Genomic DNA, 105,710 nt, shown 5'->3' with positions numbered 1-105,710 from the left:
GGGTGGGGGGGTGGGGGGGTGGGGAGTGGGTCTTAAGAAAAATTTGCACTATCCTTTGTTTTTTGTACATGTGAAATTTTAAGCAGATTCTTATTAGTTTTGATGTAAATAAAAGCTACCATGAAGAGTGTGGAGAAACCATATTATCTGCCAGGGTGTTTCCATGACTCTGAATTATTTGCAGCTTTAGCAACCTGTAAACTGGGAGTCCCTAGATCCTGGCTCAGGTCTTCTGATCATCCAGCAAAAAAAGTGTGAGACTGTTACTGCCTTAGAGTGTCAGACTAAGATCTGTCACCTAATGTATGATGATTCAGGAGCAATTTGCTTGGTACAATTACTCAGAGGCAAGAGGTCCTGCATCCTGTGGGTTCCAAACTAATTTCCACCTGACATCCTGACACAGAAGGACCCTGTTGCAGAACATATGACAATCCAGCTGGCCACAGAGGGGACCTCATTCCTCATGGTCACTTGCAGTCTCTGACCCAGAGGAGTCAGCAATTTCAAAGAATCACAGAATATTCTTGTTTGGAAGGGACCCAGAAGGATTAACAAGTCCAACTCTTCAGTGAATGTCCCCCACGGGATATAACCCTGAACTCTGGTGTTATTAGTACTGCTCTCTAACCAGCTTAACCATCTGACCTAATCTCAGGGTCAGTTTCCAGATCTCTGTATTCATACTGGAGATAAGCCCAGACACTGTTTGCTTCCTGGTGGTTCCCAGTGCAGAGTTTGCCCTAAGCCTTTCCTCTGCCCATATGTCTGGCCACACAGCTTGTAGTGTACATCGTTAGGGTGGCTGCCTCTTGCTCCTCACTGCATATTCTGATACTGCACAGGCAATGCCAGAGGAAAGGGAGATGACAGAGAAGATGAAAAGATCTGTGTTAAGCACAGAACTATTATGTTCTAATGCAAGTAAAAACTGTTGTAGTAATGTATGTCAAAAACATAAAACAATTTTTAGTAAATATACTTTAATAGAACATATGATTTTTTGTAGCTATGTTTGCACTCTTCTTTCTTTTTCCATTTTTTCCTATATCGAGTGATATCTTAAGTGAAATTTTTTACATTGTCCACATATCTGAATACCCAGATTTCCCATTACTACAGTGTGAAATAAACAATTGCTGGCAAGTGATGATTTCACTGACCTGTGAAGTATACAGAACAGATTCTCTTAGTTCTCTGAAACCTTTCAGTTGGATTTAAGTGAGTTGACACCTTTCTCCAAAGATCCAATTTCCCTTTTGTTTTTTTTTTTTTTCTTTAAATTTTGATTTTTCTGACCATAATTGGAGGCAAGTCAGGACATCTCTATTTTTAAGAGCTGAGAACCTGTGATATCCAGTCCCTGAGGGAAAAACATTATTTATTATTCCATGTAGTTTCCTGACTGCTAAAAAAAAAAAGAATAAATATAATTATAAAAATGTGACTTACAATATTCTCTGAATCCTAAGCATGTATCTTTCTTAGCCATCTATTCTCTCTCCTCCAGATCACAATCCCACATGCACTAAATTACACATAGAACCTGCGAGCCTCAAGTTAATGGTATATCACCTACCACCTCATATAGGGGGATCTTCTACATTCCATTTTTCCAGCTTTTAAATTGTGTCTTCTATAGAGAAAGTACTAGAAAGTTCACCTTTACCAGCTTACCACATTCAGCATTTTCTGTTCTTTCAGTATTCCCAGCAGTTAGAGAAATACTGTTTTCCTTTTCTTTTCTGAGTGCAGCAGAGGAGCTGAGAAATGAGTTAAATGACTTGCTCTGGGCTGTACAGGGACTCTGTCACAAATAAGGATATGATACTGTTAAACAATACTGCAGAGGAATACACTACCCTCTGAAGCTGAACACCCCATTTAAACTGACGTATCCTATAAACAGGCACCATGTTACAAGAGCAGTGCTCATTAAATGACAGATTGGAAGTCAGCTTCCAAGTATCAGAGCAGCACATTCTCCTTGAGCCTTCCTTGTTAGTAAGTTGTGAATCACAGATATCCCATCAATAACCTGTTGTTAAAAACAAAACTATTCCTTGTTAGATCAGGCAGTGCCATTAGACAAATGTTATATTGTCCTCCACATTTTATTTTGCAGATAATCAAGACTACTTTAATTACCCCGATGTGACATGCCATCTCCAGAACAGAAGGTACTGCACTGAAAGGTATAATACATTTGCAATACAAGGAAGGTTTATTTTAGGTATTAAATGAAAAGGTATTAATATAGAGTATGAAAAATACTGCCCTGTTCTTCACAGAATCTTTCTTGAAGGAACTATTATAAGAATGGATTTCAGATTTTACTGCTTATGTCAAAGTATTAAACATTGTACTAAATTATATTTTGTAAAATACGAAGTTTGTGCCACAAACAAGAAATATTTTATATTATTTATATTAAACAACATCTCAGGTATGTTTTAATTGCTTATATTTCATAATGAAAAGTTAATTCTTATTGGACCTTAAATAAGCAGGAGATCAGCAGAATCAAGGAGCCCTACAAATCAAATTTTATAACAAATTTTATAACTACTTTTCATTTTCTGATTGATTAAAGCAAAATAGCCATTACAATCAATATGACAAGCAAACAGAAGGACTGAGTAGCAAAGAAATAGATGGAAAAATATTTCAGAGGTGTGGATTTTTAAAGAGATTAGAAAGATGGCATCAAAAGCCAAGGGGGGTATGAAAGAAACATCATATTCAGGCAAGAAGAAATCAAAGCAGTAGAAAAGTCATCATTTTTGATACTTGATCAAGCAGCACAGAATAACTGTTGTGCCTAGCAGAACAAAGAATTCTTGCACCTGCAAAAAGAAAGAAAAAGAAATAATAGCAACACAGCCTCTTCCTGATAAAAAAAAAGTCAATGTGGTGTCCTTGAGAATATAAATTTAGTCCTCTGTAAAGGTCACAGTCCAGAAACTGTGGAAACAAAGGAGATTTGATGGCACCAAACCCCTTGTCTGAGTTAGCACTGTATACTGAACACACCACATGTTGTTTTTTTGTTTTTTTTCCCATTTTCTTTGGGAGTACTTGTTTGAAAAGATTTTGTGTAAGCTGTGGCAGAGCTGTGGGAGCTGGAAAGAGCATCCCTCCACACCGCGGTGTTTCAGCACTCTGGCCACAGCTGGGCCTGAGTGCTGCCCTTTGGCTGCAAAGAGGGACATGCTGGCACCAGTGCATGCCCCAAGGGGTTCCAGGACCACCTGGTGAGGACAAAAATTTGGGATGTACAGATCCTGCCATGACATTGAAAGGCAGCTGCTCTCATGGAAGAATATATGTATTCAAATGAGAGGCATTTTTCTTCCTAAGGTTATGTAGTACATTCAGTGATAAATATTTGTCACGGGGCTTTGCCTCCTACAGAGAGTTTGCTGAGGACATAATTAAGATCATGAACACAAGGTGAAACATCAAAAATAGGACTTCAAGGAAAAAGTACATTTCCCAGGAGAGGCTTCTGGGTATTGTGGAGAATGAAATTTTGAATGAAACTGCAATGGAAAAATAAAAAAATGCCTAGGTTTTACAGTCAGAGAAATATACCATTTATCACAATATATTTTTAAAGGAAAGGCTTCAATAGCTCACAAGAACTGGGTCACAACCTTAATGCTGGCTGACTGAAGCTACTGCATTACTATCATCACAGATCACTTTTGCCCCAAACAGGTTTTAATACATTGTAATGTGGGAATTAACTGCTGCTTTCTGATAAGGAGCAAGTCACCTTCTATTATCAGGCATCAAATCATTTTAGTACTTTGCTGATCTCTTCTTTTCATCTGCAATATGCCAAAGAAAATAGTTTGTCTGCCTGTAGAGTGGAAAGAAAATGTGCCTGAATAAGACAGAGATAAAAATGGATACAAAAATTAGCCCTCGAGGACAGTAGATTTCCCAAGACCTTGCTGAGAACTCAGAGACAGTTATATTTGGCTTGAAGTACTCAAGCCCAAGCTTATTTTCAGAAAATTATAAACCCTATTCAGAGACCTTAAAAGATGGAAAAGATATTTAAAGGAAGACCAAATTTTATTTATTTGTGATTACTGTCACCAATGGAAGAATAGGTATGATAAACAAGTGAAAGACAAATTTGTAATATCATGTGAATTTGGAACTCAAATACCAAGTATGGACCAAATATTTTCTTTTATCAATTGGAATATGACCATAAGGGTGTTCCTATATGAGGGTTTGAAGGATTTATGGGTTAATAATTCAGCTTGCACACACACACACACACACACACACACGGACACACACACACACATATATATATATATATATATATATATATATATATACACACACACACATATATATATACACATATATATATATAGAGATATATGGTGTGAATAAATCAGCTCGCACACACACACACACACACACACACACACACACACACACATATATATATATATATATATATATATATACAAACACACACATAAATATATATACGTATATATATATGGAGACTTATGGTACACACTCAAGCACACAGCTGGTACACTTGAAGTGGTGTCCTTTTGAAACACAGGTTGCTGCAATGCAATAGGACAGCTGCTGGGGAGCATCATTTTAATACGGACACAGTGTCTTCTACTACAATAGCTCTGTGCATTTTTATGGCACGTTCAAAGTTAGACTTGGCAAGCTGTCAGTTTTTTCATATTTGCCATGGTTGTTGACAGAGATCTGTTGCAAGTGTGTTCTTAACCTATCTATCAGTTACCAAATGACTGTCACAGGAGGACCTCTCCACTATTATCTCTCTGTTTTCAATTACTCAGTGCTATGTCTTACTAATGGATAACACTTAGTAAAAAGGACAGGAAAGTGGGCATTTAGTAGTTGTGATTGACAGACCTGATAGGTAAATTCTTTGCTGCATAAGACAAAAGCTCAAGCTGAAGGTCTAGAAAATTATCTCCCATAGAAAATGCCCACAGTTCTACCCACGTGTAGATGAGGACAGCAACATGTCCTTCATGCTGTGTGATAAGGACAGAGAAGGTGTGTCTTGCCTTCCCTCTCTTGGCATGTTTTCTTGACTGAAATTCTCTTTTACTGCAATATGTATTTGAAGACTGGTCCTCCACCAACACAACGAAACCTTCTGAAGGCTTGTACCACAAGTCAAGTCAGACACTCACACTCAGCTGGTCCAGTCTCTGAAAGGGAATTGCAGCTTATTTATCCCAAATGCACCTGCAGTGGACTCCCTCCTGACTCATAGTCACAGTAGCAAGACTGAAAGAGAGATGAGCAGCAGAGCTGGAGCCATGGCTTCCAGAGAAGGTTGTCCCACGACAGCTGGTTAGGAACAGCATGCAGGGATCTGGTGTGGTTGTCCACTGCTTGGTGTATGACCCTGAGGATTTCGTAGAAACGGCTCTCAGTTTCTGGAGTCAGTGGGACTTTCTCTTCAGGGTCTCTGGACAGATCGAAGAGCAGTGGAGGATCATGTCGTGTAATGAATCCTCCATGGCAGAAGCAGACGTGTGAATCATAGCAACCATTGGAGTCCTCAGGACTGAAGTTTGGAGTGAAGAAGAAGACTTTCCAGACAGATTCACCTGCAATTTAGAGGTACAAACCAGCTGGTGATAAAGGGACAAAATAACAAAATGGAAATTCTCTGGTCTTAGGAAATTCCACCAACATGGGAAGTCAGTCTTTTGGTAAAAAAACAGTACAGACACTCTGTAACAGAAATTGCAGCATCCTGAAAGGCTAAAACAGGATTAAGCAAAGCAAAAATAAGCAAAACATCATGACTTTCATGCTACATATATTTATGAAGCAACTATGATTATTTCATTCCCTTGGAAGAATTCTGATTAACCAAATTATAGAATACTTTAAATAACATTGTGTTTTATATAAACACTGCTAAGAAGATTTGTAGAAATATATACTAAGTTTTCTTCAAGGCTTAATAAAATGTATTTTTGCCCCTTGACTATACTTACCCACTGCTGGACCCTATCAGCTTCTCATTTTTCTTAAATTATCTTAATTATCTAATTAATTTAATTGTTACCTTTTACCTCTCTTCCTCTCTTTGTTGTATTAACCCACTGTCCTCTGCCCCATGCTTTCATTGCAAACACCTGGATACTCATTTTATTAAATGGGGTGACATGAAATGGCATAATGGATGCTAAATTCCTGTCTTATTCTTCTATATGATTTTTCCAAATATAAATTATGAATAACAGCTACAGTAGCACAACTCTTAGGTGACATTCTGCTTTGCAAAATGAGGACCAAAGTACTTCACTTATAGACAGGTCATTCTTAGTTTAATTTTCTGGGTACAGAAAATGGAACTGTCCATTCTCATGTAACTTCAGTTGGTACTTTCACTGTTTGAAAATCCTAGTTATTTCTTGGAATAAGAATAGACAAATATCAGTTGGTTCTTTCAAGAAGCACCCTCAAAGAGGTCAGTGGAGGATCAGAAAACACTTAACAAGAAAGCTGTGAACAAAAAGTTGTTACTATTTCCCTCAAGTATCACAGAACAAATAGGAAAGGCAGAAACAGACAGAACAGAACTTCCAGGGAAGCACACCATCCTCCTACACCAATGACGTATATAGTTCTTCAGAAATGGAACAAAGAATAATTAATTAGAAGAAGAAAAATCTGTATTTTTTTCTTAATAAAAGCAGGTTACTAAACAACTGAGATCTATAATGTCAGATTAACTGCCCAGTTGACACTATAAAAACATTGGAAAACTGTAGTCATCAGTAATTTACATTTCTCAGCACCTTATCGTGATTTTTTTTTTATCACCTCAAGTTTTTAAATACTGGGTGAAAAATCTCTTTTTGGTATTTTGTTGAATTTTGTTAAGGTCACAGAAAGCCTGTTAACCTAGTAACAGACTTTCAAAGATTTATGTGTGCTACAGTAGTTAATATTTATTAATCAATTCATCAGTACAATAGACTGGAAGGCACTAGAGAATGCGGGATGGGTAGAGCAGAGATAAACTGGTATGTGCCATACTGTAACTACATCACACTCAGCTTTTAAAGAATCAAAACAGGTTTAAAGAGAAATGTTTCAGCAGACTAAAGGGTCACAGGCTGCAGTTCTAGACTATAGCATGGATTTAAAGGACAGTAGGTGACCTTAAGATTCTTTACAGCTTCTACTACGCAGCATTTTTCACATTAGAAGTGATTTTTCCTTTAGGAACCAATTCAATGACAGAGCCTGGGGACTACCAGTTCACTTTGTCTTCACTTAAATCGGGGTCAGATAGGTGATGGCTGTTATACACATTAGACTGGGAGAACCCTCTAAATGCTTCTTGGAAGTCAGCAAAGGGGAAGGACTTTTAAAGGCTGAGTGACTTGCTGGCACAGACAATGGGACGTGGTAGCTTTTAAAAGGCTCTGGCTGTGAGAGCCGCAATGGCACAGTCTTACTGGGAAAAAATGAAAGGAAATTTAAAGGAAGGCAAAGCAAGATAAGGCCAGGTAGCATAAGATGGCATTCCTTCATCTACCTCCACTAACATTTTGAAAGGTTGGTCTGGTACTTGAGTCTCTTGTTTTCTTAGAATTAAAATAAACAAAATCAAATACTGCCACTTAAATTTCTTTGAACTTATGCACAAAACATTTCCAAGAAATATACCTCTTGTTTGCCAAGATTAGAATTTTTATTCTGAGAAGGCATGTAATTCTGTACTAAGCATTGGTTCAGCTTCCTCAGACACATTTAATTGGCAAGATGGATGATAAAAAACATAAAAAACCAAAGTGCTTGATTAATCAGTGCACTGTGTGCCATTGTTGAACATGCAACACTTGCCACACCTGAGAATTTGACTCACAACACTATAACAACTTGACCGAAGATCAGCAGAAAAAATTATATGGCTACTAAAATGTCAGTTAAAAGAAATTCCAATAAGGCCATGCACATGAGGACTTTGTGGTCAAGCTGTCTTCCCACACATTGGTCTTTCACGGTACATCTCTGCTGAATCACATTGAAAAGAACATTTTCAGCCACTTTTTTTGGTGTTGGGCATTGTAGCACCAGGTCTGCTGAAGGGCTTACAGACAGCAATACAAAATTGGGAATTCAAAATTAATGGAAGTCAGTACAAGCAACCCATGTAGGTAAGAAATGGGAAAGAAAGAAATAAGGAAGTTGCACCATGATTTTTTCTTTTTCACACACAAAATAAAGACTTGTTGTGGTTTTGTTATATGCAGAGCATATAGCATGTTTCAAAATCATGCGTGGGTTTGGCGATAAGGCATGCGTGACATCATCTTGTGTCTGAGTGCCACTGCTAGTGCTCTGAAGAGCTGATGGTACTTTATCAGATAAGCAGCTATAGAATGTCATGAAACACTGAGCTCTGGGAGTGCAACGCAATGCAATGTTTATCTGTTTCACTGCAGCAGTGTTTCTGGAACTGCATGTTGTGCTGGAGAAGCAGCAGCAGACTTTAAACACCTCTTTCCTAAGCACTGTAAAAACTAAAGCCTTTCTGTCAGTGGCTGTGGCTGAGGAGCAGCCAGTGCAGTATACCAGAAGACATTAAGAACTGTCAGACTGCTAATCAGTAAAGCTGATGAACTCTATAAGGCACGATATTAAAAAGTGAGAGCTCGATCCCAGTCTCTCAGCTGACATAAAATCTCATTCTGTCAGAAGGTTAACTACAAGGATCAAATTAATCTCCCAGTAATTAACGGTACCTGTGTTCTCCAAAGCATCTGGATAGCAAACCCTTGTTATATAAAAAGATAACTGTATGTCTCTTCCACAGTGAAGTTAGTAGTAAAATTGTCAGGGATTCCCCAAAGCCAAGTATATCAAGCCCCTTCTGAAACAGCAGGCAGGCTCTAAGCCTGCAGCACCCTTAAAGGTCCTGTCCCAGTGCTTCACAAATAATTTGAGTCCTATCTTCCAGTTCTCCAAGTGCAATTCTCCAGTTCTCTGAGTTGTCCAGTAAGTTTGCTCTCAGAATACCTCTTTCCTTTACATGTTAAGAAAATAAAAATTCAAAGAAGTTGTACTTCTAAATAAGATCGGTTTCAAATTCAAATTAATAGGTTAAAGATAGGTTGCTATTATTCCAAGCAAATCTGCTATGAACACAGTTGTTTAGTGTTCAATCTCCCTAGAAGATTCCTTTTTTTCCCCTTTACCCAGTCATTTATCCTCTCATACAGACAATAGTTGCTCCAACAGATTGGTGGAGGTCTTGAGATTAAATATAAGTCTCTCAGTAAGATATATTAATATATTCAAGATGAAGTGACACACTGGATAGGGATGTCATTTCTGTTATAAAAACACCCTTCTTAATCACTGATGGCACATGGGTGTTTTCTGATAAGCAGTTCTTGACGTGAAGAGAAGCTATTGTTGTGTTATTGCCTGGACTTCATTTTCACTGAATTTAATCTATGACAGTAGCTTTATAGGTTTGCAGCTACTGTCATTTCCTTTGCTTATATTATTGTGTTGCTTCTTTCTGTAGAAGAACAAGTTAAACAGGGTTGTTTTCCACTGTACATTGGGGAGCTAGTCCTGCTTGAACTCAGCTGCCTCTGAGGGGAGCCATTTGGGTGTAGCAGACCAACATAAGCTGAGACAGACTTTTCTGTGTCTCAGGTGTGCTCTGTAGTCATTGTCAACTCCCACACTCTAACTCATGCTTTTCAACATTTCTAGACAGTAGCAGATAAAAACTGCAACTCACTTGAAAATTACTTTCTTCAGATAACTCTTGTTATTAGATTGAATCCTTTCTTCCTGCTTCCTCCAGGTTCATTCAGAATTTTTAGGCTCTCTGCTAATCTTATTCATAGATGATATCACATATATTCAGCTCTTCAATAATTTAACAATGTAGAAAAGGCTTTAGTTGTGAAATTCTTGTAGAACTATATATATATCTATATAGCAAAGACAATACTGTTTGGTTACTATAATGAAATGATACATATTATTTTTATGACTATGTGCATTCCTAAAACAGCTAATAAAAATACACCATTTGAATTTAAAAATTTGTAACTTTATTGTTCTTGCAATGAAAATTAATTTTTTTTTTTTTTTTTTTTTTTTTTTTAGCTATCTGTTTTAAGTGTCTGGGTATCTTCTGGTGTTATATTGTTACACCAGTCAAAAGACAGCACATCATGTCCCACTGTAGATGGAGAATAACTGAATGATATTCAAAGACACAATACAGGTTAACAACAATTACTTGTTGCTAGAAGAGACTTGCATAAAGAACTGTGCAGAACTTAAGAGTATTTGAGTGAACCCTATGAAAAAACCAGCAGTAGCAGTGATTTTAAAATATTTAGAATAAATCCTTCAGTGTTAAGTATCCATTAAACAAGAATGGACTGCACATTCCTGACTATCCAATAACTGCTGCAGGAAAAATACAAGACACACTGAAAGAATGCCCAGACTGCTGAAGACAGAAATCTCATGACTGAGCTCATTATCTGGAGTAAGTGCTGTGGTATGAGAAACTTCCACTGAATTCTGTTCAAAAGTCAAGATTATCTGTTGAATTGTAGTAGATGAAAAAGAATTATTTTCCTGAATTCTTCATCATCACCTTCAAAAAGAAATGATTGAGCATTTGCAGTGTTTTCTTGTTGAAGAACGTCCTAAAAGGGAAGAATCTGTGAGTATAGAAATTATGGTGCTAAAGTAGGAAGTGCTATAATGCAATGTTATGCTTCATATTGAGATGTCTTAGGTGATAGCAACATGGAAGAATACATACTGCTCTGGAAGAAAAATTCCATCTGTAGTAATTTCATGGAAATAATCCAGACACCTGCTAAAGATTTGTTTGAAGAATATTTACTTGCTGAATGGTCTATGTAATTTTCAGTTCATCTAAGAAGCAGCTTATGGTATGCTGAATACAGAAGAAGATAATGTTGGCACACACACAAAAAAGAAACCTAAACCAAACCAAACCAGAAAAAAAAAAAAAACTCACCCAAAAAAACCTGATCATTTTCAATCTATATTAAAAGCCCTTGAAAACAGAAAAGCCTTATTTTATTGCTTATGAAAAAAATAGTCTTGATTTTCATGTAGTGGTTTTCCATGGGAGTCAGTAAGAGATTAAAAACACCCTTTCAGTAATCAATTAATCAGTTAAGAACAAAGCAGAAACAAAGATGGCAAAACCCAAAGAGAAACCTATTCAGAATGGAGTTTTGTATTTGGATTATTTTTCCTGTCCCTCAGGAATACATTTTACTAACAGAAAATAAATTTGGGACAATAATTTTCCTCTTTCATAAAGTGGATTCAATTTTTCTGAGTGAAAAGAACAGATCTGTAAGATTCAGACAGCAATTATTCTGATACTAATCAAACATATGGGAGAAAGATGGCATTGAAGTCCTAAGCAATTTCTGCAAATATTTTTAGACAAGTTGGTGTCAGCCAAAACCAAACTCATCCCCAGGAATTTTTTTTATAAATTATTATTTCAGACAGTTTTCAAAATTTGGATGTCAAAAAATAAGCTGTTGACACATGGAATGCTCATGAAGTACTCAAAATAATTAATATGAAAATTACTACCATACCTAATGTTTAAGTTACCAGATATACATCTAAAACCAAAGAAATAATTGTTCAAAGTTACTTTAAAAATGAAAAATTGAAATTTTGCAACTGCAGTTGCCTGAAATTTTCTGCTGTGCCAAAGAAATAATTGTTCAAAGTTACTTTAAAAATGAAAAATTGAAATTTTGCAACTGCAGTTGCCTGAAATTTTCTGCTGTGCCAAAGAAATAATTGTTCAAAGTTACTTTAAAAATGAAAAATTGAAATTTTGCAACAGCAGTTGCCTGAAATTTTCTGCTCTGCCAAAGAACACTGAACAATAATTTTCTTTACTTTAAGAAGTCAAAGAAAAAGGTGAATTACTCTTCCTTACAAGTGCCTTAGCTAGTTGAATTATTTTATTTTCTGTTATTTTATAAAGCTACTAGGTCGCTTAGACAACCTTTTGAAAAAAAAATTGAGAAATTATTCAGTTAAGCATAAATGACAACAGAGCAATGGAGTTTCTTTTATGAGACTAAAAAAAATTGAAGAAAACAAACATTTGCAAGTAATTTGGTGCAAAAAAATATCAATACCAGGCAGTCCTAAAAATTAAAAAAAAAAACCTCACAATGACTGAAATTTGGGGTTATTGTTAAGATGTATGTGCAGTTTAGCATCTGAAATACGAGACAGCAGTTTTTATCCCAGTGTTAGAAAATGCACGTATTTTCCAAAATGTGAAACTAGTAAAAGATTACAAATTATGTTAAACTATAAACTTGCAATTTTCCTGATACTGAGCAAACAATGCAAAAATCCTTCCAAATCCTGAATTAACAACCTTTGCATGAAAAGGGCATAGCATAGGAGGTTCTCTTACAGATGATCAACAGGGACTCTGGTACAAATTCCAAATTTGCTCCTAAGATATTTCTAGAAGTGTATTTTCTCTTTTACATTGACTTGTTTGAAGTAATGGTATTTCAGAGAAATCCAACAGTTCTCCAGTTTGGACATTTATGTAAAAACCACACTTGATTTCACAGTTCTCCAGGCAGCAAAAATATCTGAATTTCAAGAGCTTTAGTAAAGTAATGGGAATATTTTCTTGTTTTGGTTAAATACAAAGCTGGATGTAGAAATCTCCACCTGTTCTCCAGATGACAGCAAGTAATGGAAAAAGGAAAGATGCAGATGAGAAAAATATGTTTTAACTGTTCCTTATAGAGGACATGGAAACACCAGCATCATTTTCATAAAATGTTACTTAGATCTGTCATTCAATTAATACAAAATAATTTTTGAATTTTCTGGGTTTGTTTGGTTGGTCTTTTTGGGATTTTATGGGGGTTTTTGGTATTTGTTTTTGGGGGGGTTGTTTTTTGGTGTTTTTTTTTGTTTGTTTGGGTTTTTTGTTTTTTTGTTTATTTGGGTTTTTTGGTTTTTTGTTTGGTTTTTTTTATTGTTTGTTTGTTTGTTTTTTTAATGTTGCTGGTTTTGTGGGTTTTTTTAGTAAGGACTTGTTCATTGGATTTGTGTACAGGAAGTCTGGCTTGTGCCTTCCATGCTGCAGCCATATTCCTGCCCCTTAGCTTGCACTCTAAACCAGGATAAAGGGATGTGAAAATAAGACAAGAAGCAGAAGGGAAAAAAAAAAAATGTCTCCATTTCAGCTTAAATAATTATGATAATAAGTTTGTTTTATGCTCTTGCTATGAATAGGAGTAGAGTTAGTGTTTTTTTAAAGAATATTATTTAATTTATTTTCATTCCCTTTATTCATCTCTCTCTTTCTTTCTCTCTCTCTTTCTCCCAGAATAAATAGGGGAATGCTGGTAGGGAATGGAGCACTGCAAATCCCAGGGTATAAATAGCTCTGCCTGAGCCTAACAATAACTCTGCTGCCACCGACACAGAGCAGAGCAAAGGCAAGAAAATACTTTAACAGTATTTGTCATGCTTGTCAGGGGGAACACTTTCCTACCTAAAAAATTGTGAGCAGAAATGTGTATCAGATTATTAGGTCAATTTTCCTGAGCTTGAGACAAACTGTTTCCTGGTGTCTCTTCATGCTAGAAATGCTCTTTTCTCTCTTGACAGTCATGTTATTTCACACTTATCAAATAATATGTCCATAACTGTGTCACCCAAATTCAACTGCAGCTGCTCTGATATGAGGCTCAAGATAGCATATTAAAATTCTTAATGAGATAGTTTAGATAAATGACACTTGATGCTTGTTTTTCTTCCTCCAGTGGTGTGGTTGAAACACTGAACACAAAGAAGGGATTTGGGAGATAATTTGAGATTTTTGGAAGCTTTCCTTGATTGTGGTGCCTCCATGACATGGGGAAGATCAGGTAGAGAGAGGGGGAAAAAAAAAAAACCAAAGGGGACAAACATGGAGATAAGATGATGCTCATAAAGCAAGTTAGGAAGCAGGGAAACAAAATATCTTCAATAATCAAGTATATTAAAAGGTTGCAATGAACTACAGCAAGAAACAGTAGTAAGTGATTCAGATGTTTCAAGAAACCAAAAAGATCTTAAAAATAATCATCATCATCAACAACAAAAAAACCAACTCCAAACCCACTTCTAAAACAGGTTTCTCTAGAGAGAACACTGGAAGTCAAGGAACTTGTGAGACTGAAAAACAAAAGACAAATGACAGAAAACCCCTCATGAGTGTCAGAGTTCATTACAGCTTCTGCAGTTGCAGAAGGGAGAGTCACAAGGGTTTGATCAATTAAGAGGATCAAAAGATTATTCACTATCAGTGAGACTAGAAATAAAAAGAGAAAGAAGAATAAACAGATAAGAAAAGGATGAAAACACTGTAAAAGCACACAGTTCAGAAGTGAGAAAGGGGCTGCTCTCTGTCCAACAAAAATGTGCTGTAAGTAGTGTGAAGACTCCTGAGTTATTACTGAAGGAAAAATGAATCTTCTCCCATGACCTACATATTATGAATCAGGTACTTGATGCCATTTAAGTCCTTCAGTGGAGAACAAACACTAATTCATATCACACTGACACTTCAATGTTTTTCATGAATGGTAGCACTCAAATCCAGAAAGGTGGCCTGCAGCATTTGTCTTCTACTAGTGAGGAAACCTCAAGAAACAACTTTGCTGTAAACTATAACATGCAAATATCTAATATCAGTGAAAGATATTTCTATGTATCTATGGAAGCTTGTTACTTTTTGCTACAAGTCTTTGCGTAATTTCTGTGATACATTACTTTGCTACCGTGTGTTGATATTAAGACAAAGTCTGGTGACAAGGAATGAGGTTTAAATGAGACTAATGAAGATTTCTTAAACGATTTTGTGAAGGGACACCTTCCACAATAAGAGCTGCCCCATCACCAACACCACCTGCAAGAAAAAGTAAAAAGATTCTCAGAGAGCTGATAGCTAACAAAGTAAATGACAATTTTTGTCTTGTCAAAAACAAACAAACAAACAAAAAAAGGAAAATTGAACAAGCAAAGTGAGTGGTGCTTTGTTAGTTAGATTTTAAAGATATTTATGACAGTGTCACTCAAGCCAGGATTTGCATTTTAATATCTTTCTGACCATTCTTGTCAGTTCTTTCATGACACTAATGAATGAATAAAATGCTGCTTTATGTTCCAAAACCAATTAACTATTTGCATTTTATTGCACATTTAATGGCTATCTTATTTCTCTATATATGTAGACAGGCCCTTTTTTGAATCTCTGCTGATTTAAAAAAAAAAAAAAAAAAAAAAAAAATTACACTAAATAAATTCCCTGAGTCTAAAATTCCTAGTCAACTTCAAAAGACTCCTATAGTATTCTTCCTGTCACTTAGCACAATAATACTAATTTTCAGACTGTGAAAAAGGTAGCAAGGTATCTCCAGTTTTAAATTCATGCTACTAAAACAGGATTTATTACTCATCACTTATTTGCTGCTACTTAGCATTCACTCTGAGAATCTGGTCACCTCACCTAATTTTGGATCACTGCAACCAACGTGCAGGTCTCTACGTAAGCTAGTTACCAGCCTTTACTTATCTGCTTCTTAACTTTGTTAGAGGTGTTTAGGATGAGAAGAGTTATGCTTGTTTCTCTTTTGAGGAGAGCAACTCACACTCAGGTCAGCTCAGATGTAGGCATTGTCATGGTTTGACTCTGGCACAACACCAGTGCCCCCATGAAAATATATTCTACCTAGTGGCTGCCGTGAGATGTGACCAGGAATAGAGCAAAACAGGCTCCAATTTAGGAATAAGGGAATAAGGGGGAAAAAAAAATTATTGACTACAATATATATAAAAAGGAACAGACACAGAACTCAGAATGAAAACCTTATAAAGCATTTCTCCTCCTTCCCCCAGTTTCCACCACAACATGAATTAAGACCTTAGATTTTCAATCCAGTCACCACCCCTCAGATAATCAACTCTCAGTCCACCACCACACCTCAGGTAATCAACTTTCAGTTCTTCAAGGAGAGAGGAGTCCCTCTTGTACCGCAGGCTTGCCCCGGAAACACAATTGAAACATCTTGTGTTTCCATGTCACTCGTAGCACTGCCCAGAGAACATTTGCCTTCGTGACATCTTCCTTCCATGTCTAGTGCTCTCACCACTGCACATGGACTAGAACTGCTTCTAGGTTCCCCTTTTAAGGATGCTTTGCCCAGTTCCAAAAAAGCAACAGTCTCTCACTTTTGGGACACCAGTCCCCCCAGATTCATCCCTGAGGGGCTGAGGGGCCTCAAGAACAGAAATCTTCCTCTTCACTGAAGACAGAGGGCATCCCACACCCTCCTCATCCGTCTCTGTTTATGCCACTGCTTTACATAGCATCACTGCACTCTCTTGGTTCCAAGCCATTGCCTCCCCCTAAATGCAGTCTCTGTGTCACAGGAAAAATGGGTCTGTCCATGGCTATACAAGAAAAGAGTCCAGCCCAAGGCCACTCCACCGTCTCCTCCCACCTAGGATTCTTCTCAACTCCTTCTGCCATCTTCCACTTGCACAAATTTTCACCACACTTGCTCATTTCCTCCTGTTTCAGCTCTCTCTCTCTCTTCTCATCCAGATCCAGGAGGATCAGTATTTGTAAGGTTTCCATTATCCCAGAAAAGGGTTAAAATCTTGGGCTCTGCCTGCCCAGAACTCCCAGGGCTGCTGGGCACCTTCTCATGCAGCACCCCCTCTTCTCTGGCCGTGCTACCAGCACATGATATCAAATTTCAAGGTAGCACAGGCACAGGCTCTCTCTCTCTCTCTCTCTCTCTCTCTCTCTCTCCCAGGGGAGCTGTCCAATGCCTCTCAGGGCTCCTCCACCCTTCCATCCTGCAAGGCCTTCACTCCCTCCTCTGCCCAAGGCTCCGGCTTACCTCACCCGGCCACATGGCTTCCCCTCCCCCAGCCAGCCCCAGCTGGGCAGGGGAGTTCTGACCTCCTTCACTGACCAGAACCAAGAGAATTCCCCTGAGATTTCTCTGCTTTTTAACCCTCTGTGTTCTCAGAGGTGGTCCATGTCTTCAGTGGCCACACCAGGTGCCAATATTCAAATCTGACCACTGATTGGTTTTGATCACAACTTCCAAAAAAACTCACTTCCTTCTCAATCTAGGACAGGCATCTATATACATGTACATGTTGTCATCAGCATCCTTAGAGTTTGCTAGAAAACCAAGGTGTTATGAGTCTTGAAAGCATCAAGCAGCCTCACTGGCCCTGCCCAGACCTCAGGTGGACCCTCATCTGTGCATCCTGTCCATGGACCTGGATTCCCATTTCAGCTCAGCCCAAGGCCATCAGTCCCTGCCTGAGTGGTGCAGCAGTGGCCAGTTCCTAGCCCTGTCTCTGGATGTCTCTAGGCTACAGCCTTCCTTCCAGCTCTGTCTGTGCTCTTATCTCTTCCTGCTCCTTTCTGCACTCCCTGGGCAGACCTGGAACTGGACTCACCGCTTTGCCAGGACTGGGGCTACTGTGGAGTCTCTTACACGCACCCAGCTCTGCTCATTCTGCTCAGGTGCTGGAAGACATTGCTCTGTCAGTAAAGTCACAGTCAGTGCAGGGGTCACTCACAGTTCTGTTGGACTCACCTTCAGGATGAAGTGTCAACCTGCTGAGAAAGCTGAACTTGTCTCTCCAGTATTCTCTCATCTACCCTAAATTTTAGGGTCAAATATCTACAAGGTGCTGTTGCTTATGAAAATCCCACAGTGTTCATCCATAAGGTATTAAAAATTTCCTCCTCTCAAGTACATGTAAAACGAACAAATATCACTGACATAGCCAGAAAATAGAGGGGTTTGCTTCCCTTGTTCATATATGTTACTTCTGCATACTTTTTTAAAATGAGCCTTACTTATCCTTAATGATCATTCAATGACCTTTGAAATAGTCACTAACTACAGTACATCTACATCAACACTGCTTACGAGATGCTGTATCTTGCTCATATATATGTACAGTTTCTTCTGTTCCAGTTGTAGAAAATAAGAACAAAACCTCATTTCAGGTATTTCAAGTGAATTTTCTTTTTGTCATCTAATTCATCCCCCTGCCCCTGCACAATTGTTCTCCACAATGTATTTTCTAAGAGCTCTCTTGATGTATGGTGTCTTCTGTTGTAACTTTTGTGCTACTATCATTCATTTCCTTTATTGCAGTAGACAAAGACATTTTATTGGCATGCTCCTTTCACTTGGTGTTTTATCTACTAACTTTTTCAAATACAAATCCTTCACAAACTTTTTCTGGAGCTTAAATAAGGATTTTGGTACAGATGACTGTCTCACAGTTCATTTGGTTTGCCCCATCCCTCAATTACCTGTTGCATTGTCTATTCTAAATTCCATTTCCACACCTTTTGTAGAGTTGTGGTGCACTGAAGTGAATGTTAAAATCCCTGTGAATTTACTGATGATTAATCTTGTTTGCCTTCAGTTCCACAAAGTATTCATATATTAGCTTAAAATAATAACTCCATGCTTAAATTTAGCGAAGTACAATGTATTCTATGACTGAAGCTAACTGTGTGATTAACTAATTGTTTAAGCAAGGATCTGCATATGCTGCTCAATTTCCATCAAATCTCCTACTTCAAACAAATTTATGAAAAATAATGAGTATTTTTTTGCCATCTGTGCTACTGCTTAATAAAACAGTTAATAAAAACTCTTTTATTTCTTTGCAACGCTGATATATATTAATGGATATACTGTGAGGAATTTATTTAATGTTTTCTCAAGCCCTATAGGAAGAAGCTACCCAAATCAAGTTTTACCAATTGTCCTGTTCATTGGACAACTCCGCCTTGTAGAAAAATCAGTGTTCAACATTCACATCTTACTTCCCTAAAGATTAAACTCCTGTCTGCTTAGCAACATCCTCTCCCCCCAAACATACATTGCTCAGTTACTCAGCATCTCAGTGGTAACATCTTGTTGCCTTTTCTTTTTATGGCATATATGTGTATATGTGGCATACTACTTAATATATCCAGGCAAATCCAGGTGCTTTTGACCTGTGTGATGCGTGGATCTGGGTGCAGCATCTGAACAAAGCCCTTCCCTGCTCTTCGGCCTTCTGGAGAGATTCATCAGCATAGGATAGTCCTACACAATGCTCACAGTGCTCAGCTGAGATGTAATCAGCTATGCAGTGAGTTCATCTCAAACAAGAAGAATGCAGCAATGGACCTTGGAAACTCCATCCACTGTCCTTCATTCCCTGTGCTATATTTTCTTACAGATTTTTATGTAAAAAAGACAAAAGTGCTAGAACTTCAGGCAGTGTCATGAAGGGCCAGGGGTTTTGATGATACTTCAGTGTCAAAAGGAATACTGGTGGGGCTTTTTTTCCCTCCAGTTTCTGGAGCACAGTAGGTAGACCACTGCTGTGAATGAGGGGGTAAAAACATGTTTGTTGCCTTTGGCTTGATCTTTTATTTTTTGCTAACTGTATAACTCAATGTAATAATTCTAACAAGTCTCAAAGTGTCTTTCAAGAGGGCACTTACTTCATGAACTCAATCCAACACCTATTATTACTACTTGGGGCACTATGAGGTTAAAGATATGTTAAGCAAGAGAATTACAAAGACAAGTTAAACAAAGAAAGCTTTATCCTTGAGCATAAAATACAACTATACAACATTTTTATTGGTCTAAGAGTAAGTTGCCATACATTATGGTTTTCTTTAGGGCTCTAACCTCTTATTTTAAGAAGTGATATAAATAAATAGAATATAAAACTGTTTGTAGTCTGAAGTCATTCAGTTACACATTGTACCTTCTCAGAACAACTGAAAGTGCTTTTGGCACTACATGACAGATATAAATTTTATATATGCCCTCACTCCTCACTGCAGCTAAGAGTGATGATATTGTGAAATAGAAACATCTGCATACTGGTAGTTGTTTCTGGACTGTTGAATCTTACATTAAATTTTTAATTCATAGTTCTGCAAACTCAGCCTCCATCTCTCAATTTTAGCTGGTTTCTTTGTAAAAATACTCCTTATAAAATCTGTTACAATATTAATGGCAACAGGAAAGACTAGGAAATGTTTTTCTATTTTATTCACTACCATGACTCCTTCTAAGCATTTTTATATTCTTCACAAAGCAAATAACCTTACACATATTCCTCATCCATTGCAATGGAAAAGAAAATGGATTACATTAATTATTTTCTGCTGTAAACCAGGTTTAGTTTATCATTCACCAGTGCTTTGCGGTAATCCTTCCTTCATACTATAGTGCACTGCACTGACAGACATTTACCTCTATTTCATCTTGTGATTAATTAAAATACACTTTCTATAACATTTCCAAAGAAGTCTCTAACTAGCTGTCATTTACCCTGAACATGTCCAAGATTAAAGTCTCTCTTAAATTTTTACTGATACCCAGAGGGAATTCCTAACGGAGGTCTTGGCAGTTAGACTCTGAAGACAAAAAAAGAACCTGAAATTCAGTCAGGATTAGAGAACAGGAAATCTACCAACCAAAATGCACTCAAGGGATAGTCAGGCCAGGCAGATGGACCTGCTAAACAATTTACCTGTCATTCAGATCTTCACCCTCACTTTGAAAACTTTGCCTGTCCTGCTGAATCTCATAGATCTGTCTAGATTTAACTTCAGAACTTTGCATCACTTCTCACCTATCAAACATAAAAAGATCAAAACTTTAGGCATAAAAAAGGTCATCAGCTTCCACAGCTAGCTCTGCAAGAGCAGATTGAAATTTACAGGAGGATTGAGACACCCATGTATGGACATATTACACAGCTGTACAGATGTCCAAGAATGCAGACAGTTTAAGCCTTCCTAAAGATCCTCCTCTACATCCCTGAGACACAATGCATCCTCACACAGCTTTTGCAAGTATGTAGCAATGGAAATGCAAAGTCTAACAATGCAGTGTGGCCAAAAAAAAAAAAAAAAAAAATCTGAGGTCAATTTGGTCCGCAAAGAGAACAAATTGCATGAAATTAGTTAGAAAAGACCAAATATAATTATCACAGGAACTGTTCTTGTGTGTCCAGGCAGAGACTTCATTGACAGGCTCAGCCAAGCTCTAAGATTCACATGTTAATGGGGTAGAAACCTGTTTCTGACTTCTCCATGACATGGCAATAAAACAGATTTATCAAGCTTGACATGTAGACATTGTCCTTGTAATCACTTGCCAACATCTTTGAAAAATACCCACTAATGGAGTAATACTTTAAAACATTCTAATAATTTATACTTAATTTTCCTGATTAAGAGATAAAAATCTGTAACTTTTTCACATTTAAGTTGGGTTAAAGAGAGTAATGTTGATTTTTTTTCACATTTTCTATCTTCCAAGTACAAACACTTCCCAAGGATTAAACTCTTTGAAAGATATGTACTCAAAAATATTTTCTGAAGTACAAGTGGCACATTTACTTTTTTTTAGTTCCACCTGCTGGTTGCTAAAAATTCAAATATACTTCTCAGATCTTAGTTCAGGGTTATTATTTTGGTTTGGCTTGGCTTGGCTAATTTTTTTCAAAAATCAGTATGTCATCACAATTTAAAACCACTGGTAGATATTAAACAATTTTAATCTGGAGATCTCAAATATTTTGGCAATATAAAAAGTGGGGGGGAAATGAGGCCTTTGATAATTATCAGGAGGTACAGGCTTTGTATTATCTATTTAGTATCATGTTCTCAAATCCAGTTAAAGCATTTCTCAGCACCTTTTTCTTGATTATTACAGCCTCTCTGTAAATACAGCATGGTTTTCTAAGCCTGCCTTCTGTTGCCACAACACAATCCCGGTATTTGGTGCTACTCAGCATTCTTGAAATCACCAGAACCTCTAAATGACCCAACAGCTCCACTAGAGCAGAGCTGAATGAACTGAAGCATATGAGAAAACAACATGTATACTTGTACAATTTTTTGCAATTCCCAATTGCTCTATGTTTCCATTGACCGTGAAACTGAACTGAGACATTTGTGTTCAGTACTTACTCTTGTGCTAAAATAAGCTCATTAATGAGCATTGCAATATTTTCAGGAAAAACCTGAAAACTGTCAAAGTATAATATCCAATAGAATATAGTTGTAAAAAACTGGGTAATTTTTGCTAATTTTGAAAAATTCAAATATCATAATGCAAATATTTAAAGTATTGTAATTAACTTTTAATGGATTTAAATTTATTCTATTCCCTATTTAAAGTCACATAAGGTATTTTCTGCCACTAAAGAATGCATCAGATTATTAATATCTTCCTTACTCAAAACATAAAATTAGATAATAAAATTAAAATAATGTATGAAATTCTAAAGTTTTCTTTCAAATTTTAATACTGACCATTGCAAACAGGACTTTTAAAAAATTTACATGCCTCTGTATTTGTTTTGAAAAAAAGTCAATTATATAAAAATTCAGTTTCAGCATGACATAATAGCTACATTTTTCTCTCTCCCTTATTTTCTGATTTTACCTTTGATCTTCTTATTCTGATCAGCTCTGTTAGGATAAAAGCTTCCATATGCTATTTGGGATTTTTAGGAAATTTCCAACTTTAAGGCAAAACTTCCCTCTCACAGCATAATTCAAACATCTTTACTTCTGTGAAACATGCACTTGTCCTCATACTTTCACATAAGCTCATGCCTTCACAGCATACACACAAATAGTCCTCACTGACGAAAATTATTTTGTCTGGAAAAAATGATAAGTTTTATTCAATCTCTGTCTTTCTTGTAAGTTGCTTTTTGAAAAGTGACCTGAATGTTCAAAAGCTCCAGTTGTTTCTGAATCATAAAGGTATGTGGTACTAGAGCCTCGGGCTATAGCTGAAAATTGGTTTTAGTAACAATTACATTGTTTTTCAGAGTCAAAAAATCATTGTCAACTAAAAAGACTAAAAGCAATTTACCATTCAGTATTATAGAGCTATCAGTGTCATCCTCTCTGGGTGTCAGTCAAAATCTTAAACTTTTATATAACATTTATGAATCATAATTATGTTTGAGTATTAGACTTTGAGAAATCAGACATTAAAACTATGATCTCATGTAGAGCACCTGATGCAGATATATATATTAAGAAAAGAATTGTTTTAGCTTCTAATTTAGATATGCTGCATAAAACAGAGAAGGATATCCTACAGCACAGCAAACTCCATTTTTATATCAATGCCTTAAAACCCACAGTGTACCTACAGTAGACAGGAATTTAATTTTTTCCGTAAAACAACAATGTCTGAGACAGAAAGGTAACAGCTGATTAAAAGCAAACAGCTATGTAGTTGCAATAAAATCCCATTTGCTAGACTGGGAAAATGTGAGAGATGAAGAAGTAGAAAAAGTGCATGAAAGTGCCCCCATGACCAGCTGTGGGATAAAGTAGACTTAGACCCTGATGGAACGAAAGGATTTGCAGTTCTAAGACACTGTGGTCATGAAGAACTAATGAACCCTAATTTTAATGTTTCCCAGAGCATCCTAGAATGCTCTAAAAGTGCATTCAAAAGAAATTCCAGAGTTTTGAGACACCATTTTCAGAGAATAAGTAATTCATCACTCAGGTAGATTTATTTATTCACACTTTCTTGTCTAATATTTCAGTCTTATATTTTCATAATGGTAAAGCCAAAATCTTCATTAAACCATTTATACTATGTTGTTGCCTCTATCTAATTAGATTTATGTTTATGCATGATGGTACTGTTTTAGTGGCTTCACCAAGTGATTAATTAACAATGCTGACTTTTGAAAGATAATAAAGTATTTGGAGCTTAGCATTGGATAGGAATGGGAGGGGCACTTTGTTAAAAAACCCACCAACCAACCAACCAACCAACCAAAAAAACAACAAAAATAAAACAAAAAAAAACAAACACAAAACCAAACCCATGTGAATCACCTAAAACCTTCCAAAATTTCAGTTCTGTAGAGCTAGAGTAGAGAATTCAAAATGGAATTATCAACAACATAATAATCAAGACATTGGTTTTGAGTCCAGGCTATAGAGCTTTGTGGCTAAGCAGTTTTGCTGTCAAGAATATGAACTAATGCTAAGGTAGCCATAAGCTTTTAGGATTGAGATACAGTCTGTATTTGTCACCAAACAGGACCATACAGAAAAATAAGACTTCCAGACTGAATAACTGCCTGTAAATATCGTATGGCATTGAAGACAGTCCAGATAATATAATTAAGTTAATCTTGAAGACTCTATGGAGCCTTGAAGACCCTACTCACTAAGCAAGTGAGATGACTGAGAATCTTGCTTCTGTGATATAATACCATTTAAAAATTAATGTTCAACAGACAGGTAACAGGTTGTACATGAAAAATTAGCACACACTTGGTAATGACAAAATTATCTTAGGGATGACTAATATTTCTTAATACTAAAAGGGTCACCCTTTCTTTATTGCATTAGTGCTAATTCTAAGTACTAAATTTTCATTATCTTTATGGAGGTTTTATAGTCTTGTTGACTTTTAATGTTGTGAGTGAACCATGATTTCTAACTTCCTCCTGTGAATGCTAGATACCTATTTTGCTTTAAAATGTCAGTCTTGAAGATGACTGAGTAATTGAGTCTCAGAAATGTTCACCTTAGAGTCCCACAACCATGAGACCATAACATTTTCCTGAATACGAGTGAACTGCATCTGAAGAATTATTTTCAATAAAATTGGAGTTAAAACTTTGAATAAATGTGAAAAATGTTACAATGTGCAGGAACCTATTCTACACTATTTCACTTAATTCGCTTTTCTACTAGGAGGTCATTGAAAGAACTATGATAAAAAACTACAAGGGAAACGTAGTCTCTTTCAGTTTCAAAAAGCTTTCATACAAATCCACTACAAAATTTCTGTACTAAGGATGACACAACAAATAACAAGTTATATAAATGTGTTTGGTGCTTTGCTGTGGGTTTTTTCCCTCTTTTAAGTTTACTACAAATGCCTTAAGAAAAGATACTTAAAAAATTCAACATGTTACGTACCCTCTGATATTTTGAGACCACATAAAATGGTCTGAAAGCAACAAAAAGACCACTCTTTGTACTGATATGTGATCTTTTCTCAGGCTGAGAACAATTTCACTGATTACTGAGTAATTCTGCTTGTGTTTTCTGTCCAAAGTACTGATCAGAACTTAAATTTAGAAGCAATTGCATGGTACAGAGTGCACATCCACAGATTGCAGGCTGGCCTCCACCATAGTATTGCCCAAGTCACCTAGCCTGCAAACATTCACTGTTTTCTTCTACATTTATTTCTCCTGCCTTTCATGGCAAGGTCTTTTTATGCCATACTGAGAAGTCACTTCACTATTGATAGTCAAGTTTCCAGGGAATTTCTCTAATAAACATATGGTTTACTTTATTTTCTAGGAGTAATAATATGAGGTTAGAGGCTGTGGTACACGGAACACTCCACGTGGGTTGTGCATGCCTTAACTACTTCCCTTGAAGAACATTGCCTAAGACAACATATGCCATTTGAATCCGACTTTAAAATTAGGATGAATCAGCGCTATGTTCTGAATGTAACATGCAAAATGCTGCAGGCTCAAATCCAGCATTGAGCTAAAGATATTTTTGGAAGTGTAATGCTCCAGATATTGTTAAAGACTCACTTTTAATGTTACTTGGAATACTGAAATTAATTTTTGAAAGTTGCAGTGCATTTTTACCTAGTCTTTTATGTGGTTGTTGTTTTGACTACTGCTAAATTTATAAATAAATAAAAATATATCGGACAGTTGCTCTAACTCAGATACATTTCCTATTTAAGTTTTAGCTGTGGAGTATACAGAAAAAATCCGTTAAAATTTATCTTTTGTACACGTCACAAGTGCACGACAAAACATCTGACAGGAAACCATTAAAGCTGAAGTTTAAATAGCACTGAAGTATCTACTTTAAATGCCTTTGCCATTATATGATCACCGAAACCTGTCAACATCTTTTAGTGTTCACTAAAAACATTGCTAATTTAGGTCAAGATATTTTGAATTCAATAGACCAGTATGTTGCAGTTTCTATTTTTGTATGAAGAAAAAGCATTCTGATATGATCACTGAAAGTCTGTGTGTATCATGCAACTGTCAAGGGACATTTACCCTGGTCCTTCACTGGGGGAACAGCCCCCTAAGACAAAAATGTTCCTCCATCAATTTTACTACAACTAAAGAAAAAGTCTATTCTTTCTAGATAGCAATCTAGAATTTTTGTGACAATAGGAAAGTTTTACTCCTTTAAATGCTTATTCTTTCTGTTTTATCCTTTCTCGTCTGTTATTTTCTGAGAAAAGATACAAGGTTGGTGTGATAAAAGATGTGATTAAAAAAAAATGTTTCTTTGTAAGGAAACAAAATGTTTCCTTGACAACAGTGGAAGTCACATGATAGTATCTCTCCTTTGAAGATGTTGTGCAAAAGAAAAAAATTCTGGATCAAGGTTCTATTAAATTTACCTTCCTTTGTACTGTTAAGAAATGAAAGCAACTGTAACTGCTGGCATTCTCAGGGTCAATGTGAGTCTTTACTAATCTGTAACATCTTCTAAGCCCTTTGTTCCCCACAGAGAAGGCAAATAAACCGTAAATGGAAAAAGCTCCTCAGGGAAGCAAGCAAAAAGAATAGGAAAAAGTTAGGCAAGGGTATGGGTTCTGCCAATGGGTCTTCTGTGTATGACAAGCACATCCCACATCTCACAAATGAAGCTGCTGTAGCATTTATTCACCCTATGGTAAAGAACACACTGAGAAATTTCCTCTGTTATTACTAAGAAAGTAATAAAAAAGAAGATTATGAGGCTTTAGAGAATGCATGGTTTGAAACTTCTTGTTTATATTCAGAGAGTGGAAGTAATATTAAGACATCTTTAAAATATCAAATACTTAGGAAATACTTCCAAATTCTGAGCAAAGAGGAGTGTTCATTTACTTTGTGGAAGTCTGCATAATTATATTTCTTAGCTGCACTAAGACCAAACAAGGAAGGACAGGCATTTACAAACCAGCGTTTTGGCACCACATAACACTCCAAAATTTCCCTTATATACACATTAATGCATTTCTGTCTGCTAGAGACAGCCACTAGATTCACCTCCCTCACACTGAGAACTTGTCTGCAAGGAAAACATTTCAAACTGGTTCCAGAGCTTTGTAGAAGCATTCCAGTTTCTGTTACTTGTCTAAACTCCAAATCCTGTGGTTTTTCCTCTGATTACAATATTGTGCTCACAAGCCAATGTTTTAAGCATATGAATTCATTTTACAGTTTTTAACTATTAACACTGAATGTGATATTACAAAAAATTAAGCTCAGAATGGCACCATAAATAATGCAAGTGCCCTTAGTTTATAAGGTAACCCTTACTACCCTTTAAGGCATGAATAACATTGGGCTTTTGAGAGGTAAGGAAAAGTGGAAGGTATTCCTCATATCTAATTTCTTTAGAAACAGGCCTATTTTAACTTAATTTCACAAGAAAGGTTGTGCCAATTGTTACAAAATGACCCTTCTGAGCAGACTTTTCATGCTTTCTCCTCTCTTTATTATGACTCCAATGTCTTTAGTCAAACTAAATCTGGAGGAAACTCTTAAAAAACTCAAAACAATATTCTGGTAAATTTATCCTATATATTTTGTCTGAACACTGCAAACCAAAATATTTCTCTCTCATTTACTTTTTATTTGTTTTTTCACCTTCAATTTTTACAACTGAAAATGTAGAAAAAGGCTAAATTCATGACTAGGAAGGGCCTATAACCCCTAGCCATAGAACAAAATATGTCTCCTGAAATACTGTTGGATGCTGGAGAATATTGCAACTGCCAGGAATCAGAATAGCTTTGAGTTCTGTGATAGTACAGAGAGAAACCCTCATTGGTGAATTTGACTGAAATAATTTCAGTAATTGAGGTAGTTCACAACATTCAAGAAAGTCAATATAAACACTAATTGAAATGTATATTTTTTGTTAATTGAAGCAAAGTGGGAAATTTCTATATAAAGCTTTTCAGTCAATTTCTACTATATGTAAAAGTCATTATATTTGCACAAAAAGCTAGTTTGGCATTGCAGTGTAGTCTGCTTCAATTGAACTTCCCATAGAAAATCTCCTTGTCTTCTGTTTACTGAATGACTTATTCCACTGAACAGCTAAATCCATTTTGAAATAGAAAAAGTGAAGTGCTGCTAGTAAAGTCACTCTAGCATTTATCAGAAACATTAGTATATTTTTATCAGTAGTATGAAAATACTGTGAAGGTCATTATTTCTTTATAATGCAGACTGCATTGCATTATATTTCTCAATATTTATTACACAGCATTATAATATATTTTCTCCTTATCAAATCGAAATTTTGCACACAAGCAGTGCAACCTGAAAGATGAAGTTTCATTCAACGATAGATTTGCTGTGTATCTGATTAATCCTCCCCTTATAATTAAGTTGTCATAGCAATGCATTTTTAGTAGTACTGATTCATATGCCAGTAATATTCTGGAGACAGTGCTCTTGATAGTTTTTTAGTATTCAGTTATGCTAAATTATAAAGTTAGCAAATATAAAAGTGCTGATCAACTTGCTCAAGCAGAAGAACATGTGATCAGACTTAAAACAGGCCAAAATATTATCTGGCATACATCACAGAAAGCAAAATTTTGGGTGGCTCAGCTCAAGAAAGTAAAGGCAGATCCTACATCTGTTTTATTTTCTGATAAAAATTCTTAATGATTTAAAAAAAAATACTCAGTGCTTTTAAAAAACAAGGTGATTACACCATACTGGGAAGAAAGAAAATGTAGTCCTTTTTTCTAAAGGTATTGCTTTCATATATTGGTACCTGTATGGTATACCAAGCAGCTGTGCAGAAAAAGTATTGATAATGGGAAATCACTTTACTTTCTTACATGTCTTCCTCTCTGTATTTTTAACAGATACATTAAATTACAAATATTTATAAGCTTTCAAAATAACAGGAAATCATCCTCCAAGGACTTGGACTGTATATCTTGGCTGCTTCCATGGCAATTACAGCAAGTTGGACTCAATGACCCTTCCATTGAGTGGAAGGATGTGGGTCCCTTCCAACTCAGCTTATTTTGTAACTCTGTGATTTTGTGAAGTATCGGCATGCACAAGTCTGTGAGAGCAAAAGAAAATTGCCTGATATTTTATTCATTTTTAAAAATTCAGAATGTGAATATTCATGTGCATTATTTTCTATCATGAAGTAAAATGTGAGTCAAAGTGACATGAAGAAAAAATGGTGTTAGCTTATTTCTGTGGCTGAGAAAGACAAAGAAAAGAGAGAAAACCCCAAGAGATTATTTTCCTCATGACTCTCTAGAAAGCATAAGGTTTAAATTCTGCAGACTTTTTTGAGAAGATCATTGCATAGCACATATCCTCTAAAAGCTCCTTCAAAGGACTGATCAAGGGGAAAGTACATTGTGAATGCAATAACTGACCTAACTAATATAACTTAATGAAGATGTGTATTGATTTGGTTATGAGGAACTCTTACCCTCTGAATGTATAAATGCAAAATGGTAATTGTTCATTCTGAAGTTTCTGACCTTCCCTGAATGATGTGAGAAACATGCCTACTTAAGTCAGACTAGAATCTTGCAAGCAAGTTTGGATGCACAACTACCAAAAATTTAACATATACATTTGCCTGTTCCATATATATATGTAAGAGTCAAAAATTAAACCAAAAAAAAAGGAGGTCTGGACTGAAGCACAGTGAAAATCTAATAGTGACAAAGATGGAGTTACTAAGGGTGATGGAATTAAAAAGGGACCAAGTAGTTAAGCAGAATTTAGCTGAGGTTTTCCTGACGATCAAAGCTAATACTACACTTGGAGCATCTAGAAAAAATAGTGGAATAGGCAAGCTGTCACTGATATGCAAACTGAGACTTCCCAGAAAATAAATATAGTAAGAAATCTCCTGACAGATGCATTAATAAGTGCATATACACAGTATATGTCCCATTACCTTGTACCTTAATCGATAAATACATACATCACATTTTCGTTAACTGTTGCAAACTTTCTCTTCTAAGCTGTTGTTGCTTTGTTCTTCAAAAAGTGCATCTTTGAAATGAATAGAAATTACATGTTTAATGAAGGAATGAGCAGTCTAGTTGGACATTTGGGTTAGGGCCCATTACCAGAGAAGTGCAGAAGATGCTGAACATGGTGTGAAGCCCTCACAGAGGATTGGTACATAAGACAATAGCGAGGAATACCTGGCCATTGTCTACTCTCACTACAATGTAAGCTGACAAGGCAGACTATCAAAAGCCCATTGTGCTTGTTTTGTCTGGAATAGAGCCAATTTTCTTCACAATAGCTAATATGGGGCTGTGTTCCATATTTGTGCTGAAAACAGTGTTTATAACAGGGATGTTTTCTTTATTACTGAGCAGACAAGCTCTTCTGCCTCTCCCCCCACCCTACCAGTGACTAGGCTGGGGTTACACAAGAAGCACTTTATGGGAGCACTGCTGGGACAGCTGACCCTAACTGACCCAAGGCATATTCAAGACCAAATGACATCATGTTCAGCACAGAAAGCTGCAGAAATAAGAAGGAAGGGAGGATATTCAGTGATGACATTTGTTTTCCCAAGTCACAACTATGTGTGATGGAGCCCAGCTTTCCTGGAGATGGCTGCACACCTCCCTGGTAATGGGAAATAATGAATTAATTCCTTGTTTTGTTTAGCTGACACGTGTGGCTTTTGATTTATCTATTAAAATGTCTTTATCTCAGCTCATGAATCTTCTCACTTCTACCTTTCCAGTTCTCTTCCCCATCACAGAAAGAGACACAGATCGGCTCTGTCAGTCTTAGTTGCTGTCTGGAATTAAACCACAACAACCTTCTGTACAAAAGCCAGCCCATGGTTATGAAAATGTTATCACCAGGTTCTGAGTGGGCTTTATCATTTGAATGCCTTGGAGAAAGGATGAATCACACTCTACATTGCTGTTGCTCATCAAGTAAATACCATAGACCAGCCCCCCACTGTTTCTCACATTCATTTCCTGTCACATTCAGTGAATAATAAAGATGACCCTTTCCTCGGACAAGGGTTATAGCATCTTGCAAAGGTGTATGTTTGAGAAAAACAGCTTCTCTGCCCACTTCTCTCATGATGCAGAATAACTTCCATCCAACAGCAGATACAAACTGGTTCTAGATCTGATTGCTTGGTTCTTCCTTATGATTATTTATCAAATGCAAGACATACAGGCACAGTAATGGTAAATAAATATTATATTTAATATTTTCCCTTTTCCTAGTTTAAAGTCCAAGACAGGTAGAGAGTCAGCCTACATGTGACCAAGAAGACGGAGTTTCCAAATACTTTAAGTTTGCATATTAACTATTAAACAAGCCCTTTCCCACAACACTTAAATAAATGAAAAAAAAAAATTCTAAGCCAAAGCTTGTTTCGGATTTTGAAGCTGTAACACCATTCATCACTTTCAATGTCAACTGAGATGGGACAAAATGTGTGTTTAACTTCATTCAGCACTGAGATTTTTGTAGAAAGGGAAATATGCCTTGGTTAATGTGGAAGGTGCTACTAGAAACAGTGAGCTGTTAGTTAAAAAAGAGCAAATCAGTGAGAAATGCTTTTTTCCTTGTCCTACAAAGTAGAATTATGTCATTCATAAAAAGCATGAAAAGGGACTCTATAATACTATATTCATTTATTGGATAATTGTGACTTTGACTCAGGGACTCTTCTACGTTTTGCTATCTGACTAACAAAAATGGCCAGGCTGACATCATACTTTTGCTGTTATTCGGCAAACCATCATATTACCTATGCATTTTTAGGACAATGTAAGAGTCAACCTTGAATACTTCATTCTGTTGCACAGACTCCCTCTCATGAAGGTTTAAAAAAAGGACATTTTCAGATACCATAGATCTCAGTATTGCATTCATATTTAACATTAATACATAACAACAAAATAATGTCAAACAGCAAAATGGTGAATAGGAATGTAACAGCAAAGACAAAAGTGAAAGAGAAGGAAAAAGGCTAGATATTTTAAACAGCTTTTTTGTTACTATAGCCCAAGGCTTCCTCCTGGTTCTTTTCAAGCTGCAATAAAAATTATATTAAATATTTAAAATGTGAAGAGGCAAGTTTACTTACTGTTTCCTGGATGCCAGCGCACTGCATTTAAATATGCATTGCAGTAATGGAAGAGAAATTCATGCTTAGACTGAGTAACTTTTCCTTGAAGTAAAGGTAGCAGATCATGTCCATCAATAATCCTGAGAAAGAAAGCATTTCAAAATCAGAAAAATAACTCAAACTTCACTTTCCTAGAAGATATGATAATTCTGCTCATCTGCTGCTTGAAAAAACCCAAATCTGAATGGCCACCTCCAACTAGTCAATTTGGAGAAAAACCTTCAGGTGTTCTTCCCTTTGAGTTTTACATTACTTAAGGAAAAAATTTTACATTTTACCATGATGAATAGTTCCCTCAACTCATTTTTTTCACTTCTAGGAAAGTGAACAGACATAACTGAATAAATTGCTACAACACAGTCCTTCACATTCAAGTTTTTGGGACTAGTCTGGCCGAAGTAACCCTAAAACTACAGAAAATAGGTTGTTCTGTGCTATCACCCCCAGAAGTAGTGGTAATATCTCAGTTCAGTATATTATGTATTCCAGAATTTAAGACAGAAGTGGTAATTTCAAATTTGAAAATTAACTGTTTAAATATGCATTTATCAGCTACACACACACACACACACATGTGCACATAAATATATATAAATTCTCTAAATGCTGGTGGATAATTTGATCATGCTTTGAAGGAGTCAGTCAATTTACATAAAATCCGAGTTATAAAATAAGCAAGACTTTTAGCTGTTTCCCTATATTAAACCTCTGAATTGCTGACATCAGCTGGCAGGGGAGAAATCATAGTCTGCATTTTTGACCTCATATGAATTACAAATTCTTCAATAAGTACTATAAGAAATTACTTTTTGCTGATATAAAGATCAGCAAGTAATTCTTTCTCAAGGATTTTGAGCAACATCCCATAGAATTTTTTTGAAACTTATAAAAAGTTTTAAAATGTCTATGCTGATTTTCATTATCTTTCCATACATGATCATTTCATTACCATTACAGAAAACATTTTGTCGGGGTCCGCTATTATGTGTCTCTGCCCCGACACGGGGAAAGGTGGTTCTGGGCGGCCGTGATTGAGAAGGATGAGTCTGGACTCTTAGATTTTCGGTCTTCAGTTCTGTTTATTATCTCTTATCTACAAAGTTTTCTCTTTGCCCAGCCGAGGTCCGCTCAGCAGGACAGTCGAGTGCACTCTCCCCCGCCCACAGGGCGGTTGTGTCTTTTATAGTAAAAATTACGTGTGACATATTTACCTTTATTTCCCAATACTATTCATCCTTATAGACAAGTGCACTTTCACTACGAACCAATCTCCAAGTGCCAACATCACCACACAAAATGGAAGACATGAAGAAGAAAGAAGAACACAGGACCACGCCCTGAATCCTCCATCTTGCCTTCATGACCCCCCTGTACCTATTTTTCTAAAATTTATATTTCCCTCCATAAAGGTATCATTCACACCCAAGAAGTTCTCATTTCCTCCGTCACAGGTTCTTCTCCTTTTGATGGATCGAAATCCAACCACCAAACCCTTTTGGTATCATTCCAGGGTTTCCGAGCCCCCCAGGGGCTCCCCTGGTGTCTCTGCACATCCACAGTGATGTGCTGAGATCCCACACATTTTTCACGTTAGTGTAACAAGACAGGTACTAAGTTCACTTTTTTAAGTCGCATGTGATGATTGAATTCTTGTCAGCAACTGTCTGTATGCAACAAAGCCATTCAGAGTAGCACGTTTCTCAAACGATTGGCAGGAAAACTTCCTGGAATTTTGAAAGCTATCTTGTCTAATAACTGCCACCTGGGTGAATCCCTGTCTGTGGGGGTCTGTTAAAACACAGTCTTTCTCACTTTCAGTTTTTCATGTTCTCTTGCCTGAGTAACAGGCTCTTGTCTTGCAAGTTTGCTCATTAAAAGATGCATGTCTATTGAACACTTTCTGTTCTAGATCCTGTTGATGGGGAAAAAGGCATCTCCAGAAAAAATGTCTCCAATATTCCACCATTGCTACAGCTGCTGGATTCAGAGGAATATATGAGACTTTTCTTTCCAATTACTAATTTCTCTTCTTTAACTAGGAGCACCTCTTCCATTCCTTTTCAACCTGCTTTCTCACAGTGACAGAATATTAATTATATTACCTTCTCTTACTTCTCAGGATGAATTCATTGGAGCTATAAGAACCCAGCTGCTGGAACAAAAATACTTCAAGCTATTCTATGACCTAAGATGAAGTAGTACTTATGGCAACAGTGTAACACAGAAGAATCAGAGTGGAGCAACCTACAAGTGGAAGTTACACAACTATATTTGAATTTCTATAAAGGGGATCAAAGAAAACATCAGTACTTAGTATTCACTCAAGCAATATGAAACAAAATGCAAAAGATCTGCCACATAAAGAACAATCAGAACTTCTGATGTTCGACAGAATTACTGCTTGTAATCTGCATCTCTCAGGACCAACCTGACTAATTTTTCATGTCTTAGACTTGTCCTGCCCTGCCATTTCCTTCAAACACTCAATGAATAATCATTAGCAGAATTACTCTGCTCACCAGTGGGCTTCCCCATGAGGATTCCTGATGCTTTGTGCTCAAAAGCTGTGAGTTATCAATGCGTTCAAAGCATACACATATCAACAGGTTTCTCCAGTTACTGGATTTGGATAGCAACAGCATTTAGGCAGAGGCACCTTGCCACTGAGACTGTGTACCTCACAAACAAAATAAAGTCTGGGGACGTAGCAGTGTTAGGAAAGCATCTTATGAATTGTGGAAGTCCAGTGGCTTTTCTTATCAGGATGCAAAACCCTGTATGGGATTATTTTGACTAACTTGCTACAGAGAAAAAAAAAAAAAGACCAAACAAAATAAAAAACCCCAAACAAAACTGTGAGAAAAGTCTAGCTGGCATTTATATGTGTTTTGTGATATTAAGCAGGTCAAGGCTAAGCTCATTAAGTTTAAAGTAATTTACACTTAAAGTTTCTTTTATCACCAAATTCATTCATGCAGAACAGAACCTTCTTTGATACATTCTTTTTTGCTTTTAGTAAGTAATTCCAAGTTTGATTTGACTGTACATTGATTTGATGGTATTCTGTTATCTTTTGCTTGGTGCTTATTCTGTGAGTTAAGCTGTGTTTACATACAACGTTTCTGTAAAATATTATCAGTCTGTCAATATGAAAAAAGACAACATAATATTCCAAGTATAAAACTTAGTTTCTTTTTTACATTCTCACCTCTATCTTAATAGATATCACCTGGACAAATAAAACACTCATGACACTTTCTCTGAAACAGAGATGACTACAGAGCATACCTGTCAGAGGGTAACTGTGCATCTGCAAGTTTAACTATGGTAGGAAATATATCCATGTTACTCGTTGGCTCGTCAATATAGGCACCAGCCTGTACCACTCCAGGCCAACGGAGAAGACCTGGCACACGAATACCTCCTTCCCAGTTCGTTGATTTTCCACCTGAAAAATTTAGTTTTGTTTGATGAGAAATCGATTTATTTTTTAATAAAGCCGCCCCATATGACTCCGTTTCCAAATATTAAACATTCTGTCTAGATAGAATCTTTCAATTAGGCAAATTTGTCCTATTCTTAATTTTCTAACTTCTGTAGTACTTTTTCACTGTAAATTTAATAATATGTATTAGACAGAGCTTATAAAATGCATTAAATTACACCAAAAAAAAAGTAGTTGTAGAAGATGAAAAAAGCACTTCACTGGAGTCTTCACACAGGACTTTGCCTAGATAGTGTGGCCCATAGATATGTGAACCTATAACCAAAAAAGAGAAATTAAAAAAAAAAAGAGCTATACTTAGATGTTTATTAAAAATGGTGCTTAATGGCTTTATATAGAAGAAAGTACTAACTTAAGTATGTTACTGAATTCTCCAATTCATTGCATTAGAAAGAAATTCACTTCAGTGATGATAACTGTCAGGATACTGTGAAGAACTTTTTATGTTCTAAACCAAAACAATTGCATCAAACGCACTATCAACAGATTGCATTCAACAGTGACTTGCAGTCATTTACTGTTTCTGCAAGATCCATCACTGCTGAGTCCTCCCAACACCTTTTGCAGAAGGCAAATGGGTTTATTCTCTGACAGCATGTTCACCATTACTGAATAAATAATTGACATGGCTCTGTATGAAGAGACATCACAAATGCTATTACCAATGTCCTGCACAGTTGTGACTATGCAGAACACTTCAGGGTGAGCTTTGAAATTAATATCACTTGAAAAAGAAATGTCTGTTAAACAGATGGGTTTTGGATATGGTTAAACACGGTCAGGGCCATTTGGAAATAAATTGAGATTCTTTTATACAATTAAGATGTCTGGAAAAGCAGAAATGTATAGGTTAGACTTCTGCCATTAAATGAACCAAACAGCAATTCATGGTCAAGGCAAAACTACTACAGGACTATTTTTTTTTCCATTACCTCCCTTTTTCAAGTTAAAAAAAAAAAAAAATTATTACAATACAGTATTTCAAAAGTTCTGTTTCCTCAGCATCTTAAACACCCAAAACACCTCATAGACGTCAATACCTTTGGTATTGACCCCAGGCCTTGTTATACATGCTGTCTATTTTAATGACTTCTTGATGATCTTTTCCATTTCAGCAAAGGGGGTTTAGAATCGACCTGGTTTTCTACAGGATTTTCACTGTTTGTAAAGGTAAGTAGTAACTTCAAGACAGACAACTCTTTTTTGTATAAATTTACCTTTTTCTTTTCTTGTAACTGAAGGACCATTAGCTCATGATTCTTTGTTTTACCTGATTTTTGCTTAATTTTTTTCATGGGCTTTATCAGAACTCATATTTAATAGTCAGGGACACATCTAGTCTGACATCAGAAAAGTTAGACTTTTTACTATTCAGCCTTATGTCAAGCAACAATATTTGCTTAAGGTTTTTTTGAAAATGGTGTCAAGATCAGAACTCTACTGGATTGTCTGTCTTCTAGAATACTTAAAAGTTTACTGTTGCTGAGTTAAATGTAATTTCATTCTCACTATGAAGTGTGTGGCTACCTATTCAAAAATGAGATGTATGTCCTATTTTCATTTACATTTGAGTAAAATATTATTTTCAAAACACAGCTCTGAAGAAAATGCAGATTTAAGTTCATAAAGTGTTATTTGGTGAGATGTAGAACACCCGTCACCAGCAGAAATTGCTCACCCAAAAGTATGCTGATCAGTTGTTAATGTTGTTGGGTGAAATCAGTGTAGGTGTTAATAAGCTGTGTCCATCTTCTGTAGAAAAGATGACTCTACCCCTGTACAACAGCCATTAAGTTTTTCAAAGTTTGGTGGGCATTAGGTGTTACACAGCAGGAAATATTAATAAACTGACTGAGCTATGGTGCACAGACATAAAACTACTGGGTGGGAATTGGTTAATCCAAATAAAAATACAAGCATAAGGCCATAAAATTACAAATATCCTCAAAGGAACATACTTTTAGTGAACAGATACACCAGGGAGGTGATTTAGTTCATGAGCCAGATCCTAATTTTATGCATACATGACAGCAGCTTTATGGCTGAAGGGGACCAATAGACAGACAACACTATGAGTGGATCTATACCTTAGGTAGCTTTAGCTATGATGTACCTTTTATTTCTGTATGCCTGTCTGAACCAAGTAAGAGACTAGATGGATGTTTAAATAAAGTCTTGCCATACTGTTAACTCCTGTATAATCTGAAGACAGAGAAATTTCAAAGTGGTAAATCTGATTCTCACGCATGTTGCAATTCTTAAAACCTAGATATTGGGTCACTTTCACAGCTCTTAGGTTCACAGTACAATTTTCTTGAATCAGCAGAAAAGGACAGAAAAATTGCACATTACCCAAGTACAAAGGAACACTACACAAACTCTGATGCCCTGCTGTAAGGTAGAAAAAGCAAAACGGATTCCATAGCAGGGCTTTCTCCTTACTTACATCTATGAAGAAGTGACTGCTGTTTTCCTTTCAAAAGGCTAATTGGAGCATATTTTTTTTTTTTTTTTTTATGTCTCTGGAGACTGGGAATAGCAGGGAATCAGGACAGGAATTACAGGTCATTGCAGAAGACTGTCTTCTATTATCTCTGCTTACATGGTGTTCATTTTTATTAGAATTGTGCTTAGTGACTGCAGGTGCTTAATGCCATTACAAGATTACAAATCCCTGGACATTTATCATCTTTAAAACTCTAGCTGTTAAACTTTAAGATATCTGCATTCTTTTTCCCTTAAAAAAAAATTAAAAATCAAGGTTTTACTACTGATACTTGAAATATGTAGGAAACATATACATGGCTAATAAAATAACATTTTAAATAATCCGGAAAATATCATTATTTTGAAACAAAATCTCTTGATATTTAAGGACATGGCTCATTAGTTTTGTGTTTTGCTCAACACTGAAACAGAGAAAAGACTGAAACCTACTAGCCTGTATGCCTTGCAAAATCTAGACCAATGTACCTTTTTGTTATTTTTGTTCTCTTAAAGTCTTTTAAAAATGTTTTTAAAACAGCACAAAACACATGAGGCTGTATGTACCTGCTTAGCCATCTACGCTTTCTGAGTAGTTGTGCCTTTCAGTGTTATATTGAACAATAGCCTACATTCACCTTTCCTGAAAAATCTGCAGAAGCAGGCATAATACAGACATAACTCTCTGTGGTCATCCACAACATGATGTCAAATTTCCATTTTAACCTCATTTCAAATCTTAGCTAAAAGAATATATCTTTTTTGTGTTTTTTTCCCCCCCTCTGGTTTAAATTGACTGCTATTACCTAACTCTGGCAGTACAGCTTTTACAAAGGATAATATATAAAGGGGAACTTTGCAGTAAATCACTATTAACATTATGAGTGAAGAATGATGAAAACTATTTGAAACAACTTTCTTAAATCACCTGGATTATAACCATACTACACTTTCCTTCTTTTAAAAACAAAGCTTCCAAACCCAATTTATTCTCTTGAATGATAGAGACACACAACATTAATTATTCTACCATCTATACTGGACTTAATGCCACAAATATCAACAATCAAGACTGGTTACTGTTGCTTACTTTACAAAATGTCGAAAAAAAAATTATTTTCAATGACAACTTTACTCTTACTGATTTTTAACTTGTTTCATGTACTGTTTTTGTTAATTTTATTTATGTTAATCTGAGCTATTCTTGTACAGCTGAATTAAATAGACATGGCTTATTTTGATGTTTTTCATCTAACATTTCCTCCAATCAAACAAAATGATCTCTGAGGATAATTTTTATTTCAGTCAAAGTTACAAGATGGGTTGATTATTTAAAAATGTGGATCACTTCAGAGAGACTATAAAAATACAGTACATTTGAAAAAAAAAGTCAACTACTGCTTTCTTTCAAGTGAAAACAAAACTCCAACAAATATCACTAGATTTGCCATAGCACGATTCCTGGGGTCAAAGTAATGGTCAGCTTGATTTCTCTGTGGCTTACAGAAAGGAAAAGATTTACTAACAGCTTCAAAAAACCCTGCTGAACTAACTTATCATTGCAGTATATAAACTTCTTTTACAGTAATACATTAAAAAAATTAATTATTCATTTCTTGTTTTGGTCTCACAGATCTGTAGTAGAGTTAAAAAAAAATTAGGGCCTAAGTCCTTATAAGATATTAGTTATTATTTTTTATGGATATTAACAAATAACTATGATAATACCTATTTCTAAGGCACAAAGCACTTAAAATGAATGTTGTTCACACAGTTTGACTTTCTCAGTGTTTGGCTCCACTTCCATTATCAGCAGACCCACTCTGCACACACTTATGACCCACTCTGGCAGCATGACAGTAGCCAAGTGTCTGTATCGTGCTAAAAGTGCTTCATAAGTACAAAGAAAAACTGTTTCTAATGCAGGTCTGAGGTACAGGAAAATGTACATATCCAAAAGACAGTAAGATGTAAGGAGAATGAACAGAAAATCCAGTATGTGACAAAGTGGGACAGATGTCAACAATGATAGCGAGGGAGGACTTGTACTATCTGCATATGTACCAGTGAAATACTATAGTGAAAAAAAAGTGTAGAGGAACGTTTTTATTGCCTTCATTGTTTGCTGATACAAATTATGTATATGTATATATATATATATATATATATATATATATATATATAATGATAGCACACTGAGGCTAATTGAAGAAATTACTCACTAAGAAACTAGATAGAAATTACAACAAAATATTTCCATTCAAAATCTTCAGGGTACCAAAGAAGAATATAATGGCTCCCCTTAAATCAGTCACCTTACACATCTTGCTAATATAGAGGAAATTCTATTCATTTATTTATTCTACTCATCTTACTTGAAAGTAGAAATTCAAAGTATTTGGAAAAACTAACCTTATTTCTGCTCCTAAAGGAAAGCTATGATGACTACATCAAATGGACATGCCTCAGTGAGGCAGCTAGTGAAAAACACCTAAGAAGAAGTCAGTGCAGGTATCCTGGAAATCATATATACAAGCAATACCTTAATGTTCTAATGTCTGATGTTCAGCAGACAAATATTACAGAACTGAAAAAACTGGAAAAATTATATAGAATTTTTTTAAGAAAATACTTCAGTTACACCTATAACTTTCAATATAACATTGTTTATATTAATGTATTAATTAAATTGTTAGTATTTTAAATTTAATTGAAATATTAATAGTGTCTTGTACAAATCCCAGGAGTACTTCATGAGTTTAGGTAAGAAGGCCTTCAGTCGTGAAGAAATTCTTACTGAAATAGCCTCTATTTTTTGTTTCAGAATCTGTATCTAGATTTAAACCTTAGAAAGATCTTTGACAAAGACCTTCAGGAAGTTACTGGAACATTAATCATGGGTTAGGAGACAAAGGATTGTCATGAATCAAAATCTGACTAGAAAACAAAAAGAGAAAACAAAAAGAGGAAACAAAAAGAGAAAACATACAGCTTATGACCCTTTGCAAAAATACCCAAAAAGCAATAGTAAGGTACCTTGATGCTACACCATGTTAAGCCCCTTGCTATTTTAGTATATTTACTTCAGTTTTGAAAGGGAAGTAATTCACAGAGGAAAATAACAAGAAATCAGGGATGAGTAAAAACTCTTCAATTAAAAGTCATAAGAGAGATGGAAGAGAATTATCTTCTGAATTTTGCCTCTGCCAAGAGCCACAGTAAAAGTATACAAAACAAAACTAAGCTATGGAAAATCTAAAATTTTCCCTCCCTTATGATATATCAGTGAGAACATGTTACTAAACTTCAAGATGTTCCACAAAATTTGCAACTGACCCTTTTCATAATAGTAAATGAAAACACTGTGCTCCCATGGATAAGTGATAGAGGTTATGCTCAGATTTTAGAAAGACTCAAAGTGGAAATTCATCTTTATATGATAAAACCTTACATAATTAATGTTAAGGATCTTTGTAGAATCTAAATTGTCAGGATTCACATCTTAAACCAAGGTCATACTGTCTAGGATTAGGATCTTAGCGATTTTATTTACTACACAGATCTTGATAGTCAACCATCAGAAAAAGGCCCCTGGAAAGAGATTTTGATCCATCACTTCAGTATTGCTATATGTCTTCTGAAAAGGAATACTGCAGAAATAAACCAGACTGTGTATGACAGCAATTGGTTAGCTCTGGTTTCTAACTATCCAAATTTATGGTGGACTGTTCTGTAGTTAGGATCCAGAGTAATAAAACCTTCAAACAGCAATTTCCCCTTTTTGCATTGCATTTTGCAGCACTAGCTTAACTCTCCAAACCCCTCTTAAATTTTATTATTGGTGCTTATTTGGCTAGGTATCAAGAGAAATTAGGGAGCTAGAATTGTGGAGATTGGTTAAGAGCTTCTGATTTTAGGGCAGAAGCAATTATTGCTGAGCATATTGCTCCAGCTCCGACCAGAGGGTTAAGTGCCTTGATTCATATTTGCATTCATACAGCACTCAGAGACAAAAAGATAAGTAGTGGAGATTGACTAGCTAAGACAGGGTGGGAGAAAGGATATGTGTGTTTCACAGATTTTTAAACTACACACCAAAGGAAGCAAATTCCTGGTGTGTGGACACATAAGGACAAGCAGCATAAAGATTGTCCTTCTGCTTTTTTCGGCATATTGCTAGTCTTGGGGCTTCACAGGTCTGTTGCTCATTAACTCTGACAGAGATGTACAGACACTTTTCATCACACATGAGTTTTAATATGAATAAATTCCTCCATATGAAAATTGCTAGTAATGCAATTAATTGATAATTTTTACCTCAGTCCTTTTGAAAATGATGCATAATATACCTGTTAAATTAAGGATTTATTTTGAGATGGAGGGAGTGGAATGTAAAGCAGAATTAATTGTATTTTAAAATGCTAAAACTGATTGCATAGGTCTTTTAATTTCTTTTTATTTTATTAAGAATGTTTCTCATAAAATAATAATTTTGTTTCTTACATTGTGATTATTTTCTAACCCACTTGTCAGCACAGCAGATGTGTTAACAGCAAACTACACAATTTTTCATTTTTTTAAAAAATAAGCCCCATTGCTATCCAACTAAACCTATCAATCAGACTTTTTTCTTAATCCAGGTAAGATCTATTTCAAGTTTTCTCTGCACTGTAAGTATGAATACAAAATTTTGCAAGGCTTGAGAGAAAGACTCCATTTAATCAAAGTTCTTCAAGAAGACATATTCCCAAGTGTATTTTTTTTTTTCCTTCCTTATAATTTATCCTGTACCTTTTGTCTGGCACTCTAGAAGGCAAATATTTTTTGGAGCTTCTAAAACACCTCAGGCTGTGCCTGCGGCTACAGATATGTAACCATATGGTTCCTTAATTACTCAAATCACTATGCAAGGCCTGTGTGCTAATGTTCAAGATACATTTCACTCCGGTGTTAGCCCAAGGGGACCCATATGATAGACAGACCTCATCACTTTGGCATTCCTTGTTTTTCTTGTGTAGCATTTTCTTTGAAGCTCTCTTAAAATGTAAGGGTCATTTCTCAGACAGATACCTACTGATTAAAAACTGTGGAGTCCTCTTGTTTGAAAACGTCTGTATAGTTATTGCTTACTCTATATTCCTGAATTTTTTCCTTTTTGAAGTTTGGCAGGTGATATAAATCTGGCAAGAGTGGAAAATTGTGTTACCTTTCAAAGGGACTTTGATAGGCTTGGAGAAATGGGCCAAAAGAGACCCCATTAAGTTCAGCACAGGAAATACCAAGTCCTGAATCTTCACAGCAGCAACCTCTAGCAAAGCAAAGGCTGGGGAGTAACTGGCTGGAAAGCAGCTCTGCAGAGAGGGGCTGGAGGGTTCTAACGAGCAACCAGCTGAACACGAGACAGCAATGTGCCCTTCTGGCAACGAAGGACAACATCACTCTGCGATGCATTAGGAAGAACGCTTCTGGCCAGTCCTGTTCTCTGCTCAGCACTGGTGAGACCTGCCTGGAGCACTGGGTCCCAGTGCAGAGCTACCCAGTACCAGGTACATGGGCATGCTGGAAGGAGTTCAAACAAAGATGATGGATGATTAAGCAACTGGAGAATTCAGCATATGAGGAGAGGCCATGATAGATGCTCATCCCGGAGAAGAAATGCTTACCAGGATCTTATCCATCGGTAGGGATTACATGGATTTATCTGAGTAAAGGGGACAGAGCTAGACTCTTTTAGTGGGGGGCCACTGACAGGACAAGAGGCAACAGGCACAAACTAAACCACAGAAAACTCCATTTAAACATAAGGAAAAGTGGTGTTTTTTTTTTTTTTTTTTGGGTTTTTTGGGTTTTTTTGGGTTTGTTTTTTTTTTTTTGTGTGTTTTTTTTTTTTCTTGTTTGTTTTTTTTTTTTTTTTTTTATGGCGAGTGTGATCAAACACTAGAGAAAGTTGCCCAAGGAGGCTATAAAGTTTCCATCACTGGAGATTTTCATAACTTGACTGGATACAATCCTGAGCAGTGTACTATAGCTAACCCTGCTCTGCAGGGGCTGGGACTGCAGACCTTGGGAGATGCCTTCCAGGTTCAACTACTATAAGATTGCTGGATTTCTTTGATCTTGACCCCTGAAATAGGAGTAGAAAACAAATTACACAGCCTCTACCTAGTGAAAGAATGAAAAAAATTAATCTCTCATAAAGAAACAAGAAGACACATTGAATTTCATTAAAAAGAATAAAAACAAACACTCTATTTTTAATAGATCAAAGATTTGACTTTGGCCACATAGTACATGACAGTTTTGGTGCAAACCAAAGGAGATGTTTTTTCTTGCATTTTTCAAGAACAATCAAAGAATATTTACCTTTATATATGCCACTGTATCCTCCATGGACTTCTCCAGCACTGGAGATTTCTTCAACATGAGCCCCTTGGTCAGATGTAAAGTATACAAGAGTTTTGTCATTCAGATTATACTTCTCCAGCACATCCAGAACTTGCCCTAGGTAAAAAAAAAAAAAAAAAAAAAAGAAAAAAAAAAAAGAAAAATAAACTAAGGACATCTTTAAGAATCACAGAACGAACTAGACGAACTAGGTTGGAAAAGACCTTTGAGATCATCAAGTCCAACCTATGACCAGCCTAACACTTCCTCGTCAACTAAACCATGGCACTGAGTACCATGTCCAGTCTGTTTTTTAAACACGTCCAAGGATGGTGACTTCACCATCTCCCTGGCCAGACAATTCCAGTGGCCAATAACTCTTTCGGTGAAAAAATATTTTCTGGTGTCTAACCTAAACTCGCCCTGGTGCAGCTTAAGACTGTGTCCTCTTGTTCTCTCAGTTGTTGCCTGGAAAAAGAGACCAACCCCCACCTGACTACAACCACATTTCAGGGAGTTGTAGAGAGTGATGAGGTCACCCCCATGTCTCCTGTTTTCCAGGCTAAACATCCCCAGCTCCCTCAGCTGTTCTTGACAGGGCTTGTGTTCCAAGTCCTTCACCAGCCTTGTTGCTCTCCTCTGGATGCTGGGGACTTTAAATTACTTTTTCATTAGCCTTGGCACATATAAATATTTGTGTCCTTATGCCTTTTTGAGACCACTTTTCACATAAACTGTCTTATACTCAGCAATTGGCACATGCAGCACACAGTAGGGCACAACCACACAGTAGCAATTGGGACCATGACGCAGCTGCTGCAGGGTTTCTTGAAGTGCAACATGAGAGGATTTGTGCACATCAGAGAAAAGGGCTAATCCACAGAGAGCAAGTGACTTTTGGAAGCAGTTGCTCTCAATCAAGGAAATCCCTTAGCCAGAAGATTCAAGTCACTGAGGAGATTTAGTAACACCGAGGAAAGAATCTCAGCATGCAGAGTAGATCTCACAGTTAAGGGGTAAAGCCTTGCTGCCTAGCAACCTATAGAGGCAGCATGGCAAAAATCTCAGTGCGAGTAATAGAGTAAGACAAAAAAAAAAAAAAAAAAAAAAAGGTAAGAGAATGCATGTAGCACTTTTAAAGTATGCATGGTTTCACTATCAAATCTAATAATTAGCCCTTAATATCTCATCATATGGAAAGACACCAACTAAACTCAAAATGTGAAAGGTAATAAACATACCCAGGTGCATATATTTAAAAGAAGTCTTGTACCTCTTAGGCACCATGCGCTCATGCTTCATTTTCACAAAGGGCTCCTCACACTGCTTTGGCACTGTGGAGGGCCTTGCAGTTATATAAATTACACTGAAACCTATTTTAGACTGAATTCTTTAGAGTGTGTTTCTGTATGAATGAGAGTGAAGCTTCTTTTTGGAACTTGCTCCAGTGAATTTTATACTGATTAGGAATCTAAAATTATTGGTCCTGGAAAACGACCAAAACTTAAGAATATAATTCTTCACATCAGCCTGACAATGAACCTGTCCTTTAGGGATCTCAGAATATTATAAAGATAATTCTGTCTTCACAACCATTTTATCTTTATTCTTTTACTTATGCATCCAAGAATGGTCCAATTTGAATGTTAATTTTGATTTGCTAACCTGACCACTAAGAATTAATTCATCATCTGATGCCCAATTATTGTGTCACAAGAGGATGAGATAAGAACTTTGAAATACAGAGCCTCCTAAATGGTTTTCAGATCACTGTTTCTGTTGCTATGCTCTTTTTCTGGATAAGAAGTAATTACCTTACTTTATTGCTACTATTTCTAGCTGCCTCTTAATGCTATATCATTTTAAATCTGTCTTTTTAAAATGGTTGACTGTCTTAATTTTTCAAATGACTGGGTCAAGAATAAAGGAACATCAGCTGCTAAATTTAAGTAGATACCTGTTGGTCTTGTTTGTAAAGTAGGAGCAAAAAAGAAATGTAAGAGTAGGAGAATTTGTTTATGTAAATTTTGAAGCCTCGTGGGAGTTGAAATTTCCCAACAGAGCTGAGAAAATCTGTTACAAAGGCTGACATTTTAAAGCTTGTGGGTTGAGGGAAAATCATGCAGATCCATCTGACGAGCCATGCGCTTGCTGCATGAGGTGGACGGACTTAGTGCCAGAAAAGAATGAGGCAATTTCCCATTGGCTTCTGAAACTGTTTGGAGAATGTACGTGCTAAGTGATTACAATATCTCTTGGAAATGTGTCAACGATGATAAAAACGTAGAGTACAAAGATAAATTAGTAAATTATAGGTAAGTATTCAGCCACGTGACCTTCAGAGTTCCCTTCCAACGTACATCAAGCTATGGCTTTATGATACAATGACAAGAAATAGCATTGTGCAAAGAAATATATGTGCAGTGATGTGCACAACAATTTTTTTTTTTACATACATCATGTTCATGATGAAATTGAGCTTTCAAATTAATCTTGTATATAAACCAAAATGAAAATAAAATGAGAATGGCACTCAGTATATAAAATTAAATTATCTCCAGTGATCAAAGGCATTGGCAATCATTCAATAATGACCACTTTGATTTACCAACTAATTTGGGAAGATATGAGAAGCAATGAAAATTGTCTCACTATCACAGATAATTAACCTTAAAATTAAAAATTAATATTAAAATTAAATATAAGACATTATAATGAATGTTTTTAATGAGGTTGAGTAACTCAGCTTGCTCTGAAGAAAATATTAAATTCTGACACTCAAACACGTCCCATTTTAGAAAAAACCCAGCCATATAAAATGCATAGAAATTCTCATCCATTGTTAAACTCAATGGTATAACTTCAATTTCCTTCAAAAGGATTTTGAAACAAAGAGGATTGCCTACATTAGGTTTAACTAATGAATGCTAAAATGACAATTTATCTTAGCAGCAACCTTTTTCAGTACAGATGGACTAATAGTGGTAATTCAAAAAACAGTATTGTCAGAGTATGGCAGTCACAACACACTCAAAAGCAAACCTTCCATTTATATTTTGATCTTGAACACTGGCACCTACTAGAATGAAAACGGTAAATAAACAGCAAAGTGTGTGCTACCAGGAGATAAGACACATTTAAGTGCATTTGAATGATATGACTCCTATTAACACAAGAAAGAGTTTAAATTAAAATACCTTGCTTGAAACCCACATTCTGAAAAATTAATTGCTGTACTGATCTATGTAGATGGTACCAGTTTGTTTTCTTTCTGATTTGAACAGCACATAGTTGGAAAGACAACATTTCTGAATATCCAAATCAATCCAGCTGATGGAGCTTCATAATTTCTGCAGCTATTTAACAACTAGAATTTCAGATCAAGCTACTCCTACCACTGCCATTATGGGAATGTATTCTGCAATGTAGGTGACTAACATTGTAGCAGACAAAAGTGCTAGATCATTGGACATACTTCTTCCATTTATGTATTTTTAAGATACAAAACAGATTGAGGACTGTGTTAAGATATTACTTGTTTTAAGTAGTATATTAGTGCTCCAAAATTTAAATGAAGCTTTTTGTGAAATATACTGAGGAGCGCTTTCTGTATTCCGCTCTCCATTCTTGCTTCAAGCTGTGTAAAATTATAAAGAATTGTTTCACTCTGAATGTGAAAATGCCAATTTCAGTGGAGTGATAGCCATGTGAAAATGAGAAGAGCAATTGACTGTGTTCTTTGGAAGGAAACACAGCACCATGCCGCTTTTCAAGTTCTCCAGCACAGCCTGAATGGTAGCTGAACCAGCCTTGCTAATGATGATCGTAATTACTGAGTTCTGACTCATGTAAAGCTCCTACTGTATGCATCTACAAGAAGAGATAGGGTTTATAAAAAAATGACTATTCATTTGTAAACAAGGTACAAACACTGAAAAACAAAAATGTGTTTACAAACACGTTAGTGATTTGGAAAAGTGTTTAGTCAAGCAAACATATGAACAAATGCATTTTATTCAAAAATTAGTTTACTGACATTTCAAGTCGATGGGAAAGAAATATTATTTGTGTTAATTCAAAATAATTTAGAGTATTGCTGAAATTGTGAATAAGAAGCTCTGTGTAATCTAGGCATTAGAAAAAAATAGCCTCTACTTGTGATGAAAGCTTTAAAGCAGTCTGCCAGATTCAAAGAAAAAACATGTTCCAGAAGGAGGGTTAAGGATCTGTCTCAGGAAAAGACAGTTGACAGTAAAGGAAATTCCTATTCATGTAACACTATTTTCCAACTCCAGTAAACTTTCACATGCCTCTCTTGTATCCAGAAACTTACAGCAAGATTGAGACAGTTATTGAACAAAGATTCCAACAGATCAGCCTGGGAAAATAAGCCATCACATCACTGCCTAGAAGAGGCAGTTTGATTGTATTGGGGTTTTATTCTTTTTATTTGCTGTTTAGAATTTGCTACTGCTGCTCATGTTTGGTTTTGAATAGCACCATTAGCCAGAATCAGAACTTGTAGTCAGCTCCAGGGATTCACCTCTGTGAGTAGCAAGCCTTTGAATAAATGCATAAAATCCTAAAAATTAATGCTGCATGCATAAGTATTTGGAAACACACATTTCTCCCAGAAAATATATTGATGCCTTTCAACTATATACCCATAGGTTTACTACATAGTAAGCCTCTTGGGAGTCCCTTTCTGCTACAGCAGTTTAAGGTTTTGCCACAGTTAATAATCTCTTCAGGGTTCAAAGGCTAAGATTTGAAAACCTTATGAAAACTTAATGTTGCAGCTTCTGCATACCATCATTCACAAGCTAACAATCATTTTAATCTCTATGTTGATTTTCTGTGATGAAGAAAAGTTACTTCACTTTAATGCACTGGTCTGATTACAAAATCCACTGACTAAAACCTTTGTATTAAAACAAACTTATAACTAAGATCAAGACACCCCTATTTTAATTTTAGCTTTTGTACATTTGAGGTTATAAATATGCAAATGTCCCCACAGTATGCTCAGAGCCATCCAGTTTCCTTTGATAAACATGTAAATCAGCTTGTCTCTGCAGTGGGGAAGTAATTATCACTTTCAGACCTAGTCATTGAGTACAACACTTGAGGTAAAGATGGAAAATAATAAAATGATTGACAGCAACACAAGAAGTGGCTGCACATATGATGAACAGTACATAAACTCTGCACACAACTTGTTTAACATTCAGAGCTACAACACAACCACTGCAGAGTGGAAATTCTGGGACAAAGCTTTAGAATGTGCTATGGCACATTATCTAGCCAGGCAACAGAACACATCCACCTTCAAAGACTTCAAAGATTCCCATAAGGAGGACATTAGCATATGAACCTCAAAGGTGAGAGTGAATACTAGATAGTCGACTCTGACTAGAACAGAAAATAGATGCATAACTAATTACAAAAGGTATAAGGTTCTTCCTGCAGAAAGAAAGTAGAGTGTACATTCAGTACAAAGCCTTGAATCAGTACTACTGCACTACTATTTCTAAAGTTACACAATGGAAACAATCCGTTCAACAAAATCTTCTCCAAAAGTACATAGCTGGAGTCTCAAATGTGCTAAGCTCCTGCTATGATAGGTTAGTGGGATCTTCAATGTCAACAGGAAATTCTGCCAAAAAGTAGCATCTGGTTCTGAAAAAACACATCTATATTAGTGTTTTAATTTGTAACAGGAATGCATATTTGCAGTAAATCCAATCATGGACAGTTAACATATTTATGTTTCCATAGCAAAGCCCTCTTGGATTTTGTGAGCTGGATTTCTTTCAAAGTCTAATTTCAAGGACAAATCCTGGGAATGCAGCTAAGGCATTTACACATGGGCATTCAGTCAGGGACCACAGTAGAGCTGATCTGAAGTGGGCTTCTAATCTCTTCTGGTGTGCTGAGAGTCTTTTGCCAGATCAGAGGACAGTTCAGACCTGCCACTGTTGGCAATTTTAAACATGGTAGGATTGATGAATCCTCCAGTAGAAATCTAGAGCAGGCACAATCCAGCTCCAGCCGTGTATGCTGTAGATACATTGAGAGTGGGATTTACATACGCATACAGAAAGCACAAAGTATGGATTTTCATATGCAGCTCACCTATGCTAAGAATTTGGCCCCAAAAATTCTGAATTCTTTTCTAAGTGAAATAAGGTAATGCAATTGCCCAGATGTAACTACCTACCACAAGATGTCAGATAAGAAGTTCTTAGGTCCAGATGGTCTGTAGAACATCAGTTCTCTGTTAGATTCCTCTAGACTCAGAGTGGGACAAGTAAATAAGCAGAAGCGCTCAGAAAAGGGCAGTCTTTTAATCAGAAAACAAGGCAAATTTGGTGTGATCAGCAAAGCTATCAGTATCAACTTGCTTTTTGTTTGGATTCAGATTGCCATGTAGCTGTAAACTTGCAAATCACTTTGACCCTTTATACAGTATTATAAGTATAATGTGTCTTTTAGACCCTCAGGATGAATTTTCACCATAGGGCACAGCAAATTAGGTACGCACACTGCTTAGCAGCTTTGAATAAATTAACCAAATTTTGACTTATGCATAAGGTTTTTCCTAGACATGAGTACCACATCTCTTATTTTTCTTATGCACATAGGTTTAAATTATTTTTTAAATATTAAAGTTGGAAGGATATTTTAGATATGTATAAATACATGTGCATAATCAAGCAGAGAGTTAAGTGTCTGAAGACCTGTAAGTATAGCAGCAATAGGGACAATGCAGGATGGGAAAGCTTCCTGTACTGCAGCACTAATGATGGATTATTACAGGTCAAAAAGTATAGCTAATCAGTAGCTATTTCCTTATTAGTATTTAAATTAGCTAATAAATGCATTGCTTGAAATTCACTTTTAGACCTTACATCTGTTGAACATAAGTCAATGTATTTCTAAAGTAAGTTTTGATTTTTAGCCTGCTTAAAATGCTAAAATATGAGAAATGGTCATGCAATTTTAGGAGGGTCCATTGCATTTGCATTTTGCATGACAGCTGTGATAACTTTTTGGGTAAATTTGCATCTTCATTCTGCACATATCTAATATGCCACTTCACACTTACAACTAAGATGAATAATGAAAAAGACATTGTCTCATTTCCCATTTTCAGGTCTTCCATGTTTTCTTCCAAATTATGAAAGGGATTTCTTTAGGTGTGACCTTGGCAAACTGCAGTGACAACTGAGGGGTACTATTCAATTTTGAATTAGACTGTCAGGTGAATTTAAGACTTCAGGTATTTGACCATTCCAATATATGCTGATTGTGATTGATTGCACAAATGGGGAGTGATAAAAGAAACTCTTTCCTATGTCTTCAAAGGTTTAAACATTTATTAATATCAGACTAAGTTTTAAACTGAATATGTATATGGTCCTAGAACCAAATGCATAATGACAACATTTTGCCAGATTAATATATGAAGCATTATGAAGAATGTAAAGCAGGGAAAAAAATTAACCCCCCATTTAAACCTTCTGCACTTTTCTAAAAACTTCAAAGCATTTGCCAGTTGTTTATTTCATTTTTATTAAGAAAAATTCAAATTGTAAAAAAATGGCTGACATCAGAGCATAAACATTTATCATCTTTCAGCAGCCAAATTTTTTAATCTTTGCTGAATTTGGAAGCAGGTTTTAAACACTTGCTATAAATTACATGCCATACAGTTAAGAGGAGTTTTATCATGATTGAATTATATCATCATGAAATCTCAATAAATTTAATTTCTGGTTTTCTGATTTTAATTGTGCAAATCTAATCTAACATGAAAGTAGGTGTGTGTTAACTCATTCCCAATACACCTTTTTTTTCTTCTTGACACAAGGATCACGACACCATGCACAATGACACTATGCACACTTGTTAAATTCACTGACTTCTCTAACTTTTGTGCCGAAATGCTACTAGACACTCAAAGCCTCCTGTGAAATCATCACCTCCAAAACATGTTACTTGATAATTAATCTCTGTATAGACACTGTTACTACCAATAAGAAAGCAAACCTGACTATGAAAATTGTCTCAAGGGACTTTTCCACTTATGATGTAGACTCTACTCTGTCTTCTCTAGATGACTTTCAGAATTTAGAAAAAAAAATACAAACAAATACACTGAGAGCCACAAATTATGATTTGGCAACTTTTCCCCCTGGTATATGTATGTTAAACATGACAAATATACGCTGACTTCAGTTCCAGAGGATCCTGTCTGAAGAGAAGGCAAATCATTTTTCAGGTCATCCTCACTGATGATAGATTACTATCTCAAAAAGATTACTCACTATCTCATGAAATGGCAGTTTGATTCCTTAATTCATCTAAGTGCTCCTGAAAAAATGTTTACAGCCTATTCAAAAAGAGTTTTTGTTGAAGTTTCAGAGTAGTATTCAGTAGCACAGCAGATGCCTATGAGGAAGAAAAAGAAAATCTGCCTTTTTCTGATCTGATGCCTGGAAAGAAAAATATGCCATTCTTGTTTTAAATTGCTTTGGAAATACTTGAGGACTCTGCTTAGACCAAGATGTGTTTGATACCCCTAAGACATGGTGGAGTCATGAGATCAGAGAGGGCCCTGAGACTATTAGGCTCATTTCTTTGCCTTTTCTCTAATTTTCACTCATATAATAATAAAATAAAAAAATGAGCATGTTACATGTGAAATTAATAATTAATATGAGTTTGCAAAAGTTTAACACCATGAACGCTAGGTGTCATTTTGTTTGTAATGAGAAGTTACAAAAATGGACAAATATATTTTTCCTATGTGAAGGCAAGGCAGAATTCTGAAAGGGCTCTGCCTTGCATATAAGGAACACAGTGAGATGTGCATTTTAGGATAAATCTGAAGGCTAGAAGTGAGATGAGGAAGGATCATTGACAAAAACACCAGAGATCAGCTGAAATATTTACATAGATACATGGAACAAATTAGTCTAACTGTAATTAGACACTATTTGGGGAAGAGAGGAGGTATTGCTAAGGTAAACTCTTCAAAGAACAGATGGCAAATAACCACTTGAAGGCCCCAAGCAGCACATTTGTTACTTATGGGAACAGCACCATTCCTATGGATAGACAGGCAGGTAGAAGGTTAGTTCCTCATTATTAATGTATTTTTTTATAAACTAATCATTTCTGAACCTATAAAATCAAATTTAAGAATTTGTATATAAACAGATGTCTTTGAACAGGAAATGTTTGGAATCTTCACATTTCACATTAATAGCTCTGTAACACACTGGTGTTTCAGTATCACATACAGAGAGAAGTACAATGCAGCAAATAGATTTCTGCTCTAGAAGGCACTGGAAAAGTAAGGCTGGCTATACACAGGAACTGACTCTATTGTTATCAAGATTCAATAAGTAAATATGGTAACAGTAGGATAGAGCATTTGCATTAATTTACTGATAATATATTTAATATACCAGTTCCTCCTATTTAAAACAATTATTTTCTACTATTTTACCATGAATTCCTAAAGTTAATATATAACCAGGGAAGTAACTAAATGTCTCATCAAAAATCAGTTTACAGTCTGAGAGGTAAATATGATATTATTGTCTAGTATTTTTTGCCAAGCAGGTCCTCAAAGCTCTCTTTAACTAGGCCATCTATTTCTTTACAAGCAGCACCTGGGGGTTATTGCACAAGAAGATTGGCAAACTGCAGCAGAATCACACAAAAGTTGGACTGAGAAATTGAGGATATGGAGCTTGACTACCTCAGTTCCAAATTAGCACATTGTTCTGTGGGATGTGCTGGTTACACTGTGTCTCACTTTGTCCTGATGTTGGTTTGGAACGGGCCTTCAAAGATCATCTAGTCCAACATCCCTGGCTTGGGAAGGGACATCTGTCACTACATCAGGTTACTTAAAATCTGGCTTTGAACACTTCCAATGATGCAGCATTCACAACTTTTCTGGGCAACCTGTTGCAGCATCTCACTGCCCTCATTGTCCAATATTTCTTCCCAATGTCCAATCTAAATCTACCATTTTGCTGTTTCAAACTTTTGTCCCTTGTCCTATCACTACAAGTACTGGTATCAAGTCTTTCTTCAGTCTTTCTTACTATTTATTTTCCTTTATATACTCTCCCTAATGCTTTCTCTCCAGCATCTCTCTCAGCCCAGTCCTCTCAGTCTGTCTTCATAGGAGTGATGCTCCAGCCCTCTGCTTAACTTCACCAACCTCCTCTAGGCCAGTCCTGAGAGGCACACATCTCTCCTGTGCTGAGGATCCCAGAGCTGGATGCAACACTCCAGGTGGAATCTAGCAAGTGCAGAGTAGTGGGGCAGATACACCACCCTCATCCTGCTGGCCATGCTGCTTTAGATGCAGCCCAGGACATGGTTGGCTTTCTGGGCTGCAAATTCATGCTGTTGGCTCATGTCCAATTTTTAATCTGCCAAATGGAAAGGATAAATTATATACGTTTGAATTATAAACAAATAAAAAAGTATTCATTTATTGCTTGCTTAATGTATGCTCTGTGATTTTGTGATGTCAAAATCAACTGAACTCTGGTTTAGAAGCACTTTTCTACCTTTTACACAGCAACATACTATACATTGGAATACTCTGTATTGTCTATACTTTTCACATTAGCACAACTAGTATCTTCCTTGACTTTACTAGAAATAATGAGGCATCCTGAACTATCAATTTCTTTCAAACACCTGGCGTTAAGTTATCTTTGGATTCAAGGGAAGGCAAAGTTTATGCTGCTTTTTTAGGCTAGGCCAATCTTTTCTTTAGGATTAAAATGCAGTTACATTTGTATTATTTCTTGTTTCCTGCTTTGTTTTTTGATGCAAGTCTGATTAAGAAATCAAAGTAAGCTTGATTTCTAACCCACAGCTATCTCAATCACTGAGATACAAGAGCCTAAAGAACCAAAATCCTTTCCCCTCACAACAGTGAAATGGCAACAGGACTATAAAACCTTGTAAACTGAAGGACTTAAGTTAGTCACACTTAATTGTAGGCAATGCAAGTGTGACATTATAGTTGAGTCCATCCAGTTGCTTGCTAAAAGGGCACTTGCTGAAAAATTAAGATTCCTCTCTTTTTCTCTTCTTTCTCCTTCTTTCTGTTTTTTCTGGAAGCTGGTTAGAAAAAAAAGGAGGTAAGGGAGAGAAGGATGCTCTGCCTCCCCTCTTGTGGAATCATAAGGCTGCAAGATCCACTAAAGCTGTAGAATATAACTTCATGCTGGTCTAAGGCAAGAATTTGATTATCATGGAGTCTTTTTTTTCTCATCCCAAGAAAGCAATTCAGCCCTTAGGGGTCAGGTGTTCCTTTGGATATTGAGCTTAGTACTGTAATACAAAATCAGTTCAGTGTTCTCAGGGTTACTGAAATGTGCTCTTCATAAGGAAATGTTATAAAGAAGTTTCATGGGTAGGGAGAGAGAATGATTTAAAAATAGAAGTGTGTATACAAAGTCAAAAGAAAGCAAAAACAAAAAGAAAGCATTCAAACTAGTAAAAAATAACCTGAGTACACTGTGAAACATACAACCATTCCCCCATAATCAGTATTAAAAAAGAATGATAGAAAAGAAAAATAAAGATTCAGTTTCAGTTTTCCTTAAACAGCATCCTAAATTGAAATAGAAATGCCCTTTTTTACAATCAAGTGATGAGGGGAAAAGCTCCAGAGCAAAATTACTTTACCAGTCTGCCTTTCAATAATCATGACATCATTACTCTACTGCTTCTCCTAGCCCTAAAAAGTTCATTATTTATCTAATTTTTATATTTTGTTATTATAAAGAAAGCAATAAAAAGCTTTCTTTAATGCAATATAAATGTTTTTATAAAAATATCATTTAATAAAAATATTATAAAATTATATTATTATAATATTATAAAATAATTATATTATTATAAAATATTATTTTATAAAAATAATGATCTTTAGCAGTAGTACCACCCAGCCTATTATATAGTGTGGTTGTTTTAGCACTAAGTCAAATGTACCATTGAAAGATTACAAGCCAGAATCAATAAAAAACCAGTTCTATAAACCTCATCAATAAGAGCTTATTACCACCTGGAATTTGAGCCTTGTGATTCAGCAGTGTGAAATTCTGCATGGAAATTCACTAATTGGAACCAGTCTGTTGATGAAGAATACAGAATCGATATTGTCATAAGCTTTATTGTATGATTACTGCTTTCACTCAGAATTAGATTACCTTTTATTAAGCAGCACAGTCTCAAAACAATTAACATACATTTCAAAAGAAGCATGAAAAATTTTCTTCGAAAAAATATATCTCTCAAAAAAAACCCCACTCTGGATTATTCTAAAAGACTTTTAAAGAATAGCATTCTCAGTATCATAACTGAAACTGAACAGTACATGATCAGTTTTAGGTTTTTTTCTACAGCTAATTGATATGCAGCCAGCTATGAAAAAATGGTAAAAGGCTGGAAGACATTCCCGGAATCATCACAGAAACTGTTCATATCATTATGGTCCGTATATTGGAAAAGATATTTAATTATCCTTAAAACGTACCACTTAGTCACCAGGACCAGAAGAAAACCTGAGCTCCTGAGCCCAGGTGCACATTCTAACCATTTCCAGCCTCCAGCATGGATCAAGACCATGAAAAAATTACTTATCTTTCCCCCTTCCCAAATCCCATGCCAGCTGAATTAAAGTCCTAATGCTTTACTATAGATCCAGATCTGGATTAGTGGGTAACTAGCAACAAAGTTATATCTCAGGAGTTAAAACTGAACATCATCTCTGTGTCTCAGTTTTTCTTCTGGGAAACAGATTAATGAGATTCCCTTATCTTACAAAGGCTTTGTGAAAATGCTTATTTGCAAATCTGTTATACACTGTAGCAAAGTACTGACACAGAAGAGATGAGACGTGTCAAAGTATCTGTCTTCAAAACAGAACTTCAATAGCATGTGTTAAATAAAACATGAGAACTCATATTTAACAATGAGGAATATACCTACTGTTGAGAAGCTGCTCATTAAGAAGGCACTCTGATAAGGAGATAGGATTCCAATGGGAAAAGAAATGGCATATAAACATATGTTAGAAAACTGTACCACGAGACACAAGCATAAGAAGAATGATTTTTTCTATCTTTAAGTACTTGTCCTCAAGTCTTACAATGTTCACTTGTGCCTTCTGCATGTTTGTTTGCATTTACGTGCTCTATCAGCTATGGTAGGGTACTGGGTAATCCACTAAAAAGCTATCTGAAGGTACAAGGAAGAGGGGTGGATGAGAAGGTTTAAACACACAGATTAAAAATCCTTGACACTTTCAGTTTCTTTGTTCCTTAGTTTCATGTTCAGACTTCTTTCAGACATGCAACTACTACCAGAAACATCCTTCTCCTCTAACACAGTCACATGCTTTATAAAACCATGATTACAAGCTCCATAAATACCTACACAGGTATGCTTTCAGTGTCCAACTACTGAAGAAAAAGGATGGCAAAAGTCATGTTCCTAATTCAGGGCTGAAGGTTCAGGCTGACAACAGCAACACTTCCACCAAAGTGAGTAAAGTCTGTCATCCTGATCCCTTGCTCTGGATGACTGATTTACTAAATTCCTGTGGAGCTTTTCTAGCACAGTGCAAATGTAATTTTTTTTAAAGCTTCACATTATCTGTGCTAAAAAGGTTGCTATGCAAAGGCCCTTGACGAGCAGAACCTTTAGCAGCTTCCTTAAAACTGTTTTTCCAGTCTGTATTTTGGAGATTATCTACAATTTGAAAAAATTAGCTCCATTTTGTTTCCTTATTGTAACCTTTATCTGAATTCATATTCAGACCTTTGTCCATATTGACTTGAATTCCTGCAGGTCAATTTTGGCTTAAAACTGTGTTCTTAATTGTTCTTAATCTCACTGTGTTCTTAATCTCACTGATAATTGTTTTCCCTACCCACCTTAAGCAAGGAGCAAAATCCAACAATACCACTTATATGTAAAATTAAACTTCAGAGCAAAGGTGAAACAAAAGGTTCGTTGCACATTTCTTTAGAGAATTTCCTATCCTCCTTGCCTGGATTTATCCTCATTCTTGGAGTCATCAGGACTCTCTCTTATTTAATTTATGTAAAACAGGTTTTGAGCTTTCTCTTATTAATGGAAATTAGCTTGTCTAAGAGTAATGCTAATTTTCTTTCACCAATTACAGCATTTTGATCTAACACAATGTCATGTCACTGTTTTTGTAATAGACCAAATTTTAAGAGCTTCATAATTAACAGAAAGCCTTTACATTTTTGAACATTACATGACTATATTTTTGTAAAGAAAAATGCACAGTGCCCTATCATACATAGTGCTGAAAATTTAACTTCTGCAATATCAGATGCAAATAAAACCTCTTAAGCAGCTGGCAACAAATTTTGAACCACAGCACTATTACCACAAACTACATTACAATGAATTTTTCCATCATGGAGTACTAAGACATTATTTGAACATGACTGATTAAAAAGTGCAACAGAAATGGTGACTTAAGATATGCCTTGTAATCTTGTAAATAATGTTCTGAGAAGGAGCTTTGCTGTATACAAAGATGTGAAATATAAAAAGAAACTATACTTAAAGAGGATTAGGTAGATCAGGAGGCTTATCATAGTGGAAACAGGAGTCCTTCATCACCTAGTCACCTCTTAAATTTGGTCCCATTCAGTAGTGACTGAAAGTCATTGCTGCTTAGTGATATATGAAATGGGTTTGGGTTTTAGAGCAGATTGTAACTGGAACACATCCATATCATAAAAGGCAGAACCACAAATGTTGTTAATCTGCACCCACACTGACAATTTTCCTAGATGTGACCTAAAAAGTGAATGTGCTTCAGGAGCTTAACTACTCTCTTAGCTGAAGAAAGTCTCTTAATGCTTGGGTAAGAGCAGAATGGCAAGACAGGGTGGAAAAATTCTATCCTTGTCACACAGTACCAGTATTGGCTGAATACGTTCTTCCTCAGAGGTGCTGGCTGAACATCTTTTATGATAAGAAAACCAGCCTATTGTTAAACCTTATAGATTTGAGATGTACAGCAGTATACATTCAGAAAAGCAAGGTCAAGGAATGCACTATTAGCATCTGGCATGTATCTCCAGAGTTTAAATTCTATTTTTCGGTGTTGAGGCTCAGACAACATTATGTCACATTCACAGTAGCTGGATAAGATCAGTGTTTATCTGCTGCTTCAGATCATGTGGCATCATTCTGCTTTGCTTATCTTTTTAATCGATGTTGCAATGCTACAAATGACTACATGAGGTGAAAAGCCATGATAAATTAGGTTTATCTTGGTGTGCAGGATTTTTTCTTGGGAAAAAAATAAGGATAGCTCATTCATTTTTTTCTCAAAGCAATAGGAATTTATCCTTTTTTTTTCTTCTCATATTATTAATAATGTTTATTTTGATTTTTAGTACAATTCAGAATTCTCAGAAGATTTGTGGTACATTTTTAGGTTGTCCCTTATAGAATTGGTTTCTAAATAAAGGTTCTAAGTGCACAAACACTACAAAGTGATAAAAAGACATGAGAATTCAAAATAACAACCACTAACAATTTTATGTAAAAGAAGAAATTTTCATTTCTTGATGAAATTTAATAATACTATGCTGTTTACCAAAAGGAAGATAGTTACTGTTCAGTATTGGAAAGAGCATTAAAAAAGCACACAAAACCCCCACAAAACCCCAAACACCCAACCTCTAGGCATGTAAATTTAGGCCAGAATAGCCTGAAAAAAGATAAAATTAAATTTTAATTACTTTGTAATTAAAAATAATAAGTCAACTTGAAGAGCTTAAAGGACTGCAAAAAGTGAAAAAAAAAATTACTCTTTTTTCTCTTTGCTTTGTGAATGCATTAGACTATGTTACTTTCATCAGAGCAAGAATCCCTATGAGCCTTTTGAGCATAGTTCAGTTTTCTGTCTCCTAAATATTTTCTGTCTCCACATTTTCCAAAGTAACTTTTGTATTGTTTCTGAAAGCATTATTGTAATTTACTAATGAAGTGGTGTTACATCTATTACTAAAAAGAGAGAAAGATGCCACAGGGGTCATTAAAAATAGTTTCTACTAAATTGGAATGGTTTTCACTTAGACCTTTCATTTACATCATTCCAGATAGAATAAAGATCAAAAGTAGAGGATGTGATCAAGTTCACATACTTAGCATATTAACTAACATGCACCAATTCATCAGATAAAAGGTATGTAAGGATTTAGTTTATATTATCTCACAACTGGGTGGTATGGAGATTAGGAGCCACAGCTTTATCCTGCACATATTACTAATATAATCTCTTTTACAATACTAGGAGATCTCATTAGGGAATAAATAAATTAGATGTTTTTCTCAAAAGTATGGAGAAGGCTTGGTGGAGCTTCTGTCCTTCTCTTCCTCTTTGAAAATGCTTTGTGAAGATATGTATTTATAGAAACTTCTTAATAATGATAACAGTGGAATAATTAAAAAAAAAAAAAAGAACAAAACAAAACCAAAAAACAATAACAACAGCAACAAAAAAAACCCACAAAAAATACCAAAAAAACCCTAAAACCCCCAAAAACAACAACAAAAAAAAGCAGTTGAAAAGTGGTCTGACTTTCAGATAGTCCTACTAGATTCTACCCCAGCTGTCCTTCCTCAGTGAAGAAAGTATGCTTTCTGCCTTGCTGCATTTCAGTACAGGCTACATGTCGCCCCAGAGAGCTGTGTTGCAGCATATTGCAAATGCTTCAACAAGTCATAAATACTCTTCATGTGAGGTTCAATTTCTTCAGATATCTAAGGTTTAATTGCATAGTTACTTTTACTTTAAAAAAGATTATGGGATATTATTTCCTTGCAAAGAAAATCTACTTAAGGTGTCATTAGCATCCTCAAATTTTGTCAATCACTACAGTAATAGAGAATCACAAAATAGTTTGGATTGGAAGGGACCTTCAAAGATCATCTAGTCCAATTTCCCTGCCACATTACTCTGTGCCCTGTGCAACCTCACCCTGAATACTGCCAGAGATGGGAGACCCACAGCTTCTCTGGGCAACTGGGTCCAGTGTCTCACTGCCCTCATCACAAGCAATTACTTTCTAATAGCTAATCTAAACCTGCTCTCTTTCATTTAAAACCATTGCCCCTTGTCTCTACAGTCATTGGCAACAAGTCCTTCTCCACCTTTTCTATAGGCCCCCTTTATATATTGAAAGGCAGCAATAACCCTGGAATTTCCCTCCCCAGGCTAAACAACCTTATCTCCCCAAGCTAAAGAACCTCAGCTCTTCCAGCCTCTCTTCAGAGAAGAATGTTTCTAGACCTCTGACTATTTCTGTGGCTTTCCTCTGGACCTGGATGCATTGCTCCAGGTGGGGTCATGCTAGAGAACAGCAGAGGAGGAAAGTATCATGACAGTATCTTGCTTCTGTTTGCTTCAGTGTTCCTTTGTTCCTCTACACTGACTTTTAAAGGTTGTATTTGATTTTGTTTCAAATATGATTTGACTTTAGTGAACAGGGTTTTTTTCACAGAATGACTGATGCTGGAAGGGACCTCTGGAGGCTACCTTGCCCAAGCCTGCTGCTTAAACAGGGCCACTTGGAGCCCTGGACTATCTCCAGACTTCATCTCCCCTGTGGAAACCTGCATTAGCATGTGATCATCCTCAGGGTAAAAAAGTTTTCCCTGATGTTCAGAGGAAACCTCATATGTCTCAATTTGTGCCCATTTCTTCTTGCCACTGGGCACAAATGAGAAGAACCTGGGCCCATTCTCTTAGCACCCTTCCTTCAGGTATTTATATAGGTCAATAAGATAATCTCTTCTCCAAGCTGAATATCGCTTCAGTCCCAGCTCTCCCAGGTTTTTCACTTTAAAAAAATGCGCCAGTCTTTCTTATAATCCTTTGCAGGACACTGTTCAGTTGCTCTCTATCCCTCTGGTACTGGGAACATATTGAGCTATACTCTTCCTATAAAATTCTATAACCTTTTAAGATATTTAAAATAAAAGCCAAATGTAAGATGCTTTGGGATTCCTTTTTCCTTTCCTTTCCTTTCCTTTCCTTCTAAATAACTAATATTGGATGACTTGTAATATTTTCTTGTAATATTAACTTGATCCTAAGACAGGTCAAAAGACCATGGGAGACAGGTAGTTAAGGTCTTTCAGCCTTCAGGACATTCATATAATAAAGACATCCAGACAAGGCCCCCACTTTACAGTTACCTAGCCTGTGACATACTACTATTTCTGAGACTTTTTTACATTTAAGCCTTTCTGTTGCAATTATCCTACAAAGCAAAAAGACCTGATATGTAGCTCTGCTGCTGCTAACAAAATAATAACCAGCCATTTTCAAAAGTGGTGTTGGATTAGTGTCTCCACATAGCTTGCATGCAAGTCTACAGGAGGCTCCAAAACTCTTTGCAGTGATCTGTTTTGGAATAAATTAGTGTAATGCAATTTACATCAAAAACAATTTCTGAGCATATCCATTTTTCTTCCTATACTCAATCAGGAATGGAGGAATGAAAGAAGGGAATAGAAGAAGGAAAAAAAGGATGATAGTGCATTCATTGATTCATTCATCATTTCTTTTTCCATTTTTAGACTGTAAGATTATTTCATCTGCTCTCATATGAATTATAATTAATAGCATTAATAAGGTGCTTAGCCTACATTGAAAGAAAATTAATGTTATTAGCCAGAGAATAATTCTCCAAGGCATGTCACATGCAGTGACATTATAACTGTGAATGCTTCCAACATTGAATTCTGTTATACATGCATCAGTATGAAAAAGCAATAGACATACATGATCCCAAAGCTTATCACTAGGCTTTGTATTTTGGATTTTTGACATGGATTGTAATCATACTCTTCAGTACTGGTTTAAGAAGTCACAAACATGAAATATTCAAAGTATTTTATTCATGTGTTTTTTGGGCTTTTCTCCTCCTCGTATGACAATTGCCTTACAATTGAATAATTGTCCAAATTTAGTATTGAATCTCAATAAATAAACAAGTGAAAATTGAACCATTTTGTATTTAGAATTCTGAGTCTTGAGCGGACTTTTCCATCTTACAAGAAAACCTTTTGCTTTCTCTCTTGAAAATGGCACCTAAAGTCTTTCTGATTCCATCTGAGCTCTCAAATGAGGACTAAAATCTCAGTTGCATTCCATGGTTCAATCTTTATGTCTTCATCACTGGTACCTGGTAGTACTTCTACCTGCAACTTCTCCTCCTTTTCTACTCCTTTATTTTTTCAAGGCATCCACAAAGGTCTTCCACAACATGTATCAGTCAGCAGAAAACACTGTAAATTTCTTTAAGAACTCAGTGAAAGTTGGTGTATTTTTCCTACTAAAGGTCAAAGATTTCTGATGTTGTTCTATAAAGCAGTTTTCAATACACTCATCTTTTCTTCATATGCTGTGTTGTCTTTACTTAGAAAGTCTTGCAGCATAGTGCTGTATCTTGGCTATTTTGTACTTATTGTGTTGGGAACTCCCCACGTGTGGAGACTCCATTTCAGAAGGTTGATTTATTATCTTATGATATATATTATATTAAAATACTACATAAAAACTATACTAAAAAAACAGAGAGAAAAAGATCATCAGAAAGCTAGAAAGAACACAAAAAGAACAGAATGCATAATAAAATCTTGTGACTGCTCACAGCCTCGACACAGGTGGTTGTGATTGGTCATCAAGTGAAAACAATCCACATGGACCAATGGAAAATGCACCTGTTGCATTCCACAGCAGCAGATAGTTATTGTTTACATTTCTTTCCTGAGGCCCTCAGCTCCTCAGGAAGGGAAAATCCTAGCAAAGGATTTTTCATAAAATATCATAGCTACATTACTGATTTTGCAAATTACATTCATCTATGCATAAATACTAATTTCTTTCAAGTGAATGATAAAACCTCCATTTCTGAAGAGCTCACAGTATTCACTTTTTCATCTTTTCTAGACAATTTTTTAAAACTTCTTCTACTGTAGCATGTTCAGAGGCATTTCCAAGAACATATGGTTACTGACACCAGCAGTACAGTGAATCAATCTACTTTCTCTGACATAGCTGATGCATTAAAACTGGACTTTTCAGTGGAGGTTAATGGAAATAAGTACTCCCTTCAACTGAAAAAAAAAAAAAAAAAAAAAAAAAAAAGCTATATTATTCTTCCAGATTCATTTGGAAATGACAGCCATGACTTTTTTTTTTTTTTTTTCCCATCAGGCTAATAATGGAGGAGAAAGTAGCAGAGGAACTAAACACATTTTCTACATCCTGGAGAAAATATGCCATCTCTCATCAACAAGATTTTACAAGATGTAACCAAAACTGAGACCAACTGAAAAAATATTTGTTACTTTTATACTAGTAAATGACAGTTGTGGATCTGTGGATCTGTTTCCTGGTTAAACTAGCTCTACTGTCCCTGATGCTCCTGTAATGACCAGGAAAGGACAATACCTGAGGAATCTTGTGCAACTTCCCTAAATTTGTCCTAATTTCCTATATTATCGTCATTAAACTTGAATCTCTGATTTAGCCCAAGCTTTTTAAATAGCATTTTTCTGTCCTACAGTTGGTTTATTGGACACATCTCCTAAGAGCCTGTGGTCATTCTGGAAGAGAGCAGTGGTTTTCAATCTGTTACCACCTCTGCATCACTAAATAGCCTGAAACAGCAGCATGTCAGCTACCCTGCTTTCCAACTTGCTGTTTAAACCCTAGAGACACTCTCTGGGACAGCAAGGAAAAAGCAAAATGTAATGGCAGCGGTAAATAACCAATTAGGCTGGAATAAGGTAAATATTGCACAACAGAAAAAGAAACAGGAAATCAAACCCAGACAGTAAAACCAGCTAATGCCCAGTGGATTGCTACAATGCCCAGTGGATGCAAACAGAAATTATAACACATACATTATTTTATCTAATGCAAGTACCCAGTTGATCAAATGCTGGTGGGAGCTGACAGACATGGTAAAGTTTCAGGGTTGATAGAACTGGAATAAAACAAAACCTGCTTTCTCTTTACAAAACATGATAAACAAAAAAGTATTGTTCTGTTATCTCCTACATTGAAAGCCCTTCCTGAGCACATTACAATTTCCCACAATGGCTCTCCCCATTCCTGCAAATACTGCAATAAGTACAATACTACAAATCACTAAGTATGATGTGCTGCCTTTTGCCTACTGTTTCTGCAACTAGACTTCTTGAAGCAAAATATGCAAAGAACACATGTTTAACTGCACATGTAACAGCATAATTTATGTATGCATCAAAGCTAAATATCTGTTTATAGCAATTGAGTCAGAAAGCTTTCTTGAAGAAAGCCAATTTGCATTGACTTGTACTGAGAAGGGAATCAGCTTGGGGTATACAGGAAGGAGGACCATAAAGTCATCTTTGGCACCTACAATTTTGCTACTCTACCATATGATTATTTACAAATATGAACTGTTACTTTTTTTCTCAGGTGATTATCTCTGGAATCAGAGAAACACTTCTATACATCTAGATGTACAGGAAGCCTGTTGAAAGAATTAAGGACCAATTTCTCTCCAGCCTCAGAGAGAATGGAAGACTCTGAAAGGCAAATTCTTTTTTTTGGACTATTCTTCATAAACAGAAGTGGACCTCATCTTAGTGATTTCAGTAATTCAGAGAACTCACTGAAATAATTAGCAAATTAATTTTGCCAACAGTGCATATTATATACTTAATTTTAAAATATTTTGATTCTGATATCATACGGTCACTTTTTAAAATAATAGATTGCTTTATAAGAATAATCTGGATAGGCCAGATGCAGTCAGAAGCTCAGAGTGTTGGATTTAACTACTCAGCTTCAAAAGTCCAGTTAGATGTCCACATCTCTAAGTCCATACACCACCTTCACAGTCAAAGAAGGGAATTGCTTTTGTAGGACACAATCAATTTGGTAATAAAGTAGATATTACAAAAGCTCAGATTATTGTGCTTTCTAAATGACTGTTTCTTTTCCCCAAGTATAAAGGACAAATATGACAGATATACTAGAGGCGCAAATTGCTGGTCTCAATTTGGTGAACATGAACACAAGTTATCATGAATTCCTTCCACTGCTCTTAGAAGCATATGTAACATACCTACACTCCAGTCCATTTCCTCCACTGCATCACCATATAAACCATGCTTGCTCTTTCCTTTGAAATTTTCTGAAGCATATAGAGCAGTATGGACATGAAGGTAAGACAGGACGAGAAGAAATGATGTATCAGTGTTCCTGGAAAACAAAACAAACCCACAAACATTTAGTGTATTTCATAATAAGATTTCTACAAATAAATCTTTCTTCAACAGAGTTTTTTTAAAAAAGCCACCTGTCCCCCCTCAAAAAAACAAGAACCAAAAAAAAAAAAAAAAAAAAAAAAAAAAAAAAAAAAAAAAAAAAAGTGAAAAGGAATACTGTAACTGATTGCAGGATAATTCTGAATAAACACACACCCAGTAAAAATGCCACTCTTTTTCTGAATTGAAAGCAAAAATAAATGACAAAATCTATCTAAATAGTATTCGCAATATAAATTGAAAAACTTGCTGTTCAAAAGCAGGAATCCAGCAGTTTCTGAATGCAAACACCTCTCCACATTTTACAAGTATATTTTTAAAAACCTGAATACAATTTCTGTTCAAAAACATACCCTCAGCACTACCTATCCATGTGAAACACGATTTCCTTCCTCACAAAGTTATGTGGAAGCTGATCAACTAAACTGTTATGGGGACCTGGGTCTTTATTCTGGACTAAGGTATATGACCAAATCTCTTTTCTTTTAAAGCTCTCTGTGTCTATGCATGTGACTCTACACAACCTCAAAGTCACACTAACATAAAAATTTTTGTTCTCAGAGTAAGAACAGTCTCCATTGTCTTCTGTCTACTTCCTAAACAGATACAAAAGAAACAGTGCAATAAATAGACTCTGTAAATTTTGCTGTTCATGTGATCTGTCAACACGATATTTATGATCAGTTCCAGCAGGCTGTGAAAGCACAGCTCAAACAAGTACTTCTCCTTATGCATTATTTATACTACTTTACTTAAAAATGTGCCTTACTAGCCAAATTTACTGCTATATGCTCTAACAGCACTTGCAGTACATTATGCATATTGTAAATATCAGCTGAACCACAAAAGCACTACCCACAAAGCTTGTCTGGATCTCACCTTAAAGCACACAGCTAATTGCAGACTACTTTTAGTTTTATTTACCATATTTTCCATCACCAAGCTGTGGTTGATGATACCTGTGATTCACATCAACATCAAACGGAGACCATGTATTTCCTCAAGCAGTTGGTTCATCCACCCTTTAAAGAGGGGATGCCCAATACATGCACGCTCATAAAAACCACTACTTTAAAATTAACAAAAAAATATGAACATTTAGAACTTGAAAACAAAGTTTTTTAGTAGAAGAGATTAATCTGATATAAATTCTTTCCTCTCAAAGAAAAATAATTAAGTTTAATCTAGTATATTTATGATCCATTTTTCCTCTTTCCTTGGCTGGATCTGTTTTTTTACAAGTTGCATGATTAAAGCATTTTTTCTACTGGCATATACAGCAGTATATAAACACAGAATGGGAATATTGTATCCAAATTACTCACTTGATAAGTGTGTTTCTGATGGGGATTTTTTCTTCATTAAAAAAAAAAAAAAACAACCTAATTTTTTAGGAAACCCAGAAGAAAAACTACATTCTTCATGTGGAAGATGAATAAAAAAGTATTTTAATTCTCTTACAAATATTTGTGTATCATTTCTGTATTGCTTTATTAATATAAAGTACTGATCCAAAAAATCTAAGACATGTTTTTCATAAAAGATACACTTTCCACTAAGTTTTTTGTTGCTCTTTGAAAGGTCATATATGTGAGAACTTTTCACAATTTTAGCAACAAATAACAAGAGATCCCTGAGTCAATTAAAAAGGCTGAAAATATGACCAATTGAAGTAAAAAAAGACATAACTTATTTAATATATACATAAATGTAATACTGACCTTTCACTAGAGAAGCTTACTGCAAGGCAGATAATTTTTGTTTTACAATTCCATTTTTTAGTGACTGGGATTATTGTTGACTTTTTCCTTAAACACAGTTCACTGAATTGAGATTAATACACAAATTCCAGGGTAAAACACCACAAAAAATGATTTTTTACTTTTAACCCTGCAGGCTATATTTAGTTTTCATGCAAACTACCTTTTTCTAATGACATAGAGAAAATGAATTCTCATGTCTGGCTACTTGCTTTGCTAAAATTATCAACAGCTTCCATTATGAATGCTATTTTCAAGATGTAATAATTCAAGTTTGTTTGTTTGTTTGTTTGTAATAATTCAATTTTTGTTTGTCAAACTCACAGAAAGATCTAACTTTCATGAAGAGTCATCAAATCAATGACTGATATGGAAGGGCACTACATCATTCTTTTTTTTTCCAACTAAATTGACAACTTTTGATTGACAGCTTGCTGTTGGGTGGAGAAGTGACACCTATTAATATCCTATAAAAGATCAGAGGCAGCTATTTATCTCCTGTCAAAACACTCTGAGGAGAATCACGACTAAATACCTTTACTCTGACCTTGAAAATGAAATGACAATACCAGCTAGTAGGCAGGAGAGAAATTTGACAATAACAGCTTAACTCCCGAACCACTTCAAAAAACAGCTCTTTCAAAAATGTGTTTCCACTATCTTTTACACAGCCCAAACACAGAGAATCTCCTTTTCAAAAGATTTGAGATTTTTTTATCCTCACATGAGTCACACAGTTTTTTTCAATTTATCGAGTAGTTAGAGAGATTACATGCATCTGACATAAGATATTCTTCAGGGTGTTTTTAATGGATCTTGAAAACATCTTAAAACATCACATTGCTGGTGACTTGTCTGCATTGCAAAGTACCAAGTTCTTTTTTATAGTGAGGTGTCTTTATATTACTCAAGGATTCAGCTCAGGCTTGAGCTATAAAAAACAGCTTTAAAGTGCATGAGAGAGCAATTAAAACTATTCTGACTTTGTGCTTCAAACACAAGTATTTAAACTTTTTTCCTGCAAATCTGCTCTAAATGCTTGCTGCTTTGAAAATTCCTTGGGCAGTTGTTTGCTCTTCTGTGCACTTAAGTGGCACAGCTGACACATTGCAGGGAACGAACACTACCCAGAGGCGCCTGGACAAGCTCAAGAGTTCAGCCCATGAAAATGTAATGAAGTTCAACAAGGCCAAGTGCAAAGGCCTGCACCTGAGTTATATCAATCCCAAACACAAATGCAGGCTGGATGAAGAATAGATTGGGAGCAAATCTGAGAAGAACTTGGGGGTGTTGGTTGACAAGAAGCTCCATATTAGCAAAGTATGGGCTGCAAAGTATGCACTTGCAGCCCATTAAGCTGCTGTATCCCGGGCCTCAACAAAACCAGCATGATCAGCAGGTAATCCTTGAACACTTCCAGGGATGGGGCATCTGCAACTGCTCTACCAGTTCCAGTGCTTCACCACCCTTGGAGTAACGAATTTCTTCATAACACTTCATCTAAACCGGCCCTCTTTTTGTTTAAAACTATCACCTGTCACTATCTGTCCTTATCAAAATTCACGCTCCCTCCTTCTATAAGCCCCCTCAAGGTACTGGAAGGCTGCAGCGGGGTCTCTCTTGAGCCTTCTCTTCTCCATGCTGAACAACTTCAGCTTTTTCAGCCTGTCCTCATAGGAAAGGAGCTTCATCCCATTGATCAATTTCTCTGTCCTCCTCTGGACCCACTGTAAGAGGTCCACATCTTTCTTGTGCTGAGCGCCTCACACCTAGACACAGTACTCTAGGTGAATCAACACAAGCAGATAGAAACATAACATTTCCTTTCCTTTAATTTTCTTTTTACTAAAAAAGTTCTCATTCAGTATCCCCCCAGTGGATAAATTAATTAGTGCTTAATCTCCATGGATGCCTCCTCTACTTCCAGATTAGATCACCAGTAAGGCAGTGCTCTTTGTGACAGCAGTGGATGAATGCATTTCATTAAATCTTCTTGTTCCTGCAGGAGGAAAAGCCAAATTTGGGCTTAGTTTTACCAAAGCAGGACTGTTCTACATGCTAGATTTTGTTTTATTATGACTACTAACAGTGCTAAAATTCTTGTTAATCTGAATGAATCTATGAATGAATGTTTCTGTCTTGCTCTTTTAAAATACACACCTTCAAACATGGATGTGATATTTTCAATTTTTTTCAAAATCATAAAGAGAACTCCAGACTACTGGGGATAACTTATAAGAACCATATAAGGTGTTGAAAATGTAACAGAGGGAGGAGAAAAAATGTAAATATATAGAAAATCTGACTCTTTCTAATAGATATTAAAAGTAGAATTTGTTACCTCTATATCAGCAATTTTAAAAATAATTCTTCCATGCCAATAGATAAGATGCTTTTATTTTTCTAATTTCATGCCTTCAATGCTTCCTTTAAATAATTAAGGTAAAGAATTCACATACATTTTTATTTCCTTCCTATGTAACCTTTTTTCTCCCCTTCCTAAAGAACATTTTGTAGGCATGGAGAAAAAAAAAAAAAATTATCATCTAGCACAAGCATCCACAAAGCTTTGGAGTCCAGTATACAGATCTACTTCTGTTTTAGAAATGTTCCATTCACCATTCAGTCTGCTACTCATTGCAGAACTAGTGAGGACCTTAATAATTCTTAAATGATCTAAAGATTTGTTAAGTCCTATATGAACCCACACCTTCTTCCTGTTACCTTTTTTTTACTGTAAACTATAAGGAATATTCTTGTAGGATTCATAAAAACACTGGATTTGAGAACTGTAACTTCAATACAACATGACAACTGCTAGATCTTAAGAGCTAGCGATACACGGAAAAAATTCTAAACCACAGCCTGCTACAGTAGCTAACAAAAAAATTTGAAAAGGTGTTGCAACAGTGTTTCAAAGACAAAAATAGAATAGATAAAGAGAAAATTTACAATTTATTAACTGTTATAAAATTTAGAACATTATGCAATCTATGATTGGTAAAACTAGGCAAGAAGATTCTTCAAATTCACCTTCACCACAGCTTTTAAATATAATCATGTTAGTATTTAAATACTGTTTTCCAGAAACTAGATTTCATTAGACTTTTAAAAAATATTATTATTACTTGTGATCAGATATAGGAATTTCTCAGAGAGGTATTCTGTATCACATAGTGGTATTTTTGTGTTGTTAATTTCTGATACGCTAGAAAACAGACTGGCATTTTGCAAAATTGGATTTTCTGTGCAGCTGGTCATTGAAAGGCATGCTGAAGATGTATGAGTGACAACCACATTGAATTTAACATGAAATAAGTAGGATCCATTTGACTTTCAAATACGTTGTATTACCAAGAGAGCATTCTGTTAGGTTTACAACAGGTAAACACACTTCCTCTCAGGAAAAAGCAATTAGAATTAACACACACAGAGCTGACCTGCCCACTTACAATTAGGGTAAGCAACTAAACTACTACCTGTTTTCAGACACCAGATCTGATACTTGTAATTGCACATATTCTTCTCCAGTGCCATTTTTGGGCATTGAATTTGTATTTGCTCTCTTTCAGTCTATTAAGGAACAGACAAAACTAGTAATATGCATGCACTGGACTAAGGAAGATAAAATACAATACCACCTTTCCAAAAAAACAGACCAAAGTAAGCACAACAGCACATAGCTGTACATTATGAAGACATTATAAGACTTTAAAAATACAAATTCTAATGATTATAGAGAATCACAGGCCAAAATCCACCATCCAGCAGTCTGAGGTAGTAGTTCTGGAAGACCTCTCTCCTTATTTTGCTAGGAACCACAAACTCTCATTTTGTGGTCTCTGTGCCCAAACAGCCTCCAGCCACCTCAGCACCCACCAGTGTTCCTCTGTTCACAGAGAGCAGGTCTGGCAGGACCCCTCCCCAGGTCGGTTCACTCACCAGCTGTGTCAGGAAGTTGTCTTCCATACACTACAAGAACCACTTACACAGTTTCCTGTCCACTGCACTGCATTTCCAGCTCTGGTAAGCTGAAGTCCCCTATGTGAACAAAGGCCAGGAATTGTGAGACTTCTCCCAGCTGCTTACAGAATATTTTGTCTTCCTTTTCATCCTGTCTGGGTGGTCCACGACATACTCTCACCTTGGTATCTACCTTGTTGGCCTATCCCCTGATTCTTATCCATAAAAATTCAAACTTATCACCACCATCATTAAGCTTTGGATAATCAAAACACTCCTTACCATAAAGGTCTACCCCACTGCATCTCCTTTTTGCCTATTCCTTCTGAAGAATCTGATGTTTATACAAGTCACAAAACTGAAAATTACTGAGAAACAGCTAGAAAAGAGAATGTCTGGAAGTCCATCACCTGAACTCTGAAGAACTTCTAGAGGTAATAAAGGCAATAGGAAAATTAACTTACATAAATAAAACATGGGAAAATTAATATATATTCATATACATTGCATATAAATAGAGCATAAAAAAAGCTTTACAGGAAATATCAGTGCTGGTGAAGATTGGAACTTCATCATACATTTATTGTAAAGTTATTTAACCAACTAAAAGACACATGATATCTGATGATTTTTAGTTTGATGATGAAATGTGTATTCAGAACCAGGTAAGGAGAAAGCTTGAATTCTTTAACTTCAGGATTGTTTGCACTCAGGTATAATTGTACACAAGGATTAACAGTGTACATGAACGAGTTTGCTACTTAATGTGTCAGCTAAAGAAAAGGAGACTGTGTGACAAGTTCTATGTTCAAACATGTGGCTAAAGGGCTGAAAGGACTGTAATGACAAGAATGCTGTTAAGCACTGTGACTTTCAAAATCTTTGTGGCCCTTCACTTCTGCGACCTTGTTACTTCTTAGTGGTCATTCACCTACAAATGGCCAAAGTCAGTGGATTAGTCATAAAAGCAATGGTCTACTGGCGCTCTGGAGTTAATAGGTATGAGCTCTATCATATCAGAACTAGTGTGTCAAAGCAAATATTGGTTTTCTTGCTCACACTAACACATGGGGCAGATCAGTTCAGTGAATATTAATCCAATTACTCATATCCCCAGAAGTAAGGTTTATGGTCATATACTTTGCTTGTGCATTCATTAAAGGGCACAATTAAGATTGTTCAAATGCCCTAATGCTTCTCAATACTTTAACATGTTTGGATATTCTCTAATATAGCATTGACTTTGAAGAGTCAGGGTTATAATTCTCACTGTAATTGCAGCACTCCTGTAACAAAGTTTGTTGTAAATTATGAATATGTGCTATTAACCTTGACTTCAATTAAACATCAGTGTTGTCTGAAAACTACACTGACATTTAGGGCCAAGTGCCTAAATGATGTAAAGTCACTTACCTCTAGCTGGGTCAACAAAGCTATGCTGACTTAGATTATACATTATTTTGCCAGCTCTAAATACTGGGGTCAAACAACAACACTAATCTACACGGTAACACTGTGCACATTACACATATTAATACATTTAAAAGAGTCAGTAGCTTTCTACCATCGATTTCCATCTTGAACTCACCTACTTTGAGACAACCATTTTATTGTTATGGCATTGAAATTAGTGATACATTCATAGATACCCAAAACAGTATCACTACAGGCACTTTATATACTTGCAAGTAGTGGAAGAATATACCAATATATAGTTAATGCACTTGAGAGTCTTGTGAAATCACCAAATGCTTGGTCACTAAGCAAGTAATCTCTTAACAATTTTCAAATATGTTTGTTCATGTGTTTGTAATAACAAAGTACTTCACTGTTAAATTAGTTACAATGTATCTGAGAAGGCATCTTTATATCTATCCCCATCACCAAGAGGAAATGAAGATGGTTTAGTTAATTTATAAATACTTATGAAAATGTTGATTGTTGGGAAGACTTACTCATTTAAGGAAATTTGTTATAAAAAACATATTTTCAGTATAATGTGCAGAAACGGCCATCAAATACTCATAAGGATGGAAATGATAAAAAATTGCAGTATGAGATCAAGATTTTAGATGAACATTTTTTCTTGCTAACAGCTAGAAGCAGCTGCTCTGTACAGTCATTAAGTCTACAAAATTTAGCTGCAGATTCCTGTTACATGTTTTCATCCAGCAATGACACCATTTGCATGTATTCACAGAAACTAATACTTCATACTTTAAAGACTAGTAACTCAGGGATGTAGAATAGAAATTCAGGAAAATAGCCATTCTATATCTTAGAATATGATTTTACCTTGATTTAGTATTTTTAAAAATACTGCAAATTGTGTCAAAAATGGTGGAGAAAAATACACACACATATTTTCTCCAGAAGTTGAATTGATTAAATGTTTTTTTTTTCTGTAAATATATTTATTTCTATTTTAGAATATCCAAATGTATACATTTTTTACTTAATCCCATTAAGAGCCTTCTGGTGACAATTACGATAAAGTAACTGACTTAGCAAAAATGAACCATGACTTGAGTTTTGTAAACCCAATGTTTAGGAGGCCCAATACGATGACTATTAAAAAGACTGTTTTCAAAACACCCATTTGTTTCACAGAATCACAGAATATATCATGGGTATAATGGAAGGGACAACAGTGGGGTCATCTGGTCCAACATCCCTCAGGGTCATCCAAGAGAACATGGCACAGTATTATGTCCAGACAGCTCTTACATATCTCCAGTGAGGGAGACTAAAAACCTCTCTGGTTAACTGTTCCAAGGCACTGTCACCCACACAGGAAAGATCTTTCTCATATTCAGCTGGAACTTCCTGTGCATCAGTTTCTGCCCATTGTCTCTTGTCCTATTGCTTGGCATTACTGAGCAGAGCCTGGGTGTGTCCTCTTGACACCTCCCTGCACATACTTATGTACAGTGACGAGGTTCTCTCTCAGTTGCCTCTTCTTGAGGCTGAACAGGCACAGATACCTCAGCCTTTCCTCATAAGAGAGATGCTCCAGTCCTTTAATTGACTTTATTGACCTTCGCTAGACCTGCTCCAGGAGCTCTGCATCTTTCTGGATCCCAGAGCTGGACACAACATTTCAGGTGTGGCCTCACCAGGGCTGAGCAGAGGGGCAGGATCACCTCCCTGCTGGCAATGCTCTCCCTAATGCACCCCAGGATCCCACAGACCTTCTTAGCCGCCAGGACACACGCCTGGCTCACGGACAGCTTGTTGTCCACCAGCACCCAAGGTCCTTCTCCACAGAGCTGCTTTCCAGCAGTTGTCCTGGCGCCTGGGGTCATTCTGTCCCAGGCACAGAAGTTAGCACATTAATTTCTGAAAATCAAATATTTTAAAAATTACTGTTATAAAAGTGGAGTCATCTAAAATGCCAGTATCTTAAAAAATTAGCCATATGAATGCCTTTTAATGGATGCATCAACTCAATCATGAAGAGTATCTCCCCATTCCAGAAAAGTCATGAATTATGACTCTGCATTTTGCTTTCACAGAATTAAGTCACACCACAAAAAATTATTCATATTTCAAATTATATGACATTCTTAAGAATAAAACATTTTTCATTTTATAGAGAAATAAATTACATACCTGATAGGAGAAAACCAAACAGTCATTCCTACCAACAAGATTAACTTCAGTCATCTTTTAAAGGAAAAAAATTACAATCATATATAACGACATATTCCTTGTGCTCATCAGCTCACTTCTAATTTTCAGAAGCACTGTCATTATGAGATGCCAATGTTAACTTAAAATACAGTTAGAAACCTACCTTTCAATAAACTGCATGGCTTCTTTTGTCAGCCTCTGAGTAAGGTTCTCATAGGACAGTGGCTGCTGGATAATCTGATGGTCCCTCATTAAAAAGCAGTTTAGTTGTCGAAAATTATAGAAGAAAAAAATCAAAACCACAAGTGAAATTGTGATTATTAACAAGAAGTAACTTAATGCTTGGAAGGGTACTTTGAGAAGGCCAATGTACTGCACTATTGCCAAAGACACAAGGGCAATTCCAGTGATTTGGATTGGGATGACAAGGTCTTTCTGAACACCTTTTAAAAATACACTGCCTTGGCCAGGTTTGCAGTCTCTAAAATTGGTCACGGGAAGGCCATAAAAGTAATCAAATCCATGACTGAGGGGGTGGTGACAGAAGTCATTACTGCTTTCACAGTTCATCCCAAGATGCCACTTTCCTACAAAGAGAGAAGGACAGGGAGTATTTTTGTAGTTAAATCATCAAACTTACTTTTAATGTGCATTACTTCAAACATTAAACCGTCACTATCTGGCTGATATCCCCCTGCTCCCAGCATTTATTGTGTGGATCCCTATTTTCTATTTAAACTTTCTTTGTGCCTCCATCAAAGGTTTTTTTTTCATATCTCCCTCTTCATCTCAGTTAGAAATAGCTTAACATGGCTGCTGCTGAAGAACGTTAAATTCTGAGTGGGCTAGCAGGTCATTGAAGTGCAACAGAGCCCTAACAGACAGTTAACTTTGGAAATTAAGCATGTGTAGTTGTCATAAGAAAATACTGGTTTTAGCAGCTACTGATTGAAGAGGAACAAATATGGAAGTACAAAATATCTTTTCTGAAGTTTTCTGGCAAATAATTTGACTAGTTAAAAAAAAGACAAAATAATAATAAGAAAACAGTAACAAATAGAAAATAAATCAAGAATAGGAAAATTATTAAAGCATTTATTATTTAAATGATTGCAAAATCTTTGAAATTGCCAATATCCCTCAAAATACACACACACACACACACACACACACACACATATATATATAGTGAGGCCAATTATTTTGTATTTATATATTTCATATATATAAATAAAAAACAAAAGTAACAAGTAAATTGCTGTCAAATACTCTCTCACAGCATTTTGTCCCACTAGGAAATCATTCTAATTCTGCAATAATGTTGGACACTGTCTGACATAAGAAACCACCGAGCCTGATTTGCATTATACTAATGCAATATATATTCATGCTGATTATGGTAAGTATCTAGAGGATTTATTCCATGACTCAGGTACAACCTCTTACCACATGCTTATCCATTGCTTAGCACAACAGATCTAATTGGTAGCTGTTATTTGAATCAAAATGCATAATTATAAAAAAATTCAAATTCAGTTAAGCTTATTGAGATAGAGCTATGCCTTTGCTCTCAGCAAGAAAATGTGCTGAATATTTTCAAAAAGCATGCTGGCCTCGACAAAACAGATGACATTATATACTGCTGGGCCAAACTTTATTTATTTTTCTGAATCAAACACCTAAACATGACCAGCATAATTCAGGGGTTGTGACTGCAAAAGAAATAAACAAGAAAATCTACAAACCCCGTAAGTCTTCATTCCCATAACTTACCCCAAAGAAATTTGAAATACTTGTTTCAGAGAATTAAGAATACTCATGGCAGTAAATGCAAAACAGAAAAAAAAAAAAAAAAAGCATACACAGAATTTTCCCCTTTCTCAAATCATCACAGCTTTTGCACATCTGTAAGAGTCCTGATGCAAACAGCTCTGAACACCTCCTCCTGGGTCTCCAGAACAGCACATTCATCCTGCACTTTTTCCTTTGGCTGTGAGAAATGTAGGTACTGCAGTACCAAAGAGCGTGAACATGGGGATCAGTTCTGCTTTTTTAAAATTTAGCAAATTAACTGGATGTTCTTATTTATCTTCCACAAATAACAGAACTGAGTTATAGGATGAGAATGTCATATGCCTAAGTTCATCTGTCAGCAAAGGTGGAGAAAAAGCTCAAAATCTTGAATCTGAGTGCTTAGTTGAGTCCAGTTGTCCTTGTATGTCTCTTGATGGTCTTAAGTTAAAAATAACTTCTGTGTATCATCAAAACAGGTATAAAACATTTTCAGGTCTGCTTTTATGCCAGTGAAATTAATGCCTCTACACCTTTCTCATTCCATCATAACTTTTCCCTGTTAGATGGCCCCTTACCTGAGGTGGTATTCTGCTGGTGGTATTCTGAGCAGAATGATTCTGGTCACTACTTTTGACATGGTCCAGTAAAAATTATTGTAATAATTTAAAAAAACAAGAAGTACACACCATTGTACTGAAATTTCAGAAGTTATAATGGTGCTTTAAAGGGCTAGGTAAGGCTGGAACTCTGATTTTCATTCCCAGCACCCAAAGATGCAGATTTTCGAGAAGAAATGCTTCAATTTTTCTCTTATGTTTGAATGAGTGTCTTAATGGAATAATCATAAACCCAGATGTGCAACAGAGTGAGCATGAAACAAATGTCATCAAGTTAGATAAGTGATTTAAAGGTAGAGGCTTATAATCATGAATATAAATCCTCTTCAGGCTTCAAATTTTTTTTTTTTCTATCTTAATCTCAAAGCACCTATAATTCAGTAAGAAAATATCAAAAAGAAACTCAAATAAATTAAGTATACCTTCAAGGTCACTTATTATGATATGTAGTGGATTTTTAAACTGGATCTCAACTACAACCCAGGACAGAAAAACCTTGCAGTAACAAATTAGGGCAGGGGGAAATATAAGTCCTATTTTTATCGAAAGGGCTTCTTTAGCAAGCACAAAAAAATTGTTCAATGTCAAGACAAACTTGGGCCTCAGAAAAAGATTTGTTGAGAAGCAACTTAAGCCAAACAAAGCAGAGATCATGTTAGCAGGAAAAGCAACAGAAGCCCCCACTCAAATTATATTGGGAGCTGAGACGGAATGACACAACTGCTATTCTTAAATGGCTGGGGAGGTAAAAGGTTTTGATAGATCCTGCACTACTCTAAAAAAGCAAGTGATGGCTGGGTACACAATACATGTTTTGTTTCACTCCTTGTGACAATAACCCCTGCCTAGAGCTAGTGCTTGAACAGATTACTGTAATGTGCTTAGATTCTGGGGCCCTTCTGAATCTGAGAGCAATGAAAAATGCTCTCATCTCTTTGCCAAGTGATGCTTCATAGAATGGACACTTCACACAAGCATCATAAGCATTTCAACAGATTCTACCAAGCTTTTCAGTGAAATTTATGCTGTTAATTGTAAATTATGAGTACCGTAATAATTTGAGACCTAGACTTTTTTCCCTCTCCATCAGCCACAATTAAGACTTCTGCAGAACGAAAGCAATGCAATGAAAGGCAAGTGGAAGTGAGAGGCAAGTCCTATTCAGCCAAGAAATATCACTTGAAACTCCCTTTTTCGAAATGCAGAATCCTGAAGACACTACAGAAATCCATGTTTCCCCTCTATTTTTCGCTCAGATAGTGGAAAAGGGAACAGTACTGCAGTGGTCTTGGTACAAAGACTGATTTTTATATAATGATATATTTCTTTTGCAAAGATTTTGTGCTTTTCAGATAAATGGAAAGATACAAGATAAAGAGCAAGATGCAAACAGAAATATTTTATGTTCTTAGGAAATATATTTATTTGAAGTACATAGCAAAACTTATAAAAAGTGTATGTGCATATGGTATTAACATGGACATAATTTTGGTTGTTTTATGAATAACTGTTGTATTAACTCTACTCCATAGACTCAGTCAATCTTGGACACCTTACTATTGTGATGTGCCCAAACATTATAATATTCATTCTGAAAGAATTAAATACCAGTTATCAATTAGTATTTTCAGTCTGGAAATAAGCTATATAGGTGGATTTTAAACTTCTCTGGATGCTGGACAACACACTGGATAGCAACAATGAGGAAAAATTAACCTTTACTCAACTCTAATTGAATAAAGCAGTAGTCAAAATACTATCAAATATAAGGAAAATTTTTGCATTATGAATAGCTATTTCCAACAAAACATCAGCATTTCTTCCCACTGGTGAAATATTAAGTGTTCTATGCATCTGCTTTTTTTGATAGAACTTAATTTTGTTGCAGATCTGATTGTGTGCTTTCCTGACAGATCTATTGGTTGTCACCTTCTTCATGTCACAGGGGAAAACAATGAGCTAGAAAAGTGTATACATAAAGTAGATTTATAGATAAAATATATTTTGGGGCATATCAAACAAAAGAAAGCATATATTCAGAGGACAAAAAAAAATTTAAAAAAGAAACCAATGCGCCTAGGGAAGAAAAATAATGTCCTCAGGGAGGAGACTGGCAAAAAAAAAAAAAAAATAGAAATGACACTACAGGCTTCAGGATCAGAAAGGCTTCAAATTACCCTTATGCCAATCCATCACTGGTGCAGGATTTGACAATTAATTCTTTGGGAACTGCTGAGTTAGATTGAACCAAGCAAAGACTCCCTGACCTAGACCAATATGATGTGATAAGAACACCAGCTAAAGCAGAAAATATACTGGTTGTGAATCAGACTGCCTATCTAGTGTTCAAATCTACAACATTTTTCTTTCTGTCATTTACATATGCTTTATCCCTAATTTTAATGCACTTTTTGATTTTTGGAAACCTTCATTATACTCTAAGGATATGGTAATATTACATTTTATGGTCTCATAGCTATCACTAAGGCCACTTGGAAGAACTGTTCATTAAGCATCATGGAAAGAACTTCTGGAGATCTAAGTGGCAAGCTGTCATGCTGCAGCAAAAGTAGTTAAAAAAAGAACATTAACTGGGTCAGCCCCAGAAAATGAGTTGTATTACTGTGCTTGTTGCAAACAGAAAAAACTCAGTCTTTAATTGAATATGGAGAAATAGAAATGAAGTCCACAAGGAATATGACAAATTATGAACGGCTTTTTTGTACTATGGTTCAAATACTTACATTAAATAAATTTCTGATAAAAATTTCTGGTTTTCTATTTTCATTCTTTCAGGACATCATGGTATTTTATGTTTTATAAGACTGGGGTATAGCTATGTAGGTTTTTAGTTAGAATGCTGCCACTGGTTTATCTACATAATGCAGAACAGTGGTGTGAGTTGTTAGCCTTGCTAAACCGCCTGTTTTTAAACAAAAATTACTCTCAAAATCGAGTTTCTGTTTCATTTAAAAAATAAATTGTGTGTGCATCCTACATCTAAATTAATTCAGTATTATTCCAGTATGACGTTCACTGCACAACTATTCCCTGGCAATTCCAGTACAGAAACACATTATGTAATACAAGTTGAACTTCTCAAGAATTTTCTGAAATATAAGTAGTGTGGAGTGTAATAAGTCAGTCACCAAATTAAGAAAAAAAAATTCAAAAATCTTCAATGTTATACTTTTATGACATTAATTCCAATTCTATTTAATATTAACCTACTATGATTCCTTTTGCCCATCACTGGATATTTATGCTGCAATCAGTTGTCTGAGCTATCTTTATAATGAGAGAGAAATACATTTTTATATGAAATATCTACCAGATAATATGAAAAATTTCCTAGAAATGTCCATTTCTGTCTGATGACTAAGATGGTAGCCCAGGTACACCGTTACTTACTTTATGGGAATTTGAACATGGTGAAATTAAAACAACAAAGCGCTGGCTTGTACTCCTTTGATCAACCGCTCATTGTATCTCTGATGTAATCAAACTCCTATTTCTACTGAAAACTTTTCAAGAGCTTGAATAATTTTCAGTTTGTTCATCATGTTTCTTCAGTACCTTACAAAATGAGACTAAAACTACACAAGTGAATTAGATGTACTTACCTGACTAGTGCTTCACATAAGCATGGGAATGTGCTCATCTTTGTTCCAGAAAAATAAATTCATTATGCTGTGGGGGAGAAAAGCTTAATGCAGGCCCTTAAAAGCCTATACGGGAAGCTAATGTTCTTTTCATTGAAATGACAGCGAACAGTGCTGTGCATGTTTGCAATTTTACCTATTAGAGCTGTTGTGTAACCTTTCTGCTTCAGGAGTTTGGAAAAAGTTATTTCTTCAGAAGGAAGTCCTCCAGAAGAGGCAGAAAATAAGAAGACACCAACTCGTGAGAAGGCAGCCATTCCTAAATACAGTACAAATGAATGAGACCAGGATAATACAAAGAAAGATTTTCCATTCATTAGTTCTGCATGCAATTTTTTGCCTTAGGTGGTATCACTTAAATGACATATTACAATCAGACACTAAGTGTTGCAAGTGGAAGATACAATCATCCATTTAGACAAGTGAGGTCTTTCCTGTAGTGACAGCAGAAACAGATGTGGAGAAAAAAATTTGATCTTATAACCATGGGGCCAGACATCACATAAACAGCTGCAGCCTCTTCTGTAGATTTTCTAAGATACAGCAAAATTTTAAGAAGTTGAGCTTGCATAATTTATTTTTGTTTTACACAGGGAGGGAAAGAAGATGAGGACTAGGTGAGATCATTCCCAAGTTCTACTTTGAGAATTTCCCCTGTCCTCATATGTGGTTTTCCACAAGCCCTTGAGGTTTTTTTGAGAGAAGGCATATTGAAATAGGGCAGTCTTACTTCTGGGCATGTAAATATCATGAGGTCAGAAAGAGCAAGAGGGAATCTGATCCTGTAAATAGAGTGGCTTGAGCTGTCAGCACTGATGGGGTGCTCCAGTGGCATAAAGACACATCATCCAATGCACACTGAATGAGTGCACTAAAGGAGCATCAGGTACTGGCTAACAAGACAACATCTAAATAAGGCACAGTAATTTCTATATGCTAAGAGTATGAGAAACACAAATGAGCTTACAAAGTGCTCTCAGGATGAGGAATTTGAGAGCTCAGGTTCATGAAAATTAGATTACTAGGATTCCAGATGAGAGCTGGCACTGAAAATAGACAGTAAGAACAGAGAATATCTATGCAAATCTGTGCAGATGTATCTTCAGGAAATCTAAATTATGCAACTGGATGATTACAGTGCCCAAGTTACATGACTGATGTAGACAACCAGAATCCTCCCTCAGGTATCCATTTTGTTTACATGAGAAAAAGACTCGTTAGACTGGTTTATTAAAGAGAGCTCAACCTACCCCTTCAAATACTGACTTCAGTTTTTCACCACAGATAGTTTTGCTGATCAATACTTCAGATAGCTTTAGTCATATATTTATATATATTTTACTTATTTATATTTATTTTTACATATTTCAAGCTCTTGTAACAGAAATCAGTGTAATTACATTAAGTTATCAGAATGAAAGTACAGAAGCATGATTTCTATTTTTTTTTATCATTACCTTTCTCTGAGCTTGTGTCTCATCCAATACAGCATATTGGAATCTTTTTCTTCAGCTTTATTAGCAGGAGATTTATATTTCTAACATATTTTCTACATTATGATTCTAGTGTCTTCTACAATAAGCCTTTACTAGTTCTTCACTGATATTCAGAAACAATCCATATTTAGAAATTTTGTAACTTAAGTATGACAAAGTTCAATTTTTGTACCTACATGGAAATTATTAAGTATGTCTGAGAGCTGATCAGTGAAGAAAAAAATTAGTTCAAGTCCTAATTTCTCAATAAGAAAAAGCAACATAATGGAAAGTGACCTGTGACTTTACCTACAGTAAATATTAATAGCAATATATCTGTAACAGGTATATAAAATTTTCCTTTGCAGATGAATGCAATGGAAAATTTAGCAAGTTATATTAGCTGGCACTTTTGCAGAAGCTTGTTACTTGATTTGAGTGAGCACGAACGTATCAAGTAGGCTCCAGAGTCCTGCTTTGCTTTCATTCCCAGAAGCAAGGACAGGATGTTTTATCACTAATGAACAAGTGATCTGATTAATGTATAATGATCCTTGCTAAAAATGATGTTAAGGGAAAGTTAAAATTGCATGGCTAAGCACTGAAAGGCTCAGTCACACTAAAATAAACAGACTAGATCTTCATGGACTCAAATATGCTTTGGATCAGGTATTTTGAAAGTAACAGAAATTAAAGGTATGTATTCACAGGATGCTTAATGATGTGTATGGGTAGATATGGAACAAAAATAACACTTCAAATAGATGAGATATTTTTTGCTCTCTTCTTCCCAGTTTTTGAGGCAACTTGAGTACCTTAATGAACTGTCCTGCCCCTACCTCCCCCCTTCAAAAAAAAAAAAAAAAAAAAAAAAGAAAACCAAACCACAAACCCAACACCAACAATTTGTCTTGATGCCTTGTGAAGGCTGACCTAGAACAGAGATTAGATGGAGCTAAAGAGTAAAATAGGTATTTATTAAGAGGCCTCAAATAGATCCTCCTTGGGCAGCATAACCGAAAATGGCCACAAAATGGGCAACAGGTCACGGGGTCTCACATTTTTGTAAGTTCTGGTCCATTAGCATATTGGAGCTAATTGTCCAATTACAGCTTTAGCCCATGAAGTCCCATCCTTCTTGTTATCTCTGTTCAGTCCACCGTTGTTTACGCTCTTGTGTTTGAGATCTGGATCTGCTATCCTTGGGTCCCCAGCTAGAGAAGGAATTGCCTTGTGTACCTATTATGTGGAGAGAGCTTACTATCCCCTAATATGAAGCCTAGACTTACACACTAAAGCAGAATAGAATCTGAAACATAAAAAAGCTAAAACCCGAGGCATCAGTCCAAACAAAAAGGTTTAGCAGAAATAAAAATGCCTGAGAAGAAGTATTTACATTGGTCTCTTCCACTGAGTGTTTCTAGATGCATCTCTGTGGTGTTCAATACTTGGGCTGCCCACCAACACAGTGGGAGCAGCCTGAATGCAACTGTGGAGGCAGGAAAAGAGCCTAGGGTCATTGAATAGTGGAGGAACTTCACGGAATCACAGAGAATCACAAGATATGATTAGCTGGAAGGGACCTACAGGGATCTTTGAATTCAACATCCAGCCCTGCACAGGATATCCCCATGAGTCACACCATGTGCCCCAGAGTATTGTCCAAACACTTCTTGAACTCTGTCAGGTTTAGTGTACACAGCACTTGTGGTGAGGCCACCCTAGCACAGAGCAGTTCACAACAATCCCCTCCCTTGCCTCGCTGGTGATGTGCCTGATGCAGTTCAGGACATGGTTGGCGTTAAATAACCACAGTCAGATTGCTTTTGTTGCTATTTAAACAAATAAAATTATTTTACTCAGTAAAAAAACTTCATTTTTGTATCAACTCTTCTGAAATGTGAAAATTCCCCACATATATGAAATATTTCTAATGTAGACCAACCCTGTTGAGCTTGATCAGTCACTGATCATTTACCATTACTTAAACTTGTAATGATAAACAAATCAAGGAAGGTCAGACAAAATACCTTCATACAGTTTGCTATAAATAAAATAAAATATTTATATATAAATAAAGTGATGGGATTTTACCTGATCTTATAGGATATCTCCCTGTCAGGAAAGCTGCCCTGCTTGGAGTACAAAGTGGGGATGCTGCTATATGCTGAGTAAGTGTCACTCCTTCTTCTGCTAGCCTGTCAATATTAGGGGTTCTGGAAAAACACAAGCAGGTGAAAAAAATACAAAACCAAAGATGGTTATTTGGACAAAGCATGATAAGAACAAGGCATCTGAGGCAAGAACTATCAGGAAAATCCAGCTAATTTACTGTATGTAAATTTTCAAATGTGTGGTGGGATTGCAATTCCAAATCCTATCACATCAAATATTTTTACATGAGGTGTCTGAAAAGAGACACTGTAACATTGCAGCAAAAATCTTTTTCTCCACTTTCTTCTATTTTTCATGGTCAGTGTTAACCATTTTTAATGTGTTCCTTGACCAGAACTGTAATTTTTTTTTTGCTTCAGTAATGAGGGTAAGAGAGACTAGAGAAAGGTTGTGCTTCCTTGCTCCCTACTTGGTGCATCTTCAGTCTCTCTCCAGTAAAAGCTTTTCGGGGCAGGGATAATGTTGTGTGGTACTATAAGCTATTAGAAGAGATTCAAATGATTATGACTCTGTGTTATGCTCTATATTAACAATATCTACATATCTGACATGATTATGTCTGCTATATTAGACCCAGAGGCACAACCCAGCTACCATATCTGAATGGGAAACTTGTCTGTGACCTGGCTCATCATGCAGATTAAAATTGGTTCCTGCAGGAAGAAATCTGTGTCCTTGGCGCTACAGATAAAAATTACTAATGCAGACTGGCCAGCAGCTGAAGCATGCTCTAATAGCTCTCTGACCCTGGAGATTAATGACCGTGACCTCAAGGCACACTAGTGCTTCCATCATCTAAGTCTGAATAGACAGAAACATTAATTTCCCAATGGAATTATTTTCTATCTGTAAAGTCACCAAATGATAACAATCATCAAAAAGATGAAAATTCATCATATTCCAAAAATCTAATTCAGAATTCTCTCAGCAGAGATTATAGATCTTGAGGTTGTTCTGGTGCCTGTGAGGGGAGTGATCCAAGCATCAATGTTCTATGTATTTTTCCTTGTTTAAAACCAGAAATTGTAACTTGATTTGTATTTTTATTCTGAGTTATGAGAAGATTTTACTTCTAACTAACATCAGCAGGAAAAAGAGCATTTAACATTTGACAGACAGTGCTTTTAGTCTGAATGTTTTATTTAACTTTGCACCACTGAAACACAATGGCTAGATATCACTTGCTCTGTTTACACAACCATCACATTTAAGCTGGTAGCAAGAAACATCCCAGGGCACACTGATGTATTATTCAAGTACATTAACATTTGCTTTAATTAATAGATTGACTACTCTATGAAGATAAATTAAGGACAAATATCAGCTCTTTATTTCCAGTTAGTTAACAACAAGCTTGTCCCAAATCATAAGTGTTTCAAAATATGTTTAATTCATCGTACTTGTGTCCTGTATATTCTAGAAGAAAATTGCTCTCTAGAGCTACCCTTATTTGGTTGGTTGCTCAATCCTCTGTTTATAATGCAACTTTTCAGCAGGATAAATGCATTAGCTAAGTCTTTGATCAAAAAAAGAAAATAAGGATTGAATATTTAAATCTCTGGAAAAGATATCAAGTTTGGTTACTCATAAAAAAACCAAACTAATCAAACTTCTGAATGTTCTGGCATTTTTAATTTTAAAAATCCATTGAAAACTAAATACAAAGCTATGACTCCACCAAATTATCATCCTACCTTAAGGTTCTGTTCCCGTAACATCCTAAGTCTCCAATACCAAGATCATCAGCCATCAGTAAAATTATATTGGGCTTTGAAACACTGTGTGTTTTGATAATGTTTATGGCACACTGGCAAATTATTAGAAGTAAAAGGAGCCCCATCTTCTTCCTGGTGTGTAAGAACAGGTGGAAAATATAATAAATAGATTGTTAACCTAATTTATACTTATTATTACACTTTGCATAGTAAAAGAAAAAAAGAAAGATTGAATGTTTTTAGATGGCTTTTTTTTTTTCTTGGAAGTTTTTTAAAGTTTTTTCTACCATACTTCTTAAAAACAAAAATGCATATTTTAGTATATGGCTAATTTTTCCTTCCACTCCCTTACACAGCTGAAGCCTTTAAATAACGACAAATAAAGAACCAGGTACAACCTCAGTGGCAATTTTGCACATACACATGTACTACTATATAGTAATATATAGTAATAAATCATGAGAGCTAACGACGCTTGGGGGATTTTTTATCTTTTTTTTTTTTTTTTTTTGTGTGTGTCTGTGTGTGTGTGTATGTTTGCTTTTTTCCCATTTACAAATGCTATTTGAGGAACATAGATAGGACCTAAACCTCTAAGGCTCACTGCAGAAAAAAAAAAGTTAATTAATTCCACTAATGAAGTAAATTATTGAATTTCTCTTCAACAATGGGGGAAAAAAACCCAGCTGAAGTTTCTGAAAAGTTATAAATAGTATGGAAAAGAGGGTGAAGAGATGCACTATGAAATTATTGTAAGGAGTATTTAAGAAAAGGCTCTTCACAAACATTACAAATACCAGGGTCTATAGCAAAATCAATGAAAAATATTTTACATCGTATCAAAATGTTCTATAAACAATGCCCATGCCATATCCAACCTAAAACAGGAAGAAGGATGTATTGTACACAATACACCATTATATGCTTTTATAGTAAAAGCAGAGTATTTGCAGATGTGCATGATATGAATGCTGTTTTATCTTAATCAGAGCTTGTGTCCCTGTGTTAAACTGCACTGACCATGTCCTGGCTGAAACTGAGTGCCTTCAGGGTGTAATGGGCTGTGCCAGGCACACACATCAAAAAGAACAGAGACTCTGTTCTGTCTCTTAGTAAGATTCCCATGTTTTCTGGACAAAAGCAGCCTTTTTAAAATGCAGGAGAGGCTTGAGTCACGCCTGCACTCCACATTATTCTCAGACAAGTGAAAGAAACTAGGACTTAGGTAGAAATTTCTAAGTGAAAGAGTTGAAAAAGGAGATAGAGACAATAATTTCCAGAGAGAATGAGGATAGCTGGTCAAGAAAGAAAAATCTTGTAAATCAATGAATTATGGTAGATAATGTAACTGGAGAGAAGGAAGTCAAATTTGAAAGACTGGTACAAAGAGACTAGACATTAAATGAGACAGATTCACGAAGAAATGAGGTGGGTAAAGTTATTTGTAGAAGAGAAAAATAGGCAGAACTAGAAGGCTTTACTCTGATGTTAATAGCAAGAATGGAAGTTGATAACCAGCTGGAATGAGAATTGCAGGCAGAAATGAGGAGAAATGGCACGGTAATAAAGAAGCTGAAAGGGATGACAGTGAACAGGAAAACAAAACTGAGGAACAGATGTGGGAGAGAACTGGGAATGTCTGGGAGGAAAGAGCTGAGGAGTTATGATTACGGTCAGTGAAGACAACTGATTGGAAAGAACCTGGGAAGATAAGATTTGGGACTAACATAACTGAGAAGAGATCAAAATAGCAGGGATCAACCAAAACAGACTGGGACTTCTGATTCCCAAATTCACTACTGCTGTTCTGTCACAAAGTGTAGGTACAAAGAAGGCTTTAACTTGTTTAGTATATTCGCTGTTTTTTACTGCTTAAGGTACATTTCATAAACACGTTGGTGATCATAGTTCTGGCTTAGACTCAGCCAGAAGCCTCTAAAGATCCCAGCCTTATCACTGCAGTAAATTGTTCTCTTGTTTATCCCATGGAAAGCAATCTACTTCACTTCAGACATGAAAAATAAATACACAAACTGTAAGTGTAAAAGAGTAAATGCATTTCTGTAAAGGATACATCCAATTCATCCTTCATCAAATCACCATGCTAATGAAGCTGTGTAGCCCCTACTATGGTGCAAACTTGCCTTTCTTCCCTGAAAGGATGAACAAAAGTTATTTGCTTCCCATGCATTCCAAGAGAACAATTAACACCCTAATCGACCCAAGAGGACAGGAACAAACTGCAGCCAGATCTTATGTTCCTACTCTTATGTTCAGACTGCAAAGGTCTCAAAGGCCAATGGCAAAAGGCATGTTGAAAAAGGGAACATTATATGCTGGTGACATTATGTAGAGAGCTGCATGGATGCTTGCAAGGCTTGCAGAAGGTAGCCTCATTTAATACCTCCATTTCTCATTTTGCAAATCAGCCAAAAGGTTATTGAATGTTGTCTCTCATACAATACTGCTGGATACTTCTCTACTCTCAAGTATCTGTAGATAATCTCACACATTGAGCTATTTGCCTTCACCTGATATCATGTCCCTGAAGTGAAATCAACAAGGAAACAGGGAAAAAATAATCCAAACAACTATGATTTCTCTGGTGTACTCCTTCTGCAGCAGATTTTCATGTGTCTTGAAAGGATGTGCATTGAAAGGAAGAAAAATCAGATGGATGAAATTGAGTGGAACAGACAACAGCAAAGAAATTCCAAGGAGCTAAAAGGGAAGGACGTGAGATGAATGAATCTCTGAGAATGCTGAGGGCTGTCTGTATTACACCAAGGTTTCTCCTGGTGTAGTCCTAACAGAAAAATGATAACACAAAATCAGATGAAGCTTCCAGCTAAGTAATGTTTCCTCTCTGTCCAGAGCCAACTCAAAGGCTTAAGAAAAGTTAAAAAACAAAAACAAAAACAAAAAAAAACCCAAAAACCTGGCAAAAATTTATTTTACTAGCACAGCCTTTCAGCTTTTGGCAGTCAGCATTAAAGGCATTTTGGAGAGGAGAACATTGTCATGAGTATTTCTTCATGCATATTTTAACCTTCATGGATTTGTTACAGTCTATTTTTAATTTATTAACTTGTGGTTTGGTTTGGTTTCTTGCATTGAAACAATTTGATTTTATTTTTTTAGTTCTGTAACACTCTTTAGATGTTCCTTCAGTAGGCATCAGCTTTGAAGGCTTGTGTTTCACATTCATCTGGCATCACTTTTCCTTCTTTTTTGCATGTGGGGCACGTAAGTGCAAGGTTTAACCTCTGCTTCATTTTCCCCATGATATAGTAGAACTAAAAGTAGCTTCTTCCTTTCTAAGGTGTCTGATAAGTTGAATAGATTCAAGAGGTGTTTAATCTCCTACAACAATAGCCAGAAAAGAATTTGTATTTCACACACCTTATTTCAACCTACAATACTTAAATCACTGTATAGGAACCTAGAGACATGAATACATACACACACAGATATGTCAATATGCACATACACACATGTATGTGGAGGTATATACACATCCTACTTTTTCTAAGTATCTCCAAATTATATTTTTGTGATTCTAATACATATTTTATATTAGCATTAAAAAAACCCCAAAGTACAAATATGTAAGAAGAAATGAACAAAAGAAAAGCCCCAAACAGATACAATCCTCTAGTTCACCAAACACTTCTTTTAAGTTTTTATTTTCTTCATTTAAAAATGCTGGTCAAAGAGGTGGTTTTTTTTTTGTTTTGTTTTGTTTTTTTTTTTTTGTTTTGTTTGTTTGATGGGTGTTGTTTTGTTTTGTTTTTGGGGTTTTTTTGGTTTGTTTGTTTGTTTGTTTTGTTTTGTTTTGTTTTCCATCAGGGTAACTGACTCAAGATATGGCTGTCATAGAATTATAGAATATTCTAAGTCGGGGACCTACAAGGATCATCAAAGTCCAACTCCTGGCCCTGCACAGGACATCCCGAAGAGTCACATCATGTGCCTGTGAGCATTATCCAAACACTTCCTTAACTCTTGTCAGGCTAGATGCTGTGACCACTTCCTTGGGAAGCCTGTTCCAGTGCCCAGCCACCCTCTTTGTGAAGAACTTTTCTCTAATATCCAACATAAACCTGCCCTGGCACAGCTTCAGCCCATTCTCTCGAGTCTTGTTGCTGATCACCAGAGAGATCAGTGCCTACTCTTCCTCTTACTCTCATGAGGAAGCTGTAACTGCAATGAGGTTTGCACTTGGTCTCCCCTTCTCCAGGATGAACAAACCAAATTATCTCAGTCGCTCCTCTTTGAGCCTTCTTCTCAAGGCCCTCCACCACCTTTGTTGCCTTCTCTAATATTTTAATGTGTTCCTTATACTCTGGCACTCAAAACTGCCCCCAGCACTCGAGGTGAGCCCACCCCAGCTCAGAGCAGAGCAGGACAATCCCCTCCCTTGCCCAGCTGGCCATGCTGTGCCTGATGCCCCCAGGACAGGGTTGTCCCTCCTGGCTGCCAGGGCACTGCTGGCTCATTGATCAGGGCCCCCAGGTACCTTTCCTGGCACTGCTCTCCAGCCTCTCCTTCCCAAGACTGTCCATACATCCAGGATTGCACCATCCCAGGTGCAGAATCTGGCACCTGCCCTTATTGAACGTCATATGGTTGGTGATTGCCCTGTCCTTTTAATTTGTTGAGGTCTCTGCAGGGTTTCTCTGCCTTCAAAGAAGTGAACAGATCCTCCCAGTTTAGCATCATTGGCAAGCTTATTTAGTATACTTTCAGTCCTGCATTGTTTATGAAGATGTTGAAGAGTACTGGGTCTACAGTGGAGCCCTGTGGAACCCCACTAGTGACAGGTCAGCAGTCACTCCACTCCCTGTAACCCCTTGCACCTGACTCATGAGCCATGGATAAACATATGATGTGTTTATCCAGCAACTACAGACACATGCATCTTTACAAGAACAATTAAATTAAAGTCTTTCAAACATCTCTTCCCAACTGAATCATCTCAGCATTTTTATTAACTTTGATTAAGCAATTTATCTGCAAACTACTCTTTTAATGTAAAACAACCCTTTGAGAAAATGCTTAATATACTTTATCCTTGAAGGTACAGTATTTTCTGATGAAATAAGCAACATTTAAAGATATTGACCTCATTTAAAAAATGCTGTGCTGTCCTTATGCAGTATGCAAAAAAAAGAAAAAAAAAAAAACTTGCTCAACAGAATGCTCAAATTCCAAAAATTTCTCAAAAGTCATACAAAAAATCACAATGTAAACAAACTAGAGAAAGCCCTGCCCTCCATAAGATTCTGCAGAGAAAATTCTTCGGCTTAGTGAGAAACAAAAAAAAAAAAAAAAAAAAAAAAAAAGAGTAGGCTTTTAAATTTTAAGAAATGGCAAAGTAATATTATGTATAATTGCTTCTTTTCTGGTATCAGTTTAAGATTTGCTAAATTCTCTCAATTAATTCTCTTCTTACAAGTCGGTAATATCTGTTGAATCTTTGATGTAACATAACTGTTTTACTGAAATTTTTCATTATATTTCAGCATGCATCATAATTATATACATATATGAAAATCTGTAATTAATTCACTAAAGTTTTCCCACTGCATGAAAGAAATTTCACTTTACATAAGCTGGGAAAAACATTTAAACAAAATCATGTTTTTTACATGCGAATAATTATTGAATCTGAATTAAATAGAGATGAAGCCACAGAGCCCCTACCAGATCTAAGTTTAGCTTAGGTATCTTTTTAAAATGGTCTCTCAAGAATTTTCTACTTTTGTCTCAACTAAATTACAGAACCTAAATGCAGTATTATTAAATAACAAACATTCTTTCTGGTAGCAAATTATAACCTGAATGGAGTAAAATACAATTTTTTGTGATATAATGTCATTATTTGATTTGTAATAAAAATCCTATATAATTAGATACACATATTAGAGCACATACATTTTTACCCTTCTACTGTTTCATAATATTCTCCATTAGCCAAAAGTTCATTAAAAAGTTGATTTTGCTTATGGGCTCTGATCAGCAACATAAGAAATATCCTCAAGATAAAACAGGTAGTTAATCTTATTTGCCAGTTATGCACCATCCTCAGAATGAAAAGTCTTTTAAAACACAAAAAAAGCCAATCATGAGTAACTAACTACTACTGACTATGTCATGTCACTTCCTGGAGACTAGATATAAGTATCCAAACCAATTAAAACAAACGTTTCTTACATACTTTGAGGGCTTAGCAAAACTCTGCCATTATATTTAGCTTACTTAACAGTTTTGAAAGATGTTGAGTCAGGGGTTTTTTTAATATACACAGATGTTGAGCGAAATTACTATTTTTGACAACGCCTTCTTCAAGAGTGTCAAATGGATGTGCAAAAGAACTTATGTGCCTCAAATTTTGCACTTTAGAGTTCTGCAAGCAGATAAAGACTGTAAAGCTCTGCAAGACTGTTACTCTTACACATCAAATTAACAGTTTGGTCACATTCATTTGAACTGGACAACATATAAACCACAGCTTCATCTCACTGACTGGTCACAAACCCTTCACCTTTGACTAACTGAGCCAATCTAGTCTCCTTCCAGTTTCCATTCATATTCATTGAAGTGTTTAAAAAATTTAAATAGAAGTTCTAATTACAACTAGTATTTGATTAAAACACTCAACTTCACCAACACACTGCCTTCATAGGGTTAGAGCACAGTTCTGAAGGTTGGTATTTAAGTCCTGCTCTAAGTCACTGAAGGGACCGTAGTACAAGCAACCACTTAACACTGAATTTTATTTTCTTTTAATTTGAAAGCAGATTCTAAAACCTTTTCACCAAAATGGTAGCCTTTGAAGGTCTATCAGAGGAAAACATGAAACCAAACAGAACAAAAACCCCAAACCAACAACTCAAACAACCCCAACCAAACCCACCTCTCTCCCCTGAATTACTTAATGGAATCCTCTGGAATCTGTCAAGATCAAAGCTTTGGATTTTATAACACTATATTCCTCTACCTACAATCACTTCATCAGACAGAGTGGTTTACCAGAGAAAATTGCAGGGAAATGGCCAGTTAATTTTCTTTGCTACATAAAGCTAACACATAACAAAATGACCTGATATGTTATGCTATTTCCAAAATAATGCTTCATTTAAATAAAAAAGGCATTTGAATTAGTTTGTTCTCAAACAGTAATTATTTTTATACCAGTTCTATTGTTATTTATTCTTTCATTATGATAACACTTAAGGACTCTCAATATTGCTGATTGTAATAGACAGAAAAATTAAGACATGGCTAAATTCAACCAAGAGTGATTTTACCCATGTAGAACGTAAGTACCTACATGGCCCACAGCAAATAGACACTCATGATGCAAACCATGAGTGAAAATCCATATGAATTTATTCATCTTCATGTTAGGCATTTAATCTGAGTTAATTACCTAAGCTTTCTTTTTAATTAATAGGAAGATACAGGCACTTTAAAAGTTTTTCCTTAAGACTGATATAAAGAAATTTTGGAAGGAATGCTTGTGACCTCTTTCCACAGACTAGAAAGTCTTCAGACTTAGTTTAGACTAGATTTATAAAAAAGTAATAGTTACATGAAATAAATTCCACCCTGATGATCTGTTGTCTGTATGCTCTCAGCATGAAATATGGAAAAAATCCCTTTTTTAATAAACAAACATGAAGATTTCAATTAGTATGATGTACTCTACCAACCTTGCTGGTGCAACGATTTCTTATTCTGTGAGTAGTAATTCCTAATAGAAATCTAAGAACTGGGCAGTTAGATTCTTTCCTCAGGAGTATTAATAGCAAAATTTTCCCCTAAGGGATTAATTTAAGTATTTTTCCTTTCCAGACTGTATAGCAATATGATGAACATTCCATCTTAAATATTTTATTCTTTCATTACTCTAAAACAAAAGGGACAAGAGTGATCAATCCAACAGCAATTATTATTTTATAGGAATATTGGTAATTCTCTAATTGAAGTCAGCTATAGCCAACATGTGTTTAGGTTGCAGACACAAATCTGATTGGAAAAATAAACTTTATTTTGACGTAGTTCTAAAAGAACAGAATTTATTCAAGCAGGATGATATATCAAGAAGCTCTTGTCAGAGGTGACCAGCCAACAGACTCTGAGCTCAGCCCATCTACTCCCTGCCTACTTTCCTACAAGCAACACACACAAGGCAACCAAAACAGCCAGTGACTCGCCAGTGATCACTAGATCCTGACACTTTCCTTCCTGAGGACGTTGTCACAGAAGAAAAAACACTTCAGTTCCTGATACATGGTAAGAAAAAGTCTGTTACTGTTCATGGGCACTATTCAGCAAGTCACATGGACAGTGAACATTATGGTCATGACACCACTCACACGTACAAGTATCTTCCATGTTCTCCTGACTCCCATCACACCATGGGAAATTCATTCATTCCAATCATGGAACAGTGATGCAAGTGTTTGTCCTGTCACATAAGAAGAAGAGGTAGGCTGTTTTGACAGTGGAAGGACACTCCAGGAGATGCCTCTTTGAGGACAGACCAGGAGCTGCCCTGTGTTGAACATAATCAGTTCCAGCCAGTTCTGCAATGGATCCACTGCGGATCACAGGTGCACCCTGAGGGAAACATATTTAAGAAAGAGCAAAAATACGGGGTGGGGGGGGAGGAACAGAGAGAGAAGGCTGTGAGAAGCAGTGGGAGAGGAGAAGAAAGAACAAAATGGCCAGAGCAGTAGGAAGTGTCTCACACTGCATCAGCAGTAACACAGCTGGACATGTCAGGAGTGAAGGTGTGGAGACTAGGAAAGTGAAAGAGCTGAATCTGAAGCTGAACCTGGGAGACTGGGAAGAAAACTTTTTTTCCTGTAAAATTAAATGTTTGTCCTTTTTTTGTTTTGTTTCGTTTCCCAATACTCCAACTAATTAAATATTTATGCTACCTATCAATAAATTAACTTGTATTCCCCAAGTGGTTTTGCCTATTGCAGGAATTTACCTGTCTTCATTTCATCACCAGTTTTTCACTCGCATTCCTACTAATTTTTCCCCATATCCTTGGGGAAGGAAGGCAGGGAGTGAGCAGCTGTGTGAGTTCTTGGCTGTTAGCCAGGGCCAATCCACCACATTTAAAATGAAAAGGAATAAATTGATCCAATGGCAAATCATTTTCATTGATTACCAGGAGCCAAAAATTTCTTTGCTGTTACTGAATCCATCTAGATCTAAAAGTGAACTTTTCACCAGGGAGTGAAATGGCAAAGATTATTAAGAAAAAAAAAAAAAATCAACCTTGAGACCAACCGACTTACGATGTTGCTGCTGCAAGAAGGAGGCTCACAGGACATAAACAAACATCTCCTTCCTCTTAATTTGCATAGGTAAGAGACATTAAAAAGAGACAAGTAGTAGCAGTAGCTTATTAAAGACCAAGCTCCTTCCCTAGAGCTTCTAAAACCGGAAAATCTGGTTTATGTTACTTTTGTCCTACAACTAATATTCATGGAATGTTGTCCTCATTCTGCAAATAGTTATGAATGAAATTGTTTGGAAGTTTTTTTTTACAAAAGTCATTCTAGCAGGAAAAAAAAATAGGTTAAAAAAACAAAACAAAACAAAAAAAAAAAAAAAACAAAAAACAAAAAAAAACCAAAAAAACCCAAAAGTGTATTTTCCTTTTTAAATTAGACAATTAAAAAAAAATTACTCTCCCTTACTTGTAAACACAAAAAGTAGCCTGTTTAGCACTTACAAGGAGAAAACAAACCACAAGCCACTTTTTTTTTGTTCTTTTAGGCTGGGAGATATTTTTACTGCATTATTTTGACTTGAGTTAAAAGACTAGCTCTCAAATTATCCAATTTTAACATCTAATACAAAATTAAAACAAAGATTATAACTTTATCCATTCACCATTTCTATTTTCCCCTCAAATAATATAACAAAAAAGAGCTTTAGAAAAGGGGAGGGGGGGGGAATAAGATGGTAAGTAATTTTCTTACCACCTTTAATGACAAGACACTCCACTAGTAGTATTCACTAAAAAAATAAAAGTACAAAACAGCTTAAAAATAAAATACAATCACTGCAAAACAAAACTGAAAACAATATCTAAGAATCATGAAATTAGGAGTCTTACAAACCAGGAAAATGTTTACCCTAGAAAGAACATTTACACAATTAAGAAAAGAAGGATGATGAGCTGCATAGTGGTTATATAGCAGTCTGATTGTAAACTACATAGATCAAGAGTCTGCTAAAAAATATGGCAGCCAAAAGGCAAAGACATTTACAAAACAAGACACATTAACCAAATCTGTGTCTCAATTCCAATGATTTGATCATTTACTAATTTCAATAATTCTACAAACGAATAACTGTCTTTCCCTTTAATAAAAAAAAAGTGTCTATACTTAGCTTGGCCAAATATTTGAGGGATAGACTTTAAACATCATAGGACTAAGTAAAAAATAAAATTAATGTCTTAAAATGAACGCTACCAAAACAGCAAATAATTCTAAGACAAAAAATATATGTCTACAGTAGAAGAAGAGACTAAGCAGATTCTTAAGAGACAGACAGAAAATAAAAATACTTGAATAAACTGTAGAAATGCAAATATCGTATTACAGCAGTACAGGAAAAACTGCAATTTAAGCCAGAGGTACCTTGGTTTGTTCTGCCCTGTGTAGATAGGAGACCCTTGCTCCATCCCTTCCTTTCTCCCCTTCTTTTTCTCTAGTTATTTACTCCTTGCTTACATAGGAACTCTACGAAACTTGTAAATTCTTGCTATTAAAACAGAACAGCATTTTTTTTTTTTTGCACATAGGAGCTGAGGCAAAATCCCAAGATGACAAAATGAAAATTATCAGTAGCTCAAAACTATAGGAATTTATTTAATTTTCACCTTATTTTGTATGACACTTTAAAATCATAAATAAACTAAAAGGTATTCAAAAAAGGCATTTTTCTATTTTCTTATGGCACACCTTTTCTTGTGGTACACCAGCATTAGCTTTTCCATTAACATTTGAAAGTTTCTCAGTAATAGCTCCAGGGGTCTCATTATCTTTTGGCTTGGTCTAGAGCATGCTGCCAGTATTTCTGAAGCAAATGACATGCTTTCCCAACTGTATGAGAATGTTTTTAAATACGTTTTTAAGAAAAGATGTTTTCCTTTGCTTTGTGCCTTTAGGTACAACACAATCATGTTTTTAAAAGATGGATTATTTTCATCAATGAGAAAAGAACGTATCAATTCCTCTGTCCAAAATGCCTTTTTTCAGGACAATACTTTACTACTATTATTAGACAACTAATACAGAGAACTACTTCTAGAGAACATACCCAGCTGTCTATTATAATAATGGAGGACCTGGACATGCGATTCTAAGAGTTACTCTTGTAGGTGACTAACCCATTTCAATACCTTCTAGTTTTCTTCATTATAATAGTCAGTTCTGTCAGCAGTGCAGAATATAAACAATAACAGAGAAAAACAGATCTGTTTGAGATCTATACCCTAAGACTTCCTTATGAGTATGGTTAGTCATCTGATTCTTTAGCATTGTAGACAAAAAGAAGAGGCCATTTTTGCACCAAATTTGAAATTTTGGTCCACAATACAAAAAAATCCAAAATCAGTGTCATTGCATACCTGAAGCTGTTCAAACTTGTGTTCAAACTAGAGTGCCATAGTCACAATTCTTGTTAAGCACATCTTAAAAAGCCATCTCAATTGTCCTGTAGTCCTGCTCTCAACTTAACTTCTCACCTAAACTACTTTTACTTCATTCATCGTCACCCCCAAACTTCCGCTCATACAATCAAGAAGCCACCCCACAAACTCTTCTGCAATCCTAATCTTTCTAAATCATGCTATACCCTATTTCAAATCCCTTGTTACTCAAGAGTCCCGTATCAGTGCACCATCAATGCAAACTGAGGCTAAATACCTTACGGATGCAGTGGCTCGACTCCTCTGATTCTGCTTGCCCAGGTGCTGCTATTGTCACTGCCTCTCTAGCACTAGTCACTGCTCTGAGTGCTTCGGTGCCTCGCTGCCTGCCTCCTCCATGACTTCCCTCAACATGGGCTCTTCCACGGGCCAGCAGCACACAGTGCTCCCTACTGGCGATTGGGGCTCTCCTCTGTGTTAGTGCAGCCTCAGCTGTTGGACTGACGGGGTTTTAGCATATATTTACTAAAATCCACCTACACAGCATCCTGAGGGCAAAAGCAAAATACGTGTTTGGGAGAAAACAGGATCTATGGAATACATATTATTAATGAGTCATTATAAAACTACATAGCAAGCAATATGTATGGTCAGATTCTGTTCCAACACTTGTTTTGGTTCTACAGGCTTCCCTTTCATCTTCCTTCTTCTTGCCTCAGCATGGTTGCTCAAATGCAATTTTTTTGTTTAAGCCTAGCAAATACAACCTATCCAGAAGTGATGAATTTTTCTTACATTTTCCCTTTCTCTGTTACTTTTTGCCATTCTCCTCTATCTCAGAGATTCCTCTTACACTCTCCCCTCAGTAGCTGCGTTTACTCCCAGTTTGCAAGTTGAATGCGTATGAGGTTACAAAGGAAAAGATTAGATTTATTTAATATCCCTTAAAAGTTACACCTTTGAACTGAATGGACTTTTTCAGATTACATACACTGCACATGAACCAGTCACTTCAAAACTACAAGCTTATTTCAGAACCTACCCTACTCCAAAACTATTTAACAATTCATTTCCATTTGATCCTTGAAACAGGCTCCATAATCAAAATTACATACAATTTTAACATTACTTTTTAAACAACCTGAGCTTAAGTGCTAAGAAAAAACTGCTGTGGCACAGCTGGAAAACCTTCTAGCTCATGAAGATCCCACTTTCTATTTTCTTCAAAATGCTTTCACAATTAAATTAATGCTTATACTCTTTTTAATCTGTTCAAAGCAGGGAATATTCTACTCCATTGCAATACCTGATAACAAAGTGCATTCTGTTACAAAATAATTTGCCACTATATTTGATAGTATCTTATAGACATGAGTGTATGGTTTCAGCAATGTATTCTTCATTGTAAAAAATACATTGTTTTAAGTTAACACAGAAAAGACAACATCAAATATGTTATTATTTCTCATAATTGCTAATTTCCTGCCATAAAGAATTTCTTTGAGCTGTGGAAGAACATGAACTGAAACTATGCATTACCCCAATGTTTACAATATAAACTATATATATGTGACTTTGGGGCAGAAAGGGTGTTTTACCTTGCACCATGGAATTGTTTCAGTTTTTGCCTCTCCTATGCAAACAAGATGGCTGTGCACTTATCAGTATATGGGTACAAAGTCCAGTCATGTGAAGTGAAACAGAAGAGTGGAGGGGAAGAAGGACAACACTGAAAAAGATATTTTATGCAAGACTGACAGGATTTCTTGATAAGACACTGCTTCACTAGTACAAAACAAAGTGTTCTCATAATGGATATATAGATATGCTTAACTAAGATGCTTGTTTTAGTTTGTTACTGAAGATCTCCTGTTAGAGTTTTTTGTGAATTTGCACTGTATTTTTGGAAAATAAGGGCTATGCCAGAAACTCAAGTACATTTCTGCCTTCCGTACACATGGGAAGCATTCCTACAGAATATCTACATAGCAATTTTGTACAAACTACACTGAAACACCTTTTAAAGTATAATTTCAGATCAGCACTTTTGGAGGCACAGAATATTTTGAGATTCTCTTTTTATAAATACCATACACTATAGCCCATCCTGATTTCTTTAATATGCATTGTCTTAGAAACTATATGTGCTCCCAGAAAATGACTGCTTCCAGAAAGCCTAAGGACCCTAACATGAAAAATCATCCATTAAACTTCAAAAAGTCCTAGCTAGTTGACATATTACCTTCCTTCTTAGCTATTGTCCTCCTCACCCCAATTTATGTATTTGTCACAAAGAAATTTGATCAGGAAGAGAAAGATGGATGTCCAAAGATTTGTGACAACTACTGCTGATGAAACTTAACAGAATCCAAGCCTTACAACCTAAGTATGAAATTTTACTTTTCTTCCAGGCAAAACCTAAGAGCTCACAATGACTGTCAGAAATCAAATTGAACCAAGATTTTTGAAAAGCTGCCTAAATGCAAAGTTTAAATTACATTTTTCTGTGGTTCAGGAAATCAGTACAGCTTGTCCTGAGCTTTCCTCTGCATTTTTCCTCTGTCTATTTTAAAATAACATTCCACATTAACAACTTTTAAAGAATTTTAAATTACCAACCTTTTCTCCATCTCAAATGCTGATAGGAAATGCTAGCCCTATCTTAAGCCTTTGAAAAATTGCACTATTGTCTTGCATTTATTCAAGGCTTTCGTAAGTGAATATAAAAAACATTTTCAAAAAAATCTTGTCAATCTCTCTAAAATAAATAGCCAATTGCTTTTAATTCCTTTGATTAATTATATTTTTAGATTAATAATATTTTAGAAGGTATTAAAAAAGCCCTGTATATAGACAAAAGAAGCAGTACTAGAGATACAACAAATGAGAAGCAACATCTGCTGACAAAACACATTTCTTGCGTACATACACTGCAGCTCTTAAATGCATAATAACTACTTACAGTAAATTTTATTAATACAAATTATTATTGACATTCATTCAAAACCTTATGATTATGTAAATTAGAAGAAAGTAATGATAAAACAAGGATATGTATGACAAAATATAGATAAAATTAATGAAAAGCAGACTGGTCTATGTGAATTAGCATGACAATTTAAGGCATTTGATATGGAAAACCAAAATGCAGTGTATAAAGATCTATTCATTCTAATTATAACAGTATGCAAAAAATTCCAATGAGGTAATGAGTGTAAAAATAAACATCCTCTCATGTCTGAGTAGTGAAGGAAGACTGAATAGAGGGGGTTTGTTTGTTTGTTTGTGTTTCTTTTCTGTGTTTGATTAAACATCACTAAAGGGTGCTAAAGTGACAATTACTTGCTGACTTCAAAGCTTAAGCAGGAGTGAAAACTGAAATGCCAACAGGGAGGCAGCATTTAGGCATGGCCAAGAGAGTACTACATCACCCAGTAATGTATTCTCCGAAGATCCACATTACTTAACAGATTATATTCTCCATTTTGGCCAACAGGTGTCTTTGTGGTTTGGGTTTCTTTTTCCACATGGAAACACAGAGTCAGATATGAACACAGAGTCCATTTCTTTTCTTTCATAATATGTTAGAAACATTATTTTTTAAGGTGCTTTGGACTTCTGGTCACAAATTGGGAGCCAGTATCTACCGATATATTTATGAATGCTCATATGTATAAAAGAGTTAAATTCATTGAACTGCTAAAGGAAATTATGGTTTTAATTAGTGTTTGGGATGAAAAGGAGGAAGAAGGATGCATGACTCCATTTACTGGAATTTAGTGGTAAGGCAGAGCTGCAGCAAGTCAGACCCTTTGTTTCAGTTCATAAAAACATCTCCGCCAAAGTTTTAGAAGTTTAGGATCCAACTTCACCACACTATGTTCATCTTCCATGTACAGTCCAGTGTCTTGGTAAAAACAAAACATGGTACACTGCTATCTTAGCCTGGCTAGACGTTGGTGCACGTGTAAATGCTTCTGCTTCCAAATAAATCTGCTAATACAAACTTGTATTTTATTTAGATTCAAATGAAACATAGCATCAACACAGCTAAGATGAAACAAAGGGTATTTGTTAACTTAACATAGTGAAACACAAGGAATATAGCTAATTTGAAAGGATATTTTTGAAAGACACTTACCCAGAATTTAAAGATAACAGTTTTGCTATTCTAGGGACTATGTACAATTGGGTTATTGGATTCTAGAGAACATTAAAAAACCTCCAGTGAGAAAAGATGCTTAAACTTCATTCTTCAGCTTAGTCCAAAAAAACATTGGCAAGCTTCCCTCTGAAAATTGTGTAGTCATGTAGGTATCTTGATAGAAAGTTATTACATGAACTTGTGAAATCTGTGGATTGCAGAGGACTTTATACAGGTCTGAGGAAGTCCCAAAACCTTTTGTACATAGAACTCTATGACACTGTCTAAAGGTTTGGTCTAAAGGTTTTTTTAATGGTTGTGATTAACTTTTGTTAAGACTTACACATGGGAGTTTAGCTGATGTGTTGGCTATGCCATGCAAGAATAAAGATTCAGGTTTTATAGTTGCTATAACCACAGTTTCTGACTATCAAATAATACTGGTCTAAGGTACTGCGAGTCATACACAAAACATGATTTTTAAACAAAGATGGGCTTGAACAGGTAGGAAAAATATTTTTCATTTGATCTACAAGATCATTTATTTTATTCCCTGGATGTGATGAAGTCAGAAAAAGCATATGAATATTCACATCCCCCCACTTTGTCAGGTCCTTCAAGAATCAACAATCACCCAAATACTGAAAAATTGAAATCAGGCAGGGTTTTACTTTATTTCCACCAACTTCAGAAAGTTCACCTAGTTGATGGCTGGTGACAAGAATGCCACATCCTGAGCAAAGCTCTATGCCCCCTGAAGCCTGTAGGCTTTCCTCCATGATCTGCAACTCCAGAATATACCCTAACCATGCCCCATTTCAAGACCACAACAAAAGCTTAGTTTTGGCATGGTACATTACGATATATAGCCAACTTAATATTAAAAGTCTTGTTAATAGCTTTTGGAAAATTGTATTAGTCTAATTTTTCCAGATGAGAGCGTAACTATTAGCATAAAAAGGAAAAGTCAGTAAAAAACAGATTATGAAGCCAGGCTGTCAAACACAGTCATTAATATAATATTTATTCCCTTCTGCTTGCAGCAGTCACTGGTCTAAATGACACATACAACATTTCCAAAACCAGGATACAACAATTCATTCTGCAGCACAGATTCTTGCAGATATCTGCCTCATTAGGCTTGCAAGATAGTAGTTTTTCATACTTAAAAATGCGTAAAGAGATTTTGAACTGTATGAAGAGGTAATAAGCTGTTAATGGGCTAGAGATACTGTCCCTGATCTCTTTCACTGAAGCATGACACTGACTCTTCTTAATTAGTGAAACTACATATAGAAGCAAACCATAAAGAACATTTTAAACTGGAGAAACAGCAACAAAAGTTTTGAGCTTTTGCCTTGGCACAACATGGGGTACAACCCGACTAATCAGCAGTAAAAAACAAACTATGGCAAAGACAGTAATTCAGCTCTTATGTTAATTCAAAGGTGTTGATCTATCTGGGACTAAGAAGGCAAAAAATGACTTTCTATTTGTCATTTATAAACCCCACAGCTACAATAAATGTACTCATGTGGTGGACTTCTCTATGGATACAGAAAACCTAAAATGCTGAAGAGTAATCAAAATACTAAAAGCTTCAGAAAGCATAACTTACAGCAATAGATTAAAGAAATGAAATTTGTAAAATTAAAAAAAAAAAGAAGAGTAGAGGAAAAACACAGGATATCCTAGCAAAGCAAAAGATTCACTGAAAGATTCACAAAATTTTAAGCATAATGTCTGGACAGATATTTTAAGCCTATACAATTCTATTGCAAAGAATTAATCTAGAGCTTGAATGTCTCTTGTGGTCTTACCTATAAGTACATGAAATGGAAATATAGGACTCTTTTAAACCTGCGGTGTCAGTGTAAGCAATCATTC

General features: G+C 35.9%; 1 protein-coding gene across 1 annotated transcript; it reads right to left on the bottom strand.

The window, feature by feature from the left end:
• Nucleotides 1-5,253: 5,253 nt before the first annotated feature.
• Nucleotides 5,254-96,501, bottom strand: STS (steroid sulfatase). The gene is made up of 10 exons (XM_041416497.1): nt 96,375-96,501; nt 87,970-88,122; nt 86,195-86,316; nt 82,762-82,884; nt 76,716-77,139; nt 66,995-67,131; nt 44,745-44,882; nt 35,681-35,840; nt 32,351-32,472; nt 5,254-5,636 (listed from the first exon to the last, which is right to left on the bottom strand). Exons 2-10 carry the CDS (start codon nt 88,113-88,115, stop codon nt 5,254-5,256), a joined length of 1,755 nt encoding a protein of 584 aa, XP_041272431.1. The 5' UTR covers nt 88,116-88,122; nt 96,375-96,501.
• Between the last annotated feature and the right edge of the window lie 9,209 nt (nt 96,502-105,710).

The sequence above is a fragment of the Onychostruthus taczanowskii genome, unplaced genomic scaffold (assembly GCF_017590055.1).
Source record: "Onychostruthus taczanowskii isolate IOZ18803 unplaced genomic scaffold, ASM1759005v1 scaffold52, whole genome shotgun sequence".
NCBI lineage: Eukaryota > Metazoa > Chordata > Aves > Passeriformes > Passeridae > Onychostruthus > Onychostruthus taczanowskii.
The sequence above is the reverse complement of the archived record's forward strand: the minus strand, read 5'-3'. Positions and strand labels throughout refer to the sequence as shown.

What these genes read in the sequence shown, in the direction of transcription:
- STS (XM_041416497.1), bottom strand. Translation starts at nt 88,115, where the DNA reads ATGGGGCTCCTTTTACTTCTAATAATTTGCCAGTGTGCCATAAACATT. An exon ending in TACGGGAACAGAACCTTAAG is followed by an intron (nt 86,317 to 87,969) that starts GTAGGATGATAA and finishes GTGTTTTTCCAG; the next exon opens with AACCCCTAATATTGACAGGC. An exon ending in GCGCTGGCATCCAGGAAACA is followed by an intron (nt 5,637 to 32,350) that starts GTAAGTAAACTT and finishes TCTAAATTGCAG; the next exon opens with GTGAATCTGTCTGGAAAGTC.